The sequence below is a fragment of the Lissotriton helveticus genome, chromosome 7 (genome assembly GCF_964261635.1).
Source record: "Lissotriton helveticus chromosome 7, aLisHel1.1, whole genome shotgun sequence".
NCBI lineage: Eukaryota > Metazoa > Chordata > Amphibia > Caudata > Salamandridae > Lissotriton > Lissotriton helveticus.
In genome coordinates this window covers 636,998,573-637,142,751 of record NC_136068.1, presented here as the reverse complement: position 1 = coordinate 637,142,751, position 144,179 = coordinate 636,998,573, and the positions used below count along the sequence as shown (strand labels likewise).

The window sequence follows — 144,179 nt, the reverse complement described above, 5'->3', positions numbered from 1 at the left end:
GTTTTTTACCAAAATGTGATGTTTGCAAGGACTTCTGGGTAAATGGTAAACATCCTTTACAATGCAGTGTTTACACCGCCCGTCCTTTACTACGCAGCCATTACAACGCAAGTTGTTACTACGACTTGCGCTGGAGGACGCTCTTGTTAAAGGAATAGTTTGATTTTCTATTCCAACACCTTCCCTACTGTTACGTGGGCTGGAGTTGGAATAGAAAATTAAACTAATCCACAATCCAGCGCCCTCCAACGCAAGTCATTGTAACGACTTGCGTTGTAATGGCTGTGTCGTAAAGGACCGCAATCATTTTGATCGCGTTGTACTGACGTACATCCGGGTAAATTATTTTCATTAAATCTATCAAATTCACACCACCCTAGACTACCCTGGTTGTCTAGTTTTCAGAAATACCTGGTTTGATAGCTTTCCCTGGATGGCGGCAGAGCTAAGAATTAAAATCCACTGTTACCCCATTGCAAAAAAGGGTCAGTTTTGAGTAAAAATATTTGTTCTGTCCATGTTCCATTTTGGGCCCTTTTCTGTTGCAGCTCAAATCTCACCCACACAATGGGGTAACGCTTTTTATCAAGAGATGTGTGGGACCGCTGGGTGGTAGAAGTTTTATGGATCCCTGCATAATCCAGTTCTTTCCTTGCAGAAATATAAGGAAATTGCATGATTTTATGCAAAGATTGAGGTTTGTATGCCATAGTGGCTACTATAACCCCATGGGATCCAAACAAATCCCACCACACTAGATTTCCGTTGGTATTTAGTTAAAAAAAATGTCTGGGTTTGGTAGGTTTCTAGGGTGGCTGCCGAGATGGTGGCCAAATGCCGTAGCTACCTCCTGTGCCAAATCAGATACTTTTTGTGACAGGAAAAGTTGATGTCTCTACGTTGCGTTTTCTGGTCTCTTCTGTCATGGGTGCTAGGTCCACCCACACAAGTGGGGTACAGTTCTTATCAAGAGATGCGTGAGACCACTGGGTGGTAGGAAATTTGTTGATTTAGAACTTTCCAACGCAGAAATTTGAGGAAAAGGTTTCTCTAACCAGTTTGAGATGTGCAAGAGCTTCTGGGTACAAAAAAATGGGATCCACACAAGCAACACCAACCTGAAGTCCTTCAGGCATCAAGCTTTCTGAAATGTCTGGGTTTGTTATTGATAACGCAGAAATCTCAGGGTAATCTCTCTTTGGAAAATCTAGTAGATGTGGCATGACTATCTTTAATTGCCATGGGATTTTGACCAAAAGAGCTTCTTCATGAACATGGGCCAATAATCAAACTCAAATAAACATTATAGCTAATAATAATAAGAGTTGTGAAAGTTTTAAAGGGATTTATTTTCCAATCAAAATTTGAGTTTCTCTGACCCCTCATCGATTAGTCAGATATCAATCAGGTTACAGAATTGAAAATAGAAAAATAAAGCTAGTACAGCACGTTCCACAAAGGAAAGCATCCCTATTCTAAGAAAGTGAGGTACAAATGATGTCAGTCAGAACTCATGAAGAGTTTAAAATAAAGCAAGAGTGAGATTAGAATGAAGCTAAACCAATCATTTATAATTGCAGAATCTCTGATAAAGAGAAATAAAGCATAGAGCAAACACACCTTGGCAAAGCCTAAAGCATAAAGCTTGGGTATTTTAATAAAAGTCAAAATCGAACAAAACCTGCATCTACACTGCCTTCGTCTGCCTCTGTTCTGCTCTCCATCAAGGTCTGTCCTCTACCTCCCTACATCTACAAATCCCATCTGCCCTCTTCCCTTCAGTTCTGCATCGAAGTCTGAAACTCCTCTGCAGCCTCCTGTATCTAAATTTGTCTGAGTCTGTCTCTCGCAGAGGTCTCTGCAGGGGTTCTAAAACTAGGAATGCGATTATATAAAAATAATGTACAAAGCATGTGGCGTGAGTTTTGTTCTGCATCCAACTGGAATCCAGCATTCTCCAAAAAGACACCTCCACCCATCTGCTGTCTGCGCACGTCATTTATTAGGCATGCGAAAATCAGCAGAAGAACTATGTTATTTGAGGAAGAAACATTAAACATAACACAGTAATGCACTTTCAAAATACTTGTTTTTTCTATTAACTTTAAAGCAATGAATTAAAGGAGGCTTTGTTTTACCAGCAACTAAATAGACAAGCAGACCACAAGGACATGAGCACACACTGGGCATGCCAAGAGAAACAAAAGAAGGCCAAACAAGGTTGGACACCTCACCGCCCGTCCTTTACTACGCAGCCATTACAACACAAGTTGTTACTACGACTTGCGCTGGAGGGCGCTCTTGTTAAAGGAATAGTTTGATTTTCTATTCCAACACCTTCCCTACTGTTACGGTGGCTGGAGTTGGAATAGAAAATTAAACTAATCCACAATCCAGCGCCCTCCAACGCAAGTCATTGTAACGACTTGCGTTGTAATGGCTGCGTCGTAAAGGACCGCCCACAAGAACGGCATCCACAGAAACTACCAACTCATCTGAACTGCCAAAAGAACCTCCTTCAAGGAATGCATCGACAACAACGCACGCAACAGTAAAGAGCTCTTCAACATCGTGAAGGAACTCTCCAACCCCAGCTGCAACTCCAACTACATCCTGCCGTCGTAAGAACTCTGCGACTCCCTAGCACCCTTCTTTCACCGCAAGATCGCAGACATCCACCACAGCTTCAACAACCAGGCCCCCCGACAGCCACCGACACCTCAGATTCACCACCCCCCGCAACACCGACCTCATACACTCCTGGACCCACGTCAACGACGATGACACCATCAAAATAATGAACACCATCCGCTCTGGCTCACCATCCGACCCCTGCCCGCACCACATCTTCAACAAAGCAAGCTCCACCATCGCACCCCATCTCCGGAAGATCGTCAACAACTCCTTCGAGACCGCGACCTTCCCGGAGAGCTGGAAGCACGCCGAGATCAACGCCTTACTCAAGAATCTCAAGGCGGACCCTAAGGACCTAAATAACTTCCGAACCATCTCCCTACTCCCGTTCCCAGTGAAAGTCATCGTGAAGATTGTCAACAGGCAACAGATCTGCTTCCTTAACAAGAACAACACCCTGGACCCATCCCAATCCGGATTCCACAGCAACCACAGCACTGAAACTGCCCTTATTGCCACCAACGACGACATCAGGACCCTGCTGGACAATGGAGAAACTGCAGCCTTCATCCTCCTGGACCTTTCGGCCGCCTTCGACACCGTCTGCCACCACACCCTATGCACACGCCTCCACAATGCAGGAATCCGCGACAAAGCCCTGGACTGGAACCCCTCCTTCCTCACAGGCAGAACCCAGAGTGTCTGCATCCCTCCATTCTGATCTGAAGCTACCAAGATCATCTGCGGCGTACCCCAAGGATCATCCCTCAGCCTGACACTTTTCAATGTCTACTTGGCACCGCTCGCCAACATAGCCCGATCGCACAACCTCAACATCATCTCATACGCTGACGACACCCAGCTGATCCTCTCCCTCACCAAGGCCCCCACCACCGCCAAAACCAACCTCCACAAAGGAATGAAGCTGTCGCAGAATGGATGAAGAACAACTGCCTGAAACTGAACTCTGACAAGTCAGAAGTCCTCATCCTTGGCTCCACCACCTCCACCTGGGATGACTACTGGTGGCCGGCCACACAGGGAGCTGCACCAACACCCACCGATCACACACGCGACCTGGGGTTCATCCTAGACTCATCGCTCTCAATGACCCAGCAAGTAAATGCTGTCTCCTCCTCCTGTTTCAACACACTCCGCATGCTCCGCAAGATCTACAGATGGATCTCCACCGTAATGAGAAGGACTGTCACCCAGGCCCTCGTCAGTAGCAGACAGGACTATGGCAGCGCCCTCTACACGGGAACCACCGCCAAACTCAAGAAATGACTATAAGGCATACAGAACGCCTCTGCACGCCTCATCCTCGACATCCCCCACCACAACTACATCACAGCCTACCTGAGAGGTCTACACAGGCTCCCCATCAACAAAAGGATCACCTTCAAGCTCCTCACCCATGCTCACAAGGTACTCCACAACACAGGACCAGGATACCTCAACGAACGACTCACCTTCTACACCCCGAACCGCCAGCTTTGCTCCGCTGACCTTGCCCTTGCCACCGTTCCACGCATCCGCAGAACAACTGCCGGCGGGAGATCATTCTCCCACCTCACCGCCAAGACATTGAACACCCTCCCCATCCACCTGTGGCAGACCTAGGACCTGCTGACCTTCAGGAGACTTTTCAAGACCTGGATGTTCGAACAGTAGCAGCACCCCGAGCGCCTTGAGTCCATCACGGATCAGTAGTGTGCTTTACAAATGTTTGATTGATTGTCAAAAAGACCAAACAGCCAAAAGCAGTGCGGATCTGTGTGGGCATGAGGGTGTCAAACCTGGCCATCAAAAGAGAAGGCCACTTAACACTCAGAATAGACATCATTATCGCCAGCTCTCAGGATCAAAATGGTTTTCTTAGATGGACCTCAGGTCGGGGTACCTCCAGATAACTCTACACCTGAACTAGTGTCCCATAACTACCTTCCCAAACTTTGTTGACCTCCGGGGGTATACCCAACTGAATTGCGGCATATCCAGTGCCACAGAAGTTTTTCAGAACATCATAAAAGAGATGTTAACTGACCCCCCCAGGTTTCCTTAACATGAGCAATGACATGCTGGCATATGCACTGACCTTCAACAGTCACTTCACACGTTTGTACGTGGTGTTCACAAGGATGAGAGATAGTGGCCTTCATTTGCTCTGGGAAAATTGTGAATTTCTACAAAGAAGCATCCATTTCTTCGGCTACCAGTTCTTGGGACAATACGTTGGGCCCAATCTGAGGAAGATCAAAGACATTCAAGATGCTCCTGCACTCACCTGAGTGTCAGGAGTCTAGAGCCATCTGGTAGCATAGTGGGGGTGGGTCATGCAGAACGTGTCTGACCTCACTACTCCCCTCACAAAAATGTCCAGCCCCTGGGTGTTAAGAGATGAGCAGGCTATCCGCAATACAAAAAAAGTTCTGTTGGCCACAACAACCTTAGCCTACTTTGCCTCATAGAAAGAGTCCAAGCTGCAGTGGCAGCTCCTGCCCTATGGCAGAGGAGCGGCACCCCACTGCTTTTAAGCAGTGCAAAGTATGAAACATAAAATTATAACTTTTAGTTATTATCATTTTATGCTTTGTGCTAATTTGCAGGTGGGTGGGTAGGCGGGGCTGCTCTGTTCTCGGAGCAGGGCAGGGGAGAAGTGGTTTGCCCACTCCTAAGTACGCAATGACTGTTTGGTTGGCCCTCTTGGGCCGCCCAAACCAGTCATGCAGGCTGCATTACAGCCTGTATGGAGTACATGTCCACCTCTCCAGCCCCTTGTTGAGCACTGTGTCATGGCACTCAGACCAATCACAATGCTACATCGCAGTGTTCTGATTGGTCAGGGGAGCTTGGATGTTTACCAATCACAATGCTGACGTGGGACCCGACGGCAAGGTACTTTTTTTTATAATGTGTATGCCATCTGCCCCCACACGACTCCCCCAGGTGACTCTCCCCCCACAATACCCCCTCTGCCCACCACCCGCAAGCCATGCTGGCCGCAACTGCTGAGCTGGCTGTGGATGCCAGCCCCACAGGGTTAGAAGCAGTGCTGTTCCAACGTCAAAGCTTCAGGGAATGGGCCCTGGTCGCCTACGCGAGCAAGACCCTGACACCTACTGAACAGCGATACTCGCAAATAGAAAGGTAAACCATTGCGATCTATTGAAGGTGCCACCAATTCCATGTATACCTGTAGGGTCATCCTATTTGAAAGCAAGCACTGACATGTTGTTCTGCCGTCCCCAGCAGGCCACCATCCCTTTGTATTCAGCAAATCCCAGCGTGTTTCAAATTGAGACCTACCTCATGCATATTAATGGGCTAGGTAAATTTGAGACCCACTGGGAATCGCAACTGAAACTCAATCGAGTTTTGTACATTTGAAATAGCGATTTCCTAATTGTGACTCGCATGGCATCGCAATTAGGAACTCGAAATTTCTAATGCACGTACATGTTGCCCGTAACTTTTTTTGCAGACCTACGCTAGCTACCTTTTATCTAATTTACAACCAGGGGGCTTCAGAAGAGTAATTCTCTCTGACTGCTTGCTATGGTTGTTAATGTATCCTTCCGCCTCCTGCATTCAATCCTTTAATTCGACACACAGAACAATCCATTTGTTTCAGTGCAGCGAAAGAAATTAAAGCATTTTTTTCTCATCTGCCTGGAGTCTATTGAGAGAGACTGAACTTAAAAAACACCTCCTTATTGGCTTTTCTTTTTGCAGGTTGAAATGGCCTAAAGTCTTCTTAGATCATACATGGAGTGCTTGTCCTTATTTAGCTTGTCCTTATTTACCCCTAGAGTGCATTACACCACAGTTCACGCTCAGTTGGTGACAGAAGGCCTAGTTCACGATTTCTGAAATGCTCTGAAACAAATCTTTATGAAAATCAAAGTTAAAGCAAGGAATAACACCCCCCCCCTGTTTCTGCTCCTCATTTCCTAACTGCTGTTTACGTCCAAAACTAAAAAGATGGAAGACTACACTTTTCTCATTATTTCATTGATTTTATTCCCAACCAGAGATTGATTAGCACCAAAATGGTTTAAGATTCTGCAAACCCCTAGACATGATACTTGAAATGAACTTTGTATTAAATCACCTGTATTCATTTTTAACATGGCCATTTTTGTCATTGTTTAGTTTAATTATCATTCAGTGATCATTCAAACAGCTTTTGAGCACATTTTAAAGTGTTTGCTGATTGCATTTACATTTTTAGGTATGTACTGATAAGGGGAAAAAAATACTAGAATTAGATGATTTTCTTTTGTACCGTCAAGGACATTAAAATAGCTGTCATGCCGGTAAAAAACTCGGCTGGGTGCCAACTCTAGCCCCAAAGAAACACATCCACAAACAAAACATGGCTTCAGCTCCCCCTACTCATGTAAAGAACATGCACTCACTAGCCAGCTGTTGGCTTCTGAAGCTTTGCACGATCACGCTGCACCACGGGTCACTCTTTACAGCCTCTTAAGCTTTCCCTCAAAAAAATGTTAGGAAATGTGTTTTTTACCAAATGTGATGTTTGCAAGGTCTTCTGGGTAAATTATCTTCATGAAATCTATCAAATTCACAACACCCTAAACTGCCCTGGTTGTCTAGTTTTCAGAAATACCCGGTTCGATAGCTTTCCCTGGATGGCGGCAGAGCTAAGGCCTAAAATCCACTGTTACCCCATTGCAAAAAAGGGTCAGTTTTGAGTAAAAATATTTGTTCTGTCCATGTTCCATTTTGGGACCTTTTCTGTTGCAGGTCAAATCTCACCCACACAATGGGGTACCGCTTTTTATCAAGAGATGTGTGGGACCGCTGGGTGGTAGAAGTTTTATGGATCCCTGCATAATCCAGTTCTTTCCCTCGCAGAAATATGAGGAAATTGCATGATTTTATGGAAAGATTGAGGTTTGTATGCCATTGTGGCTACTAAAACCTCATGGGATCCAAACAAATCTCACCACACTAGATTTCCCTTGGTATTTAGTTTTTAAAAATGTCTGGGTTTGGTAGGTTTCTAGGGTGGCTGCCGAGCTGGTGGCCAAATGCCGTAGCTACCTCCCATGCCAAATCAGATAATTTTTGTGACAGGAAAAGTTGATGTCTCTACGTTGCGTTTTGTGGTCTCTTCTGTGATGGGTGCTAGGTCCACCCACACAAGTGGGGTACAGTTCTTATCAAGAGATGCATGAGACCACTGGGTGGTAGGAAATTTGTTGATTTAGAACTTTCATATCGCAGAAATATGAGGAAAAAGGTTTCTCTAACCAGTTTGAGATGTGCAAGAGCTTCTGGGTACAAAAAAATGGGATCCACACAAGCGACACCAACCTGAAGTCCTTCATGCATCAAGCTTCCAGAAATGTCTGGGTTTGTTATTGATAACGCAGAAATCTCAGGGTAGTCTCTCTTTGGAAAATCTAGTAGATGTGGCATGACTATCTTTAATTGCCATTACTCTTGTTTCCGCTCAAGAAGATGAATCTTTGCCATCGGATTTTGACCAAAAGAGCTTCTTCATGAACATGGGCCAATAATCAAATTCAAATAAAAATTTTAGCTAATAATAAGAGTTGTGAGTAGTTTTAAAGGGATTTATTTTCCAATCAAAATTTGAGTTTCTCTGACCCTTCATCGATTAGTCAGATATCAATCAGGTTACAGAATTGAAAATAGAAAGATAAAGCTAGTACAGAGCATATCTTAAATTGCATACAGCATGTTCCAAAAAGGAAAGATTCCCTATTCTAAGAAAGTGAGGTACAAATTATGTCATTCAGAACTCATGAAGAGTTTAAAATAAATCAAGAGTGAGATTAGCATGAAGCTAAATCAATCATTAATAATTGCAGAATCTCCCATAAATAAAGCATAGAGCAAACACGCCTTGGCAAAGCCTAAAGCATAAAGCTTGGGTATTTTAATAAAAGTCAAAATGGAACAAAACCTGCATCTACACTGCTTTCGTCTGCCTCTGTTCTGCTCTCCATCAAGGTCTGTCCTCTACCTCCCTGCATCTACAAATCCCATCTGCCCTCTTCCCTTCAGTTGTGCATCGAAGTCTGAAACTCCTCTGCAGCCTCTCGTATCTAAATCTGTCTGAGTCTGTCTCTCGCAGAGGTCTCTGCAGGGGTTCTGAAACTCCTAAACTAGGAATGCGTTTAATATAAAAAAAAATGTTACAAAGCATGTGGCGTGAGTTTTGTTCTGCATCCAACTGGAATCCAGCATTCTCCAAAAGGACACCTCCACCCCTTTGCTGTCTACGCACGTCATTTATTAGGCATGCGAAAATCCTTCCAATTACTTATTCTACATCCAATTTATTATAACTTCATCTCCTAACCTTCCTTTAAAAAAATATTTTATTTTTACCTAAACACATACCATTAGCTGCAGAAGAACTAAGGGCCAGATGTAGGTAATTCTAATTTACCGAATCTTAAATACCCAATTTTACCGGTAAATTAGAAGGAGGGAGATGTAGGTAAATTTCTTTTTTGAATTACCGAATCTGTGAAAATCGCCATTTACCGAATCGGTAAATACCGATTCGGTATTGCCCATTGATTCCTATGTCCCTTGAAGCCCATAGGAATCAATGGGCAATACCGATTCGGTTTTTACCGATTCGGTAAATACCAAATCCTGCAAGGGTGCAGGGGGTGTCACTTTGACACCCTCTAGCACCCCAAGTACAGGCACGTGTAACATGTGGCACACATACATGCCCTAAGGGCATGTCTGTGTGTCACATTGAACAGGTGTGCATGCACAGATGTGCATGCACACCTGAATTCGGTATTTTACCACCCAATAGGATTGGGTGGTAAAATACCGACTCTTAAGGGCCTGTGGCACTCTTTGAAGTGCCACCTACATCTCATTTACAGAATCGGTAAATTTACCGATTCGGTATTTTACCGATTCTGTATATTTACTGAATCGGTAAATTTACCGATTCTGTAAATGAGATGCCCCCTACATGCCAAATCCTAAATACCGGTCGGTAACGGCCGAAATCGGCCGTTACCGACCGGTATTTGGGCTCCTACATCTGGCCCTATGTTATTTGAGGAAGAAACATTAAACATAACACAGTAATGCACTTTTAAAATACGTGTTTTTTCAATTAACTTTAAAGCTATGAATTAAAGGAGGCTTTGTTTTACCAGCAACTAAATAGATAAGGCTCCAAGGTTACATGCTGTAAATTATGCTGGCAATTTGTTTTTCTTACGGAGACATTACTTTGCTTATCTCGAAGGCCAACTGGAGCTTTCAGAGCAAGAGCTAAATCATGAGCTGTTTCTGTGTTTCTAAATTTTAAAATGTTGTGTTACTTCTAATATAATTTATATTCTACTACTGCACACATTTAACATTTTTACAAATTAAAATCACATTCTATGGTGAGAGCAAAATCTAAACTAGCCATATTAAAATCAAGCTATAAATTAATTGTGCAATATTTTAACATGGGCTGCTAAGTGGAAAGTGTCTGAATAAAGCATGTGAATGTCAAAGCCTCATGTTTTCATTTCGCAACACCAAATGTCTGCATGTCAATTTTTAAAAGTAGTTTTATGTCTGAAGTCTAAGGCAGGTTTGCCTTAAGTGATGTTAAATTCTATAGGAAATATTTATGCTCTCTCAGTATGTTTCTCTGGGTGGCGGCTGAGCCCAAAATACACAGCTACCACGAGGAGTGGCTCCTCCATTAGGGCAGAGGAGCGACGCCCCACTATCAAAAATGCCCCCCAGGAAAGACCCAGAGATGAAAAATAAAATGGTAATATAGTTAATTTATTACCATTTTTTTATCTACCCATCTTAAGCCCAGTTTCAGGACGGGCCTGGCCATTGCTGCTGAGTGGCAGCAGTGAGCTGTGCACTTCAGTTTAAAGTGCACATGTCTTTTTGGCCGGCTATCTTGCGACAGCCATTCAGACATGCATATTTTAAACTTCTCTAACCTAGCTGGTACCAGCATGAGAGCAGTGCCAGGATTATTTGGGGAATTTGCTGGCGCCTGAGGAGTTAGAGAACATGGACTGCAGCTTGTACGATGTCAGATGTTGTGCAGCAAGCAAAGTGAGTGATTATTTATTTTTATTCAAACTCACCACTCACCTTGCATTCAAACATGCACCAACCACACATTTATCCACCCACCCCCACTCTGCCTACTTGTCAGCCAGCACTGGCTGCTGCACTGCAAAAAAAAGGGTCAGTTTTGATTAGAAAAATTTGATTTGTCCATGTTTAATTTTGTGCCCTATCCTCTTGTAGGCACTGGGACCACCCACAGAAGTGGGATACCATTTTTATTGGGAGACACGTGGGAGCGCTACGTGGTGAGAAATTTGTGAATCTCCTCAGGTTATGAAGCATTCCCTCTCAGAAATGTGAGGAGGATGTGCGTTTTTAGCTGCAGTTTTTAGGTTTGCAATGACTTCTGGGTAACAAACTACATGAAATCAATGCAAATCACACCGCCCTTGTTTCTCCTGGTGTCTAGTTTTCAGAAATGTATGGTTTGGTGGGTTTCCCTTAGTGGTAGCTTAGCCCGGGCCAACAAATCCACAGCTACATTCCTTCTTTCCCCCTATTAGGTTTTCTCTCTTTTGCTCTTGATCAAAGTTTGTTGAGGAAAGCCCACTTGCAACCACCAGCTCAAATTAAGTACTGCTGCCGTACCTATTGCAAGGGTGGAGTCTGCACTCCCAAAAAATCACCCGCTTCCTCCTGTATATCAATTACACTGCACAACAAGAGCCTCTGTTGTCACAAAGTTTACATAGTTGTGCATATTTTAGACGCATTTCTTTCACAATACTTTTAATATAAAACAAGACTTCTGTGTGCACTTCCTGATGTGTCTTTCTTTAGTGGCTCATGCACAGAATTCCACCCGGTGCGACAGTCCTTGGCGGCTGGTGTATTGCTGACTGTGGCTGTCCCTTACACCTCTCTGTAAGTTGAGCTCAATCAAAGTGGCCTCCCATGTTGATGAACCCTACAGCATCCTCCTGTAGGTCCTAACCCAGGAAAACTCTGCTGCAATCCATGGCAGTGCACAGATTGTTCGGAATCTCATACCTACTGCACCAATAAAATAGCAGCAGGACAGTGTAGAGGAAATCCTCCTGAGGCTGATACAAAATGCAAATGATGCATTCAACACGTGATGGTGGAAGGGAAGTGACCCAGAGAAACCAGTGGCTGAGGGGAGCTCACCAAAATCTCCTATGTATTTTATTTTAATCATGATAACAGCTGTGGCAAATAGTCAGAACCGCCTTTAGCTAGACGTAATAAAGTTTGTCACAGTAGAAGAGGGATGGGAAAAGTACACAGTGCTTTCAAATTTGTTGATTTCATGTGTGAGTATCGCACTCTGGACATACATAATAGCAAGGCACTATGGCAAGCTACTCTTAGGACCCATAGTGATCGGGCAGACTGGAATTTGACACAGAAATTCCGCTTCGCTTGACTTGTAATCAGACTCTAAGTGTGCCTTGGAGGAAGCCAAAATAATTTATATCTGTGAGAAAAGAATGAAGTAAGTGGGTCTGCTTGTGTAGTGAGGTCACAGAATTAACTGCAGACATTGCTAAATTAGCATTAGTTAGTATATGCATGGCAGCCATCTTGCCGCTTTTGTGCACATTACTACATGGCTTTATTCTCGTTGATAGGCGACTGGTGCATTCTCACATGAGAACTGTCTGCCCTTCACACATTTAGCTGTACACTTTATTCCTAGTCTGCAGAGCATTTTTAAGGTCGAAAAACAATGTATGCTGGTGATTCACTTTGCTCAGTCCCGCGTCCATAGACAAAACATAGAACACAGCTGCACTACTGAAAGTCGGGTGCTTTTAACATGGCATTGCATGCATGAAAAGGCACTTGGAGAGATTCCTTCCAACGAAGAAGAGCTGTGCTTGTCCTGAGATGTGATTCCTGACATCTAGACTTGGAGGTATGGGGTCCCCCTGACAAAGCCTAGAGGTCTTCTATACTTATAATAAACTATCTTATAGCACGGGGAGGGTGGTAAGGCGTTGCAGTCCTGTTTCCACTATCATTATAATATGATTTCCCCTTTTGTACTTTATGGAGTTGTAACCATGCTGATTATATTATTCTTATGCATTTTGCTGCTAGTGTTGGCGAGTGTACTGCATTGTAGAGCACGTTCGTTAAAATAAACATTTTAAACTATACTGTGTCTCTCTTTACTCACATTGTGGGCAAGTATGAGTATTTGAACGAAAGAGTGTACTTCTTCCCAGGATTCCTGAGAAGGACGGAGTGACCTGTTCTAGGATGTCTAATCATTGGTAGCTTCACTGTAGTAGGGAGAACGAATGAGACACTATAGCTAGTCGGATTGGGATTCTAGGTACTTAGGTGGGTTTTCTGGTACACCAATACACACTGAAGTCCTGGTTTCCTGCACATAGTTCTGTGTATGTGCAGAATCCCTGCAACATGGCACACCTAATGTTTGGTCTGGTTCTTATTTAAGAAGCGCTTAAGTAGTACTGGTGCTTGTCCACATTACCCTCGCTTCTGTTTTCCGGCAAACAGTTGTGACGGCATTACCTACCTATATTGATGTTTTCATAGGTCTTTTCAAGCTTGATATAATTAAATGGTTTTTCTTTTGAATTACCACCCTAGATTGCGCTGCCACGCATCGAGTTGTTCTTCATTCTTCGTACCTATGGCTAATGTCGATATTGCGGCTCACAGCCGTGCACCGCTCCATTGTCCTTTGCAAGCATATGGCATACCGGATGCATGTATCAATCTTATTTTTGTAGGTGGAGCTGATCCAGCTTATCACTTTGAGGTGTTTTATTCTTGGGTGACCTTCCCGGCAGTGAATGGAGATGATAACTTGTTCCATGTATACACTCACACTGCAACACCTAATGTATATCAGCCTTATAGGACTCTTGAAGTTCCGATTTCAGCATGGCAACACCCTATTTGGTTTACTGGCGCCCTACCCCACACAGTGACTCTAGTCCGTTTAGGCTCTTTATCGATTCCCGGAGCCACTTGGCCAGTTTTGTCCGGGTTCATACCACATCCATGTTATTTGGCAGTTAGAGTGGAAGAACTTCATGTATTGCACAGCTCCTTAATTGAAGTACACCGAGCACTTGTGCAATACATCTCACGCAATCTCCAGGTGGGAGCACCTGGGGTTGCTGCACAACCACCTGGACCTGCCGGGATGTCTATTAGTCCTGTCATGGTTAATTCAGTTATGGGCAAGCGTCCACAGAATAAAGATGATTTACCTTACTGGCTTGCTGAGAAATTTGACCAGCTGGAAGCGGTATTTCTGAATACACAGGATTTTAACTATTAGTTTGCAGAAAGACTTAATACCCGAGGTAACTGATTGGGAAAATTGGGGTAAAGTGTTCACGGCGGTGTATGCGAAATGTTTTGGCACACCTTCTATTACAGTGCTCCCATCCATGATTAGGCGTGTTCAGGATGAGCACGGACCGGAGGAAACTGTGGAATTGGGGTTGAGGTTGGTTTGAGTGTTCAACGCAGTTGCTGATCTGATCCTTGCCAATGTCAACGGAGATGCAGTCAACTTTCAAGTGTCCAATGTCTTAAGCCTTGCCCGGAAGATGAGAAACCCAGCGCTTTACCAAAAATCATTGCAAATGCCTATAAGACAATTAGCCACAACTGTTTGGGTGTTTAAACTTTTGCTAAAATACCAGCGCAGCAGCAAACACAGACGGCACAGTCTGCAAAAGACGACCGTCCTACTTTTCCGAAGAAAAATTGGAAAAATAAAAAACAAGGAAAGCAATAGCAGAAACAAGGGTAGCGTGCCACATCACCTGCACCCAAGTCTTCTGAGCGCACTTATGTTTTGTGCGACTGCGCAAAAATTAGGACTCCTGACAGATTTCAGGTTCCTGATCAGCATGCTCCTCGTATTTCACGGGACAAAACAGGCTAAAAGGCTGGTGGCAGAGAACGCCAAGAGCGTGGAGGAGATCGAGGTGCCCCGCAAGGATGTGAGCAATCTCGTCAGACTGACGGAAAAGGAAAACTGGACGATTTTCCTTGTCAGCGCCCACAGTTCAGAAAAAGAAAGTTGCTGCTTCAACAGCAAGTTATGCCACAGATGGTGAGGACACGGCTACAGAACCTAACATGGGCAGTAACGTTGCTAAACAGTGCAGTGGAGGTTACCAGAGTGCGGCAAGCACTTTGTCCATTTCTGGATGCGACAGCAACTGAAACGTTCTTCACAGTTGAAACTGCTGATACCCGATTGGCTCCTCCTGACAGATTATATGACATAGTCCTTATGATGGAAGGGGACATACTTTTGTGTAATTAAAGGGATCTTTTGGGAAAATCTAACTTCTTCTTATGACATTTTGTTGGCAGAGACAGATTGCCCCCCACCTTTTGTTGTTGCAGCTCCGAGAGGGGAGGAAGTAATACACCCAAGTTTTTCACATAACATCTCCAGGGAGCATGCGGAAGCTTTTGCAGAAGAGTGGGCTTTGGTGCTTGCACCAGCCCTGTACCGTACTCAAGTGGGCTGGGATAAAGATTATTCTTACAGTCCATGCCACAGCCACAACCTCAGTATGCCATCAATCGGGAGGCAAAAGCTCCTGTTTCAGAAATTCTGCCTCAATTAGAATATCAAGGAGTAAATGAGACATGTGTGTCAGCGATGAATAAGCCTCTGTTTACCGTAACCATACCTGATGGGTCGTACCTCCTGGTTTTGGATTATCAGCATTTAAATTCTCATTGTCGTACCTCTACGGTTCAGAATACCCTGAGTTCCTCTCTAGTGGACAGTATAGTTCGTAAACAATATAAAACTACCCTTGATATTTCCAACAGCTTTTTCAGTCCTAATTTGTCACCTGAAAGCAGTCAATGGACCGCCTTTATCTCGGGTGGAAAATAAAAAAAAATTGGCGTTTGGCTATGGGCTACAAAAACAGGCCAGGTGTTTTCGCCGCCAGTGTCGTCTCTTTGTTGGACGGCAGAGACCCTGATGTGTATTCGTATGTTGGTGATATTTATCTCATGGATGATGAATTATGGCCGCATCTTTGTCGAGTGGACCGCATCATACTTTTGTCTGCGGACTACGGCTATAAGTTTAACTTTGCAAAATCACACATTGCAGAATATACAGTGTTGTTCTTGGGCTACGAGCTCAATAATGAAGGTAGAGGCTTGGCGCCTCACCACCTGGAGAAATGCGCACGTTTGCAACCTCCTACAATCCTGAAAAAACTACAGTCTTTGCTGGGATTTTTAAACTTCGGTCGAACTTGTATTCCCAAGTATGCCCAGCATATCAAACCTTGTATGCTTTGATACAACCTACTTTTTCAAAAAGCCTGCTGGCTTCCGGAGCATTCAGCTATCCTGCAATCTTTGCAGTCTGATCTTCTTGAATCTAAATACTTGTTGACACGTGATAACCACACTAACCTGGTGATACGTATCGTGCCAGGCACGGTGGGTTTCACATACTTGACATTTAATGAAGGCGACACAGTGCGTATTGCTTACAAGTCACATTTGTATTTTTTGGCTGAGCTGTGGTTTTCCACTGTTGAAAAAATCTTGACGGCTGTCCATATGGCGATCCTGAAGGAACGCGCACTTGCACAAGGGAATCGCACTTTGGTTGTGACACCATATCCTGCTCTAGAAGCAGCGATAAAGGCAAGTGTACCAAACTCAAAGGCTTTGCATCCACGTTGGATACAATGGGCGACTTCATTGACATCTTCGGATGTCACCTTCATCTTCGACTCTTCCCTACAAACACAGGAATGTTTACAGTATGAAGTTGTTCATCCTGCTCCTATGTCTATGCGTCCGTTGGAGGAGTACCATTGTATCATTTACATTGATGGTTCACCGCAACCGGCAATGGGGTCAAAGCATTCTTATTTGGCGGCATGCGCAGTTGTGGCTGGTGTAATAGTGAACGGAGAGTTCAAGTCAAGTGTTGTACACACTCAGGCACTAGCTGAGCTGCGCGCTCTGGTGCTGGCCCTTGAGTTTGCTGATCTGAATGTGACTACTCTCATTGTGAGCGATTTATTCTTACTACTGTGTTCAGTCTTTCAATGACAACTTACACTTTTGGTCTCAAAATGACTATCGTGATTCTAAAGGCAGCGCAATCAAGCATAAAATGCTTTGGGTTCGAGTAGCAGATCTTAAAGAACGTCTGCCTCTCACAAATGCAATTCATACTATTGGCCACCAGCGTGTAGGAGAACACGCGGTTGGCAACAGTTTAGCTGATTAAGCAGCTAAATTGGCAGTAGCCACGTTGTCAGTTGCAGTGGTTACTAGATCCATGAATAAGATTGATAATGACATCTTGGCAACTATTGCTGCTACACAGAAGGGCGGCAATTACCCGCAGGGTTTCCCTTCCAGATACTCGTATTACTTAAGTCCAGCTAAAGTCCCTTATGTGAGGATTATTGACGTTGGTGACAGGTTAATTCCCAACGCGGACCGCAGACTTTCACAGATAACAGCAGAACACGAAGGTTTAGCTTCGGCCCATGCTGGATGTCTGTGGCTGTTTCAATCTTGCAGCAGCGTTACTGGTGGCGTGGGTTATATAAACAAGCCCATAATTATGTGCTTTAAGTGACATTTGCCAACAGATTAAGCTGTCTACGGTAGCACGTCCACCACAAGCTCTGCTGTGTATTTCAAATAGACCTTTTGGATGTATTTATTTAGATCACTGCGGGCCATTTTCTTCAGATACTGTCTATAAATTCATCTTAGTTGCAGTTGATTCATGCACACGTTTCTTTGGGTGTGGCCACAACGAAGTGCTGACGCTCAAACTGACCTCAGGGATTTGCGTGTCTTTTTGGGAATTTTTGCATGTGGCACTTTCCATTCTGACCAGGGTCCTGCGTTCACCTCTAAGGTGTACAAGGAAGTCATGGGGTCTTTGGGAGTGCAGGTCAAATTTTTGTCTCCATACAGGCCTGAGGGTACTTCTGTTGTGGAGCGAATGAACCGTGACTTAAAGCAATCCTTGACAGCTAGGGTCCAAGGTACTGGCAGTAACTAGTTCGCCCATTTGATTAGCCTACAACGTGCGCTAAATAATCTCCCTAGAAGATCTCTGGGTGGGCGGACCCCATACGGAATGCTTTTTGGCATGAACATGTTTGTGCCAGATCTTGATGGTCTAGACATGGTGGCAACAGTCGCATCCTTTGACATAGATAATCATTCTGCTGTATTACAGAAGCTACAAGAGACCAGAGTCAGTCTTGCAAAGGAACACTTGCTCTCAGCCACTGATGCAGCACTGCAGATTTCGGTAGTCAGCTGGCTACCCAAAGTCGGAGACCTGGTCCGAGAGAAAGTGGAGAACAAAAAGGAGTTCGGCCCCTCTTATCTTGCACCTGTCCCAGTGCTTGGCGTGAAGGGAACTCGTACAGTCATTTTACCACCACTTCCTGGTCGAAAAGACAACAGAAACATCTCTGTGGACAATGTCAAGTTACAACATCTGGCCAATCCTGAATAGTATAACACAAGTCTTCATGTATGGCGATTTCCAGGAATCCAGTGTTGGGTACTTTTGACACTGCGCAGCCTGATACTGCCATAGAAATGGACTCTGTCAATAACCCTTTGCTAAACCTCCCTACTTCCAGTCTTAATGAAGAAACTAAGTATACTTATCCCACAACCGAGTCGTCGACTGGTTGCTACCGGATACCCTTCTACCTTGACTCAAACTCTACATTATCATTGACCCCTACCAAATTTTCTATTTTTGTGGCCTGGTTTAAACGAACTTATTTGATTCCACCTTGGACATATATTTGGATGGTCCTTTTGCCATTTTTCTTTTCATGTCAATTGGATTTGTGACATTCTTTTTCCTTCTCATTGATGGTCACTACATACCTGAACGCTCTGCTGTGAAACTGGTCGATAGAACCTTGGCCCCGCATTCGTCTTCTCACATCATGAAAAAGGACCTGACTTCTGCCAACATATGCGCCTGGCCAGTTGCGGATGGGAAAAGTTTGGGATGCAGTGAATTTTCAGATTCATGGCCGTATAAAGATAATTAACGTACTAAATGTACTTCGTGTTTCCATAGGTGATGTAGTGAAACACAATATACGGTCTGATGATTGGGACGTACATGCCATACAATCTTTGTTTTCAGATTGAAGTACTAAGCTGCTTTTGATGCTGAAGATTTGTATTTGAATACTGCAAATTATGCTGATTTGTTTTGCTACCAGCATTATACAGTTAGAAATGTTTTTAATTACACACAGTGGGAACATTGCCCGGCTCCATTGGAAGGCAGCTCAAAAACGTTTGTGAAAAAAATTACATATTTTACAGACTGTGATAAATCCAAACTGGAATCCTTTTATTTTAAATTAAATGTTTCATCCAATCCTAAAGTGATGCTCACCCACACCAAATTAGTGTATTCCCAATCCTTTATTAATGATTTGTCAGAGGGTGGCTATGATCTGTGGAAGGCCACAATAGATCTTAAATCTGTGTGGGGTTCTAGACCGTGGCAGGTGCGAGGCATTGAAGCTTTACATCGCGCGTGCCTCATTCTGACTCAAATTGTATTTCTGAATGATTCAGTCTATCAGACTGTGTGTTTTGGATTGGCAACTTAAAAGCAAATGAATGCCCCTGCCATTCCCACTCTGGCTGTATATCTGAACTGGACCAATCATACTGATTATTCCATTGACGACTTGCGGTCCTTATTCCTGAATGTTGCTTTTAATATTTCTGCTTTAGACCCACAAGGTTGGTTGGTTTGGCAAACCAGCTCAAATGCTTGCCAACTCCGTTTCCATGACAAGGCCCCTGGCTTTACACATAATAAGCCTGATCCACGTTTTTCTAACTCCCATTCGGTCACCACTTACTCAGTTGGTAAATTATGTCAAAACTGGTTAGAACACTCAATACTGTCATCTGGGAAACAACATTTGTCGTTATTATAAGGTGACATTGATTTGACAGATTTTATAAAGGGCCCTGCTGGTGCAAGATCGAAACAATTTATTTACGCAACCAATAATGAAATATGGAAGCTGTCCCAAATTGAGGCTGCTTCCCGTTTAGGGCGATAGACCAGGCTAATTTGGAAAAAGTCCTTGCTGTAGTGGATTAACACACTTTCCTCCCGCATTTATACATTGGACAGTATTGTTTCATCTGTTATTGATATTGTGCAAGATGATGTGTCTGTTTTGTATCATGGACAGAATCAATTGCGTTCAGTTATGCAGTTTGCATGGACATTATAAACTCTTCGCTGGGTTGCAAAAATAAACAGTTGCACTGAACCTGTAACTTAACAGCCCCGAATCTAGCATGCATTCTGAAAGGCATCCCAGTGCCCAATATTACACCAGCTTCCACTCTGCTTGTAAACAGTAGTTATCTGCTTTTAAATAATGAGGAATGCTGCAGTATGCTTGTACATACAAGAAAGGGAGAGGTTGTGTCCAAATGAGCACTGGGTAGGACAACGTAATAATTGAAAAAATAAAGGGAACCCAGTCTCTTTTTTATTTTTGCCGCTTATTTTATTTAGTGCGGATGCCACCCAACTTTTTTTTAATTTTGTGGGTGTTGTGATATATTTATTTATAATCACTTTTGCAAGTTGCTTCACTTGAATCAATTTGAATAATAGTCCGAGGGTTTTTTTTGTCAAACACCTGAGGCTAGTGTTCATATACACTTTTTACAACACATATTCAAACAAACATTTAGACTACAAAACTGTACATTACTATACATATTGATGTGTATTTACATATATTACACAGCAGATTGTTGTAGAACCCTATTAACAATTTTTACCCCCAGACCCTTACAGTATGACCAAGGGCAACTAGTATAATTTTGTGAATTTATATACAAAAGTGCTAGAAAAAGACATGCCCTAGTGTAACCAGTCCCCAACTTCATCGAAGTCATACTGTAAGGGTCTGGGGGTAAAAATTGTTAATAGGGTTCTACAACAATCTGCTGTGTAATATATGTAAATACACATCAATATGTATAGTAATGTACAGTTTTGTAGTCTAAATGTTTGTTTGAATATGTGTTGTAAAAAGTGTATATGAACACTAGCCTCAGGTGTTTGACAAAAAAAACCCTCGGACTATTATTCAAATTGATTCAAGTGAAGCAACTTGCAAAAGTGATTATAAATAAATATATCACAACACCCACAAAATAAAAAAAAAGTTGGGTGGCATCCGCACTAAATAAAATAAGCGGCAAAAATAAAAAAGAGTATGCTTGCTGGCATCCCTTACATTGTGACAGTCTCACAACATGCGGTTTGCTGTAAGAATGTACTGTTTCCACCCCCACATGGGAGCCTCGATAACTCGGTCTGGCCTTCCATTTGGACCTTCATAGCTGACTTCGATAAGTTGAGCAGAATTAGAGCATTATTATCCCAAAAAGAAGCTTCTCTCACATCTGCACGTGAAACATTCGTCCTTCATGTGGACAATACCCGATCAGAGGTGCAAGCCCTTCTTAATACTGATCTCCCACAGCATTTCGGTGCTTTGATACATACCATTTTCAATGCCTCTCATACTGCAGGCTTGCCCCATTTTTTAACGTTGTGGGCTTTGGCCTTGTGTCTTCTTTCAAAACTATTTTTGGTGTAATACCGGCATTTATTCATTCTATTTTTTCCAGCGTCTTCGATGGGTTGCCACTATTACTTACCTTAGCTGCTGGAGTACTACTATTAATTTGCCTGCTGTGAAATGGATGGTTTTCCTTTGGCACTACACAGCCAAGACCGTCTGCAGATGTTTTGTAACCGTATGCTTGAATGCTATGGTACTCTGCCCCTGGCTACACTCAGCGCGGCATACGGATTGTCCTTTCGTTTTGAATATTTCACTTGCGTGCAACCTGTCTTCACTTGCTTGGAATGTTCATTTGAATGGGCATTGGACCTCTGCCTCTCCAATACGGTGTCTCCTGCCCCGGATTTTGATCTGCTGATGAGTCCCTTAGTGTCCCATGAGCAAAAATGTGCTGGTGTTGGTATTATGGCCTGCGCAGGTGCGCTTGGAGTTTTGGCATAGTGGGATATCTGTGCAGCAGCATAGGATTTTCTACAACAAAGTTTTATAGAGTATCACACAAGTTGTCCGCTGATGGTGCTGGAGGCACCACTTATTGAGGAACATGTCTGTTCTTTCAGTTTGCTTGAATGAATGGCGTCTCTTTTTTCTGACGATAACAATGACTTCCTCAAGGAGGCTTCATTTTCTGGCTACTCCCTTGCACCCTTATGCCATTGTGCAATGGTGCCTGCATAACAGGCAGGATTATTGTTGTGCAGGAAGGAACACCCACCTGCACACAAACAATAATTGAAAATATTTTCTATTTCTACATGTGCTGGAGTATGCCGCACATGAAGCAGGAGGAAATAATGAGGAGAAATAAAGATAACTTCATGTTACACCTCTGTTGGGAAGGCGTACCATTTTGACGCATTCCCAGGTGTCCAAGTATTTGTCAACTTGGGAGTGTGACAAAATCTATGGATGGATGCATTGGAACACCCATACTCCACCCATGAAAGGTCTTCCCAAAGCAGAGTAACACAAGGCAGTGATTTGCGCTCCCTTGCATTACTCTGGATTTACTAAGCCACGCAGAGCCATGCAAGATGGCTTTGAGTAGCTTGGTAAACAGCACTTAAACCCTGGGGTTGTTTTGCATCTAAATAGCAACGTAAGGGCTTAGGAAATCTGGGCCCAGTTGGCTCGATGTTGAGCTGCCTGTGAGGCCTTGGCCTTACTGCCACAGCTTCAGGGGAAAGAGAGGAAGAAAATTTGCCCTTGGGAGTATCCTAATTCTGGAAAGGTTCACTCTTTAAAAGCAGATTCAGGGACTTAGGTCTTGATGGTTTGGTGCACGACCAGGCCTGAGTCACAAGCGGGTAGATTCTCTGGGAGCATCTTACTTTTACAGGGAATGTGGTGCTGGAGATTGAGAAGAGTGGGAGGAACACAGACTCATTTACTTCTTTGTAGGTAGCAAGTGAGTGATATGGTGCAGGTCACCAATGAAATGGCTACCAGTCTCAGTGAGTGAGATGGAGAAGGTTGAATCTGAGCACTCCGGTCATGCAGGTGAGCCCTATCTACAACCTACCTATTGGATAGGTGCAGCCTAGGTTCCCAGCAAGAGACATAGTACAACCTACCACATGGGTCCTTGGGCAGTAGAAAGAATCAAACCTCACACAATTAAGACATTCTGTGACATTTTGCTATCCACAACTCTAGAGCATCTGTAGGATATTTCTAGGTCACTACTAGGAGGGGCGTATACCCCTAGCCCAAGTAAAAAAAAGAGAACAAATGAATGAGTGAATGAATTAACCTTGATTAATAGAACACAACTGTTACCCCTAGGGCATGCTAGGGATGTAACACAGCTAGACAGAGAAGATTAAGCAAGCTGGGAAAGCCACATTTTGGAGTGTATTCCCGAAAAGGCTGAGGCTGGGGTGGTACTGATCTGCAAGAGAAGTACAAGTTACTTACCTTTGGTAACGATAAATCTGTTAGACATGATTCTAGCCGCAGATTCCTTAACGTACAATTATCCCCAGGCATGAGACTGGATCCGGAACAAATGTTGCCACAGCATCTCTGCGCACCGGGGGATGGCACCACGTGACTCCGCCCTGATGTTGTCTGCGTATGCGACTTCAGCGAGGTCACATAAGTCCCACCCCGGCGCACTGACATCAGTTTTCTTCAGAGAACTTTTCCGCGCCACAACGTGGAGCCATCACAAACAAAATGTGAGAGTATGGGAACAGTGTGCGAAAAAATCAGTGAAACAGAAAGGGAAGAAGCGAATGGAAAGAAACAGCACCATTAGGGACAGTGCCAGGCACTGTGTCACCTAAAGTCATGGAAGTAAAAGAGCAGAGCACTGCTCCAAGGAGCAACCCTGCAAAGCGAAGGCGATATCCTCCCTGGAAGCAGAAAAACAAGTGAAAAATGTCGTGGCAGATGACAGAAAGTCTGCAACCACAATCTATAACAGAGAAGGAGCCACAAGCCCGGAACAGATGAGTGACAACAAGGTACCCCAAGGCAACACCATCAAGGAGTATCGTATCCCCTGTAAAGAGCTAAGGGCTGAGGCACAGCCAAGAGACCCCAACCCAGAGGGCTGCAGAGGAGTCAGAAACCCCAAGCAATGAAAAAGGGAGAAGATTATGAATAGGCCCTACACAGGGTGTAGGGATGGAGAAGTACACATGAACCTACCGTCCAATTACCAGAAAGGAAAGAGTGGAACAAATAAACAGAACAAAGCACCCTGCCAGGGAGGAAGTGAAAGAGGGCACTCACAGAAGACAAGTCACCCGGAGGGAGGCGAGTGCAGAAGGTCCTCGCAGAACGGGGAGGAAGGGCGGGCCGTGAAGGAATCTGCGGCTAAAATCATCTATACCAGATACATCGTTACTGTAGGTAAGTAACTTGTACATCCGATAGAGACTACTAGCCGCAGATTCCTTAACGTAGAATAGATACCCTAGCCATACCCAAAGGGGGGGAGGGGCTGCGAGAGAACCTCACCAGCTTGGAAGAACACAGGGCCCCAACAGGGAGTGTGTCATGGGGACAGGGAGGACGGCCCAGCCCCCACCAAGCAGACGTAAGCAAGAACAAGGAGAAGGGAAGGCCAGGATACCACAAGCCTACCTGAGGGCAAAAGGCGTCCGCCAGAAACCCCGGAAGGACAGACGGCACCAAGAGAGTACCAAAGGATAAAAGAACCACCCGCAAAATCCAAGGAGCAGAGGTGGAAATGGAGGCAGAGCCCGCCGCAGGAGAACACACACAGCGAAGGGGACAGCTGAACTGGCATCAGCCCCTAGGCAGCAGACAAGGCAGGAATGGTCCCACAGCCAAGAAGCGCAGACATGAGAAGGAAGACATAGTTGCGCAAAGCTCGAGCAGAGGAAGGGACAAGAGCACACGGGTACATGCCGAGGCCCACGGAGATGGACCATAACGACCAGGGATGCGCAGCCGGCAGCTGGTAAATACTATGAAGTAGTGTGCCCAGAGTAAGCCAAGCGCAAGACGAAGGCAGAAGCAAGGGAACCCCAGAACAAGCCCCAGAGAAGGAACAGTGGCACAACCCGACGCACGAAAAGAAGTGGGACAAGCCAGAAGATAAAGAGGAGAAATATGTAGTACAGACCTAAAGCCGTCAAACAGAACACAGGAGAAGACCAGGAGTATCCTAGGCCCCCTGAAACACAAGGCAGATGAACAAGTCGAAACGTCAGATAACAAGGTGGAAATACCACGACACAACGCCGTAGATGGCATGACAAAAGTCGGCCTAACGATCTAGAGGCTGAAGAGGGAAGGCAAAAGCATATATCCCGCAGGAACAAGGGACAAAATGCATGACAGGCAAGCCCTGTAGACGAAGGATAGAAACACTATCATATACTGAGCAGGACAGAACCTGGAGCAGCGGAATCTGCGCTAAGACCGAAGAAAAAAGACTGCACCAAGCGGTATACAGTGATACCAGGAAAGGCGAGGAACCCGAAAAGGTATCCACACCCGTCCAGCTTAGGACAGAGCTATACAATAGCTACAAGTACACCACCTAGGGTATGACACGTTCTAAAACAAAACATGGGAACACCTCTTAGGGAAAAAACCCACAGCAGAGGTCAAGAACATAAAGGACCTGTGGGTAGCGCCACAGGCTGCTTACCAAGCAGCCCAAAAAAATAGACAGATGGTCCAACCTGAGGACCTATAGGGCTTCACTAACAGCCAAAAAACACACACACACCACAAAAGATAAAGGGCTGTACCAGCAGCCAACAGTACAGATGGTCCAACTTAAGGACCCTAAAGGCATTCCAAGCCACACAGAACACACAGATGGGCTAACCGAAACACTAGGCCCAAAGAAAAAGGTGGGATAAATGCCTCCCATAAGGCACCTGAGGACCGACAAGCCGAAGCTTACGGAGGGGGAGGAGGACGGAGCCCCGCACGGAGTCATTAAATGGTGGAGTACACGTGGGTGTTGAATAAAAGAATCCCATCAAAAGGCAGGTCAACAAGACTCTCCCAAATATTCTCTGAAAAGACGCTATCCTGCCACCAAGCATGGTGGCGGAGAGCCACAGAACTCGCCATAGCGTGGCCAAGAGAATCAGGAACATCCAAGCCGAACGGTGAATAAATGCAGCTAACTCTTGACCATCCAGCACATGGTGCCGCAGATCAGCCCAGACACCTTAATGTGAGGAGCGAGACAGAAGGGACTCCGTGGAATCCCATAGGCCGGAGGTAGCCCTGGCCAACACACAAAGTGTATTGAGCGAGCGCAAAGCAGCACTAGTGAAAGCGAAGATGTTACACCCCCAGGAGTCCAACCATCGGGCTTCCCATGACGGAGGGATCAACACTGAAGGCAAGGAAGGAAAAGCAGTCTGCAGGACAGGGCCCTGGGCAGCAGGGTGGGAAAAAAGGCAGACTGGATCGTGGGTAGCAGGACGGTTGTGGTGGAATAGCGGCTGAGGCACCGGATCACCCATAGCAGGACGCCCCCAGGCCCCCAGAAGAGAGTTGTGGAGCGAAGCTCCAAATGGAAAAAGCAGCTCCCCTCCACCAGCGCCCTGGTGAAGAACCTCCAACAAATGGTCTGTAGGGAGTGGAGTAGCCAGGTTGCCCATTTGCAAAATGCCAGTGGCCGTGGAAATGGCCCAGACAAAGGCTACACTCGCCTCCGTGGGGCGTCGCAGGGGAGACAGCAACTCTTTCGTGGGCGAAGGCTGCAAACTAAGCCGCCCAGCTGGAGGAAGAAACAGCCAGCCCCTGTAGGATGGAAGACCCATGGATGAGTAAGGGGCCTGAGGGGTCTCTGGAGAAGGTGGAGAAGCCTGCGGGGCAACCAACAGCGAGGGGCAGAAAAGAGGGTCCGGGGGCTGTGGCCGCGGAGATGGCGTAGAGCCCGCCCTGGAAGTCACAAGAGAAAAGGCAACGATGCGGCATCCAGTTTCCGGTGAAGAGGAGACAAGGAGATGAAAAACCTCTGGAGAGGAAGGGACATCCGGAGACGAGTCGACGACCCGACGCCGGGACAGCGCAGTGGAGTCCGCCATGGGCACCGGTGTGTCCTCGAACGGCGCCAAAGTGGCCCCCAGAGGTGCCGGGTCGATCTCCACCACCACGTGCTTCACAGGAGAAAGGGGCGGAGTCAGATCCGGAGTGGCTAATGAACGGTGCCTTTTTTGGGTAGTGGACCGAGAGGGACTCGGGGAGGCGCCCGAGTCCCGGCCTCCACCCGCGGCGCCGCCAGGGCAAAGAAGGAAAGCCGTCGGCACCGGAAAGGCATTGGCTCGGCCTCCAGTAAGACAGTCGCAAGCGCAGAGGACCTATTGCGACACCACAGGGAACCCCGCAGGGTTTTGCGGCGAGGCAGGGACGCCATGGGTCGAAGAGGGGAACCCCATAGGGCCGCACCTCTGCAACACCACACCTTCCAAACCTGAAGCCGAACTTGTCGGTGCCGGGGCCGAATCCACTGGTGAGTCCGCGGAAGGCCCCGCGCATGGCGAGAGATCCGCGGAAGTCTCAGGAAGAGGAGGGGGTTCAAAGAAGCCTGCAGAGCCATAGCGTAGGCCTCCAGTTGGGCCCTAATCGCCCTACCGCCAGGAAAAGGCAGATAGGGTGGCGACAGATGAGGGCGCACGTCCCGAGAGGAACCTGCGCCCTCTGCAGAACGAGGACAAAGCCTCGGTAACAAGCTGTAGGACTTACCGGCGGGCGAGTGATGCCCGTGGGGCCTGGGTGAAGGATGATGCCACAGCCAGAATCGGCGGCTTCTGGACCCTTCCGAGGTAGGGGACGGATGTGGTGACAAGACCGATCTGGACAAGCGGGTCGAAAGCAATTTCATCCTGCGCTCCCGCCGGGACTGCAGCTTGAGATGCTGACAAGCGTTGCAGTCCGTAGAATCATGGTGGTCTCCCAAACACCACATACAAATAGGTTGAGGGTCCATTGCCGACATCTGACGCATACGTCTTGTAAGCGGAAGGCATTTGCACACTGTTCCCAATGCAAAAGCGTTAAAAGAAGGCCTGAAAACAGGTCAAGGGAATTCAATCCGGATCCACGTTGCACGCGGAAAAGAAGGAAACTGAAGTCAGCACGCCGGGGTGGGACTTATGTGTCCTCACTGAAGTCACGTACGCGGACAACGTCAGGGCAGAATCACGTGGTGCCATCCCCCGGCGCGCAGAGATGCTGTGGCAAAAAAAAATCCGGATCCAGTCTCACCTCTGGGGATAATTCTACGTTAAGGAATATGCGGCTAGTAGTCTCTATCAGATTTCCAGTATTTAGCAAGTTTGTTAACAGATGCTAAACGCAGTAGGGAAGAGGGGTGGTGGCAAGAACATATTATTCTAAAGTAAGCTGGTCCGGTGGAATTTACTGCTCGGTAAGTAAAACAGAGAGCTTTAAAGATAGTAGGTGTGTACACAGGAAGCCAGTGCAGTGTTTCAAGATGAGCAGAGACTGAAGCCTGTGGAGGAGCACTAGGACGAGGCGGGCAGTCAAGTGCTGAACAACCTGAACTCTGTGCAAGAGGTGGTGTGGTGCACCCAGATGAAGCAGTTTCTCATAGCCAAGCGGGAGGAGATGTGAGCTTGAACTACAGTTTGCTTAAAGTGGATGGAAGTCTTGGAAAGATCTTGTGCAGCATTCTTAGTATTTGGAAGCACACTGTAGTCATGCCATTATTTTGGTGTAAAAAGACAGCTTGGTGTCAAAAACTGCGCCTAACTTTTCATGGAGCTTACAAGAATAGGTGAGGGTATTGTCTTAACAGGCCACCAGAGCGGTGTCCTGACCGAGGACTGTTTCCCAGATATGAGTAGCAACGTCTTGTCCCCATTGAGCTTAAGACAATTCAGACTCATCAACTTGGAGGCAGCTACCATGCAGGTCTGAAAGTTGTCTTGAATTTGGGAACAAATGTGAGCTATGGACACGGTCATCTGTGAGTCTTCTGCATAGGAAACATTGTTGCACTCAAAGCCGCTCATCAAAATGGCAAGTAGGTAGATGTCGATATTAAATAAAATAGGACTGAAGAAGGATCCCTGAGATACATCACACTCGATGGAGTAAACCAAAAGGGGGGAAAAGTGACCATCGAGATCTATCTGAAATAAAAGAATGAAGCCCTTTCAGAGCTGACTTTCAGATGCCAAAGTCTGACACCTAGGGAATAAGGACTGAGTGGGAGATGGTGTCAAAAGCCATGGTCAGGTCTAGAAGGACCAGAGGGTGGTACCTCCTTGCTCCCTGATGGTTCTGAGGTTGTTGATATCGCCAACAGTGCGGCTTTGCCACTGTGTGGTGGTTGGTGTTCTGTCTGAGAGGGATCTAGCAGAAACCTTTCTCCCAAGTGGTGTTCAGGAGAGTTGAATGCTTTTTGGCAAGCATAGGTAGTAGCGAGGTGGGTCTGTATTGACAGGATTTTTTACCTTGCGAGAACTGCTGCGGACAAAATGAGTTTTAATGTATACTTTGCTTATTCCTTGATTGGATGACACATGAACCGCATTTTACGGATGGCTGTGGTTATGCAACTAGTTGGCATATATTGCAATGCAGCTTGTGAATAGGGCACTAACACAAAGTGCGAAAGTGGGCACTGACAAAATGATACGTATATCCTTTTGTCAAAACCTGATAACCAGGTGGAGTCTCTAACAGGCATAGATTCAATGAAAAGGGGCAGCGCTGCACTGCAAGCAATTTTGCTGCACAGAGCTGTATCATTTTAAAAACACAGGGAAGCACCACATTTACAAGAATACGGGGCACACCTGCGCTCTCCTCTGCGCCGGCACTAAAACAGCAGCTGCGTGATAACGCAGGCACTGGTGACTATGTTACAGGGATGATTGTTGTTGTGCAGGAAGGGACACCTTCCTGCCCAAAAATATTCTTCAGTGGTGTTTTGCTCCTTCTATGTGTGAAACGAGGAAGAAGAAAAAAAATTCTCCTCGTTGCGCCACACTTACGTCTCTCATGGGGAGACGTACATTTGTGGCACTGCCTCAGATTTACAGATCCTTGTAAATCTGGAGCAGTGTCAAAAAGCAATGGGTGTTGTGTGAGAACGCCCACAACAACACCCATTGCATGGCCTTTGCAGTAGAACACTACATCGAGGAGGACCATATTTACAAGGCGGCGTTAAGCCACGCAAAGTAGCTTAGCAAAAAGTCGCAAAAAGTGACACTCCGGTGGTGCAATGTCCTTGCAAATATGCCCCTCAGTGACATGCAAAGTCTCCGTGGAAACCTGCAAAGAGTCTGCACACCTATCATGATGTGAGTCAGCTCATGTGCGGGTAAATACTATTAGCCAAACATACTGCTTATTGGAGTGGTGCTGTGGATACTACAGAAAAGGCTGCATATCTTGCAGCAGGATCTCTGCTCCTACACCCCATAGCACCTTGTCAGGCAGAATCATTAGCAAGAGGTTGAAATAGACTGACTGCCATCTGCACTTGTGCCAGACATTGACCAGGGCCAGACTTGGAACCCAAAGCAGCCCTGGCAATTTTGTCGGACCAGCCCCTTTGTGTGAAGCACAGCTGTTTTTGTTACTGGGGGCCAATATTGAAGCATCTGTATACACCTGAGATTTCCTCACATCTACTTGCAATAGTAGTCAACTAAGTGATCACGTGTTTGTGTGAGCATATGTGTATTTAGATTGCCTCCATATTGCTCATATGAACATATAGATGAGCTCTTAGCAATGCAAAGTTAGTTATCCGTGAGGTCTTCACGTTGGTTCTATATACAGGAAGTCTCCTCAGTGCTACTATACAATTAAAGAAGGCCCCCTCCCTGCCGCAAAACTGAGGCAACATCAGGTTTCTGCACGCGTACATGACAATTCTTTAATGCTCATATACATGCGCAGAAGCATTCGCTGCGGTACACACAGACATAACTGATGACATTGAAGTTTTTGTTTTAGGTTTTTATTGATGTGGTTGAGGTCAGCCTAGATGACAGATGATCACACTGGCATTCCTTCTGGTCTTACAGACATTACAAACATGTTTCAGAGAGGTCCTCCGGTGACACAAGTCACTCAAGTTGATTACCAGAATGTTACACACCGGGGCCAAAGTTAGGTTCCTGCGGGTGTCTTTAAATTAGCTTGATGGTCTCATATTTCAGAGCTTGTGTTTGGTACCAGAAGCATGTTCTCGTCTTCCACGGTCACTGGCATTCAGCATATAACCTCTGGTACCATGGCTGACATCACTTCTTGGAATTTTCCGCACTAGGCATGTTACCAACACAAGGTGCGACACGGGTGCAAGATTAATAATGGGGAACAGAGAAAACTTTATTCTCAAGAGCTTAATTTGCGCCGGTGGTTGCCAATGCTCGGCCACACCACTTATTTTTAAACACCAACGCTTGTTTGAGAGTACACCACATGGTGGCACCAGAGGCATCTTCTCTGGCTAGGCTCTTTCTCATCAGTTAACTTTCCCCACCCAATACACTTTTCGAACATGAGGCCCTTCCCCTACCCAGGGACCTTTCATCACATGAGGCAAGTGACACTTACACCACCAGAGGAGCCTTTCCTGCCTGAGTATCTCTTTTGAAATATAAGGTCCTTTCCTTTCTCAGGGCCCTTTCACCACCTGGGGCACATTTTCCATCTGAGGCATATTCCTCTCCACAGGCAGTTTTCCACTTGTCAAAAGCAATATGACGTACAGCGCTTCCCTACCTCAGGCACCCCCCTTTACCCTCCCCCAAAAGAGTTTCTCCCACTATGAAGACCTCCTTATCCTGAGATACGTTACATGTGCCACACTTTGCACACACAATATCCTTCTTCAGCCAAAGCACTTTACTGTGTCAAGTTCTTAGAAGACTTGAAGTTCCATTATGCCCTGGTCCTTTCCTACCAGAAGCCTTCTTTTCCCAACCCTGGCCTGGTAGTCGTGCACCACTACTAGTCATTCTTTACTCAAGGATATTTCCTGCAAGATTTAATATTGAATGTTTAACAATAGGTAATTTACTAAGAGAAATAGCCCATTCATTGCTTCAGCCATGTGCTCTCTTGTGCTGTCCCCTCTCCATTCCCCAGACCCTTCCCACCACCCCCTTACCCCACATGAAAATACAGTAAAAAAAAATATGGACATTGGTTACAAACACAACATAAAAAACAGTGATAAAGACAGAGAGATGAGGAGTTCTAGCTCAAGAGGTCTGTGGTCGGAGCTAAGATTCTGTTATTGTCTGTGGTTGGCCTTCTGGTACTTCTGTGCATCTTCCGTTAACATTTACCGTTGGCGCATCCACCTGCAGGAAAGGATAAACAAGTTGGTGTGGTTGCTACAGCTGGCTGTTCACCCATTTGAGCCCATCCACAACTAGGAGTGCTGTTTTTTTATGCCAGTGCCAATCCCAGGTGACCACCCACATCTAGGGCTCAGAGGTTCTACATTTGTGTCAATCCGAGAAGGTCCACCATCCTAGAGGTGACAGATCTGTAACCCTGAGCCACCTCCATGTGCCCACCCAATACTAGAGAGACATGCTCTGGACTCAACTGCCAATATCTTAAGCACATCTAACCCAAGAGGTAAACAGACGGTGAATCCCTATACACATTTTGAGACACTACTCAACCCAGCTCCCTCCTCCCCACGGGGTCACTCACCTCTATAACCTCCATTTCCCAAGTAGCCATTCATTCCGTATTTGGATTCTTTACTACCTGGAAGTGTAGGAGAAAGACTGTGACATAGCTGTAGAGTAATACCTACCCTGCCTCTCCCTTTGGCCTAGTTTATTAGCTGTTGTTAACCATTGCATGGCATGTGACTGACCCTACTCCCAGCCTCCTGGAATTTTAGAGGCACCAGCATTTCCAGAAACCTCACTCGTTCCTGTACACCAAATGACATTGGTATCCTATCAAGGTTATACTACCAAGCAGGGTCACTTATCATTTGTATCTCTTACTTCCATATCGATGATAATATTTACGTTTAGTAAAGCCCGCTCCAGAATATGAATTAACTCTCAACCCCTAAAAAATGCATGCTTTATTTAAAAATCAACGATTATAATTTATTCCTATTTACAGGGAAGAATGGCTGAATCAGCCCAGGAGGATTTTTAACCACTGACCTACAGATTACACTAAGACAACTGCTGTAGGCACATTAGCCCACTAGGCTATATTACTGGCCAAAGGAAACGTGTATATAGTAGTCTTCTAAATTCTCACTTTGCTAGTGTAGTTGACCGCACTCACTTTTACACGCGCCCTGAACACCCACAGAGCGCCTGCCTCCCTCCTCTCTATGCAAATGCATTAAAGAAAATGGCGACCTACCGTATGGATTAGGCATTTGTCCGGCTCCCAGTTGCGCATATCCAGCTAGAAAAGAAGTCAATGTGGTCAGGAGTGCGGGCCAGAAGGGTTGTCTATCTCTACGAGAATGAGGCTCTATGGGGAGGAAGAGGATCGGTGGACATGGCACTACCTCTTCCAGTATAGGGCACTCTGGGGATGCCCCTGTTTGCCCAGTAGGTGCTCAATAGCAATACACAGTAGGAGGCCTCGGTGGGGCTTCCAGCATTTTTCAGTATTGAGGCTTCCGGTGCCTCCTAGTAGGATCTCTCAGAGAATGACCCAGCCTATATGGAAGGGGTTGGGCTTCTCAGCATCTCTCAGAAAGGGTTGGGAGCTAAATGAAAACTGTCAAATGTGGATAAGGTGAGAACTCTCAGGGGCTTATTTACAAGGCCCTTGCGCCACTTTTGCATCATTTTAAACATGGGAAAAGTGACACAATGGTGGCCTAAGGGGCTTGTAAATCTGCCCCTCAGTTTCCACCTGTTTGGAGCAATGTAGGGATATTCCACTCCTGTAAAGAGGAGGAAAAAGTGGGATGTGCCATTCTATTCCGACAGGACATGGTTGGTCCGGTCCATGATCTCCCTGTAAGGAGAGCCATTGGCACTATGTCTGCATCTCACCTCATAAGCCAATTGTTGTCCCAACTTCCAACTTTACATTCCCAAACTTACAGAAGTCAGGAGACTCTTGCACATCTTGTTTAGTGTCTTAAGCAAGCAGAAGCCCAGCAACAGGAAAGCTGAAGCATTACATGCCGAGTCTGTCCGCTATGGCGGAGAAGCAGCAAGCAAGCAGGTAAGAGATAATTCAAGAATCAAAGCTCTCAAGAAAAGGGACCAAGCCCCAGTGATCTTCAACCACACCAAAAATAAACCTAATTAATGTTGAGGATCCAGCCCGCAGTAAGGATATCCCAATTTTCTTTCACCAGAGTGCAGTGAAGCCTACCCCTATAGTGGGGAGCCCAAGAGGCGGTGTGTTCTTCCTGTGGGTAGCCTTTTGCAGAGAACTATCCCCTGCAAGCTGACTGTGCTGAGTCAGCTTTGCAGACTTGGAGTGAAAGTCAGGATGGAGCAAAAGCCAAATAATTTTTCATCCCCTCTGCCCTTCCAGTTCCCTTCCCCCACCTCCCTCATCCCACCACCCTGATACCTTTGCTGGATTTTGTGTTCATGGATTTGGACTGAGCTGCATACTCCAGGAGCGGCTGTCGGCCCTGCACCTCCTGCAACGGAGCCAGAGTTCCTGGGAAGCCGAGAATGTTCACAATATTAGCACCCCCAAGCATAGCCTTAGTGGTCTCTCATTTCTCACTTCAAAAGGGGAAGGGAATTACTTGTTACTACTTGGATGCTCTGGGAAAGGGTGCTAAAGAACATTGGGAATAGGATTAGAGAAACATTGACTATGGCAGCAGATGATGCATACCAGACCAATTTGATCTGCTAATTCCCCCGTATCCTCATGACAAAGACCCTTCTGGTCTCCACTATGGTGCTTATGTTCTTAATAATATTACCCTCCAATGTGTGCCTCAAGCATTTGTGACTTAATTTGCATTGTTTGTCTCCACTGCTGCTCTGGAGAGTGTGCAACTGTTTTGTGAATTCTTAATAGGTCTAAGTGAAAACAATATTTCTAAGTCTCCCCTCTAATACTAAAAATAGTTGTGTATTGAAAGTGGACAGCTCTTCCTCAACATTTAAAAAAGCTATACATCTGTCCACGATGCCCTCATCGTAGGAGGTTTGAGAAGGGCCGTAAAAAGTTTTGTAATAACAATTTAACAAAAAATTAAACCAATAAACCAGCCACTTAGAATGCCAAGTAGTTCGAGATTTTTAACAAACTAGCCCATATATATTACAATATGTGCAGCTCTTTTCTTGCTCTAAGGTGGGTCAATGTTTCTATCATTTCTACCTGTCCTTCCTTCCCCCAGTGCTGACATTTTTAGAATTTCCGTTCTCATGTGTTTCAAACTAGCCCCTTTCTGTTTGCCTGTCTCGAGACTACATGCTTACGTTACGTGCTTACGTCCTTCTGACTCCACGCGCTCCAGAACAGAACTCAACTGTCTAGATGACGCACTTCCACTTTCCACCTCGGAACTACAGCTTTCTTAATCTTTCTGTGCTCATGTAAACTCCACGGAAAATGATTCTATGAGGCAAAGGAATATATTCTGGTTTTCCTCCGTACGTGGGGGCATCCCCTCAGCAGAGTCCTGTGCAGGGCACTGAAATACATTCCAGGTTGCCCCCCTTCATTGTGCAAGAGCTCAGCCCGCATCTTATTATGGACATCTGTTCACCAAATTACCATAGTTAATTTAAGAGAGGTCTTGCATTCTGTGATCCCGATGACATCACAGCATTGGCATTCTAACCCACCCATCCTACTACATTCGTCTGAGGGGAAGTGGAGGTAAATGAGTGAAAACAACAGAATGTAATTTAATGGGGTCTTTGGTTGCTTCTGTCATCATGACTCTAGAGACAAGGGGTAGGAAGGACAGGTCAAAGGTACTAAAGGTAAAGGGGCTGCACCAATCCTGCTTCAGAAGACACATGAACCCAGTTCTGCTATTGGAGAGTCTGTGTCTGCGTTAAGCCCTCCCCCTGGTCACCGCTGTGTATCCCCAGCGTCATCACCCAGCTGTCCAGAGTTGCGCGGTTGTTAGTAGCGATACCCGCATGCCCATAGGCCTGCGAGGGATGGGGCCCCCATCCCCTGGGCAGCAGAAGGGTTAGTAATGCTGTAGACATTGCTCAGAGAGGAGAGATCCCCCTTAGTTTAGCTCCAGAATACACAGTGCCCACAATGTCTCACCAGGCGCCAGTCCTGCAGGCTGTGCGTCGCCATTCAGATACCCCATGTTACCAAGCGTGCCTGAAATCAAGGACAAACAAGGGGGTGTAAGTGAGAAGGAGAAACACAATGAGAGAGGTAAAGGGGGTGTCTGGAGGTCACAGTACTTAAAATGTAATGTATAAAAATAATTATACTAAAACCATACTTTCAATCATAATTACAATGCCCACAACTACAGTTTTAAAAATGTCATTTTGCATACAAACCATAAAAAACAAATTAAACCAAGTCTAAAAGTAAGCATAGTGTTAACCTTGAACTCAACTCTATTTTTTGTTATTTCTTTGGTATATGTTTTTCTTTTGATGTCTTATGACAGTATACAGAGAGAATAAAGTCTGATGGTGCCAACTTACCATCCAATCCAGTGGGGATCACAGGCTGACCACCATATGGAAGCTGAGCTGCACCTGCTGCAAAAAAAGAGAAGTAGTGGTGGGAAGGGGGCAAAGAGGCACAAAACAGGGTAAGGAATACAACAGAGGGTAAGAGATAGAGGGAGAGGTGGAGATTTGACTTCTGAAGCAATCTGAAAGCACTCTAGTTTGCAGTGTCCGTGCATGTATTGTTGTTGTTCCTGCCCTCATTTGACTGGCTGGTCCTTCTCCGGATCACTGAGTAGCTCCTCCCACATCTGCAGTTTACGCCCCACTCCTGACACTTTTTGGCACCTTTTCCTACTATGGCCCTGATGCAAGCATTTGGTCCTTTCTCCAATGCCCAGAACAGTATGCTACTGTGATTTCACAGTCATTACATCATGGTACCTTTACCACATGCTTTATATCAAAGCAGCTTGTACATCAGTTGTTGTTAAATTGCGTTATTTTACATTGTGAGTCACTACTTTGCGATGGTAAGTATAATACTGAGTGTTTGGACTTCAGTGATGGGTTGAGTATAGCGGTATTAAGTTGTTTTTAGGGCTCATGGATAGGTTGAGTATAGGGGTAGTATGGGTTTTAGGGTTTAGGAATGAATTAACTTTAGGGGTAGTAAGTGATTTTAGGGCTCAGCAATTAGTTGAATATAAAAGTTGTAAGCGGTTTTTGGGGCTCTGAAATGGATTGAGTATAGGGGTCGGAATGCTTTTTCGGGCTCAGGGATGAGGTTAGTGAGTACAGTAGTAAGTGAGTTTTAGGGCTCAGGGATGGATTGAGGAAGGGAGTAGTAAGGGGCTTTAAGGCTCATGGATGGATTGATGGTTGGGGAAGTACAGGTTTTTAGGGCTCAGGGATGGGTTGAGTATAGTGTTAGTAAGGTGGTTTTAGGGCTCATGGAGGGGTTGAGGTTAGAGGTACTAGGGGGCCCTTCAGAGCTAGTTGTGTGACATACTGTTCTATTTTTGAGGGTTCAGATCATTTATTTTGAGGGGTCAAACTGGGCATGTAGAAATTTTTTAGGTGTTTTATGTTTTAAAATCCGTATTTTTGGAAACACATTACAAAACAAATGCAATGTAATCGTATGAGTTATATATAGCTACACTTTGCTTACAGTGACGTGACGTAAAGGTATCTGATGTAAAGCACCTCAAAGTAGAGCATCACAAAGTAATAACTGACAATTGCCCTGAACCTAATACACTCAAAAATAAAATACACCAGGAAATCTTCTATGCTTTCCAGATTTGTCATTAGCTCCAAGGTGCTGGCCAACTTCTTCTGGAGAACGAGAGTCAATGTCGTTGAAGGAACAGTGAGTCAGAACACAGAACATCAGAGTAGATACCAGAGGAAAGGCATTCTCACAACTTTTATTGACAAAATCAGTGACTTCCTCTTCTTTTCAACACAATTTTCATCCTGCCCTTTCGAAGAGGGTTCCTTTCTCATTTATTTGGGCATATTCACACCCTTGCCGTTATTTATATTTTTTTGTTCCCATCTGCAATTTTGCCCAGTCTGATCTAAGCTATTCTATGGCAGAAGTTTTGGGGAATAAAAGGTGTACATTTGTTATTCTTCTTTTAGGCTCAGCCTACCTTGGACTATACTACTTCACCCTCTGTAACCGAAGAAACTGGGCCTTGATGCGCAGAGGGTGACATCGGAAAAATACTTTGCTTAATATAGAGCGACTTTCAATAGCAGTTTGACAGATCATTGTATTATTTCTTTTAACGCATAATTTTTAATTCACTGAGGACAGAACTGTTTTACAGGTTTAAAAAACTGAATAAAAAAAGATGACAATATTTTCATAAAAATAGCCCCCTCGTCATGAAGTGATGCAAAAGTTATATTATATATAGAAGTAACATTATATAATGGCCTGGGGGATGGAAACAACGATACAGTGTGGGGAGCAAATGCAAAGACTAAGGGATAAAGAAAGCAGAATGGCATTGAAAATGGGTTGAGAAGTTAGAAGGGAAGGCATGAGATGGACCGGATGTATGTTGTTACAACGCATGCTTTTACCACGCATGCCTTTACCACGCAGGTTTTACAACGCAAGTCGTTACAACGACTTGCGTTGGGGGGCGCTGGATAGTGGAATAGTTTAATTTACTATTCCAACTCCAGTCCCCGTGGATAGTAGGGAAGGTTTTGGATAGTAAATTAAACTATTCCCTATCCTACAGCGCCCCCCCAGCGCAAGTCGTTGTAACGACTTGCGTTGTAATACCTGCGTGGTAAAGGTACTGCCTTGTAAAAGTTGCGTGGTAAAGGATGTTTCCCGATGGACCATTCACTGGCAGGACGTAACAAAGGAAACATCATAAAAAAGATTGAGGAACGCTAAATGTAGTGTCTGGGCCTTTACACTGAAAGAACGATGCAGTGGCATGGAAGTTATAAGGGAGTTATTTAAAAAGTACAACAATGTAACAAGTGATTGCAGAGGCCACACCCTAAGCAGGGACAATGGTATCACAACGGAAGTACTCTGCAGTGACAAAATGGATATGTGGATAATACTATTAGATTATAGAATCTTGTACATTTACCATATTTGCCAGCTGCTGGATCAACATCAAGTCCTCCCTGAACTCCTGCTTGTGCACCATAGGGCAACTGTCCGGCACCTGTAGGAGTAAGAAGGAGTCAGTGTCAGTAATGGACTCACAGTGAACCCATGGAAAGACCTTTGCCATGACAGGGGAGTGGGCTGGTCTTAGACTATCATACACTTCTTCGATGAGTGACTGGAAAATTTACTAGAGAAGTCATTGGAGCAAACACTGATGAAGTCATTGTAGAAGGTTTTGATTACTATATTGGAGAAAATAGTCGTTATGCAGTTGTAGGATGCAATTTTTCAGAAGATATTCAAAGAAATATCAGTAACAATGTTGGAAAAATAGCAAAGAATTTGCAGAGCTTTTTCGTGGCATTATTGGAGATAATGAAGAAGTCTTTGGGATTTTTGTGTTAGTTCTTCTAGGATGTATTAATAAAAAACAGGGGATATGAAATTGCTAAGTTATTAATAAAAACACTTCCAATAAAGTTACCATAGAAATTACTAAACATTTTGAAGAAAAAATTACGAAAATATGTGTAAAGTTAATAAATAGGTTGTTAAAAAAGTAATATGGAGGAACTACAGGAGATTTAAATGACAAATTTAGACACTATTAGAAAGGCAGGAGAAGCATATTTTGGATAATGCATTGATGTATTTATTAAATATAGCATTTACTAGTACAAAATACCAATGGCAAAGTTAGAATAGACAATTCTGTTAATTCTATTGAAGCCATTATTGAAGAACCTTCTAACATGGTAACGGAAAGGTCATGAAGTTAGTGGTGAGAATAGTGGTAAAGCTAGAGAGTCATTTTATTGGCAAGGTTAAAGAAAGTGATATTGTAGATGCTTTTGATATCGTAATTGAAAACAACTTAATAGCGAATTTATGGGGAATGAATATAGTGACGGTATTCATAAACTGAATAATCTATTGTTCGGGCTATTGAGGTTATTGGAAAGGGTATTTATTGTTATACAAAAAATAAATTAGGAAGGCATAAATAAAGCAGACAAAAAGCTCACCTTTCCTTTCTAGAACCCAGCATCCCATCCTAGAAACCCTCTCTCTTTGTAGCTCTGCCTTCAGTTCTGTACTGCACATCACTGTGCGACAGCTATGTTTACTCTTTACCAATGCCAAATCATAGAGTGTTATTGGGGAAATGTTTGCAACAGTATTAATGTAGTTGATAGTAAAGTGATCGTGCAAGCTATAGAAACTTGTCGAAGACAGCACTGAAGAGTTTACTGGAACCATTACTTGAGGGTATTAGAGAAGTTGTGATAAAGCCAACAAAGGCGCTGTTGAGTCCACCATTGAAAAAAGCTATTGATAGTTGTTGATGAAGTTGTTAGGGAAGTTATAGGTTACGTAACTCATGAAGGCACTGGGAAAGTTATTGATTATTCTAGCGGAGACATTGTTTGTAAAGAAATTATAATTGATGAAGGCACTGGCAAAGTTATTGAGTCATTGATGGTATTTTACCATATTTGGCAGCTGATGGGTCAACGCCGAGTCCTCCTTGAACCCCAGCCTGTGCATCATACTGGGGCTGACCAGCACCTGTGGAGGGAGCGCAGTAGAATACAAAGTTTAAATGGTGCTCAAGCTATACTGTATTATCTTCTGCATTATTTTAGGGCCTTCTCTTGATCTATCAGTTGTGACTTGTGGGGAGGAAGAGCCCTGACCTTAGAAGGAATTCGCCAGTTGTAGCATAGTGAATGCTGTTTGGTGCGGCAAGGAATATAGGGTCTCGCAGCCTTGAGATTACTGCACCATTTAGGTGATGAACGTACAGAGATCCCTGACAGTTTATCGTGGAAGGAAAAAAATCTCTCAGGTCTTTGGAACTTTATTGTGAGTTTATATTATCTGAATGAGTGACCAATAAACAATTCAAATCCACTTCAGTCCAGCTCTGACCTTTGAGGTTCCTTTTCCTTTTGGTGCTCTGGACTACTGGACCTCCATAGTAGCAACAGAGCCAGACAACTGCCCAGGCCTTGGCATTTCATTGAAACATCTATGACCAGATGTATGACCGTTTTTGCAGTCGCAAACGGGAAATAGGCCCATTTGCGACAGCAAAATAGGTCTGGCCCATGTACAAACCCTATTTTGCGAGTCGGTAACCTATTACCAACTCACAAAATAGGGTTTGCTACTCGCTATTAGGAAGGGGCGTGTCAAGGGCATCCATTCCTAATAGCGAGTCCCAATGGTATGTACAATTGTTTTACAACCGCAATTGCGTTAGCAAAACACTCACAGTTTACCACCTACTTCAAGTAGGTGATAAACCACTTGCAGACCCCTTTCCCTATGTGGCTCGCATAAAAAATATTTTTCAAGAGCAGGCAGTGGTCCCACGGACTTCTACCTACTCTTAAATAATGAAACAGAAACGTTTCATTTTAAAAAAAAATGCATCCTGTTTTCTTTTAAAGAAAACGGGCTTCATTCTTTTTTTTAAAACTGCTTTATTTAAAAACCAGTCACAGACATGGTAGTCTGCTGATTCCAGCAGGCCACTATCGCTGGGAGTGCTAGCGAATCCCAATGGGGTCGCAAACTGCACCTGCCTCATGAATATTAATGAGGCATGCAATTTGTGCCCCCATTAGGAATCGCTAAGTGTCTGAGACACTGTTGTAAATTAAATTTTGCAAGTCGCAAATTGCGAGTCGCAAAACAACGCAATGTGCGATTCACAAACTGTAGGGGTCATACACCTGGCCTCCAGACTCTTGTGCAATTTTTCGTCCTTTAGAAAAGTAGACACCAGGTTTTTTCATCCACCCTTGAAAAGACCCCCCCAATGACCTTTAGCCTTATGAACATTTGGGCTCAGATCTGGACACAGTGCAACAGACGAGGCCTCAAGATTGAAAAGAGAACTTAAAATGTAGCTCAAGAGACCAAACTACAGATGCAATTTTGGATCCCCAAATTTGGAAAATGATATTACATAATGGTTGTTTGGTAAATGCCACAATGCAAAAATTAAGGCATGGTGGTACCATGTAGAAGACGATGATGTATTAAGGGCCATGCTTGTGTTGGGTGGTGAGAGAACTTTTTTACCTTATTTTGCTGTAGAAGGGTCAACACCCAGTCCTCCTGCAAGAGCACCGAAAGAGGACTTGGGAGCTCCTGCAGTGACAAGGAGTGGGTGGAAGTGTTAAAAATATAGCATGTAGTGAGGACTTGTGATGGAATGCGGGCTTGATATCTCGTACCTACCAGGTGGTATAACATTCCACGACAGTGCAACTACACCCATATCAATCACAATAGTAGTCCAACACCACAGAGGCCATTTTTCAAAAACAGTGGGACATGATATGACACGATATAACCAAGATTTATAGACGCATATCCCAACATGAGACAGCTTTCAAACTGAGGACACGTTGGTAATACACCCTGATGCGCCTTCTCATTATCTATCCCACTACCTCGGCGCTTTTCTGGTGGTGCAATACCACGCCGGGGAATTTCTTCATATATGGTGGTCATGTCCTCTCCTAGCTACCTATTAGAAGGAGATCCTTAATTACATCAAAGGGGTAGTGGGCAATCTCCTTCCAAAATCTTGTAACACAGTAGGCCTAGGCATTCCTCCCGTAGATCCAGAAGCAAGGACTCACACAGACTGGCGATTCTTAAATCAAATGTTCATAGATTCCAAACAGCTTATCGCCTCACACTGGAAGAATCCCTCTACCCCGCCCGTCACCCAATGGTTCACGCGTCTTTGTCATGCCATGGCTACGGAGCGTTTATCCCACAAAATAACAAACACGGATACCAGGTTTATTCATATCTGGCAGCCTTTGCTAGGCTATTTCGAGCGTCTGGAGTACTCTTGCTTTACACCACCTAGGCTCACAGCGCTCCGACTATTCGAGGAGCAACCACATAGCTGTACCATCAACCCTCCCTTAGGGAGATAGCCTACGAACATATATCCTTTACCCCTTCCCTCTCCATTCTCCCTTCACTCCGTCGCCCTTTCACAGGACTACTTTTGTCCCTGTTGCCCTATCAGACTTTATAGGCATTTATTTAACCGTTTTTATACAAATCTTTCTTTGTACTTTGTTAATTATTCCAAACAACTATATATGTAAACTCCAACCTAGCTGAGTCCCCTTATTGGGCCTCTTCTTACATTACTGTATTAGATATCAAACTTGCACAGACCATGCTTGATTAATCTGCTGTACAATTACACTGTGCTATACTGTGTTGGATGCCTTTGCATACTATCAGCACCCTGTACTCCTTGCTTTTTTTTGTAATACAAATGCTTTCCATAAAAAGATTTCTTGCAAAAAAAGAAATATAGCATGTGCTGAGAACAATGATATCAGCTCTTTCTTCTGTCCTTATGAAAGGCTGGTGTTAATAATATGTCAGGAGCGGATAGGGTCATAGATAGCCACATTTCAAGTATTTTAGTGACACATTTCCACATACTTTTCTGGGGGTAAACATCGTTTAGCACGAAGTTTTAACAACGCGGTACCTTTAGCACGCATCCCTTACAACGCAAGTCGTTACCACGACTTGCGCTGGAGGGCGCTAAAGGATTAAAAATAGTAAATTTACTATCCCAAAACCTTCCCTAGGGTCCACGGGGGCTGGTGTTAGAATAGTAAATTATACTATTCGAAATCCGCACCCCAAACGCAAGTCGTGGTAACGACTTGCGTTGTAAGGGATGCGTGCTAAAGGGATGCGTTGTGACGGTACGCGTTGTACCGTCATACATCCTTTTCTGGGACAAGGGTCTCAAAGCAAATCTATTTTCATATAGACCTGTCTGCTTTTCCACTCATTTCCCATCAGATGCAGACTACAAACCTAGCTTGATTTCCCTGCTGTCAGGGGTGCCTCTGTCCAGTAACCGCGATGAAAGCTGGTCACTATCTGAAGGTTTCCTGACTGCAGGATGGAATGAATGCTGCCTGTCAAGCACATGCTTTCCCGACCACATCTTCATACCACTAACCATCTTCATCTCTGCACCATTCCAATTCGCCACATACCATATTTTCCAGCAGAGTAGTCTCCCAGTCCTGCAGGCACGATTGGCTGCCCGTTGTACGGCAGCTGCCCAGCACCTGCAAGAGAGTAGCGGCTGCGTTGAGAAATCGCCGCATACAAGCACAGAAAGAAGAGAGGGCAGAAAAGGAATCCGCCAAGTACCATTGAATTGGGTAAGAATAAACATCCCTTTTTTGTCAACAGGACTCAGGGATACATCATGGGTGAACGTGTGCTGACACATACACCTGATATGTTATATTATTTTCTTTACTGGTCATTTTGAAACCTGAAAATCTCATTCAAATTGGCATCCAGTAGCCCAATGTTCTGTAGTGTTAAAAAACATTATCACAGACGTAGACTTCATAATTGAAGGACTTCCAAATGCTGATACTGACAAAGACTCTGGGTCCAAACTGGCTGTCACAAACAAGAAAGTGTACTTGGGTCTACCAACGACATTTTAGATCAGCAGTATTGTATTGTATTGTATTTTATTGGTATTTATAAACGCACACTACCCTTTGACGAGGCACCAAAGCACTTTTCGGAGAGTACGGTGCTACTCCGGAACCCAAAAGGATAAGTGGTGGAATAGTTTAGTGAAATTTGAGCTGTGGATATGAGAGACTTTTAGTAGGATTGATAATAATGGGGGGATTGAAGAAGGAAGAGTCTAGAAAGTGTTATTTGGGAGATTAAAGTAGTAAAATGAGGTTTGGGATGAGTAATTCGTATTGGATTACGAATGGCTCAGCAAAATCCCACCGATTTCCATAATTGCAAATCTAATTCCTCTAAAAACCTAGGCACAAGTCAATAATACTAACCTACTCTCAGCTTGACTTTTATAGCATTTTGAGTATAACGGCTATGTTACTTGGAAAGAGAGTGAATGATGTTATACTACTACACCATGGTCAAAGTATCGATCTGCAATATTCGCATGCACTATTGACTACTGTTATTTTTTCATGGTAAGTGCATGTGTTATAGTGGATGCAATATTTTTGTAGGTTGAGATTTCACCCACATTATAGTAACAACTCAATAATCTCACTCTCCATGGATCAATGTAATGCGCGTTAACATTCATTCATAATCCTGGATATTTCTAAGGAAATTAAAGCTTCAGTTAAAACATGACTTGAATTATAAAATGCAAAATCTGAACAGTGGCGGCTCCTCCACCAAGGCAGAACAGCGTCCGCCCACTGCTTTGCAGCAGTGTTAATGAAGTAAACATAAAATTATAATAACTCATTGTTATTATCATTTTATTTTTTCCTGCTGCAGGAGCTTTGCAGGGCAGGGAGGGGCGTGGCTGTCATCACAGCCAGCAGGGGGAGGAGTTGTTTGTGTACTTAAGCGTGCGTGAATGTTTGGCCGGCTGTCTTTGGCCGGCCAAACTGTCATGCGCACTTTGCATGTGCTCCACCCAGGCTGCATTACAGCCTGGGTGAAGAAAATGCCCAGTCCCCCAGCCCCCATTTGGGAATTGAACCACGACGTTCAGACCAATCGCAACACTGCATTGCAGCGTTGTGATGTGCTTAGGGGAGCCTGGGTGTTTCCTATTCCTGCCAGGGGAGACAACGGAGGAGAGACGATGGAGGAGAGACGTTATACGTTTTTTTTTAATCTACCCTCTCTCCCTCTCCCCCTCCCGCCTCTTGCTCTCCCACCCCCAATCTGTGCCAGCCACCACTGAATCTGAATGGACGAAAGTTTGATTTTGTGGTCTACGGGGCTGATTAATCTGTTGCCTGGGAAGCGGGGGGTCCTGGATTTTGTTGACGTAACACAGTATAGCACCTTAATTGGGGAACTGTATCTAAAACCCAGCCAATAACAACTCTGCTGGAGCCTTGATAAATACATTACCATATTTCCCAGCTTTTGCATTGCCATCGTAGGGGCCAGCAAGTGGAGCAGAAGGCTGAACTCCGAGAGGACCAGCACCGGCTGTGGAAGGAGCGGATAACAAAGGTTAAGAGATAAAATACCAGAAGAAAACTTCCAAGTGACATATGTGATCTCTGGCCTATGAATAGGCCAGGCATGCTCTACTCTATACGATTATACTATGTAAAGAATAGCGTGGTATGCTAATATCGTGGAATGAATATTCAGAGTCAAAATATCGAAAGGTAAGTGCATGTGGAGGAAGTATAGATTTACTATTCTTAACTCCACATCTATGCACCTTAAAGGTCTATCTGTCGGTCTATCTATCTATCCATCTATCCATCTATCTATCTATCTATCTATCTATCTATCTATCTATCTATCTATCTCGTACAAGGTACATTTATGCGGAGATAGGTATAGACACTCTATACATGCTTACCTTTTGATACTTTGTCCTTCGATAGTGTATCCATGATATTTGGTGCATGGTTGCTACCTCGATATTCCTGACATGCCTTCATCACAGAGGCACCAAGCAACCCTGTCTCAAGAGAAAGCAGAGTTGCACGAGCTCTGCAGCCTCCACCTCAGAAGAGTCAAGCCCCTTCTATAAGACTGTTCCCTGCTGCCAGGTCTTATCCCGGTCAGTGCCACATGAATATCTCGGATGGGGCCTCTGTAGGTCACAGGTGGAACCCAATGGTTAATTTGGTAAATACACATAAGTTTCAGGGCTCTTGTCAGGAGGGAACTTGCACCAGCCCATTTCTTCTGTAAGTGCTGCCTAAAACAGAAACAACTACTAACCATGAAAGTGGGGAGAGGTTGTGGCGTAATGGCCAGAGCTGCCGACTTCTGAGCTGGGCGAACCAGGTTTGAGTCTCGGCGTCGACTCAGCATCCTGTGATCTGGGCAAATCACTTAGGGCCAGATGTACGACCCTTTTTTGCAGTCATAAACAAGAGAACCTCCCGTTTGCGGCCGCAAATAAGGGTAATAGAATGTACAAATGCTATTTTGTGAGTCACTGACTCGCAAAATAGCATTTGCGACTCTCGCTTTAGGAAGGGGCATCCCTTCCTAATAGCGAGTCAACATGCTATGTACTAGTATTTTGCAACCGCATTTGTATTGTATTGTATTGTATTGTGATTTGTAAAGCGCGATTGCTGCCCAATGGGCGTCCAAGCGCTAAAGCATGGAGAGCAGAGCTGAGGATGGCGGAGACTGAGATTTAAGTGGGCCTGGCAAACAGAAAGGTTTTCAGTTGTTTGCGGAATGAGAGTAGGTTAGGGTTGGACCGGATTTGTAGTGGGAGTGAGTTCTACATTTTAGCGGCCTTAAAACACTCGCAGTTTACCACCTACTTCAAGTAGGTGGTAAACCACTCTCAAAGCGGAAGGGGTCTCCAGAGGACCCCTTCCCCTTTGTGAATATGTTGAAAAATATTTTTTAAGAGCAGGCAGTGATCCCAGAGACCAAGAGCAGGCAGTGATCCCAGAGACCACTGCCTGCCCTTAAAAAATGAAACTGAAAAGTTTCATTTTTCTTTTTTAAATGCATCCCGTTTTCCTTTAGGGAAAACGGCTGCATTTTAAAATTAAAAAACTTTATTTAAAAAGCAGTCCCAAACATGGTGGTCTGCTGAGTCCAGCAGGCCACCATCCCTGGGAGGGCCTGTCATTCCCAATGGGCTTCCAAATTGCGAGAGGCTCATTAATATTCACGAGCCTCGCAATTTGCGACCCCATTGAGACAGGGGTCAATCCTCAGCCCACTATTATTTAATATTTACATCACGCCTCTAGCGAGTATTGCAGAAAAATTCGGACTCACTATTTTTTCATATGCAGATGATACTCAATTAGTATTCTCCTTATTAACCACTGAAAACAGTAACATCTCCTCCCTACGCTCTGGGCTACAGAACATAGCGAAGTGGATGCACTCCAAAAAACTAAAATTAAATGGTGACAAAATCCAACTATTAATTTTTGGAGAACAAAAAGAGCTCTGGGGACAAACACACTGGCCCACAGAAATGGGTCCCTCGCCAATAGCAGTTCCTTCGGCTAGAAATCTAGGAATACTGATTGATGACAATCTGACGATGCGTGATCACGTAGCCAAAACAGCGTCAGTCTGCTTCGCCATTTTAAAATGGCTAAGGAAAATCTTATGGCAACTTCCTGAAGGCGCACAAAGAACCGTAGTGCAGGCCTTGATTGGCTCAAGGCTGGATTATGGGAACATTCTTCTCCTTGGTACCAATAAAGAGACCATACAACGACTACAGGTCGTCCAAAATGCGGCAGTGAGGGTGCTTCTAAATCTACCAAGGAGGGCGCATGTCTCCGAACATTTACGCAATTTACATTGGCTCAAAATGGCCAACAGAACCAAGTTGAAAGCGTTATGTTATATGTTTAAGATAAACACTGGAGAAGCCCCAGCGTACCTGTGTAAGCTGGTCCAAAAATACATCCCAGCCCGTAATCTTAGATCAACACATTTGGCAACATTTGTTGTTCCGAGATTTAAACGAGCACGAATGGGCGGACGCTCCTTCGGATATTTGGCACCAGCTTTATGGAATTCGATTCCACTAAAACTACGACTGGAACCTAACTATATAACATTTCGAAGAGGTATCAAGGCATGGCTTTTCGACCAAAACTAAGATTCATAGTCCACTCCACCTGGCTTATGTTTCGATCCAAGGTGCCGGGAAACCCTCAGGGTAGCTGTTGCGCCATACAAATGGAATAAATAAATAAATAAATTGAGAATCGCAAACAGTGTAAAACACACTGTTATACATGCAAAATAGCGCATCGCAAATTGCGAGTCACAAATGACTAGCAATTTGCGATGCACTATTTTGCAGGTCATACATCTGGCTCTTAATTCCCCCATAAATGAATATGCCCTGAACTGGTGCTTAACTGGTGCTCATAAAAAGCACTGGTGTGGATGATTAAGTGCGGGTGCTGAGCACCGGAAACCGCCGGCTCAAATTAAGCACTGGTTGGACCCTACATTTTGGAATCTAGTTCTCATGAGGAAACACCAGCCACATATCTCCGTCTATGTTTCTAGGGAACACATTCACTAAATATTTGTCAGAAGGCTATCTCCAGAATGATAGCCATGTCTTTGCTTCCCATACACTGTGTTATAGTACATTAGCTTCCAATTATCATACATGGAGCTATGTTATGAAGTATACATTTTTCGCTAACAAGCACACTTGATTTCGTTGGCAACCGCTTTCTGTGTCATCATTCCTTCCTAGCATGCTCACCATGTCTTGCTTGGTGTTATACAATTATTTTGAATAAGTCCTACCATATTTCCCAGGCTTTCCTTCGGCTCCGAGCTGGGCTCCACCATAGGGCTGCTTGCCGGCCCCACCTAGAGGCAGAAGTACACAGGATTAGGTGATGCTACTGACCACTCGTATGGTGCAAACAATTTTATGCTCGAGGAAATCAGATAGTCTGTGTTCTAAAAATATTTTATAAATAATATATGTGTACTAATTATAATGTCATTTTTCATGAACGGCAGTAATCTTGTGCACAGGGGCAGGTTGAGTTAAGGAGCTGTATTTAATACTATGCATTGCTTCTGAACATTAAACGTAGTCATGGCCTGTTGTGTGACCTCCTTTAGTTCTATGTTTATGATTTGAGATATGGAATGAACATAAGTAAGTTATTAGAAAAATGCGGAGGGGCATATGTACAAGGAAATGATAGAGTGGAGCTGCGGCAAATTATGCGGCGCCGCGCTCTGCCATTTCTAAAATGCAGGTTTGTGCCGCATTTACAACAATTTGGAGCACCCCTGTGTTTTCCCTAATGCTGGAGCTAAAAATAGCTGACTAGCGCCTACGCAGACACCTTGCGCCATAGTGCAAGGGTATACCTGTGTTGCAGGGAATGATTATTTATGTGCAGGAAGGTGTCCCTTCCTGCACATAAACAATCGATAATGGTGATTTGTTACTTCTTTGTGTGCTGCATTCTGCATTATTTAATGATGATTGTTTATGTGCAGGAATGGACACCTTCCTGCATATAAACAATTATCAATGGCATTTTGCTCTTTCTTCTGCAGCACACATAGATTAAGGAAAAATGCAGAAAAATAAAAGCATTTCTCCTCGTTGCGCCATTCTAACGCCTGCTATTGCATGGCGTTCGTTTTTGGCGCTGCCTCAGATTTACACATCCTTGTAAATCTGGGGCAGCATCAGAAAGCAATGGGTGTTGCGGTGGAACGGCCAACAGAACACCCATTTCACACCCTTTCCATGCAGATACCTGCGTGAAAGGGTACCATATTTACAAAGTGGCATTAATACCACTTTGTAAATATGGTGCAGGGCATTGCGCCACGGGATCGTCGGTAAAAGTGACGTTCTGGTGGCACAGCCCCCTTGTACATATGCCCCTGAGTGAGGAATGGGAGAGCTACAATTAAAAGGAAGGGGTAACTTCCCATGTTACCCGTTTCCTGTCTGACAGAGAGCCCGCCTCCCACGCATGCATCAGCGGCCTAAGCGCATCCAGCGGTTGATGTTGGTGTGTGGTCTGGCGGTAGGCCTCCAGCAGGGTCCAACCGGTTGATAAAAAGTGAGCCTCACCGTATTTAGCTGCTGCTGGGTCAGCACCGATACCAGCGCCAAGGCTTGCACCATAAGGAGGCTGCCCTTCTGCAAGAAATAATAACACAGGCGATTGAGTCCACACAACAGGTGTCAAATGTCAAAAACTTTTCAGAGATCTAAAAATTTTATTTTGGTTTTGAATATTCATCTTGCACCAAACCGTTTCCGTCTAGCAGGAAAAATCCTCTTCAGGTGTATGTTGCATGTACAACTCAATCACTTTGGCCAGGCTGCTGTGATAGGACGACACTGCTGTACCTGTCACTTACACAGCAGAATAAGACACTGCTGATCTTGTCAAGGCTGCAGCAAGCTATGATGCTGCTGATCCTATCACAGCTGCAGCAAGATATGACATCGGTAGCAGGATATGACGTAACTAATTTGCAGCTAGAGAAGGGAGCGTAAATCTACCTAATTATTCAATGTCCACAGGGTGCCCATCCAAAAAACATTTTAATCAACAACTTTAGTTCATTTGGTTCAACTGAGGTAAGACAGGACTCCAGCTCTCAGAATGCAGTCCCATGTTAACTGTAAGCCCAGGCCTGCATTACAGTGGCAAATGCATATCACTCAACTTATCACATCTGCAACAGGATAATACATCACGAAATCTATAGCGGTTTCTACAGCACATGGCAACATTAAACGTGGTATCTCTGCAGCAGATCATGAAATCACGGAAGCGTAGCATATGAGTTGGATGTTACATCACTGACTGTATCACAGCTGATACATTAAGTACATGACTTAATCATATAACAGCTACAAGGAGTTATGACATCAAAAGTACATCACAATATGGCATCACTGAGTCTATCACAGCTGAAACAAGGTCTGACCTTGTTTCAGCTGTGGTGGACTCAGTGATGTTATATTATGACAGCAGCCTGTCCGTTTACATTAAGGCCTAAATATGCCAACAAGTCCTGGAACACCGAAAGAAAGAGAAGCAGAAGTAGCAGCCGTAGAAGAGCCTTACCACTGCGGTATTGCGGCCGGAGTCCTGTGGCAGGGTATGGGCGGACACCAGCACCATAACCTGAAGAAGAAACAAAAATGGTCTCAGGCATCCTCTAATGACCAAATGACTAGGCTTGTCTGTACAGTGCCCATTGTGACCTAAACCACTTCTAGGTGCATCACTACAGTATGCAATATATATCAGACACAGGTCGGAAAGCCCTGAAAACAAAGTCTGTCTCAGTAGTATCTGCAAGACACAAAGATGGGTGGTAAACCCACAGACTAGTCACTGATGAGTTAATGTAGCTCTGAAGATTAATGTTCCTTTTGCAGAAATCTATGTGTAATCTGCAAGTACAACACACACAAGATGATGGACGGAATGTTGCACAATGGCAAAACATTCACCCCCAATCACAGATTTGGGTTTAATCCATCGTTATTTTGCTCACCAAGCCACCCCAGTTCAGACATGGCCCTATGCAAATCAGTCTTGACCCTGTGCCTCATGGGAACAGTCCAGCCCGAACTGCCAAGCCATGTCTTCCCTGGACCGGAATCAAGCATCCTAGGACCGGTTTCTAGCTATCAGCCGTCTTCAGCCAGGATAGCTTGACTCCAGTGGCCTAGTGAGCAAGGGACCCACATCTGGGCATACCCTTCCCGCATAGGGTGAACAGCAAAACACACAAGATGATGGACAGAATGTTTACTGGAAGCAGTAAAGGAAAACTAGTTTTTCGTTTCCTGGTGCGGGCGGAGCTGTACTGCCAGAGCAGGGTCCAGGAAGAGGAGTGATTGCTCCACTCTAAAGTGCGCATAACTGTTTGGCCAGGCCTTCTCAGGCCGACCATAACAGTCATGCGCACTTTGCATGTTCTACACCCAAGCTGCATTACAACCTGGGTGCAGAACATGCTCAGGCCCCCATTCCCCATCTGAGCGCAGAACCATGGCGCTCAGACCAATCACAGGTAACTGGTAACTGTTCCCTGCAAAAAAGGATATTCTCTCTTGGAAGATCGAGAGTCTGCAGTTCGCTGTGAGCCTTCTCCTCTAAGTTGCCCCACTGATACCCACAATAAGGCCAGCTCTTTATTTGTCATGTCACAGGACTGGTCTAAGATAGCGAGCGACCTCAAGGTGGAGCATAAAGATGTAAGATCGCGGGTTAAGTTCTAATGGATCAACACTCCAAAATTATTCCTTTACTTCAACAGTTGGCCTTGGCCCATTCTCAATCTATGTCATTGGTGCCCTCAGCATCCCAGCACGACACCGCTCCTCTGGTTAACCAATGCTTGTTACCTTCTTTTGCCCGCAAAAATCCTGGGCTTTACATCGTCACACACTACTGTTGAGTCAGAGATCAAGGATTTCCTTTAAGGATGATGTGTTCTGTAATAGATCCCGTCTTGCCCCTTTTTCAGACATAAGACCCACAATAGGGAATCTAGGAAGCAACAACTTTAATTATGGTCTGCATAACAGGCTGAGGACCATGAAGGAGACATGTCAGCGACAACCTGAGATATCCTGTGTTCCATTTGAGAGTATACCGCTAATATCCTCATTGGAACGTAGATCAGAGACAGGCTGAACTATTTATATGCATAACATCTCCAGGCGGCAGCAAAGTGTTAGAGAAGATCACAAGTCTTTGATAAACAAAGTGACTCACTGGCTTTGCAATCTTCATAGGTGCCCTTCAGTTATACAAAAGGATATTGTTAGGACAAGACACTGTGTATCATCAGGAGGAGAGCTTAATTATATAGAAATTCCGCTTCCATCTTGAGCTCTGGCAGATAACTTGATTGCAATGGAGGGTCACTTCCCCAGTCCTATGCCAACTAAAATTTGCTTACAATACCATGCGCCTCAGATTGGACCCAGCGCCTGTTCTGTTAATAAAGACCTGAGCACTGCACATCTTAAGGACTCCAAATATCAGATCTATCAAGGGGGACTTTTATTGATTCGGTGGACATTTTGCTACTCCAAGAAACTTGGTGCACAGAACCTGTATATAGATCAGGGTTCACAACTTTTTATTGTGCAGCTACCTCAAACGGGAGAGGCAGCGTGCTGGCGGTCTAGTTATCTGGGTAAAAAAATTCTCTGAACTGAAGGATCAGGAGGTTACATTTGGATGCCTCGGATATTTTCGGTGTTTCTCGTGAAAGTGGTGGCAAAACGTATTACATCTTTAATGTTTAAAATAGAATTAATGGAACGAACAAGGCATCTAGTACCCTTACTATTCTTGAACATTCAATTGTCCTCTTACCCCCTAGGAATCCCTCTGATTGTTGGGGGTGATTGAAAGTAACCTTTGAACCATTTCGGCTCCTAGCCTGGTGGAGGAAGAAGATGCAACCTGGTATGTTCCACAGCTAGATCTTGACTCCATTAAAAGGTGGATGGTGGAAGCTAATCAACTATTGAGTTTTTCCTTGAGCTTGGGTCTAACAGGCACATGCATCAAAGCATTTTGCGATCGCAAACGGTGCGAATCGCAAAAATCGGCCGTTTGCGATCGCAAAATCAGCTTTTGGAATGCATCAAGGGTGAAGGCCCTCGCAATTTGAGAATTCGCAAATATTTGCGAGTTCTCAAATTGCGATTGCATTTAAGGAATCGCATTTTGCGATTCCTTAAATGCAATGCATGAAAGTTTAAAAAATAGCAATTTGGCAATTAGGGGGAGCAAATTACCATGAGGTTGAACCTCATGGTAATTTGCGAAACTTTGAAAAATGCACTTTTGTGCATTTTTCAAAGTTTCATGTTGTGCACACACATGCCCTTAGGGCATGTGTGTGCACAACATATGTACACAGATTAATTTCAAGGGTGCAACAGGGTGTCCTTTGGACACCCCTTCACCCTTGAAATCGCATACTCAATTTGCAAACGCTTATTGCAAATCGCAAATTGAGAATGTTTTCCCATTGATTCCTATGGGCCTCCAGGCCCATAGGAATCAATGGGAAGGTATTCCTTAATTGCGACTCGCAATTTGCGAGTCGCAATTAAGGAATGTTTGGAAATCACACATTTTTCAGCGATTTCTTCACGATAGGCTTTTGCGATTTCTTAATTGCGATTCCTTAAAAATCGCAATTAAGAAATCGCAAACGCCAACAATGATGCATGTGCCTGTAAGAGCCTGTGATGATAGGTCAGTGTCTAACCATGCTAGTGTCCGTTCTTTCAAGAGGCTAAATGAATCGAGTTGCACTGATTATATAACATTAGCACTTCAAATGTGGTCATGCCTGTTGGATATGGCCGTATAGTGATCATAATGCACTAACACTGACATTAAAAGGGCATGTGGGTCTGAATGCCATGTGCGCTCAGTCCAAGCTCCAGGATGATCTAAGTCTTACAAATAACAAGAGGGCCTTAAAATGTGCATCTGTCTCTAGTGATTTGAAAATATTAGAAAAAAATCTATAATACTGTTGGAGATACACTTGAACATTTGAGATCCTTTGGGGCCCATGGTTCATACCCAAAGCAAATAATTAATTTATATGATGGGCAGCTCAGTAGACTACAGGCATTTCTAACTAGGAAATGCAGTAACTTACATAAAATCCCCCCACAACATCCATGGTTGAATAACCAATGAACACTCGCCAAGGCAGACCTAATAAGGTTAATTAAAGTTAGAAACAATACAGAATTCCCCCAGAAGAATGTATGAGGTTACTCTGGCCAGGGTTGGAATAAGATGGGAAAATGAGGTGTGGAATGACTTATTGGAAGCAGAAAGGCAGGAGACAATAAATCATTCTGGGGGATAATTGCTCATGGAAGCCGACAAGCTGAATCCCGTGTCGACTACCATTTTCAACCTGAGGTGTGGGTGGAGCACTTTCAGAGCTTGTATACAGATAAGAGCATTCCCCACAGTAAAATCTTAACACTCAAATGCCAATGAAAGATCGAACCCTGTGGAAATTTCAGGTAAAAATATTCTTGATGTATTGAAGGTGGTAATTCCAGGAAAGGCACCTAGTGCAGACTGTATCCCAGGGATTTGTATGCTGCTGAACCTTTATTATGGGGCCCATACTTCTACTTGCTATTTTGAACTATCCTGGAAGGTGGTCCTATACCCAGATCTTGGTGGGATGCTGAGATTGTCCCGCTATATAAGAAGGGCGGTCGGGATGACGAATGGTATTATAGGCCCATCAGCTTGGTTGATGATTCACAGAAGTTATTCTGTCATCTAATATTGGGGAATTGTCTGAGTGGGTCCTTGAACTATATTCTGTGAGATCTGCAGGCAGATTTCCGACAAAATACAAGCACGATTGATCCAATATTTTGTTTCTGTAGTATCTCCTGGAAAACTGCAGTGTTGGAGAAGAGCCACCGGTTTATGGTTCTTGTAGATTTATTTGATTTCCCAGAAAGAACTTTGGGAATTGTTGAGACATATAGGGTTCCAGATAATCTTTTGTTGGTCTTAATAAGACTTCATGAATCTAACTATGCCCGAGTTGGATATTGAAATAGAGGTTAGCTAACTGACTTCTTCAAGATTGAGATGGGTGTCCACCAGGGGGTCGGAGGTTCTTGCCCGACTTTATTTTATGCTGTACATCAATGATCTAGTCAAGATCTTAGACTTCCCTGGTAATGATGCTCCTTAATTAGGGCCTTACACAATCCCCCCTCTCTTGTTTGCAGGCGACAGTATCTTCATTTCCAAAACCCCTTTACAGTCTGTAGCCGATCACTTCTTAACTTTTTATAGTGACAGGGGTTTGGAAATAAATATCAGCAAGATTACGTTCATGGCTCTCAATCCTTACAAGGATGTGAGATCTTGTATTATGGTGCAGGGGAGAACCCCTTGAACAGATCTACAGTTTTGTGTATTTGGGAGTCTGATTGTCGAATAAGCTAAACTGGTCGCTGTAAATTAGTAAGAGCACTTTAAAATTGCAGTAGGGATCAGGAGCTGTCATTAAGCTGTAGAAGAAAACCAAATCGAGAATTGTAGCTCCAGCTATGAGATCTATATTGACAAAGTTAAAGGTTCGGCTATGTATGGGTCAGAGCTATGGGGGTCACAGAAATGATGGACCAGTCAGGGCTGAAAATAGGTTAATTATGATGCTACTCAATCTCCCGCAGAGTGTTTTGCATCTCCCACAACTCCTGGATGTAGGTATTTATCCGATAAACTACTCTTTCATGTTGAAAACTTTGCTGTACTGGTATAGGCTTTGGTCGACATAAGAACTGGAGGCATATAGACTACCCTTGCTGGGCTAACGGTCATCAGAGTATCACTTGGCTAGATTACATCAAAAGTACGCTATATAAAGTTGCCTTACCTTCCTCATGGGAATCTCCTGATAAAGTAAGTTCAGTCACAAAAACAGGAATCAAAGAGAAATTCAGGGCAACCTTATGGAAGGGGGAACTAACGAGATATAAATTTGGCAGTTTGACTGACATCTTTTTATATTACAAACTAATTCCCTCATATGAAGCATTTCTTGATATGATCCCAAGCAGCTTTATTTAATATTTAGATGAGGGATTCTACTCATAAATAGTTTCTGCATCAAATGGGGTGTGAAGAATTGCACCAACAGTATGTGTATGTCATATAGATTAGAGGCTGCAACATTGCACGACTTTGTATTCTTCTGTAGATCTTATATACTTACGTGCAGGAGATGGATAAAACCAGTGTGTCAGCCTATGGGTTTTAGACAATACTCATCTGCATTAAGAATATTGCGCTCTGACACCATTGAAGTGGTTGTTATTGCTGTTGCTAAATTTCTTCATTCTGTTTGGCTCATTCGCAAAAGAGTCTTGCTGAATGATACTTGGGAGTTTATTTCTGCATCCTGATCTTGTCCTAGTTTTATTAATCATTATTAGCTATAATTTTATTTCTTAAATGGTATTGTAATTGATATTATGAAGTTTTCTAAAGCATGTTTAGCCGAGGGGGGTGATTGTACTCTAGTGTGGACTCCATACAGCATGAAGACATTTTGATTATACACTTATTATAATCGACCAAGGGGAATACATCTAGGCGCTGGTTGTTTTGGAATTACATTGATTTTAAATGTTTACTCACCGTATGATGACTGTTCCCCTCTCATTGGAAGTCTGCATATTTTCAGTTTGTACATGATATTTCGAAACTGAGGAAGATCTCTCTGTTCATTATGTCTATATTACACAAGTGCACATTATATGTGTTCTACTTCAAGGAAACTTCGATTTTTTATGTTTGTGTTTTTATTCGATTTCATATGGGATTCTAGCTAATAATTGTCAAACATGTATTTTTTTTGTTTTTGTTAATGTCTTATGGATTTCGTATCCATATTTATTTTTTGCCAATTTGTAAATAAAGTTGCATGCAGTAGAGTATATTTCCAAATATATTAACTAATAGTTGTACACTTTAAAATCTGCATACATTCAGGGTGCTAAGTCGCCATCTACAATAAAACAGTACACTCACATCAAAACATTGACATTGCAGTACTAGCACATGTGTATGGCAGCAGAAACACAAGCCTCAGTGTGAAATATTATGTCTTTTTTTAACTCCGTAAATGCACTTAATGCACAGCTATTGGCCTGGGGATCATGGGTAACAGCCTGTAGACCAGCAAAAGAAGATGTAATTTCTGTATTTTTTCATTTTTGAAAATAAAACAGACAAAAAATAACTTATTTCTCTGTATGTGTAGATATCAGTAAAAGGTGAAAGTTGGGAGCCATAATTCCATAACTTGGGACTGTCTTTGATGGTAGCAGTCACTTCTCCCAGAAATCACTCAGTGAGGTTGGGGGGGGGGAGGGGGGGAAGAGACTTTGAGAACCAGCATGTCAATTAAAGAAAAACGGGCAGAGAGGAAAAAGAAAAGCAGAGAAGAGTGCAGCATTTTAGCCGTGGAGGGCAACATAGTGGACAACCACGGGTGGATCACAGATATTTTGGGAGCCAAGGGTCAGCTGTAGCCTAAACATGAAAAAGCATACGGTGAACCTAGAGAGAGGGATGCTGACCTCAGACACAGAAAGAAGCCGTGGAGGACTGTGGTGAATACAGGGGAGAAAGCAGAGTGGGCTTGGGTTCAGACAGTGAGGAGCTGAAGGTAGGCTGAGACAGTGAGAAGCTGTAGTGATCTGAAGAGGTCAAGGCTGTAAGAAACTGCGGACGGCTGGAATTGACTATTGAGATGTGAGCGTATGCCGACTTCAAACGGCAGCCAGCCATGGGAATGCAGAGGCCTCGACAGAGAGAGGCTAAGGGTGGGAAGAGAGCATACGGGGCATATTCACTAAAGTAGCGATGGAGCCCGGCGTTAGCCTTGCACCATAGTGCAAGGGTGCCTGTGTTGAGGGGAATGATTGTTTATGTGCAGGAAGGTGTCCCTTCAATGGCGTTTTGCTGTTTCTATGTATGCTACACTATGCAGCACACATAGAAACAGCAAAAACAAGGAGAAATAAAGCATGTCTCCTCGTTTCGCCAGGGTAAGATCAGAGAAAACCTATGAGTATGGGGCATCGTCAAAATCAATGGGTGTGGCGGTGGAACGCCGACCACATCACCCATTGCCTGCCCCTTTCACACTAAGTGTAGTATGAAAGGGTGCCATATTTACAAGGCAGCGTTGAGCCACGTTAAGTAGCTTAACGTTGCCTTGCAAATAAGGCAAAGCCCCTATTGCCATAGGAATGTCACTAAAAGTGATGGTCCTGTGGCGATAGGGGTTTGTAAATATGCCCCACAGTGAGTGTCGACAGAGCACAGAGAGTTAAAGGCTACGGGTGGGATGAGTTGCAGACAATGACGGTTTCAGGATAAGCTACCCCAGATTGTGAAGAGGTGTGGCTTGAGCTGGGGTCTGCCGATGGTAGGATAGTCCCGGACAGCAAGGAGCTGTGAGTGGGTACAGCACAAACAGAGAGGAGCTGAGATGGGGAGGGCACAGGTGGTGAGGAGCTTAGGGTGGACCAAGTTGACTAAATAAGAAGCTAGGGGGAAACAGGCCCCAAGACGAGATCCGAGGGAAGGCAGAAGATCTATTCTCAAAAAAATACAAACAGTTTCATACCTGGATCTTTCACCTTCCCCTGCCCGGCACCACCTAGAGTAAAAGAAAAAAACATGGCATGGGTGAGACTCTGCTGTGAACGACAGCAAGGATGCGCTAATATGACATCTCCATTGATGTGATGCAGGCCGGAATGAGGGAAATTATTGATACTCTATTGAAGTCGGGATAGCATGAGGTTCCAATGAATCATGTGAGTCTAGTGGTATCAGAAGAGTGAGACTCCATTTCAATCTATGAAGCATCACCGATGGATCGGTTGCCAGGTGGCTGGTAATGCTCGCTTTACATGTAATTGCTCAAATATATCTCTATACCAATGTCCCTGGCTGGGATGTAGTGTGATGGGTTATGTAGAATATGCAGGCCGCGGTTGATATTTTGTGGTACTTAACCGTCAATGCCTAACACTTAGCTTTGTCCCACATGGGGCTTACCATTTTGGTACACTTGCTGTGGCCCAGCGCCTTGGTAACCGTTTCCTGCTCCATAACCTACCAGACAAAGAGAGAAGGTTGGTCTTATCAGCCTCTTGCGATTGCAAATCTTGATACAAAGAAAAAGCAGAAGTGTTCATCTGAGGAGTCAGGTCAGATACAAGGAAGAAAGGAGAGAACAAGGAGTAAAGAAAGGAAGTGAGAGGGGGTTAACACGGTGAAATGAATCAATAGCAGAGCTAACAGTACAGATGAAGATAGTGGGGTGAGGACAGGAGACAGAGGAAGGAAGAAGAAAACAGGAAGTACAAAGGAAGAATGGCATAGAAAGAGATTATGTAGTACAGTGGACGAAAATGAAAATCCAACAGGAAGTATAATCAAGTAAGGGGCCTTTGGTACACGAAAGGGAATGATAAAATAAGGAAGGAAGTGAGGAGAAATCATGGAGTTGTGATGACGATCATGAGACAGGATAGAAAGGGGTAGGAGGAAAAGGATAAAACGTGTGTCTCGAATGAAGGCTACGGCAGCCAGACCTCTCTACAAGTCCAGAGACGCAAAATACAGACAAGCAACATACCTGCTTTGCCTAGCTTCGATCCCAGACCTGTGCCGGCTCCTGCAGCTGTGAAAGGGAGTGATGGAGAACAGGGTTATATCAGGGTAGAAGACATCAGCACTTTGTAGACTAGGCACTGTGTTGCAGCATGTATAGAAGACAACCATTAGGTAAAACATACTGTAGACACTGGAGGAAGCTTGTGTATGTCCTGAGGTAAGGATAGTACAATAACTCCTGTGCCTAGACCTGATGAACAGGCCCTGTCGTGAGGCCTGTAGAATAGGAAGGTGCTGTAGACTGGTGGTGATATGATGAAAGCAGTTTAGGAGACCCTCCTTTGAGGTCAAGAAATAACAACCTTGTGTCAGGCCAGATTATAAAGCTGGCAAAACAGACCAGTGCAGTGGGATATTGTAACTGTGCAGTGAGGTCATTGTAACAAATGGTAAGAGCATGCCTGACCTAGACTGACCCTGTGGTGAGGCCTGTATAGTAGGCCATTGTGAGGCTTACCATTAGGATATCCCTGCTGGGCACCAGCTCCCAGGTAAGCGTTGCCAGCTCCATAACCTGCCAGGCAGAAAGAAGACGTTGGTCACCCTGCAGTCACCATGAGATACAACGTGCATGCAGAACATCTTATACAATAAAACAGGTAACCCGGGCTAGGATTTAACTGATAAACATGAGTTGCTCGGAAAAGAAGTGAGGAGGGAACAGGATGCAGAATAGAAGAAAATAAGAGGGAACAAGAAAGATATGGTATTGCAATGCGAACAGGATGAGTAGAGAAAGTATGGTAGACTACAAGTACAATGAAAGGAAGAGTGGCAAGGAGTACTGATAGAGTTAGCAAAGAGTGTGCTGGGCGCACCTAGAGATGTAGTCCAACAGGGGGAAATATAACACAATGAATAGAACACTGGAGGAAAATCAAGTAGATGGAATAGGTAAGAGAGGATGAAGCCCATAAGAAGTATGGATGAATAGGAAGATGTAAAGAGGAAGCAATGGTAATGTAACACAAGGAAGGAAGAGTGGAGAGAACAGGAAGTAAACAGGAAGAAAGCAGACAAGAAGTACAGCGGGAAGAAAGAGCCCTGAAGTACAGTAGAATAAAGGAAGAGGTTGGACAGAAAAAAAAGAGAAAGAGGACAGGATATGAAGGACACAGGAACATAAAGAGGTAGCAGAAAGCAAAGAGGGAGGAACACGCACAAAGGATCTCACCTCCTTTGCCAGGCTTGGATCCAAGACCAGTGCCAGCTGCAGCATCTGTGGATGTAAGATAAATTGCAGTGAAGGAATGCAAGAACCTGAGAACCTGAGGGGTGAGTAGGTTAGATAGCAGGAGGGCAGGAAAACAGACTTTAGGATACACCAGAACCCATATTAGGTAATGGGTGCACTGACCCTGTTTGCACCATGGTGCACCTCTAAACAGTGCATCATATTACCATCAATGTGCCAACCTCAGGGAAGTCACAAGATTGTGCTGCCTTAGGAGCAGCACATTTAGTGAAATATGAAGACATCTGTTTCGGGTGCGGGCGCAGAGGCAAAGTAATTCCATCATTTGCATGGAGTCACATCCCAATACAAATGTGTGAACACATTCACACTATAGTGCTAGCACTACACATATGCCAACATTATTAGTATTACAGAAGGGGTCGCAAAAGAATACGCAGCACCTTATGAAATACCTTAGTGCCCCAGGGGTGCACATGCTGGTTGCGTCCACGGGGCAATAGGTGTAATATGGTCCATAGGTGTAATATGGTCCAGATTGGTTGTTAGAGTCTCGCCTAGTGTCATTATAGCAAGGAATGTGGCATATAGCAGTCTTATGAGAAACTCACTGTTAGGGTATCCCTGCTGGGCACCAGCTCCCAGATAGGCGTTACCAGCTCCATAACCTGTTGAAGAGAAGATTTGGATTTCATTAAGTAGTGTGCAAAATTATAATCTGCCAGCATGTTTTTGTAAAAGTGTTTACACTTAGCGAAAGTGTGACATTATGAATGTTCTTCCTGATGAAGCCTTTGGTGAAATTCTTCCGTTTTTGTAGGATATTATCTGGCCAAAATAAAGTATAGGTTTTTTTTCTCATCGACTGTAGGAAGCAAAACTCCTAAGGCAATTTCAGTTTTTTCCCTTGGGGTGGTCCAATTTGTGGTACTGTCTCCGTAACTTTCTTTGCTAACGTCATGCACTTCACAAAGTTTAAATTATCTCAAACGTATTCCTAAAATTATTTTGTAGGAACAAGCTTTGCCCCTTGCTGAACTGCCCACCTTTGCATCCTCACAAAATGAAACACTAGTAATGCACCCAATGTAGCCAGTGGAATTAAAATATCACTTTCCCATATTTAGTTCTGCAAAGTCTATTTATAGTTAAAAAATTACCCACAATTGCTTAAGAATATTTTGCAACTCAAATGTAGTTTCTTCAAGAATTTCATGAATTTTACAGAAGCCAAAGAACCACAATTGCCTACAAGTGTCGCTAGACTCCATTCGGTATTAGTTGTAGGAAAAGGAAGTAGTCCAAAATAGAACAACCAGAGACATGCCAACAGTTGATTGACTAGCAGCAATCACAGAGGCCAAAAGTGAAGATGAAACTAATAACACTGAAGGATTGGAAGGGAATGGACTAGAGAAAAAAAAAAAAAAAAGTGACATTATGGATGTCAGAAGTAAGAACTACAGAGCAAGAAGCTGGGAGTGGTGATGGTTCACTGACACAATATCATCCTAAAAAATATAATTGACAAAAATATTCTGTCAAAACTTTTTTTTGCCACAATATGGTGTCCCATTGCATATAATGGAAATAAAAATATTGTGGAAGGGAATATTGTCTAAATACAGGTAAAATATTGCACACGGTCCATGTAGGTAACAGCTGCGGTGCCGTGTAAGGGGGAATTTTGAGGGACGATTCAGAGGGAAAGTTAAATAAATAATTATTTTCCCTCTGTACCGTCCCTCGAAATCCCCCCTTATACGGCCCCACCGCTGTTACCTGCACAGACCGCTACTGATATATATCTATACATACATACACACAAACTATATAAGAGTTGTTCAACCCAAAACTCCAATGCAATTTAGCACTATATATGAAGAAAGAATCATTATATAATTATTCACATAACTACATACATTTAATTAAAAATATTTTATTAAAATAAATCTCATTTAAAAAATATGCCTAATGTAACTATTTACATAAACAAAAATAATGTTACTTATGCATTAAAATAAAATGTACAAATTAAAGATTAAATAAAAAAATATATATACATATTAATATATATACACACACACACACATATGTAAAAATATTCACAATATGTACATCATTAAAAAAACTACACAAAAGTTAGATATAGTAAATAATAAATTGGAAACAGTTCTAAATACAAAATGTAATAAGTAAGTTAACCAATATAATAAATAGTAATATTTTAGACCCATCATTTTTTTTCCTACTAAATTCAATATAAACATTACAAATAATTAATAAAAATAAAAACAAACAAAATAAAAAATGAACAATAAATGATAATATAAATCCAGTTTTACCAACAGTAGGGAAAATGTTGGACTTCGGAGTATTAGATTTACTATTCACACTCCAGTCTAAGCAACAGCAGGGAAAGTGTTGTGCTTTAAAGAAATTATATATAAAGAATGCAAGTCATAATAGTCTACAAACAATATTATAATATACAATACAAATTGATAGATTATATTCCATAATATCATATTATTTAATAAAATTACAAAACATATGAAAAAATTAAAAGATTAAATTTCTCATTAAAGCATTCACTTGCCTAACGACAAAAAAAACACGTTTTTTTTTTTAAATGAGTACCAAATTATTATATTTAAATACTACAACTTTTCCAAAACAAGAACAAAAATAAAACAAATAATTAAAATATTAAGAAGAGCAGTAAAACTATACACAACTAATTGTCGATTAAATATAATTAACAATTAATATAAAAATAATGGAAACTTTATATTCTTCCATCCCATTCCCTTAAAAGTAAATAGCACAGTATTTTAAAAAACACATGCATAATAAACATACAAAAATAAAATACACATTAAAGAACTAAAATACTACAACAATTAAACAATTAACAATTACGTATGATACATAATAAATAGACAAACAATATTTAATTAACTTAGACAATAAGCTAGCATTAAATTTAAATACATTTTATTTTAAATAACGTTCCACTCTGTTCCAAACTCAGCAATACACTATTTATATGTAAATAAGTAGTAATAATCAAATTAAAATATATTAAAAAACATACAAATTCAACTTCAAAATGTAAAAGATAACATACCAATTGAACTATGTATGTAAATTATGAGCAGTTAAATATGTAATCATTCAATTTGAATTATTTATACTTTAATGAACTTCCCACCCTATTGCCCTACAAACCTAACAAACTCCGAACTCAAGAACTAGCTACTAAAATGTAAATTTCTATTACTAATTATATAATTAAAATGTACATAAAAATTAACAAATTAAACTTTGATTCGTTGAGATAGATAAACAAGCTTTATTCGATTTCTATTTAAGAGAATCATAAAAGCACATAAAAATGAACCATACATGTTACATTATCATCGTCTGATTATTTCACAAAACTCTCTTTAAAAACTTAAATCACCTGCTTACATCTCATTATAGTAGCTGGAATATTAAGCAGTTTAGCCATCATAGTATTATCGATTTCCTACATTTTACAATGCTTTTCAGAAACATTAATAAAATCCATATCAAATAATAATTTTCTAAAAACTGTAATACTAAAAACACGGGACGACATTGTCTAAAACCAAGCTTCTTTAGAAGAAGTAATATCCATTATTTTCTTTGTGCATTATGAAATTTAGAGAAGAAAACAGCATGGTGCGTTGTTTGCTTATTCTGTGTAGTATCCCAAGTCTAAATCTTGTCAGCAGTAGTCTATTGTAAGTGCCACGGACAAGAATTAGGTAAGTTTGGATACTATAGATGGTTAAGATCAGTTGGTTATGCAATACTGTGGCTTACATATTTCCGTTGCGAGTCTAAGTGATTCGAGTAGTGACATACCTTTAGCTTTCAATTATTTTCTTTACATTCTACTCATTGTGCTTGGTTCATTATAAAACTCTGGATAACCTAAGTCATAACCTAACCTAAGTCATACAGAAAGTCCCGCACATACTTTAAAACATCATCCATATTTAAACATCATTTAAAATATCCTAATTTGAATTAGCTTCTGCAGACAACCATATCCTATACCAAAGCATGATTGGTTCCATTTTGAGTAAATCTGTGATATAGGGAACCCCCAATTCTGAATGTCAAACATGCGATGGGGCGCTACTCAGGAGTGCCAAAAAATATCTTAACAACTGATTTTCAATCATTTGTAAAAATTGAACATTGCAATATCCCCAAACCCATGCACTGTAGATGGCCGTCGAGAATCACTTAGCCCTATACATTTGCAACAGCAATTGCGGGGGCCTCCTGCCCAGTTTTTTTCTTTTAATTAACTAGAACTGCGGACCTTTTCATAAAGGCAAGTTTCCTCACTTGCATCGCTTGAGTCCATGTCGCTTTGGGGTCAAATAAAATACCCAAATAACTAAAACTGTTTATAAAATCTATTTTTTGTTCATCAATATACATGTATCTACATTTATTGCTACCCGAGCCTAACCTCATAATGAAGGTCTGTGTTGTATTCACCCTCAGTCCTAGGTCATGCATAAAGGATGCAAAACAATCTTATAATCTTTGTAGGCCCACTTTAGTGCGACACAACAGAACGGCATCATCGGCATATAATAATGTTGGTATGGCCGGTCCTTTTATTCATGGGAAAGTCTTGACCAGTATTCGTCAGTGCTTGGCCTAACCCATTTATATAAATATTAAAAAGAAAGGGGGCCAACACATATCCCCATCTTACTCCTTTGTTAATTTGGAAAAGGACTGTACATTCTCCGTTTGGACCATATCGCACTCTGGCCTTAGCGTTCTTATAGATTTGTTTTAAGGAATGTATAATGATATGGTCTACCCCTCAATCCTGATGCACTCTCCAAAGCCTCTCCTGCCCAAATTACACTTAAAAAAATAACTTAACAACTAAACAATGTATATAATTACTACTCAACAAATTATTGATTTACAATAAAAACTAATTACTATTACATTTAAATATTCATATTTTAACTTCCCATCCTATTTTCCTACAGATCCAACAACCTGCCAATAAACTACAAATGACTAATTAAACAAAAAATTAAAATACTAAAACACTTAAAATTACAAACTGTATTAAATAAAAAAATTGTGCTAACAATACTAACAACTAAAATTAAAATATTATCTAAAACATGTTAAATGTATTTTTAAAATTCAATTTTTCCAACTATAATAATGAAAACAATATTTAACACAACAATATTCTTGAAAACAACATGATATACAAAATTTATCTGATATTCTATACAACAATAATCTGTCCCACAATATTTTGATAGTAACAATATTTTGTAATGACATTTGTGTCCCACGATATTTAAACTCCTATGGGTCCAATTAGGATGCGGTCAAAGGCTTTATGACGGTCATTCTTGGTTTGAATTCTGAACGCTGTATTAGGATTACGGTGGACGGAATTCAAACCGATCGGTCATTCCAAACATACTCCCATGTGGACGATGTCAGGATTATGATGTCGGTTTCCGACAGGCTTTTGATGCTGGGGATTCTGGCATGGAAAGCCTGTTGGAAAGTGACTTTGGGGAGCAGTAGCTGGGCCCCCCTCTCTCTGCGGCCTCCAGTTGGGGCCAAGGGGGCACATATGGTGCCCCCATGTAAATCTCTCCTCCGTGTGCCAGATGGTGCAGGGATTTACAGTAACTCCCATTTCTCAATAGGAGTTTGTGCTGCGGCCGGTTTTCGACCATTTCTCAAGCTCCCAAAAGGAAATGGGAGTCTGCGACCGTACCATGTTATTGCTGTTTTGGACCGCCAACCCTAGGTCGGTCTGGCTCGAAACCACAGGGATGTCGGTTGCAGGAAACTCTGACCAACATCCTAATCAGCCCCTGTGTTTTTTCTGAACGCTAAAATGAACAAAGAAGTGAAAAAGACACAAAGAGGACAAGGAAATGGTACAGGAAGTAAATAAAAAAAGAAAGGCACAGGAAGTTCACTGGAATAAAGTAGAGTACCTGAAGTACAGAAGCAGAAAGGAGGGCATTGAAAGGTAAATGGATAAAAGGAGGCTACAGAAACTACAAATGTAGAAAGGCTGGCATGGGTAGTTCAGTGGACGATGGCAGAGTAACGGAAGTACAGAGCATGAGGAGGGAGCATGAAATAAGAAAGGAACAATATAAAGGGAAAAGAAAAGTTCTGGAAACAGAAACAAAAAGAAGTGAAGAACAAGTAAAGAAGAAGAAAGGTGGACACAGTATGTAAGAAGATAGGAATGTACAGGGAGTAAGGTGAAAAGAATTGAGTTGTAAATAGAATTTAAAGGGGGCAAGGGGTGAAGAAGTACACAGGAAGTAAGTGGTAAAGTAGAAGCATGAAAGATGGGAGCATGAAGTACAGTGGCAATTAGAACAAACAGGAAGAGTGAGGGAGAAGCGTACAGACAAAGGAAGAGAAGCAACAACAGGATAGAAGGAATCGAAAAAGGAAGTAAAGGGAGTGAAGAGGACACATGAACTACAGAGAAGTGAAGAAGCAAGGAGGTGTAAACAAAGGAAGTGAGAAGGCAAGAGGAGAGCAGTGGGCTGAACGTGGTAGGCATACAAGTAGAGTGGAATGAAGTCAGCATGGTACAGCAAGTGGAGACAGTGAGGGGACATTTGGAGTGCAGAGAGGTGAAGAAGCCATGAGGAACTAGAGATAAATAAAGTGGAGTACAAACAGGATATACAGAGAAAGGAAGGAAGTTGCAACCTGTAATTAAAGAGGTAGAGGAAGAAAGCGGTCAGAACGAATGGGAACAAGGAATGAAGCAAAAGGAAGAGAAAGGGAACAGGAAGCATATAGAAAAGGAGGAGGGAGAGAAAGAAGGAGAGCAACAATTGCGGGGGAGGAAAGACGAGGGAGCTGATGTATGTAGTGTAAAGGAAGAAAAGAAGAAAGGAAGAAGTAGGAAAGAGGAAAGGAAAAAAAGAAGGATGGATTGGCAGAAGACACTACAAAGAGGAATGCTGCAGTAAATTAGATGGAATGGAAGCTGGCGTGAATTTCAACAGATGGATGTAAGAAGTACGAAGAAAAGAAGTGAGAAAGGAAGAAGTATCACAGACTAGTGAAGAAAGGGGACTTGAAGAGGAGTCTAGAAAAGATGTCATGTAGTAAATTAGGTGTACAGTAAGTACACAGAAAGAAAGGAGGCAAAGGAATGGCAGACATCTATGCAAATAGGGTGGCAAGAGTAAAAACAGAAAGGGAAAGAAGGTGCACAGAAGAAGCAATAAAGGTAAAATAGGTGGAAATGGTGTAAGGAAGTGAGGGGCAATCAAGAAGAGCAGAGAAAGAATCTGAGCAGGGAGCTAAATGCATCAAGGAACTGAGCATGGAATAAGAGGTACAGTAAAATCATGGAACCAGGGAACAAGGAGGCCAGAGAAAAGAAGAGGAGGAGGAAAGAGCCTGTGAAAAGGAAGATGTCTCCCCTCTAATCTGGTTCAGGAGCCCATTGGCACATGCCTGATAACTAACCTGCTTTTCCTGGCTTGGACCCGAGCCCTGCACCTGTGAATGAAAGAGGGTAATCAAAGGGTTAATTCCAGAAAAGAGAGGGCAGGTGAGACCTTTGAGGGGACACTGTCAACTGAGGAGGAATACATTAAAGAGGCCTCTTGCCAAGAGGCAAATCAGTTTGTTGGTGAGGCGCTGAATGACAACAGCTATGAGCACCATAATTTCTATTTTTCCTTTCGCCACTGTTAGGGGTCTATTAGAATGCCGGGTGGATAGCCACCGCCCACATGGCGGTGGAGATCCGCCCGACATTCTCCTCCGCCCACATCCCATTTCCCCCCACCATATTAGTATGGCGGGGGGACCCCGGCAGACGGAAAGACCTTCTGCCGGTTTTCCGCCGGTCACACAGGTGACTGAGCGGAAATCCATATTATGATGAACGCAGGAAGCAGCCTTTCCATGGCGGCATTGCAGCTACAGAAAGGCATGCAGTTTTCTCAGTTGGGAGCCCGTTACGGGCCCCAGGATGTTGGGGGGCACATGGGGGGGTACCGATAGTACACCCCAGCATTTGCATGCACAACGTGGCAGGCACCGCGAGGTGCCTGTTACTTTGTGCATGCAAATGCACAGAGTGCACAGAGTGCAGCTACAGCATTGTAGCAGGTGGTGCTATGTGCACCGCTTGCCACAATGTTGCGGTTGGGGGATGCCACCAAAAACGTGGCGGTGGCATCCTAATTGCCGGTGCGAGACCGCCGCACCACTGGCGGCTGGTCCCTGCACCACTAGGGTGGCGGGCGGACGAAAGTCCGCCGCCATCCTAATAGGCCCCTTAGTGTTGATGCTGCAATCCACGCTTATGGGCACGGTTGTTTCCATCGACTAATACCCGGAGGTCCGCCGCCATCCTAATAGGCCCCTTAGTGTTGATGCTGCAATCCACGCTTATGGGCACGGTTGTTTCCATCGACTAATACCCGGAAGTTTAAAAACATAAAAGAACCTTTGACATGTTCTAGCCCAGCCAACAAATAGAAGCTGAATGCAAGCTGTTGGAGCAGACAGTAAGAAACTGTGACCAGCTGCGGCCCTTGGAGGGAGTTGCGGTGGGGCAGGCAGGCGGGGGAGGGGCAGGTTTGGGAGTGATAAACACCGGAATATGGATGATAGCAGGTAAGTAAACAATTACATTAATAAAACAAATTTTGTTTCGTGCCTATTTTGCGAAATTCATTTTATTAATTTAATTGTTTACTTACCTGCAATCATCCATATTCTGGTGTTTATCACTCCCCACCCTGCCCCTCCCCCATCCCGCCTGCCTGCCCCACCGCAACTCCCTCCACGGGCCACGGCTGACTGTGACACCTACTAACAAAAGCTATCAGAGCTACTTACTAGGGTGTGCGAAATTCAGGTAACTAATTTTTGCATAATTACGCAAATTATTTGCAAAATTACGGTGATACGTAAATATGGAACTTCACACTATATTTAGTACAGAATGCTTCATCCTGTCAACTTTTGATGCAAGGATGCATTTCACCGCAAAGAAATAGAGCAATAACACAAAAGAACCACGGACATCCACTCGCATTCTTCTGTTCACGCGCATTGCTAGTACATTTTTATCGCAGATGGCATGTTTGTAGCACGTAATTACGGAGAGTGGACTAATGGCGTAATTTTGGGAATTCAACACAGGCGTACCAGGAAATTCTCAAAATTACGTCAATTAAAACGCATAATTAAAATGTCACGAGGCCTACTACTGACACGCGCAGTAGAGAGGGAGAGCCTTGTCGTTGACAGGGAGGGAAGGCTCTTGTGGGGATACCTGTTGAACAGAGTTGTGAGGACTGCCAAAGTAAAAGCCTACGGTACGGAAGTACCCAATACTGCCTCTTAGAGTGACAACTTCTGGCCAGGGCTCGAATTACAGCTGTAGTGACTCCTCGCTTGCGGAGAGAGAGAGAGAGGCCCATGCACTGCTCTTAAGTGACAGCTGCTAGCTGGTCTCAGTATTACTGCTGAAGTGATCCACTGGGCAAGGAGAGATATGTACTAGTATTAAGGTGATCCCTGCTGGTGACAGCACAGCTTAACGATGTCTTACCATTGCCATATTGCTGTTGAACCCCAGCGCCTGGGTATGCACCTGCATTGTATCCTGGAAATACATAGAAAAACCTGGATTCATAATTTACCAAATGTGAAGAAATTAGAGTGTTCTTAAAACGTTTTATGTATTTATCATGATTCGTAATATAAATATATAAATACATATTAATACAGAATCTCAACTCGCTCATCTACATTTGACATAGTGAATAGTAATCTAATTTTAGCAGTGAATAAAGGAACTAGAAGAAAAGAAACAAAGAAACCAAAGTTGAATCTAAATGTCTTCGTTCAATAAAAAAGTCATCTTTTCTTCAAAATTTGGTTATATATTTTTACAGGTCAATTGCGTTTATGAGAGCACTGCTCAATTCCCTAATCCTGAAAATTTTTAAATACCAATCTCTAAAAACACACACATGATGCCCTTGGTGCAATTAAAAGCAATAACACGTTTTTTTTAAAAGTCTGTAAAATATTTGATATGTGCAGCTTTATAATGACTCAACCTCAATTTTACAATGTCCAGCTAAAGGCTCCTGTAACGAAGTTTAAGATATTTTATGTTTTGTAACTATGTTAAGTATTCACACAACAAAACATACTGTCATTATGAGTCTCTAAAAACAGGAGGACAGGAGGGTTGTTTAGTTTCCACTTTGCAATGATTAGACAACAATCCAAAAGCCAACTCATCTACTTCAATCTTCGGTCTACAAAAGTGCTATTCTCTCTGAAGGAATCAGCACTGCTGGAGAAATGAATTGATGATGGAAACGGAAAAATTCTTGCCAATTGTTAGAGAGGTGGCTCAGGACCAAAACAAGGGAAGTCAAGTACCTGAAGAGCTTGGACAGCTATTAGAGAGGATTTCATCCTTCGGAACACTGGTTTATAATACTTCAACCGCATGCCAAACAATTGCAATATTTTTAGATGACTTCCCTGATATTCTTGTTTACTGAGGGGACAAAGTTTACATTATTCTAATAGCGACATATGTACCCCACATTCAGCCTTCCATTTTTGAAAAGTCCGAACCTTGGTCTTCATGTTATGGTCTAATACCCAAGTCTCCTTATTGGCTGAACCTTATTTAATTGAGTCTGGATCAAATGGATCTTACACTGTATCGACTGTGCTGGTGATCTTCGGTCCAGATAAAGTGCTAAAAATTTGGAATTGGAGCCAACCTTAAAACAATTGAATTTTCAAGGGAGAACACTGAATATTTGGGACACATAATTTCTGAGATATTAGTAGCCCCTAAACCCAAGAGTAAGGAACATGTAGCATCTTTCTTAGGGCTTTGTGAGTCTTATGAAAAATTTACCAAAAACTGCTGCAAAAACAGTTAATTTGAGGGAACTTTTAAACAAAACATTTGAGTGGGACGATTTGTGCCAAGACGAATTTCAAGCACTTAAAAATGACATCGTTTGCGCTGATGGTTTAGCACCATTTGATCCTTCCGGAGAATGTATTATCACTGTACATGACAGCAATGATGGTTAGGGTGCCACCATTGCTCAAGTGAAAAGAACAACTGAAATAACTGTGGGGTTTGGCTCAGGTCTTTGAGAGTAAACGAAAAAGTATTTTCTGTCATAGAAAAAGAATTGTTAAGTTGCTGCTGGGCGGTGGAACATTTTAAATGTTTCATATGGGGAAGAAGGTTTACTCTCAGGACTGATCACAAACTTTAGTCAGCATTCTTGGGGGCACCGTCATCAAGGCTCATACCCCTAGGATGACCAGGTTAAGTTCTAAACTGTTGCAACACAATTTCAATGTGGAGTTCATCCAAGGTGGGAAAAACACGAGAGTAGACTATTTATCACTTTCTCCTCTCAATGCTGCTGAGTATCCAGATAATGGGAATAAAGATGATGAGGAATGTTTAACTGCAACCATTGATGTGTGTCAAGATAATGCTCTCACGGAACAGGAGTGGAATAATGAAACAGTAAAGGGTGAAGAACTTGAGAGTGCTCAGAGATTCGCTATTGGAGGATGGCCTAAAGCGAAGACCTTGCCCTACCAGCTTGCAAGCTTATTTCAAAGTGGCTGATGAGTTTCTATCAAGAAAAAGGGATGCTGGTCCGAGGTGACACATTTGTACCTCCCACTGGTTTAAGAGATAAGAACATTCTCTATGATCATGAAGGACATATGGGTCAGACGATCACCAAGAGAAAGATTAGAGACAGTTACTGGTTGGATGGATGCTGAAATTATAACAACTGTACGCGCATGTGTCATGTGCTACCAGTGATAAAGGTCTGAAAATGGAAGCTGTTCCCCTAAAGCCTGTCTGTCTTCATTGGAGTGTAAGGTCTACACTTGTAATTGATTTTATTTGTCCTTTCAGTACCTTGACACATAAGTTTAGGTTTGCCATTGTGGTTGTAGATTATTATAGCAAATGGTGGGAAGTTAAATTCATAGAGGAATCCAACATCTCAGGTGTCATTAAGTTTTTGAAAACAAAATTTTAAGGGAGGGTTGTCCAAAGGAAATTACTTCTGCCAATGGAGTCCAATTTGTGTCCAGAGAGATTAAGGTTTTCTTGAACAGCAATTCCATAAGACACAAGGGCATAGCTTTGTATCAACCCCAGGCTAACGGACTCATAGAAAAAATGAACTGCACTCTGGTGGAGTGAATTCGGTGGGCTGTACAAAACAAGGTGGAGTTGTGTAGAATAAGCTTTGGTCCCACCGGTTCAGTCCGAATGCTGTTTCTGGCTTGTCTCCATTCAAAGTCTTCAGTGGGCGAGTGCCTGCGTCGGATGTATGACGTTACAACGCATACATTTACGTCGCATTACATTACATTGCGGTTTTTACAATGCAAGTCATTACAACGACCTGCGTTGGAGGGCGCTGGACTTAGGAGTAGTATAATTTACTATTCCAACTCCAGTCTACGTGCAGTAGGAAGGTGTTGTATAGTAAATTATACCATTCCTTTTCCTAGAGCGCCATCCAGCACAAGTCATTGTAATGACTTGTGTTGTAAAAACCGCAATGTAATGGCATCGCGATGTAATCCCCACGTTGTGGACGATGTTTCCCCCTGCGTCAAGGTTATGTCCTGCATGGTTGAGAGAGTGTCAAAGGGAAACTGATCAGATGGTCGGTGTAGATAAAATTGTAAGACCTAAAGTTGAAATGTTTCAAGCCAAAATGAAAAGCCAATATGATGCCACAGCACAAAGTCAAAGATAACAGAGTCAACATTCATGTGGGTGATTGGGTGCACATGAAAGATCCCACTCATGTTGCCAAGGGGAAATCTAAGTTTAGAGCACCAGTTAGAGTGGAAGTGTTCACTAGAAATGCTGGGAAACATCAATTACAACGAAACCTTTACAACGCACTACCATTACGACGCAACTTTTACAACGCAAACCATTACAACGCATAGCGCTGGGGGGCGCTCTAGGATAGGGAATGTATTTAATATACTATCCAACACCTTCCCTACTATCCACGGGGACTGGAGTTGGAATAGTAAATTAAATAAATCACTATCCAACGCCTAAAAGCATTATGCGTTGTAATGGTATGCGATGTAAAAACCACGTTGTAAAGGCATGCGATGTAAAAGTATGCGTTGTAACGTCATACATCCGAAATGCTGGCTGCACTGAGGGATGTGAATGGTGGAACAGGGGCAGGGTGGTGAAGGTGAACAATGACAATGGTTTCTCTGAACCAACAAGCATTGGAAATGCAATAGGTCTCGCAGCATTAGAGTTAGTGCTTTTAGAATTGTTTATGGTTTTTTTTGTAAATCTTTAGCATTTTTGTTTCCTGTAGCCAATGCTAAAGAATTAAAAAAAAAAAACCATAAACATTTCTAAAAGCTCTAACTCAAATGCTCCGAGACCTATTCCACTGTGTGAGGGTGAGGGGTTGAGGGTGAGTGAGGGTGAGTGAGGGTGGGTGAGGGTGAGTGAGGGTGAGGGGTTGAGGGTGAGTGAGAGTGAGGGTGAGGGTGAGTGAGGGTGAGTAAGGGTGAGGGTGAGGGTGAGGGTGAGTGAGGGTGAGTGTGAGCCATAGGTACTACGATCCTACCAGACGGGGACCTGCTACAGATATTCTGCTAAAGAATAAACGAGGGAGCACTCAGGGAAGTCTTCGAGGGATCATTGAGCACACTGGAATCTAGTGTTTGTTTTTCTCTTGGGAAGGGTATGGACCAGAAGTTATGAGTTGTTCAGTTAACTAGCTGAAGAGGTTTCTACGCTATGAAACGATGTTTGAAGGCCGGGGTGAGGGGAAGTACAAGGTTTACAATAAAATGTGGTGCCCAGTGATTGAAATCGAAATTTTGAAGTACAGGTACTCCTTGTTACAGAGTACCTATTTGGTACTGAGATGTGTCAGTACTCTCTCATTAAAAGCATCGGAGCAGTGCTATCCCTTCTAAATGCAGTCTTGCCATTTATTCCCCTGACTCTCAAATGCTTAGGTGTTCTATAGCGTTCGTAGGTATTGTTCACCGTTCGGTTTTCCTTAGCACTTTAAGTTCTGAGTTAATATATTACACAGTATGCACACGGAGCAGTTCTGTATGTGCAGGTAATGAACGCTGGCTCCCATGTCTGTAAACTTGTTTCTCGTCACTAAACTTTGACCCAGTGAGAAGCAGAAAAGTAAGACAATAAGAAGGCAAAGATAGAAAATAGTGCTGAAAAAAAGAGAAATATAAACAATGAATGCGGCGCGAGACTTAACATTAAACGCGGCCGCAATTAAACATCAAACGCCGGCCACGAGACTTAACACTAAACGCGGCAGTTAATATATTACACAGTATGCACACGGAGCAGTTCTGTATGTGCAGGTAATGAACGCTGGCTCCCATGTCTGTAAACTTGTTTCTCGTCACTAAACTTTGACCCAGTGAGAAGCAGAAAAGTAAGACAATAAGAAGGCAAAGATAGAAAATAGTGCTGAAAAAAAGAGAAATATAAACAATGAATGCGGCGCGAGACTTAACATTAAACGCGGCCGCAATTAAACATCAAACGCCGGCCACGAGACTTAACACTAAACGCGGCAGTTAATATATTACACAGTATGCACACGGAGCAGTTCTGTATGTGCAGGTAGTGAACGCCGGCTCCCATGTCTGTAAACTTGTTTCTCGTCACTAAACTTTGACCCAGTGAGAAGCAGAAAAGTAAGACAATAAGAAGGCAAAGATAGAAAATAGTGCTGAAAAAAAGAGAAATATAAACAATGAATGCGGCGCGAGACTTCACATTAAACGCGGCCGCAATTAAACATCAAACGCCGGCCACGAGACTTAACACTAAACGCGGCAGTTAATATATTACACAGTATGCACACGGAGCAGTTCTGTTTGTGCAGGTAGTGAACGCCGGCTCCCATGTCTGTAAACTTGTTTCTCGTCACTAAACTTTGACCCAGTGAGAAGCAGAAAAGTAAGACAATAAGAAGGCAAAGATAGAAAATAGTGCTGAAAAAAAGAGAAATATAAACAATGAATGCGGCGCGAGACTTCACATTAAACGCGGCCGCAATTAAACATCAAACGCCGGCCACGAGACTTAACACTAAACGCGGCAGTTAATATATTACACAGTATGCACACGGAGCAGTTCTGTATGTGCAGGTAGTGAACGCCGGCTCCCATGTCTGTAAACTTGTTTCTCGTCACTAAACTTTGACCCAGTGAGAAGCAGAAAAGTAAGACAATAAGAAGGCAAAGATAGAAAATAGTGTTGAAAAAAAGAGAAATATAAACAATGAATGCGGCGCGAGACTTAACATTAAACGCGGCCGCAATTAAACATCAAACGCCGGCCACGAGACTTAACACTAAACGCGGCCGCAATTAAACATGAAACGCGGCCGCGAGTATACATTCGATGCGGCAGCAAATATGCTTTAAACGTGGCCGCAAGAAAAAAAGCAAAAGACGCCAGTAATCAGGAGATTGCTTACGTAAATACGCTGCATCTATGGGAAGAAATATATTGCATGAGGGTATTTGTCTTCTATTGGGCCTCAGTAGGTCGTGGTGATTGTGATGGTGACAGTTACACAAACAAGCTCTCGGCATTGCGTGGCGGGAGGGGGCGGGGGGAACGTCGAGGGCAGGCAGGATGACTCAGGGGAGGGGGCGGAGCGGGGCAGAGCGGCATGTGGGTGTGAAGAAGCCGGGCCTTTGAAGTGAAGCTAAGCTTCACTTCAAAGGTGTCGGAGGAATGCGGGCGGCTGTGCACGCGCTTTTAAGCTCAATGCACATGCGCATTGAGCTTAAAAGTCACGGGCACTGCAAGGAATCGCCACGATTCCTTGCAAGTTAGATAAAGAGTCGATGAGCCCCTATAGTCTCGCTTGCTCGATGCGCATGCGCATCGACAGGCGAGACCTAAAAATGAATGGGGGTCGCTCTGAAACAAGTCTGACGCTGGGGGTTCGAGTTTGAAACCTGGTGTGAGTAATACGCTTACTGGGGCTACTCAATCTTTCAAACAAAGAAGTAGATGTAGTATCACTAAGCCTATCAGATGTGTGATTTTGTTCTCTGCACGTTTCACGTTATTTTCATTTTATATGTCACACTTATGTTGTATTTAGTTATTTTGCCTATGTTCCATCCTTTCTCTGTTCTTAAAATGTGTATTAGTTTATTTGCTCTTCATTGTGTTAATTGTAAGGAAGGGAGGTATTGTGGTGATATCTTTGTTAGAACATTCCATATTCCAGAAGCCTTTGCCTGGAATGTGGAATGCAGGCCTGGCTCTAGGACAGTGTGACCGGTGCCACCGTACCGGGTGCTGGCTTCCAGGGGGTGCTGTGTTTGCAAGTCTATTTAATTTAAAGCACCTGCTGCCACGTTTGTTTCCTCCAGCAATTTCGAGCAGATTACAAAGTGCATAGAATGTAAATCGGTCAGTGGGTTACTGCGTTTAAAAGAGACATAATTTTGTTACTTGCAATTTATAAGTTATAATTCCTAATATAGAATTTGAACTTATAAATGGCAAGTAACAAAAATATTTATTTTTTAACAGCAGTAACCCATTGACCTATTTACATTCTATGCACTTTGTCATTGTACTGAGCTATTAACTTTTATCAAAGAACTGCATGCACGCTGCAAAGTATTGATTGGAGCAAAGATTAATGTTGGAAGAAGGATTCATTTGGGCAGAAATCTATTCTCATTATTAAAGAGAACACCCAACTATTGTGTTTCTTTTTAAATTCTGAGTTTGTTCTTCTCTAAACCAAGCACTGTTAACCTATACTTCCTACCAGTATTGATGACATGTGACTCCTACACCTTGTAGTCCTCTGTCTTATGGAACATTTCCTATACTCTGAGTTACACACGTATGATTGATCGTCTCTGTGTAATGTGTGTGTGATGTAAAGTGCTCTGACACCCTACACTGGTATTAGGGGCGCTATATAAACATCTGACGGAGAGTACTAAATATGCATCTGAGAGAGTGATTATGGAGACTGGGGCACTGTTAAAGGTTGGTGGTGAGGTAATCTATGGTGGAGGTGGTCATTGGGGGAGCCAACAAACATTGTCGCACCGGGCGCCACCAGCTCTAGTAGAATGTAGTGTGTGGGGTTTGAGGTGAGCACAGTTCAATGATGGTCAGTTGATGCCGGGCTGCCGAGACTGTGGCTAATAAAGTGCAATACTTGAACAAGACACGACTCCAGAAGGTCATTTTGGTCCTTGTCACTACAAATGTGTGACACCTGCTAACAAAACCTGTTGGGGCTACTGACTAGAGTGTGCAAAATTCAGGTTATTTGTATTGCATAATTAAACACATTTGTTTGCAAAATTATGCAAAACTAAAATACGGAACTTCACGCTATACTTTAGCACAAAATGCTGCCTCCTCTCAATTTCTGACGCAAGGATGCCTTTCGCCGCAAAGAAATAGAGCAAAAAACACAAAAGGACCACGAACATCCACTCATATTTAACTGTTCTCGTGCATTCCTAGTCAACTTTTATCGCAAATGGCATGCTTGTGGCAAGGAATTACACTGGCCTAAAAGTGTAATTTGTGGGATTTCCCACACACGTAACAGGACATTCTCAGAATTGTGCCAATTATGCCAGCATAATGTATGTTCACCCAGGCCTAATACTGACACGCGCAGTGGAGCTGGAGAGCCTTGTGGTGGGAGGGAGGGAATGCTCTTGTGGGGATACCTGCTGAACAGGGACGTGAGGACAGGTGAAGTAATAACCTATGTAACAAAAGAACCAAATATTGCCTCTTAGAGTCACACCTTCTGGCCTGGGCTCAGATTACAGCTATAGTGGCTCCACGCTTGCAGAGAGAGAGAGAGGCCCATGCACTGCTCTTGAGTGACAGCTGCTAGCTGGTTCTGTTATTACTGCTGAATTGACCCATTGGGGAAAGAGAGCTGTTTACTAGTATTAGAGTGGCCCCTGCTGCCTGAGAGCAGTGCTGAACGATATCTTACCATTGCCATATTGTTGCTGAACCCCAGCGCCTTGGTATGCACCCGCATTGTAACCTGGAAATACAAAGAAAAACCCGGATTCATAATTTGCAACATGTACTGGAATTACAATGTTTTAAAAATGTTTTATGTATTCATTATGATACATAATGCAAATATATAAATACATATTAATACAGAATCTCAACTCAGTCATCTCCATTTTATATATAGTAGAAAGAAATCTCATTTTAGCAGTGAACAAAGGATCTTGAAAAGGAGAAATAAAGAAACCAAAGCCAATACCGATTCAAGAAAATAAATTGAATCTAAATTTCCAAGTTTAATAAAATCGTCATCTTTTTTTCAAATTTGGTTATATATTTTTACAGGTCAATTGTGTATAGCAGAGCAATGCTCAATTCTCTAATCCTAGAACATTTGAAACACCAATATCTAAAAACAGGAGATTTGTTCAGTTTTGCTTTGCAGTTATTAGACAATGATCCAAAAGCGTAGATATATTCAACAATTCATCTACTTCGATCTTCGGTCTATAAAAGTGCTATTGTCTCTGAAGGAATCAGCACTGCCGGAGAAATTAATTGATGCAGTAAATTGAAAAATCTTGCCAATTGTTAGAGAGGTGGCTAAGGGCCAAAACATGTGAAGCCAAGTACACGGAGAGTCATCTATACAGCTTGGACAGCTATTTGACATGTTAGTATCTTTCGTAACACTGGCATATTTATTTAAACCACATGCTATAAAATTGCAATATTTTTAGATGACTTCCCTGATATTCTAGTTCACTGAGGGGACAAAGTTTACATTATTCTAATAGAGACATATGTACCCCACATTCAGCCTTCCATTTTTGAAAAATCCGAACCTTGGTCTTCACATTATGCTCCAATAGCCAAGTCTCCCTATTGGCTGAGCCTTATTTAATTGAGTCTGGATCATATGGATCTTACACTGTATCAACTGTGCTGGTGATTTTCGGTCCAGAAAAAGTGTTCTTAATTTGTTTGTATTTACTGAGTTGTAGAGGGCTGTTCATAGGAAGATGTGGGGAATGATACTAGTGTTGTGGTTGTGAGTGGCTGGAGGGCATGAGGAAGGACCAAAAAGGTATTAAATATATAACTATTGACCTGCTTATGTACCCACCTCTGGGGTGGGTAATAAAGGTAAATGGAATACGTGGAGTGAATGGAAGTCAAGAAACTACAGGCATGTGATATAAAAGGCTCATGTGTGATGTTGAGTTTCCTAGAGCCCAGGGCAATGAGGGTAAGCTAGTGGTCTGACTTTCTGTGCCAGGGAAAACACTGGAAGACTATGTATACATTATTCCCACTCCTGGAGGCGAGAAGGGTGGGCGGGAAGAGTGTGTGTGAGTGTGGGGGGGTGCGTACATATGTGTGAACATGCACGCGATGCACCAATATCTTAGCCGGCTGAGAAATTGATTCACCCATGTTCAAATGAGGCAATGTGACCCCCCCCTTTTGTTAAATTTTTTCCCTGGTCTGAAAACTTGCCCTTATGACCGAAAACAAAAGTCATTATTAACAAATGAAAAACTCAATGCAGTTAGAACACTATTTAGATAACAAGAAGTGCTTTGGTGGGCTGCACACAGATTAAATCATATGATTGGAATTTACTTAATGGAGGTGCTTTAGAAGGGAAATCCTGTGACAAACATTCTCTCAGGGGATCCACGGCCAGAAAGTGTTTAGTGTACTCAAGTTCAAGCTGGATGCCCGAGTGGGCATACAGGAATCTGTCTACATGGTTTGCACGAAGCCTATACCAGCAGTGAGAGCACGGCATTCTCAAAGCGGTGCTCGCGCACTTACCGACTCGTCAGCGCAGGTATTCCAGGCGCGTATTACCCTGAGCAAATTTTGAATGTCCAAGTTGCCACCATCATGTTACTGAGCCTCTTCATGACAATGTTGCGGCGACTCTTCCTTTGAGCGTGAGCACGTTCTACTGACACGGACGGCACATTAGCGGCCATATTGGTTTGGGTTTGTCCTATGCGGATAAACAAACAGACGTTTGCATCCCAGCGGATCAGTTTACTGTTTGCGAAGAGGTCAAACTCCCGACAGCTGTGATGCGCACACATGCTGTGCATAACTCCGTTATCCAAGGTAAAGTTTGAGGTCATCCAGTGAGTTCGGATCTACACGTCTGTGATACACACACAAATAGTGTGCGGTCTGAATAATTTCTCCATTAGAGTAACTGTGTCTGATGCACTTAGACACAGTTCTTCTAGCCCGCACATTAAACTGTGTACCCATTTGTACATTTATTTTTCGGATGTATGTCATGACAACGCTGGCTTTACACCGCGCTATCATTACAACGCATCCATCACACCGCAAGTCGTTACAACGACTTGCGCTGTAGGCGCTGGATTTAGGAATAGTATGATTTACTATTCCAACTCCAGCCTACGTAACAGTAGGGAAGGTGTTGGAATAGTAAATCATACTATTTCTTAGTATATAGGGCTATCCGGCGAAAGTCCTTGTAATGACTTGCGTTGTGATGGCTGCGTCGTAATGGTAGCGCAGTGTAAATCCCGCATTGTAATGGCTGTCTCCCTTCTTTTTCTCTTATAGGGACAAGACATTTCGCTATCATTATCTGTTATATTATCATATGTACACATTTATCTGTTTTACTCTGTCTTGTGTTAGGGTATTTAGAAATTACTACCTGGGTGCCATACCATGCAAAGTGTTAATGCCCCCGCTTTTCTCCAATTACTGAGTGACCCACACATTCCAAGGAGAAATTGGCACAGAGATTTTACTAAATACTTGGGAGCCATTGGGGAAATAGATATTACCCAGAACCCAAAAGGTTTTTGTTGGAGCATAATTTGGGTTTTGAGGATCAATCCATTTATGAGCATCTGCCACCCTTTCAATTAGTAGAAGATGATGAGGACATTGATGAGTATCAGCTGGCTGTGAAGAAACTTAAATTTTTTTTTTATGTACAACATGGTTTAATAGTTAATAGACTACATTTTTTTCAAGAGAGCAACAGCAGGATAAATCCATTGCCACATATGTAGCGGTATTACGTATGCTGGCTGCTGAATGTGAGTTTGAAAATTTTACGTCACAACTAATCCGTGACCAGATAGTTGTACATTGTAGGAAAAATGGTACATTGTTAGGAAGAGGTGTGGCGCCGCGGCTAGGGTGACTGACTCCGGAATCTGGGGATCAAGGTTCGATCCCCGGCACTGTCGGCAGATTAGCCCAGCACCATGTGACTCTGGGCAATAGCTTGCTTAATCTTCCCGACGGCCCTCAGCGCCTAGAGACCCTTACGGGTGATTGTGCGCTTTACAAATGTGGATTATTATTATTATAAAAAAGTCCAGGAGAAATTACTAACTATGAACAATACGAGTTTGTCTAAGACAATCAATGTTGTGAAAAACATTGACTTATCTCGTAAGTCTTGTAGAGAATTGACACTTAAGAACCATAGTGGGGTGTCGGTTGTGAATGAAAGTGGCAGTGACAAACAAAATGGGCACAATAAGAAAATTACAAAGAGAGAGTCTAAAGGAGGATTCTTTAGTATAACATTTTTTGCTTCAGGTGTGGATTTTCTAATCATGGTCCCAACGGTCGGCCATGTCTAGTGAGAAACGTTAAGTGTAGAACATGTGGTAAAATAGGGCATTTTGCCAAAGTTTGTCAGTCAGCCAAGGATCAAGTCAACACTGTACCAGAAAGTGAGTTGTGGGCAGTTCAGAGGTTGAACAGTTCATGGCAAAGGACTTGGTTTTGGTCGTCCAAGGTGGTGAATCCAATTGTGTTAATCCATATGAAGATATTGTTGTTGATGTAAAGGTGTTTAGATTACTGATTGATTCTGGTTCCAGGATGACGATGGTGACTGATAAGTTGTTCCAGGAAGTATGGGGTGACAGGAAACTACTTCCAACTGATAGGAATCCTGAGAAATGTGATGGGTTTAAGATTGAACTTTCTGGATATTTTGAAAGCCATTTGAGGTTCAAAACCAGAACTATTTTTGGTACGGTGCATGTTGCCAAGAAAGGCTTAAACATCCTTGGATGGCATCATCAGGGTTTGTTTGGCATGATGCTGAGGCCTGGACGGAAAGTTCAGGTTTCCTTAGTGACGGAGGGAGCCCCAACTGAACAAGTTTCTGGTGAAGTTGACCCCAAGGCGAAGTGGACTGGTTTATTTGGGACAGTTTTGGGTGAGAAGTTGGGAAGGATTGAAGGTTTTAAACATAAAATCAGGTCCAAAGTGGCATCACTCCGGTCAAGCATAAATTAAGGAAAGTACCGAAATGGGTGAAGTTGGCATGATTGAACCCATTGAATCATACCTTTGGTTATCTCCTTTGGTGATAGCAAGGAAAGAAATGGTCAATTGTGAGTTTGCATAGACCTTAGGAATCATAACAAGGCGATTTGGGTAAATTTACACCCTTTAACCTGAATAGAAGACATCATTAGCACTTTTGCGGGTGCTAAGGTATTTTCCAAGATCGACTTAGTGTACGCTTACGAGCAGATTGAACTTGATAAGTCTTCTCAACACCTTACGACTTTTGTGTCTCCTGTTGGAACGGTTCAGTTCATCAGGATGCCTTTTGGCTTAGCATCAGCTGCTTCCATTTTTCAACATGTGCTATATAATATGTTGAAGGGGATCAAAGGGGTAGTGACATTCCAGGACGATATTTTGGTGGCTGGTGAAGATGATGTTAGTCATCACAACCGTATGCATGAAGTGTTGAAAAATGTACAAAAATGTGGTTTTCAAGGGAGAACATTGAATATTTGGGACACATAATTTCTGAGAAGCGAGTAGAGCTCAGGCCTGGGTTGGTTGATGCTATTTCAGAAGCCCCTACACCCAAGAGTAAGGAATGTGTAGCATCTTTCTTAGGGCTTTGTGAGTTTTATGCAAAATTTATCAAAAACGGTGCTGCAAAAACAGTTCATTTGAGGGAACTTTTAAAGAAGAACAAAACATTTGAGTGGGGCCATTTGTGCTAAGATGAATTTCAAGCACTTAAAAATGACATTTTTCCGCTGATGTTTTAGCACTATTTGATCCTTCCGGAGAATGTATTATCACTGTACATGACAGCAATGATGGTTAGAGTGCCACCATTGCTCAAGTGAAAAGAACAACTGAAATAACTGTGGGGTTTGTGCTCAGGTCTTTGAGATTAACAGAAAAAGTATTTTCTGTCATAGAAAAAGAATTGTTGGGTTGCTGCTGGGCGGTGGAACATTTCAAATGTTTGTTATGGGGAAGAAGGTTTACTCTCAGGACTGATCACAAACTTTAATAAGCATTCTTGGGGGCACGGTCATCAAGGCTCATACACCTAGGACGGCCAAGTTAAGTTCTAAACTATTGCAATACAATTTCAATGTGGAGTTCATCCAAGGTGGGAAAAACACGAGATAGGACTATTTATGACTTTCGCCTCTCAATGTTGCTGAGTATCCAGATAATGGGAATGAAGATGATGAGGAATGTGTAACTGCAACCATTGATGTGTGTCAAGATAATGCTTTCATGGAACAGGAGTGGAATAATGAAACAGTGAAGGGTGAAGAACTTGAGAGTGCTCAGAGATTCGCTATTGGGGGATGGACTGAAGAGAAGGCCTTGCCCTACCGGGTTGCAAGCTTATTTCAAAGTGGCTGGTGAATTTTCTATCGAGAAAAAAGGAATGCTGGTCCGAGGTGACAAATTTGTAACTCCCACTAATTTGAGAGAAATGATCATTCTCTATGATCATAAAGGACAATTGGGTCAGACGATCACCAAGAGAAAGATGAGAGACAGTTACTGGTTGGATGGATGCTGAAATTTCAGCAACTGTGTCATGTGTGCTACCAGTGATAAATTTCTGAAAATGGACTGCCCCCCTCCAGCCTGTCTGTCTTCATGAGAGTGTAAGGTCTACACTTGCATTTAATTTTATTTGTCCTTTCAGTACCTTGAAACGTAAGTTTAGGTTTGCCATTGTGGTTGTAGATTATTATAGCGAATGGTGGGAAGTTAAATTCATAGAGGAATCCAACACCCGAGGTGTCATTGAGTTTTTGAAAAAAGAAATTTAAGGGAGGGTTGTCCAAAGGAAATTATTTCTGCCAACGGAGTCCAATTTGTGTCCAGAGAGATGAAGGTTTTCTTGGACAGCAATGCCATATGACACAAGCGCATAGCTTTGTATCATCCCCAGGCCCACGGACACATAGAAAAAATGAACTGCACTCTGGTGGAGTGGATTCAGTGGGCTGTACAAAACAAGGTGGAGTTGTGTGAAGCTGTGGAAAATATGCTTTGGTAACAGAGTCAACATTCATGTGGGTGATTGAGCGCACATGAAAGATCCCACTCATGTTGCCTAGGGGAAATCTAACTTTAGAGCACCAGTTAGAGTGGAAGTGGTCACTCGAAATGCTGGCCGAACTGAGGGAAGTGAATGGTGGAACAGGAGCAGGGTGGTGAATGTGAACAATGACAATGGTTCCTCAGAACCAAAAATGAATGGGGGTCCCTCAGGGGACAAATCTGATGCTGGGGGTTCGAGTTTGAAACCTGGTGTGAGTAATACGCTTACTGGGGCTACTCAATCTTTCAAACAAAGGAGTAGACAAAGGAGTACTATCACTTAGCCTATCAGATTTCGTGATTTGTTATTTTGTTTTTTATACGTTCCATGCCATTTTCATTTTATATGTCATACGTATGTTGTATTTAGTTATTTTGCCTTTGTTCAAACCTTTCTTTGTTCTTAAAATTTGTATTTGTTTATTTGCTCTTCATTGTGTAAATTGTAAGGAAGGGAGGTATTGTGGTGGTGTCTTTGTTAGTACATTCCACATTCCAGAAGCCCTTGCCTGGAATGTGGAATGCAGGACCGGCTCTATGGCAGTGTGACCGGTGCCAACGCACCGGGTGTTGGCTTCCGGAGCGTGCTGTTTTTGCAAGTCTATTATTAATTTAAAGCACCTGCTGCCGCGTTCGTTTCCTCCAGCAATTTCCAGGCAACATAAAAATCTGAAGAAATCATCCTGTGGTTAATGTTTTTCCGGAAGAAAGATCGGAGCTTTGTTTAATTGTTGTATTGACTCACTATAAAGTAGTGCAGAGGGTTAATATGCCTGTTGCAGAAAACAAAATACTGAGCAGATTACAAAGTGCATAGAATGTAAATCGGTCAGTGGGTTACTGCGTTTAAAAGAGACATAATTGTGTTACTTGCACTTTATAATTTAAAATCCCTAATATAGAATTTGAACTTATATATGGCACTAACCTATTGACCTATTTACATTGTATGCACTTTGAAACTGTACTGAACGATTAAATGTTATCAAAGAACTGCATGTACGCAAAGTATTGATTGGAACAAAGATTAATGTTGGAAAAAGGATTAATTTGGGCAGAAATCTATTCTCATTATTAAAGAGAACACCCAACTATTGTGTTTCTTTTTAAATTCTGAGTTTGTTCTTCTCTAAACGAAGCACTGTTAACCTATACTTCCTACCAGTATTGATGGCATGTGACTCCTACACCTTGTAGTCCTCTGTCTTATGGAACATTTCCTATACTCTGAGTTACACACGTATGATTGATCGTCTCTGTGTAATGTGTGTGTGATGTAAAGTGCTCTGACACCCTACACTGGTATTAGGGGCGCTATATAAACATCTGACGGAGAGTACTAAATATGCATCTGAGAGAGTGATTATGGAGACTGGGGCACTGTTAAAGGTTGGTGGTGAGGTAATCTATGGTGGAGGTGGTCATTGGGGGAGCCAACAAACATTGTCGCACCGGGCGCCACCAGCTCTAGTGCCGGCCCTGGTAGAATGTAGTGTGTGGGGTTTGAGGTGAGCACAGTTCAATGATGGTCAGTTGATGCCGGGCTGCCAAGACTGTGGCTAATAAAGTACAATACTTGAACAAGACACGACTCCAGAAGTTCATTTTGGTCCTTGTCACTACAAATGTGTGACACCTGCTAACAAAACCTGTTGGGGCTACTGACTAGAGTGTGCAAAATGCAGGTTATTTGTATTGCATAACTACGCACATTTGTTTGCAAAATTATGCAAAACTAAAATATGGAACTTCACGCCATAATTTAGCACAAAATGCTGCCTCCTCTCAATTTCTGACGCAAGGATGCCTTTCGCCACAAAGAAATAGAGCAAAAAACACAAAAGGACCACGAACATCCACTCATATTTAACTGTTCTCGTGCATTCCTAGTCAACTTTTATCGCAAATGGCATGCTTGTGGCAAGGAATCAAGCTGGCCTAACAGCGTAATTTGGGGGATTTCCCACACGCGTATCAGGACATTCTCAAAATTGTGCCAATTATGCCAGCATAATGTACATTTCACCCAGGCCTAATACTGACACGCGTAGTGGAGCTGGAGAGCCTTGTGGTGGGAGGGAGGGAATGCTCTTGTGGAGATACCTGCTGAACAGGGACGTGAGGACAGGTGAAGTAATAACCTATGTAACAAAAGAACCAAATATTGCCTCTTAGAGTCACACCTTCTGGCCTGGGCTCAGATTACAGCTATAGTGGCTCCACGCTTGCAGAGAGAGAGAGGCCCATGACCTGCTCTTAAGTGACAACTGCTAGCTGGTTCTGTTATTACTGCTGAATTGACCCATTGGGGAAAGAGAGCTGTGTACTAGTATTAGAGTGACCCCTGCTGGCTGAGAGCACTGCTGAACGATGTCTTACCATTGCCATATTGCTGCTGAACCCCAGCGCCTTGGTATGCACCCGCATTGTAACCTGGAAATACAAAGAAAAACCTGGATTCATAATTTGCAACATGTGAAGGAATTAAAATGTTTTATAAAATATTTTATGTATTCATTATGATACATAATACAAATATATAAATACATATAAAAAAGAATCTCAACTCAGTCTTCTCCATTTTATATATATTAGAAAGAAATCTCATTTTAGCAGTGAATAAAGGATCTTGAAAAGAAGAAACAAAGAAACCAAAGCAAATACCGATTTAAGAAAATAAATTAAATCTAAATTTCCTAGTTCAATAAGATCGTCATCTTTTTTCAAATTTTGTATGAGAGCAATGCTAAATGCTCTAATCCTAGAAAATTTGAAACACCAATCGCTAAAAACAGGAGATTTGTTCAGTTTTGCTCTGCAGTTATTAGAAAATGATCCAAAAGCGTAGATATATACACCGAACCAATCTACTTCGCTCTTCGACCTATAAAAGTGCTATTCTCTCTGAAGGAATCTGCACTGCCGGAGAAATTAATTGATGAAGTAAATTGAAAAATCTTGCCAATTGTTAGAGAGGTGCCTCAGGGCCAAAACACGTGAAGCAAGTACCCGGAGAGTCATCTATACAGCTTGGACAGCTATTGGAGAGGATTTCATCCTTCGGAACACTGGTTTATAATACTTCAACCACATGCTATAAAATTGCAATATTTTTAGATGACTTTCCTGATATTCTAGTTTACTGAGGGGACAAAGTTTACATTATTCTAATAGCGACATATGTACCCCACATTCAGCCTTCCATTTTTGAAAAGTCTGAACCTTGGTCTTCACGTTATGGTTCAACAACCAAGTCTCACTATTGGCTGAGACTTATTTAATTGAGTTTGGATCATATGGATCTTACACTGTATCGACTGTGCTCGTGATCTTCGGTCCAGATAAAATGCTCTTAATTTGTGAAAAAGGCAACAAGAGTTGGGGTTTTAAACCGATCTGCAGTTGATAGTAGTTGCATAAACAGTTCAAGCAAACAAAATCCCCCAATCGTTTACTGAGTTGTAGAGGTTTTTTCATAGGAAGATGTAGGGAATTATACTAGTGTTGTGGTTGTGAGTGGCTGGAGGGTATGAGGTAGGACCAAACAGGTATTAAATATATAACTATTTACCTGCTTATATACCCACCTCTGGGGTGAATACATAAGCAGGTAAATGGAATAAATGGAGTAAATGGAAGTACAAAAATACAGGCATGTGATACAAAGGCTCATGTGTGATGCTGAGTTTCCTAGAGCCCAGGGCAAGGAGGGTAAGCTAGTGGTCTGGCTTCCTGTGCTAGGTAAAACACTGGAAGACTATGTATACATTATTCCCACTCCTAGGGGCGGGAAGAGTGTGTGTGTGTGTGTCTACACATATCTGTGCATGCGTGCATGAGTGTACATGTGATGCACGAATATGTTAGCGGGCTGAGAAATTGATTCACTCATGTTCAAATGAGGAAATGTGATCCCCTCCCTTTTGATACATCTTTATTCCCTGGTCGGAAAACTTGCCCTTCTGACCAGAACCAAAAGACATTAATAACAAATGAGAAATTTAATGCAGTTAGAATATTATTTAGATAACTGGAAGTTTTTTGGTGGGCTACACACATATTAAATTATGTGATTGGAATTTACTTAATGGAGGCGCTTTACAAGGGAACCTGTGTGACAACTGGGAGGCGAACAACACTGCACTTGTGAATATGTCAGAAAAATATGGTGATCAGGATGTTAAACATCGCACCAAGGAAATAAGAATACAACTGTTTGTTTGGCAGGTATGAAGGCAGGAGATCAGAAAATTTGGGGGTTCCTTTTTAGGTCTCGCCTGAGCCAGCGCATGCGCTGCACTGCAAGACATTTAGTAAACGGAGTTTTCAAAGTGCTACCCCATGCTTTTGATGGCCTAGCGCTTGCGGTTACGCATGCGTGCACGTGTGCACGCACACACCCGCCAGCTTTCACCGTCCGAGTCGCCATCTGGACCACGATCAGTTTCACTTTCACGTTCCACTTTTGCACGCGCACACACAACCCCCATTTGCGGCCGCACGTCTTGTTTAAACAAACATTACCGGCTTGTTTAATTTCCTTTTGCTGCTTAGCGCTCGTGCACTCCCCCCACCCCTCCCGCTTGTTAAGTTCACAGAAAACTAAGTTCACCTTAAACATTCCACCAAAAACTCCTTATCAAAGCAAGATGCCCCGGTTCTGCGTACATAGCCAATGTCTCTAACAGCTACTATAACACTCAGCGACACTGAGACATAGCAGGGGCGATCTACGACACAATCTTTACTGCAGAGCTTGACAAGGAACTGGCCTCAGAGCAAAATATGTTTATTCACAATAAATAACAGACAGACATCACTGTAAAGCGGGTACATTTTGATGATAGGCGGAAATGCACAAGACTATCCCAATACGTGCATGGTGCTTTTGTGAGGCACTGGCCAACTATACTCGGTTGCAGCACAGACTGGACGGAACGCAAACTTGAGGGAAGTAACTTGCAGGGAATGAAGCATGCAGAAACCCACTTGTGCAGCTCTTCGGGATGCATATCTCTTATCATGCGTTGGCACTCACGCTGAAAACTGCTCTACTTACTGCAACACCTGCTGCAGGGAAGACGCTGCTGCTCACGCCGCACAGATGCTTTAGCTTAGATCAGCATCCAAAACAATAAACCTAATTGTAGGACAAGTCTGCATGCTCATTCCGTGCCAGCCCTTATCTGTCTCTGTGAGCACACTGCTGTCAGCCATCTTGGAGTACTGAACGTTCTTATTGCAGTCAAAGCTGTCACTTAAAACTTCTAGCACACAAATATGTTACCATTAGCATTTTACTATATTCAACAGACCTGTATACCGCCATCTCGGATTTAACATTAACATTTGAAGCATTTTTAGTTCATTTTTGTAACTCTATAAAACCACTGCTTTTATTATACTTTGTTTCATGCTTGATATGCACTCTGTTCATGGTGGCGCAAGTAAGGTTAGTAAAGCAGAGGACGCTTCACCTCATCTGCTTTGCTCCTTTTGCTGCACATGTGCGAATCTAGTGCTGTTCCTCGGACACTTCAATCGAGGTCATTCACACACTTTTCCAGTGGCGTCACTGCGCCTGCATTCCTGTGGTCTTTATTTAGGGGTGAGTGCCACGCGGGAAAGAACGGAGATACAGGGACTGATAGTTGCCATGGAGATGACGTCAAGCAAAATACTTGTGTATCCTGACAAACTAGAGGGGAACTTCAACTGCCTTTCAACATCAGAGCTGCTAAAATGTTGAAGTAGCCTCAGTGCAAACCAACTGGCAATAGAAGAACGCCCAGACCAGGGAGATTATTGTTGTGGTTGTTTCTTTTCTGAAACTATACTTTCCTAAAGCACTCCAAGGAGGAGACAGATGACGATGTTTAACAGACTATGGTACGATACGGGTAACGCTGTTAGGAAAAGAAGCATTGGCATAGCCAATAGGTCTCGCCTTAGGGACCTTATAAGTATTTAATTATGCAGCACAATATCATTGATGCAACATAAACTGTTGAATGGCTAAACACTTATAAAGTCCCAAGGGCGAGACCTATTGGCTATGCCAATGCTTGTTTACTTTTATATTTGTGGCTATTTTTGCCGTAAAAAAGCCAGGTGAGAGCAGAAGGCAAACATTACGAAACAGTGGTTGATATTTTATTTGTTCCATGTATGTATACTTTGTACAAGTATTGGAAAAATTCAATAAAGAAACATATCAAAAACCTAAACAAATCCATCTTGTAACCTACGAGTTGACTGGGAATATTTATCACTTTATCTACAAGGACTACATTGTCAACATTTACATTGTTGCTTTCAAATCGTCATATATATACCGCATCAATACACACTGTACATATTGTACTATCACATTGTCACCGTTGCATTATCAATACCACTAGATAGACAGCTCACCTAATCACAATCCCTACTCCTGGTCAGACCCCTTTCCCTAACTCCCCACCTTACCACTATCTCTATTCATAATGCCAGTTTGATCCTAATCCGTACCTGTCACTCCCTCTAACGCTAACCTTAACACCATCCACAAATAGCCCCAATTCAGCTCAAAATTTTAACCGCTATTCCAATCCTAACTCTGCCCAAACTCTACCAAAGACCCTGAGCTCATCCATTAACTCAATGCTTAACCACACCTCCTATCCAACCCTAACACAACCCCTAACCTGACCACTGACCCTTGAATGCAACCTGTAACCCAATGCAGTTCCTAATCCCACCCCCACTACCCATAATCCAAAACCCAGAACAGCCACAAACCATAATCCATCCGCTAACCCTAAGCAACCCTTTACCCTCAGCCCTTGGTGACGGCACCTAAAGTTCAGGGGAATGCCAGGCACTTTTTACGACACCCACTATGGGTAGCTACATTTGGCTTACATCCATAGTATGTTCTGTGGAGAGTTCCTACCTTAGAAGCGAGACCAGCTCAAAAGTTATAATTAATGTGAAGGAGAGAGACTTAGAAGTGAAGGATTGCAATGCTGGCTGTGGGGTGCTTCTAACCAAAGTTTAGCACTGATGGCTGTCGTGGTCTTTCGCTGATGGTGCAAGTCCCCCTAGATCCAGGACAGATGGGAGGAAAGTCAAGCTGCCTCATTACTCTTGATCTTACCTTGCTGAGCTCCAGCTCCAGGGTAGGCTCTGGCGTTGGGGTAGGCTCCGGCACCAAGGTATGCCCCAGCGCCAGGGTAGGCTCCAGGTGCCTGGTAAGCTCCAACGCCTGCTCCATTGGGATAACCTGTTGGAAGTTAATTTAATTTTAAATCTTGACAAGTTTGAGCCTGGCCACCCCGAGACTGAGTGGAAGAACCATCACCCAGGGGTGCAGGGCCCACTGTGTTGCATGTCTCTAGGCTGTAATGATCACATTCACAAATACCTCAAAAGATCAACATTGCTCCATTCTTGTCTTTCTCACAGTGGCGACCTCCCAGAAGCATATTTACGCAAGGCATATGGCTCACTGAGAAGTAGTAAGTTCTTTAAATGGGCAGGTACTGTCAGGTACTGAGTACCTGCGCTTCTTTAATGTTAAAGGCACAGAACCTGCACTTTTAACAGAAATGCAATACTTAAAATGGGAGAAGACCAGCACTTCTTAGCAGCATACAGATACTCTGGGATAATGAGTACCTGAACTTCTACATTCGAATATCGAGTATGAAGCCTGCTAGGTAACATAGACCAGTTGATTAAGCATCACCTGCGGAAATCGGTCTATTTAATCTGCTACTTACATCTTGGCGGTACTGAATGATGCTTTTAACATTCAGAGGTTCCATAACAGAGTCCCAGGGATTGAGTAATTAAAACAGATATGCCCAGATGTACTATTCTTTAAAGTAAGGCAACGCTGCACCAGAGTTCTGGTGTTACCTTGCGTCAAGAGGAGTGTGCCATATCTACTAAGGTATGGTACATTTCTCTCTCCCCCAGCGCTGATGCACTTTTGACTGCCCGGCGCCAACACACACACCCTTCCGCCATAGTGCAAGGGTCTCTGTGTTTTCTGAAGCCTACATTTTGTCCTGGAACGGGCCAATTCTAGTACAAAAACTATACTTTAAGGCATTTCCTCACTTTGTGTATGTGTGCTGTACAAAGTAGTACGTATGCAGAGTTAGAAAAGAGAGGTAATATTACAATATTTCTCCTCATTACGCTTGCCTCGAGGAGGTATAAAGATTTGACACGAATTCCTGTCTATGAATGTTTGTAGCTAGAGATTTGTGTCAAATCCCATGGGTGGTTGCATAGGGAACGCCCATGGAATGCCCCTTGGCACAAATCAATGCAAAGCAGTGCATAGCACAACTTTGCATTACTTTGGGACACTATGCAACGCAAATCCTGATTTGCACTGGATGGCAAACTCCACCCTAAGTCAAAGCGTTAGTACATCTGGGTCCGGTTATTTAAACTTTAAATATTTCGCTGTATTTCTAGACCCTACTCCATTCCCGCCCGCCCCCAGCTTTGAACCGGAAGCAGGGAAAATACAGCTGGAGTGCTGGAGACATACACATATGGGGCACTTAGAGGGAACGAATCATCCTGTCATTGCCTTACCTGCTTTCTGGTTCCCGGGGTTAGGGTATTGACTCTGCCGACCCAGAGCTGCAAACCAATCAAAAACAACAGACCTTCAGAATTGTACTGTGATTTGTTGCCCAGGAAACATTTTACGGAATGTTTGACTGATAACTCTCGTTTAAAGTGGTGACAGAGTGAGGAGAGTACGAATTTACTCACCTGCCCCATAGTTCGGCTGCACTCCTCCATATCCTTCAAAGAGAGAAAGAAAAATATTTGAGCCATGTGAGTGGTGGCGTGAAATACCACAGGTTTCTTAGGGTGCTTCCAGAGACTTTTTAAATCAATAGCTAGGAAACTGCACCACCTCGTGGCTATATAGTGCAACAACATGCCTGGAACCATATATGTTAACCCTATCAGTGCTGCCGTCGGCTGTTGGACGTCGCGAGCACTACCTGGCTGGTGCTGCGAACGTTCAACGGCTGACGCAGCCCCACCCACTCTTCAGAACACCTGCACTGCGCCAAAATAATGGCCGCAGTAAACGGGTTAACAGCAAAGCACCAACCATCCTTTGTTCATCTTGTTTGGTGTGAGTAAATAAAGGAGGAAAACAAGCAAAATGCCCTCCCTCGAGTGATTGTGTAATTGTAGGAGTATAGGCAAATCAATCCTTATTAGTGAAATTGGGAAACTACAGGAGAAATAAATCAATGCCTCCATTATAATGAGTGATGCCACAAGAAGACGATGGTCACTTAGGGTGGAGATCTTCAAACTGCCCCTCCCCCCGCCCCTAACGGGGCAAGATTTGGTGCCAAGTGGGTGTCAGACTGTGGCACAAAACATCTTGGGGCGTAGGAGGCGGATAAAGCCTCTAAAATCCACACCATCTCATATCTAATACACGGTCACATTTTTAGGTCTCGCCTGAGCAAGCGCATGCGCGACAGAGATATTTAGTGAGTGGGCTTTAAAAAGCCGACCAAAGCTTTTTGGGTGGCAAAGAGCGCGTGGTTGCGCACTGTCACGAGCAGAGGCGCCATCTGGCTTTCCACTCGCTCTCCAAAGCACGCTTTTTTTTTAACTTTCAGTGCTTGCTTTCTTTACTTGCCCTCTCATGTCTTTGTTCTGTCCCCTCGTTTAACTCCTTCTGTTCCCTTGCGCTTACTGCCCTCCTGTCTGTTCACGTATCTGCCTCGCTTTTTCTCTCTCTTCACCCTCCCGCTTCTCTCTCTGTCCCTCCTTTGTCTTCCTCTACTTACTTATCTCTTCCTCTTCCCTCACATTTCTTTCTCTGACTCAGTTCTCACTCTCGCGCACTCCTCTTTCTTTCAGTTGCGCCCTTTTGCCTATTCGGTTCCCTTTTCCTTCCACTTCTCTTTTCTCCCTCTCACTTCCCCTCTCTCCCTCAGCCCCCCCCCCCGCAGCACTCGTTTTACTCCCCCTGCCCTTCCCCTTCATTATTTCACTCCCTCCATTCACAGCATGAAAAGTTTAATGGGGTGATCTCAGACCTGCGTAAGTTGGGATACCGGTTCCTATTTACAATATATTCCGTGAATTGTTGTTAATCTTTTCTCAGAGGATTAAACACGTCTCGTTTCTGCTGTGAGGATTCAGCTTGTGGTTCGCTGCACACTAGGGATTTATCAGCATTGAGTAGGTTCTGATGCCGATTGGCTGAATTGCAGAGATTTACTGGATTTGGGGGATTTTCAGATGATGATTGGCTGTCTTCACAGGTTTAAAAATGGCTTGACTTGTAATAGTGAGATCAGACTGTTTGTGTGGCTAGGCTTATGTCATGATTGGCTGACTTTAATTGGGATTTGGCATGTTGACTGGCAGTCTGCATAGCTTTGCATACTAATTGTGCTGCTGTGTTCAGCACCAGGTTCAAGATCAGATTTGTTTTGCGATTATCAAAGCTTGCTTATTCTGCTCTTAGCAATGAAGAGGACATTTATGTGATGTATGTATGTGTGTATATATATATATATATATATATTATATATATATATATATATATATATATATATATATATATTTATTTTTTTTAGGTAGTGTACATAATTGTTGTCTGACATTGGTAATTACCACCCCAACATAACATATTTAGGTTCAAAATGACTCATTTTCAAAAAAAGAGGAAACAAGCATTGGCAATAGGTCTCGCCTTTGGAACATTATAAATATTTAGTTATGCAGTACAATAACCTTGGTGCAACAACATTAACTGTTGCATGGCTAAAAGCGTATAAGGTCCCAAATGCGAGACCTATTGGCTATGCCAATGCTTGTTTACCCTTTATGGGCAAGAGGTTCTATCTACCAAGGGGCATGTTGGCAATTTGTTTACCTGCACTTTTAAATATAAGAATTGGACATAAAAGCAATGTTCCATTTGTTAAATATGTCAGAGCTGTCTCATGGCAGTTCTAGCGAAATATCTTCTGCCAGCTCTTGCATTTTAGCCATCAGCGCACTGCATTTTGAGGCTTGTACTTTCAAATTTAACACTGTACTGAATGCTGACGGGCTGAAAAATCCCAGTTTGCAAAGTGCTTTTTGCTAACAAGCCAGGACAGGTCACGTGTCACACTTGACAACAAGTGAGAGAATGTGACAACATTAAAGGCTGAAATTAACTCCAGCTTTTGTCAAAATCTCTTTTAAAGCCCCTTGAAAGTTTTGGCTGATTTGATTACAATTGTTTTACATTTTAAACGTAAGATTTACTTGAAGCAAGAAGAATAACAAAAGATAGCGTCTGAAAAATTCTCAATTGAAATGTTTGGCATGCTTTATTTTACCTTTCATATATCTATTGTGAGAAGTTGAAAAACACTGCTGCAAATCAAATGTATTTAATATAAAATGTGCTCTCAAGCACCATAATGCTTTTTTTGCTTGCAGTATGTACCGTTTTATAGAGGAGAGTCTGGTGGCTTTGTTTTACGCAAGGGGTGGGAGATGGCCTGACAGTAAAAAAAACTGAAGAGCATTCATTGCCTTAGGGGAATGTGTAACAAGAACTATTGGAAAATAGCAACAGCAACTCCTAGTGGTAAATAAAAGTAACTGCAAAATGATAAGAGCACTGATCCCTAGTGGTGTAGATGTAAGTATATGCAACTACAGAAGGAAGTAAGCAGAGACCTTGTACTGTTCAGTGCAGTGCTTAATTTGTGCCAGCGGTTTCCGGTGCTCAGCACCAGCACTTAATGGTCAACACCAGTGCGTGTGACTGTCTGCCACAAGATGGCAATATCTGTCTACTTTAGAGATGACCAAATCAAGAGGTAATTATTCTTTAAATATACATTAAAATGACTGTTACTTGCCGCCAAAGCCATTCTTATAGCTTTGGAGGTCTGAAATAGCCTGAATTGCCACATTTGTAGGGGTGTGATAGAAGTTGGTTTGGTAATATTATTGGCAGCGATGCAGGGGCAATGTGTGGTGCAAGCTGCAGTGGCCTCCTTAAGAGTGCCCCAGCACTTATTTTCTTGCAGATTAAGCACTGAGTCAGTACGAGTAATAGCTGATGGAATTTTGGAGGGGGACCTAGTAGTGACTGGGCACACTTTCTAGTCATGGTTCCCTTTTGCAGGATAGTCCTGGTAGCTCACACATTTAAATCCTGCATGCACTCACCAACTTTCTGCTTCCTAGCCTGAGGGTAGCTGCCTTGGCCCAAAGCTGCAATTCAATAAAAAAAAAAAACAATATTATAACTGATTGTATGTTATGTATTGATTTATTAGCAAAGTGCAAAATAACTCTAAGGATGAGACTCTTTCTCTCGAAGAGCTGAGCCCTGGGCTGCAGGGTGAAGGTAAGAAAGCGAACTGACCTGCTCCGTAGTTTGGTTGAGGTCTCCCATAACCTGCAGAAAGAAGGAAGAGAGATTGGGGGAACAGGTTGAGAGAGTTCGGGAGGACCCAGAGACAGTCAGAAAGCGGGGATGGACAGCTGAGGGATTGAGGTACAGTGAAGGGAAGAAGGCTGTTGAAGTTTACCCATCTGAGAAAAGATGAAAACCAAGGCAGCGGTGGGCAAAAGTGACATGCAGAGCAGAAAAAATATTGCTAAACGATCTCTACATCTATCGTGGAGTCTTGTGTGGGTGTGATATTTTGACTTCTTGGGTATAAGAGACAATGATAAGGGGAGGTATAAAAGGGGTAGGTTGAGGGTGGGCATTTTCATTCAGCAGATTGACAAGAAACCAGTCATTCTGCTACATTAGGGAATGGAAACTGTTGTCCTCTTCCACCAGCAATGCATTTTCCTCAGAGTCCCATTGATAAGCACCACCATCACCCTCAGCATCCCACTCAACAAGCCCCTTAATGTAAAGCAACCCTGTTACACTAGGGATGAGATATACATGCATAGATATGCCAGCCGCCAGGATACCAGCACCATTATATACTAGTCCTTAATGTAAACAGCACCAGATATACATGCAAGGATATACTAGCCACCTCATATGCCAGGACCATGATATACCAACTCCCTGATATACCACCCTTTGGTATGTCAGTCCCCTGATACACCAGACCCAAGGCATACCAGCACTGATATACCAGGTCCTTTGTGTCAGTCCACTGATACACCTAACCCATGACACACCAGCACTGATATACCACTCTTTGGTGTGCCCGTCCCCTGATATACCAGACCCATGACACACCAGCACTGATATACCACTCTTTGGTATGCCAGTCCCCTGATATACCAGACCCATGACATACCAGCACTGATATACCACCCTTTTTATGTCAGTCCCCTGATACAGCAGAGCTATGGCACACCAGCACTGATATACCAGGTCCTTTATGTCAGTCCACTGATACACCTGACCCATGGCATACCAGCACTGAACTACCAGGTCTTTTATGACAGTCCACTGATACACCAGACCCATGACCCACCAGCACTGATATACCACCCTTTGGTATGTCAACCCCCTGATACACCAGAGCTATGGCACACCAGCACTCATATACCAGGTCCTTTATGTCAGTCCACTGATACACCCAACCCATGACACACCAGCACTGAAATACCAGGTCCTTTTTGTCAGTCCACTGATACATCAGACCTATGACATACACGCACTGATATACTAGACCCATGACACACCAGCACTGATAAACCACCCTTTGGTATGTCAGTCCTCTGATACACCAGAGCTATGGCACACCAGCACTGATATACCAGGTACTTTATGTCAGTCCATTGATACACCTAACCCATGACACACCAGCACTGATATACCACTCTTTGGTATGCCAGTCCCCTGATATACCAGACCCATGACATACCAGCACTGATATACCACCCTTTTTATGTCAGTCCCCTGATATACCAGACCCATGACATACCAGCACTGATATACCACCCTTTTTATGTCAGTCCCCTGATATACCAGACCCATGACCCACCAGCACTGATATACCAGGTCCTTTATGTCAGTCCACTGATACACCTGACCCATTGCATTCCAGCACTGAACTACCAGGTCCTTTATGACAGTCCACTGATACACCAGACCTATAACACACAAGCACTGATATACCAGACCCATGACCCACCAGCACTGATATACCACCCTTTGGTATGTCAGTCCCCTGATACACCAGAGCTATGGCACACCAGCACTGATATACCAGGTCCTTTAAGTCAGTCCACTGATACACCTAACCCATGACACACCAGCACTGAAATACCAGGTCCTTTATGTCAGTCCACTGATACATCAGACCTATGACATACACGCACTGATATACCAGACCCATGACACACCAGCACTGATAAACCACCCTTTGGTATGTCAGTCCTCTGATACACCAGAGCTATGGCACACCAGCACTGATATACCAGGTCCTTTATGTCAGTCAACTGATACACCTAACCCATGACACACCAGCACTGAAATACCAGGTCCTTTATGTCAGTCCACTGATACATCAGACCTATAACATACACGCACTGATATACCAGACCCATGACACACCAGCACTGATAAACCACCCTTTGGTATGTCAGTCCCTTGATATAGCAGACCCATGACACACCAGCACTGATTTACCACCCTGTGGTATGTCAGTCCCCTGATACAGCAGAGCTATGGCACACCAGCACTGATATACCAGGTCCTTTATGTCATTCCACTGATACACCTAACCCATGGCATACCAGCACTGATATACCAGGTCCTTAATGTCAGTCCACTGATACACCAGACCCATGACATACATGCACTGATATACCAGCCCCATGACACACCAGCACTGATAAACCACCCTTTGGTATGTCAGTTCCTTGATATAGCAGACCCATGACACACCAGCACTGATATACCACCCTTTGGTATGTCAGTCCCCTGATACACCAGACCTATGACACACCAGCAGTGATATACCAAGTCCCTAATGTCAGTCCACTGATACACCTAACCCATGGCACACCAGCACTGATAGCCCATGTCCCTAATGTCAGTCCACTGATACACCAGACCTATGGCACACAAGCACTGATGTACCAGACCCATGACACACCAGCACTGATATACCACCCTTTGGTATGTCAGTCCCCTGATACACCAGAGCTATGGCACACCAGCACTGATATACCAGGTCCTTAATGTCAGTCCACTGATACACAAGACCCATGACACATCAGTACTGATACACCAGACCCATGATACTCCACCCCTTGTATGTCAGTCCCTTGATATAGCAGACGCATGGCACACCAGCACTGATATACCAGGTCCTTGATGTACCAACCGCCTGATATAACAACCCCCCAATATACCACCGCCTGATACACCGGGCGCATAATACGCCAGCCTAGCCTGTTAAAACACCAGTTCCTCACAACGGCCATCTTTTAGACAGGCCTGAGACCCAACACAGTGCAGGGCCTGGTGGCTCACCCTCCTCACCTGGTTTGTTCGGCTTTCCCCCACGTCCATAAAGGTTCTGTGCACCTGCAGGAGAGAGGGAAAGAGAGAAGTGGTCACAGGCCATCAGCCCCCTCCTTCAACTCATAGTACCCAGTATCCCATCTAGTAGAATTAGATGAAGCTCATAGTTGCCAACAATTGAAAAAAAATTCCCGGGACACTTTGCAGCCCAGGCTGCTGCAGATAGAAAGTTCTTGTTTGCGTACCTGTGTGTAATAAAGAGGAACAGTTTCTAGAACAATATTACCCGGGACAGTCTCCAGCCTGCCCCTGCAAAAACGGGACATTGGCAACTATGGAAACACAATCCCAGCTTTTCATCTTTGAGCGACTGCGCCGAGATTGTTGCTGTAGAAATTCAGGGGCATATTAGCAAGAACATCATTAAAATTATCGCTGTTTTACCGGTAGGAAACTGCCTCTAAACGGCGATAATTGCCTTGCTAATATGCGTTATAGAATTCCAAGTGAAGCCCAGGTTAGATGTGCGGGCCATCTAACCTGGGCTTCTATTGGAATTCTATAACGCTTATTAGCAACCACTTTATCGCAGTTTTAGCTGCAGTTTCCTGCCGCTAAAATGGCGATAATTTTAACGAGGTTCCTGCTAATATGCCCCTCAGTTTCTTGCATTTTGAGTCTCTCAGAGCATGCACCGAAGTACTTTTTAGGGCTCGGCCTACGTCACCACTGCGTCAGCAGTGGGGCGGAGCTCCGAGCCGTATTGTTAAGGGGCTCAGAATCGTGCAGTAAAAATTCCTCAGTGCGCGAGATTTTTCAGTAGTTTGTTTTGCCATCTGCATGGTAATTGGTCCTCGCGGTGACGTGTTTCTAGTAGCCTTCACGCAATAGGCCATATGGATTTTCGCTTCGGCACTTCCGCCATATTCTGTGTGGTTATGCGCACGGCAGTGCCATAAATTATCAATTAGAGCTGTCAGGGTGCTGCGGTAATAGAATCCAGATGGTCGGGGCGCGTTCACCAGTGTGCCGTGAGTTTTGCGGGCGCGCGTTCGTCTGCATCCTTTCATGTGTAAGTGTTGGCCTTTCGCCAGATGCCGGCTCGCAGAGCCCTCTGACATCGCCTCTCCCCGCCTGCTCCTCACTGCTGCCCCCACCACTGGAAACGACAGGCTGGGAGCTCACAGAATCCTCTGACATCGCCTCTCCCAGCCTGCTCGTCCTTTCAGCCTCCACCGCTGGAATTCATATTAAAAGCATGCTTTGATATACATAGATATGCTCACACATCAATGACCATTATTGTGAAGAGGCGTACTTAATAGACCCATTTCACTCCTCGATTGGAGACGACAGTATATGTGGGCCACTGGTGCCCATGGTCCTTATATAATCACGAGCAATACTGCACTGTAGATACCAAATACATCATAACAGTGTATAGGAATTGGTTTGATTTATGGTGGATGAACCGTCCAGCCAGCAGAGCCTCACTAGGTGGTGGCCATCTTGCACCTAGTGATAAGATGCCCCCAACCCCCCCTCCTTCAATGACATCCTTAATGACATCACTAATGACAAATCAAGTGACATCCTTGATGATATCAATGATGGCATCATCCGGAGAATGTGAGTGCAGAGTTCAGAGTGCAGAGTGCAGAGTTCAGAGTGCGGAGTGCAGATTGTGAGTGCAGATTGAGAGTGCGGAGTGCAGATTGTGAGTACAGAGTGCAGATTGAGAATGCAGAGTGCAGATTGTGAGTGCAGATTGAGAGTGTGGAGTGCAGAGTGAGAGTGCAGAGTGCAGATTGAAAGTGCAGAATCAGAGTGCAGAGTGCAGATTCTGAGTGCAGAATGTGAGTGTAGAGTGCAGATTCTGAGTGCAGTTTCTGAGTGCAGTTTGTGAGTGCAGAGTGCAGATTCAGAGTGCAGTTTCAGAGTGTAGAGTGTGAGTGCAGAGTGCAGATTGTGAGTGCAGTTTGTGAGTGCAGAGTGCAGATTCAGAGTGCAGAATATGAGTACAGAGTGCAGTTTCTGAGGGCAGAGTGTGAGTGCAGAGTGTAGATTCAGAGTGCAAAGTGTGAGTGCAGAGTGAAGAGTGTGAGTTCAGAGTGCAGAGTTCAGAGTGCAGAGTGCAGTTTCAGAGGGAAGAGTGCAGATTGTGAGTGCAGAGTGCAGATTGTGAGTGCAGAGTGCAGATTCTGAGTGCAGATTGTGAGTGCAGAGTGCAGATTCAGAGTGCAGAGTGTGAGTACAGAGTGCAGTTTCTGAGGGCAGAGTGTGAGTGCAGAGTGCAGATTCAGAGTGCAGAATGTGAGTGCAGAGTGCAGAGTGTGAGTGCAGAGTGCAGAGTGGGAGTGCAGAGTGCAGAGTTCAGAGTGCAGAGTGCAGATTCAATTCTGAGTGCAGATTGTGAGTGCAGAGTGCAGATTCAGAGTGCAGAGTGTGAATACAGAGTGCAGTTTCTGAGGGCAGAGTGTGAGTGCAGAGTGCAGAATCAGTGTGCAGAGTGTGAGTGCAGAGTGCAGAGTGTGAGTGCAGGGTGCAGAGTGCAGAGTTCAGAGTGCAGAGTGCAGATTCAATTCTGAGTGCAGATTGTGAGTGCAGATTGTGAGTGCAGATTGTGAGTGCAGATTCAGAGTGCAGAGTGTGAGTACAGAGTGCAATTTCTGAGGGCAGAGTGTGAGTGCAGAGTGCAGATTCAGAGTGCAGAGTGTGAGTGCAGAGTGCAGAGTGCAGAGTGTGAGTGCAGAGTGTGAGTGCAGAGTGCAGAGTGCAGAGTTCAGAGTGCAGAGTGCAGATTCAGAGGGAAGAGTGCAGAGTGCAGATTCAGAGGGAAGAGTGCAGATTGTGAGTGCAGAGTGCAGATTGTGAGTGCAGAGTGCAGATTGTGAGTGCAGATTGTGAGTGCAGATTGTGAGTGCAGAGTGCAGATTCTGAGTGCAGTTTCTGAGTGCAGTTTGTGAGTGCAGAGTGCAGATTCAAAGTGCAGATTCAGAGTGCAGATTCAGAGTGGAGAGTTACAGTGAGTGCAGAGTGAGTACAGAGACAGTGAGTGCAGAGTGACAGTGAGTGCAGAGTGAGTGCGAGAGTGACAGTCAGTGCAAAGTAAATGCAGAGTTACAGTGAGTGCAAAGTGAGTGTAGAGTGACAGTGAGTGCACAGTGAGTGCACATTGACAGTGAGTGCAGTGACAGTAAGTGCAGAGTGAGTGCAGAGTGACAGTGAGTGCAGAATGAGTGCAGAGTTACAGTGAGTGCAGAGTGAGTGTGTGCATAGTGAGTGTGTGCAGAGTGAGTGTGAGAGCAACAGTGAGTGTAGAGTGAGTGCGAGAATGACAGTGAGTGCAAAGTGAGTGCAGAGTGACAGTGAGTGTGAGAGTGACAGAGAGTGCAGAGTGCGTGTAGAGTGTGACAGTGAGTGCAGAGTGAGTGCAGAGTGACAGTGAGTGCAGAGTGAGTGCAGAGTGACAGTGAGTGTAGAGTGAGTGCAGAGTGACAGTGAGTGCAGAATGAGTGCAGAGTTACAGTGAGTGCAGAGTTAGTGTGTGCATAGTGAGTGTGTGCAGAGTGAGTGTGAGAGCAACAGTGAGTGTAGAGTGAGTGCGAGAATGACAGTGAGTGCAAAGTGAGTGCAGAGTGACAGTGAGTGTGAGAGTGACAGAGAGTGCAGAGTGCGTGTAGAGTGACAGTGAGTGCAGAGTGAGTGCAGAGTGACAGTGAGTGCAGAGTGAGTGCAGAGTGACAGTGCATGCAAAGTGAGTGCAGAGTGAGTGTGTGCATAGTGAGTGTGTGCAGAGTGAGTGTGAGAGCAACAGTGAGTGCAGAGTGAGTGCGAGAATGACAGTGAGTGCAAAGTGAGTGCAGAATGACAGTGAGTGCAGAATAACAGTGAGTGCAGAGTGACAGTGAGTGCAGAGTGAGTGCAAGTGACAGTGAGTGCAGAGTGAGTGCCGAGTGACAGTGAATGCAGAGTGAGTGCAGAGTGACAGTGAGTGCAGTGTGAGTGCAGAGTGACAGTGAGTGCAGACTGAGTGCCACACACACCAACAGCTGACAGTGCACCAGCCACTCTTTCAATTGGCACAATCATCAACAGCTGTCAGTGCACCCTTTCACCAACCACACGCATTACCATCCAGCTCTGTACGCTTGACAGCTACACTCACTAACAGCTCTTACTGCACGCTACCTCCAGTTATACACACCTCAAGCCACCACTACGCGCTTCCACCAAACACACACACCAACAGCCATCACTGCACAATTCCTACAGGCACACACATCCACCACACACCAATTGATAACGCATCCACCAATTAATATTGTACCTATCGCACTATGCTGCACTTTACCTTTTAATGATATTGCGTTAAAGTGCAGCATGCCACCATTGATAACATTCCAATCCAACACACATATCTCCAACACAAACCACATGTTTCCACTCCAAAACACATGCCTAAAACACATTGCCATTTACAATGCCATTATCTCTAACTCAAACAAACCCGAGCCCTAATGCATTCCTAATGCTTGTTTGGGATGGTGGTAGCGTTGTAGAAGGGAAGGGCAGAAGGTCAATTCTGATTCTTCTTCTTCTTCAGTGGCCCACACTCAGAGTCTGTGCAGGAGGGACGGATGTCCGGTCTGATCCAGAGCCCACTTCAGTGGTGGATTGGGAACTAGAAGGAGAATTGCAAAATGTGTTCATACAGCCTCATATGAGTATACCGAGTGGATCTGACTGTCTCTAAGAATATTTTTAGGAGGGGGTGGAATTTTGTGTCAGCATGAACATTGCCTGCTTTCCTCAGGATATTTGATGATGCCTCCGCCCATCCCCTCGCAAAAGCAATGGATATGCCTATATAGTGCAAACCTAGCAAGGAAGCAACAGAGACCTACACATTATGTGCAATCTACAAGATTGTATACATCAAGTGGGGATTACACAAATGCATGTTTACACACATTACATGTCACATTTTGTTTTCTAGGCATCAGGAAATTAAGTGATTTGTCCAGAATAGCCTGATGTTTAGTCAAGCACTGAGTCTGGGATTCAAACCTCAAGCTCCAATGACGGCAACACTAGCTGCTAGCCAATCCTCTCTTTATACACCAAACAGCGACTTTCCTTGTGTCACGTGGTGAGTACAGCCATGGTCCACTCAAGGACAGACACACATTCAGTTCCTGTCCTTCTCCCAAGAGTCTAAGAGCCCATTCTTAGGAAAGGTAGAGTGTGCCACACAGTTCTTATACTCCAAGAGGCTTCAGAATCAGTCCCAGGAGAAAAAGAAATCCATTGTTGCAATCACTCTCTCTAGTTTGCAAGGAGACTCCCTATTTTGGGCCTAAAGCATGTTAAGAGATTTCAAACGTGTTCATTGCCACTCCCCCAACTAAAAGCCCAGATTGTAAAGGAAGTTAAAGAGAGGGGGTGTGATCACAGACCTTTACATCTAAACTCCTACTTTTAATATTTGGGAGGATTGATGGCATGGGCTGGACCTGGGGTTCATTGTGGGAAGGATACAAGTCAGATCATGGGACATCTCCTGCTCGAGGGTTTATACTCAGAGTCCATTCCAGAAGGCCAAGGAAACCCGATCTTCTGCACCTTCATCCATGAGTACCTGAATCCATTCCATCTAGATTCAAAATCCAGGCCCTGAACGTCTCAATTTCTCAGTTCATTCCAGAGTGCAAAACATGTAAAAGAAAGACTATCTGAGGCTGATGGACATAAAATTATCTGAGGCTAATGCACCGAAGACGAAGACATGAAGGAAGGACCCTTCATTGGTTGTTTGGATAGAAGCCTTGGAGATTTTCTAGAGGGCAGTGTATACTCCTCCCACCCCTTTATAGACGTAGCCCCCTCTGTCTACTACATGACTCGAGGTCAAAAGGACAAACATCTTCAAATCTTGAACTTTATTTTTTTTTTATTACTTTTTTCAGGTGCAAATGTTTATTGTTTCTGTTCAAGCAAACCAGAACTACAATTCCCAGAATGCACAAAGGTGGCAAGCAAAAGAGTAGTTTGGAAATAAGGTGTCTTTTTGACACAGGTCTATATGGTAACCCCAACAGAGTCACTGATGAAAGAGAAGGGAGTTGTGGGGGATTTGAAGATGCATCCATCTAAAATAAAATTAGGGTAGTCTTCTTAAACTTGGGGATTGGAGTGAAATATCCATATCAGTCGCCTGTCAATGAAGGACTGTGTTCTCCTGAAGTGTGGAACGTCGTTGTTCGCACCATAGAGGCCATAGTACCTTTTGGGGTCTATAGTGTGTTTGAGAGGGAAGCTTATCAAGGCATCACTCGGGTACCAATTTTAGACCCAGATCATCCTCTCCAGCCTACTGACTCACCTTGTCCGAGTTGCCGTCCTTGACCTGCTCCGCTGTCAGGATACTTCCCTGAAAAAATAGAAAAATTAGTGTCATACTGGTCCGCCCTGTATTCTTCCCCTCCTCGCAAGTCAAGAACACAGAGACCGCCCCATAGGGGAGGAGCTGGGGGTGGGGAGCGCATTTGATCACTCTTTATCTTCCTTCCCTCTTTTTCTCTTTTCATACAAAAAATAAAATATGTGAACCAGAAAACTGATATAAGCTTTGGAAAGGCGCCATCTTGATGAGTTAGAAAGATTGCATTGTGGGTAATCCAATACAACTCTTTGGCAGGGCTTCTCTTGCAGTGCAGGGTTTCTTGCAAGGAGGAGGCCATTTGCTTCCTGATCAGACTGCCAGCCCAAAGCCTTTTCATTTCAAAATCTTCCAGTCTCTCAGAATGCAAGGCTGATAGGAAAATCTCCACGATAGGCCAGTGAGGCTCTAGGGGAAAGCGACATAAATTCAAAATGGTGCCTAAGACATGGCTCAGGTTAAAAGCTGTCCTTTCCTAAGCAAAGTCACCCGTCTAGTGTTCAGTGTCTTCTAGTGTTCCTATCAAGGCCGGACAAGCCTTAGCGGGAACCTGGTGTGTCCCGGGTTGGCCGACAGGGTGGTGGCTGGTTTTGGGCCCCTGGGGGGCCATTTTTGTTACCCGGGGCCACAATATCAGCCCCGTGTAACAAAATTGACCGACACTGGCCCTAGCAAACTGCTTGGCCACACTCCCCCTCTGGGGGGGGGCAGCCAAGCAGCTTGTCAGGTCCGGTTTTGGTTCCCAGTCCGGCCCTGGTTCCTATTGAGTATTCAGGCGAGCCTTGGAGGTTTCCTGTTTTCCCACTGAAGGACGTCCTTGTATGTATCCATCCTATCCTTGGTGACTTCCTGATTTTCATTCATATGTATCTTCTCCTATGCCCAGCGACTTCCTACTTTCTATTGTATGTCTCCACACCCAACCTTGGGGACTATCTGCTTTCTCATTGGCTGCTCCTCACCTTGACCCTAGCAGCTTTACTACTTTCCAATTGGATGGCACCCTCTTTGTCTCCGTGAGCTCTATTACCTGGCTTAGGTCCACCTCCATATCCACCTTGGGCACCCAGTGGTAGGCTGGCTCCTGGGAGAGGGGAGAAAGAGTATGAGACACTGTAGTAATGGGTACCAATTCATTCCTTAACATTACAGCTTTATGCATTGTATTCATTATTCAGAGTATACATGTGTTTGGAGGGTCCTTACTCCAACGCTAAAGAATGAGACCTGCCAGTCATGTTGCCACCATTCTACTGAGGCAACTCTTGTTAGCCCCTATGCTTTTAACCATTAGATCTACGCAGACAAAGACGGTCTGGTACCAGCTCTCTCTTCTAAAGAAAGTCGAACCGTTTCTTCCAGAAAGTGACTTGTGACGTGCTGTTCAAGCCCTTGTACTCACACATCCAGGTGATGGTAATGCACTGCTTCATGATCGCCCTGACTCGACACTCATATCTCTTATCTCTTATGAGAATCCTACATGCTGCAGCACATCTCATCCTGGGCCTGAATAAATAAGATCTCATCACCCCCATCCTGATAGGGCCCCATCGGTTCCCCTTACCAGCCCTAATTATTATCAAAACCAACGGTATCATATACAAAACCATCACGACCTGCACCATTGCTTATCTTGCAGATAAGCTCACCATCTCTGAAGTGTAAAAAGGAAAAAACAAGATGGCAGGCCTTTTCCATCTAAGCATCCAGGATCTGGCACAACTTTCCCATATGCATCAGGATCGCCCAATGCTGCTCCAATTTAGGAAAGGGTTAAACATACAACTCTTTAAAGATCACTACATCACAATGCATTAACCATCCACAATCCAGCTTCCTCACCACGGACTATATGCTTGTCTTTGACCATGCTGCCTTTTGTTTCTTTTTATTTTATTTTATTGACCAGAGTGTAATATAGCGCGAACTTCACCCGAAAGTATCGGGTATCAGAACGCTTTACATAGAACCAGTTGCGCTACATGAGGACACATTTATTTTTTGTTAGGCACGGGGAGATTAAGTGATTTGACCAGAATCACATGATGTTCAGCATCGTTGCCGAGACTCTAACCCAGTTCCCCTTATATATATAGACCTTACAGGCTCAGGCCTCAAGAAACTGAGACACCTTATCATTGTGTTTAAAAGGAAACTAAAGCTCTCAGGCCTCGTACAGCAGAGCTATCCTTCAACATACACAGATCTCACAAGACGGTCGCTGCATCAGACCTGCCAACTCACATGGTGCCACCGTGTGACACACGATATCAGCTCCCATCACACACAGAGGAGACGATATCACAAGGTGGAAGGGAAAACAAGCTGAAGACCACTGTAATTAGTGGTTTTCTAGCTCATTTTCCGAGGCTTTGAACTGCCGAAGTCCATTAAGGAGTGTGAAAACATAGCAGGACATCGGCATCGGCATCAGTCTAAGCAAGCTTTTTTTTGGGGTGGGGGAGGCGGCTAGGGGGCGGGTGAGGTTCAAAATTGCCTCGTCAGTGCTTCTCATAAACTTATAACAAGTGTTTACATGGAACTCATTTTTTTAAAAAGATTTCTCAATGACACAGGAATATCCTGTATCAATTTAATTTAAAAAAACAAATAACAATAAAACAGATAATATCTGAAACGAATAAATTGAAAAAGAGATCTACTGCTCAATCTGTTGTCACAAAGCTCAGTTCAACTGAGCTAAATTATTTATTCTAATTATAATGCACTGCCTGGTGTGGAAGCTTCACACCTCAGAGCCATCTCTAAGGCTACAGAGTCTGTAGGCAGACTTATGTTCAATTTCCAAACATCTTAGACAGCGGAGCTATCGCTATATGGCAGGTTTGTGCCTAGTCATGGCCTGCTAGCTTACCTCCTGCTTTGGCCCCTGCTTGTCCCAGGCCTGCTCCAGGCTGCGGTCTCCCTGCACCTGCACCTAGGGTAAAAATAAAGACATCATTACACGGTGCCCCAGAGACAGAAGCGCCCCTAGAGCAGTCCTTAATTTAAGCCGGTGATTTCTGGTACTCGGCACCAGCACTTAATGGTCAACTCCGACGCTTGTGACAGGCTGCCACAAGGTGGCGCTGTCTGGCTAATTTAGAAATGACCACACCAACAAGTAATTATTAATTCATTAGACACTAAAAATGACTATTACCTGCCACCGAAGCGATTTTTATAGCTTTGGAGGTACTTATGTTTTTTTTTTACAAATTAAGAACTGCTCTAAAGGTGCCAGAAAGGGGAGGTGGACCGACGGAAGGATGGACTCGCCTCTCTGGACTCACCTCTCACATAGGATGGGCGGTACAGGTTGCCCAGTGCCCCGGTTGCCTGCGGTTTCAGGGCTGTACGGAAAGAAAAAGCAGGCAGTAAACCTTTGAGAAATGGGCACGCGCACATTGTTATAAAATGAGAATCTCAAAATAAAGACGTTTTAATTTAGCGATAAGTGTTGTGTTGTTGTCATTATAAGACAAAAAGGAAGACAGGAATCCACTAAAGTAGTTCTCATAGCTCAGAATCAGAGTCGAGGTCACATAAACAGCTCTCTGCAGCAGGTTGGAGCAACTTAAACTTATTTTATCGGGTTTTGTGCGCCTGACCAGCAGGTTGCGCAGAAATACCCCACAGCATGCACATTAACCCACTGAACTATATTAAAGGTTGCTTCAGATCCCTAAAGCAGGCGCTCCCGCCCACCCAGCGAGATATTGTACCAGTTATTTAATAAAATATTACGTCGACAATTGAAAAACGTTTGAATCTTAAAACACATAAAAATAGACCAAACCATTAAAAAAAAGTCAAATGTGAATGAATCATAAAAACACCGCAGACATAACACACGTGTGTGCTGAGCCCGGGGAGAGCTTATGGGGGAAAATATTACGCGTTTCTGTGAAGAAATATGCTTTTTAAACAAATGTTTACGTAAAAATCATAATGCACAGATGTTAAATTTGGCACCTGGGAGTGAAGGGTCTCTCTCACAAGGCCCTATTTCACGGCCTTTAAGGCCAGAGGTACTACAAGGGTAGATAGTTTACTGGGCTATGCCTTGTTTAGTCTAGAAGTATTCTGAGCTTTTAAAAGCACACACCACAAACTGAAATGTGTCTTGGTGCTCGGATAGTCCGTGTAACCCAGGGTTTCTGGTGATATCATGAACCACACGTACAAATGCCGAGTTGTTTGAATCTATCAATCACCAGAACTCAGAGATGACAATATAGGACCATATTACACATGGTGCCTATTATATATTTCGTGTATTACATGTTTAGCTTGTAGTACTTTGCTTGAAAAATAGTTTTCTTCAAAGTGCAGACAACAACCTGTACAGAACAAAAGGATATAGTTGAGGTTCACAATTATGCTCAAAGGACCTGTTCTTCCCCCAAAACCTTTGCTTCAGTGGTTAGGTTTTGTTTGCCTTTCAGTAGTAAACATGTTGATATTTCACCATAAACATTGTTTCTCGGTCAAAAGAATGAAAATAATATTGCAAGAGGAAGTGCTGCATAAGTCACGTTTTTTTGCCACCTAATTTAGACAACATTGCTGCATAAATTGGTCCTCCATGCCAAATAATCCTAATAACCCTGACACTATTAAAGCTCTGTAGAGTGTTTTAGAGACTTTCATTATGATGATGAAATATGAAATGCAATAAGCTGGTCGATCTATAGGTTACAAGCAGAACTTAAAAACTACCCTTCCGAAGAAGGTCAGTCATGCGGCCTGCCAGCTACATAGGAATAGCTGCTGAGGGAGCAATCGAAAACATAACTTCACATAGTGCTTTAAGCATTATTATCGGACACAATTTTGCATGCACCAACACCTTATAGTGTCTAGCAGGAAATGTTATTATCTGGATGATATGTTCTCATCAGATATATCTTCATATAATAAGAAATAATTCCACAGAGAGGAACACAGCAAGGCTCTGTATGAATATGTAAGTATACAAAAGTGATGGATGAATGCTTGAATTAACCTCAGCCAGTAGTAATTACCCAGTCAATCGTTATTTTGTGCGCCATGCCACCTCCGTTTGGACCCATCCATATGCAAATCAGTCTTGACCCTGCTTAAATAGGAACAGTCCAGCCCGAACTGTCAGGCCACGTCCTCCCTAAATGGGAACACAAGCAGCCCAAGACCGGTTTCACCTGGATTACAGCTCATCAGCCAGGTCTAGCTTGTGTCAAGTGATACAGTGTGCATGAGACCCATGTCTGGGCATACTCCTCCCAATTAGGGTGACACACTGAAGTACACAAAAAGTAATGGATGGAATGCTTGAATTAATCTCAGCCACTGGTAATTTCTCAGGCCCCATACCAATCCATTGTTATTTTGCACACCATGTCACCTCAGTTTGGACCCAGTCATAAGTAAATCAGTCTTTACTCTACTCCAAAGGGTACAGTCCAACCCGAACTGCCAGGCCAGGTCCTCCCTCAACTGGAACACAAGTAACCCGGGACTCGTTTCTCCCTCACTGGAGCTCATCAGTCATGTATAGCTTGGTTCCGGTGATCCCCGCCCCACTTACGGAGACATACTGAAGTATACAAATAGTAATGGGTGAAATGCTTGAATTAATCTCAGCCACTGGTGATTACTTGGGCCGCATCCCAGTCCATCAGTTTTTTTGCACACCACGCCACCTCAGTTTGCCATAAGTAAATCAATGTTATCCCTCCTCTAATGGGAACAGTCCAGTGAGAACTGCTATGCCACCATATGGCTGGGTCCAAACTGAGGTGGCGTGGGTGCATATAGCGATGAATTGGGATGGGGCCCAAGTAATAACCAGTGGCTGCGAGGAATTCAAGTATTCCATCCACCACTTTTTTTGTACGCTTTACTGTGAGAATATGTAGTATAAAGTAACTCCAGGATATGGTTTATATAGACATCCAGTGAGAAACATTGTGACATCTCCCAAAAGATGAACACAATATCACAAAAGACAAACCACAGAAGGATGACATCACTGAGGAGACCAAAGATGTATATAATACTGTACAAAACAAGGCCTCAGGATGAGTGTGACATCCCAGAGGCAGAACCAGGCCCACAGGCTAAAGTGTGGCATCATAAAGGTTGCTGCCATTGGCTGAGTGTCACTTCACACAGAGGGAGGCACAAGATGTGTGTGACACCTCAGAAGATATGGCCCCAGGCATCACCGAAGGGAGGCTGAATGTGACGTCATGAGGCCGAAAAATGAAGTGACATCAGAAAATGTGCACTCACGGGTGAGTGAGTTCAGGAAGGATAAGAGAAGGTGTGACATCACAAAAAATAAAGCCAAAGTCTGGATGAAGAAGGTAAAACTTATTTAATGGGGCCAACACCCTGACGTAGGTGTCCTAGTCCTCCAACTTCTGAGTGTGATACCGGAGAAAACGAGGCTGCAGGCCACTAGTGACACCAGAAGGTAAGGCATCCGGTGGACAAGTCTGCAAGAGGGGTGTGAGATCACAGAGGACGAGGCCGTGTTACATCACGTGTGGAAAGGAAAGAAGAGTGTGAAGCCACAGGGGAGGAGGCAACAGACAGACTAAAGCGTAATGTCACGCTTAAAAAGATGCGTCATGTCACGCCTTTTGTTTCCAACGCTATAGAATGTCACCTAACACTTTGGGGCCCATTAGGATGTCTGGCGGATCGCCACCGACATGCGGGCGGTGGCGATCCGCCAGACATCCTTGCCCGCCCGCCACCCATTTCCCCTCCGCCATATTACTATGGCGGGGGGACTGCGGCGGACGGAAACGCCGTCCGCCACTTTTCCACCCCGGTCGCAATTTCCACCCCGTCACCTTGCGATCGGGGCGGAAAAGGTTTAATATGGTGGCGGTGTCTATCAGACACTGCCATCCATATTAGTATGGGCTTTGGGAGATGCCAGGCGGTCTTCACTTTGGGGGCCCCCTGCGGGCCCACATGGTGAAGGCGAGGTGGGGGGTGCACATGGGGGGTACCTGTGGTACCCCCCTGCATTTGTATACACAATGCGGCAGGCACCGCGCGGTGCCTGCCGCTTTGTGTATGCAAATGCATTACATGCATTTTTAGCATTGTGGCGGGCGGTGATGAGAGCACCGCCCGCCACAATGTTAAAAATGAAGGATGTGCCTGCCACTGTGGCTAGCGCATCCTAATACCCCGCACGGTACCCCCGCCCTTATGGCGGGCGGTCCTGTAATCCGATAGGATGGCGGGCGGACTAAGTCCGCCCGTCATCCTAATGACCCCCTTAGAGTACACAACCATGTCGCCCCTCAAGAGATGCAAGATTAAGGTTAAGGAAATAAGCGCAGCTTTATGACCTAGATGTGCAATATATGAGCTATGTGACTCCGACGTCAGAATTGTATTGATATCAGTTTATTTATCAGCTGTGAAAGTATCCCCACAAATTCGGTTAGTTTACTTTCCAGTCCTGTCAGAGGAGAGCTCTGATATGAATTACTTGTGAAACCACGGTCTTTGAACTAGCAGCAGTGAAAAGCGTGTTTATTTTCTGTGTACTTCAAGGAGTGACTTGCCCTGTGAATTGGGATGATTTTTTATGTTCTGGCAGTCTCCCCGCGTCTGTTTGAGTTGACTGCTGAAGAGACGGGGCATTCGTGTGAACCAATATTTAAAGGGCTGAGAAGGCTGTCTGATTTGGAAGAGGAGATGGGAAAAGCGCTTGATGGGCCTCCAGGAGGCAAGCTGCTAGAACCCCCGGGAGGCTCATTGGGAGAGGGGAGTGAGGGCAGACTGAGGGTGGAGTGACACTGGCGGGGTAAAGAACATCAGGTGCCAGGGCCACCAGATCCCTAACAAGGACTATCAAGTCACCAGCCAGTGTTCCCATGTCACCAACCAGACGGCATCTCATTCCAACACCATCACATCTCCAGCCAGGACTATCACATCACTGGCCATGACTACCACATCTCAGGCCAAGGCTCCCACATCACCAGCTAGAACTATTGCATCTTCTTCCAAGACCGTTGCATCTCCAGCCATCACAAAGAAGGTCTAGAACATCAGATATGATCACCACATTTCCAGACAATACTACTACATTCCCAGATAGGACTACTGGATCTCCTTCCAAGACCATCACATCGCCAGCCAAAACTATCACATCACTAGCCTGCCACGGCCCGTGCAGGTAACAGCCTTGGGGCTGGGCTTGGGGGGGGGGGGGGGGGGGGGGGGGATTCGACAGATGACCACTGTGGAAAATTAAATAAATAATTAATTTTCTATCCTCGTCGCCTGTCGATTTCCGCCCCTCCTCGTCTATCGAAAGCCCCTCCAAACCGGCCCAGCCCCCCACTGCTCGTGCCTGCACGGGTCCCGGCTGGCACTAGCCACAACTCCCACATCATAAACAAGGGTTAGCACATCAACAGATAGGACTGCCATATCACCAGCAATCTCTACCACATATCCAGACAGGATAATCACATCACCAGCGAGGACTATCGCATCTCTAGCCAGGACCACCACATAATGGGGCAGACTTTCGCTTCCCCTTTCAAGACCACCACATCTCCAGCCAGGACTATCAATTCAGCAGCCAGGAATATCGCATCTCTAGATAAGTCTAACACATCACGAATCAGAAACATCAAATCCCAAGCAAGGGTTACCACATCAACAACCATGACTACCACATCACCAGCTAGAACTTCCACATCATCAGAAGTCTGTCACTTCAGCAGCCAGAAATATTACATCTTCAGCCGAGATCTGTTTCACCACCAGCAAAGACTACCACATCAACATCCAGGTCTATCACTCCCAAAACTAGGACTACTGCAAGTGTTATGGCACTGCCAGCCATTTCTATTGCACCCCCTGCCAGGATCATCTCCGCACTAGCCAGAGCCACAACACACCCACCTAGGACTGCCATACCACCAGCTAGGGTTATGTTATCACTAACCATTGAATGTTATCAGCCAGATCAATCACATCACCAACCAGGGCTGTGGCATTGCCAGCCAGGACTATCTCACAAAGAGCAATGACTATCACATCCCCAGCCAAGCTCATGCAGAAGTCAGACACAAAATATGAGAAACCACGTTAGAAATCCACCCATCAATGTAAATGAAGGGCAGTCAGAGAATAACCCATATTTAGACTCCTCCAGAGCCCTGCACAGACACCACAAACCGACTTCCTACCTCAACACACTTTGGAAAGCAAAATGCAAAAAAAACTGATACACACTAAAGAGCATGAACTGCAAACAGAAAAATGTTGACACAAAGAAATAGATCCAGACAAGCCAGGCTCTGTAAGTGTGACAATAGACATTCGGCAATGCTAGGCTCTGTAGCTTGTGTGACAGAGGTGACACCAAGAGATGTCAATATGGCAGAGGAGACAGACCCAGGGAATCTAGGCCCTAAAAACCAGTTTCAGAGGCGGGGGAGGAATTAAATCTCTGTATCCAGTGACGCAGGAAAAGACCCAAGAGAGCCAGGTGTGCCAAGCTTTCCATCAAATGTGACAGGGAAGTGACCCAGCTATGCCAGACTCTCCAGCCAGTGTAAAAAATGAGAAACACAAAGCTGTCAGATTTTGCAGCCAATCAAGACTGATTTGCATATGGCTGGGTCCAAACCGTGGTGGCATGGTGAGCAAAAAAACGATGGATTAAACCCAGATCTATGACTGGGGGGAATGTTTGCATTGTTCGGCATTCCATCCATAATCTGTTCTTTTTGCTTTTGTCACCCTTAGTGGGTAGGGTATGTATGCCCAGATGCGGGTCCCTTGGATTCAAGCTAGCCTGGCTGATGAGGGGTGATACCCCGAAACTGGTCCCAGGAGGCTTATATGCGGTCCATGGAAGTCCTGGTCTGGCAGTTCGGACTGGATGGTTCCCATTAGGAGAAGGGTCAATGCTGCTTTGCATATGGCTGGGTCCAAACTGGGGTCGCGTGGTGAGCAAAACAATTATGGATTAAACCCCAGATCTGTGACTGGGGGTGAATGTCTGCATTGTTCAGCATTCCATCTGTTATTTTTACTTCTGCATCCAGTGTATTAGGAAAGACCACGTAATATGACTTTCTGCAACCTGTGTGACACACAAGTGACCAGGAGATTACAGTGTGACACAGGAAAGTGACACAGGTAACACAGGCACTTCAACCAGTGTGACAGGACAGTGACACAGATATACCAGACTCGGCAGCATGTGCTAAAGAGAAGAGACCTGGAGATGTAATGTTCTGCAGCCACTATGATAGTCAGTGCTGCCAGAGTCTTTAGCTTGTGTAACAGAGGAGAGTGACACTTCCAAGCCAGGGTCTGCAATCAGAGTGAAAGCAGAGTCTTAGCAATCCCAGGCTGTGCAGGCAGTGTGGCAAAGAAGTGAGCCAGAAAGAGCAAAATAGAGATGGGAGAGAGAAACAATAGCCTGGAATGAGAAACAGAGAGACAGAGTAGAGAGAAAAGAGCTGAATGAGCATGATGAATAGGGGAAATGGCAGAGAGAGTGGAAAAAGGATAGAAGGACCAAGTGGGGCAGGGAAAGGGATAATGTTGCAATTCCAGTGAATCTGCAAAGGCGCACTAGTAAACCCATGCCATGTCAGCCTGTCAATGAAGCGTTACAGAACTTATCTAAAGACCCTCGACATCAATTACAGTTTTAGAAGAACAAACATGTTCGGAGTGTGACTATCTGTGTGAATGAGTTTGAAAGATCATTCAACAAATGTCAGGTCTTAGGTTTAATAATGCCTCATTTGAAATGGTGCAAATGCAAAAACAACAGTTGATGGACAGAATGCAGAGCAATGTCATACATTCACCCCAGAACAGAGATCTAGGCCTAAATCCATCGTTTTTTTGCACTTCACACCACCCCAGTTCAGACATGGCCATATGCAAATCAGCCTTGACCCTGTGCCTCATGGGAACAGTCCAGCCCGAACTGCCAAGCCATGTCTTTCTTGGACCGGAATCAAGCATCCTAGGACCGGTTTCTGGCTATCGGCCGTCTTCAGCTAGGATAGCTTGACTCCGGTGGTGTGGAGAGCATGGGACTCACGTCTGAGCATACCCATCCCACTCGGGGTGACAAATGCAAAAACAACAGTTGATGGACAGAATGCAGAGCAATGTCATACATTCACCCCAGTACAGAGATCTAGGCCTAAATCCATCGTTTTTTTGCACTCCACACCACCCCAGTTCAGACATGGCCATATGCAAATCAGCCTTGACCCTGTGCCTCATGGGAACAGTCCAGCCCGAAATGCCAAGCCATGTCTTTCCTGGACTAGAAACAAGCATCCTAGGACCGGTTTCTGGCTATCAGCCGTCTTCAGCCAAGATAGCTTGACTCCAGTGGTGTGGAGAGCATGGGACTCACGTCTGAGCATACCCATCCCACTCGGGGTGACAAATGCAAGAACAACAGTTGATGGACAGAATGCAGAGCAATGTCATACATTCACCCCAGTACAGAGATCTAGGCCTAAATCCATCGTTTTTTTGCACTCCACACCACCCCAGTTCAGACATGGCCATATGCAAATCAGCCTTGACCCTGTGCCTCATGGGAACAGTCCAGCCCGAACTGCCAAGCCATGTCTTTCCTGGACCGGAATCAAACATCCTAGGACCGGTTTCTGGCTATCAGCCGTCTTCAGCCAGGATAGCTTGACTCCAGTGGTGTGGAGAGCATGGTACTCACGTCTGAGCATACCCATCCCACTCGGGGTGACAAATGTACCCCTTCATTTGAAATGGTGGCACTAATTCTATGAGGGGGTGATGTAAGAAGCTGAAATACTAGTGGGTAGATATTTAAATGAGGCTTAGAACCCCAATGAATGTTTTTGTCCTATTGGTGTGAGGGCTTGGATGGAAGAGTGACTGGTAAGCATTTCTGTAGATATTGTAATGAACTACGACCGTGACTCCTCTAGTTAGAGTTTTTCTTGTGTATAACAAAAGTGCACTTGGGATATATTGGGGAAGTAACAGAATTGATGATATGGTGTCCGATTATGTATTAGGTGGGGGTTTTAGATCTATAAGAAGAGAAGTAATGGATAGCTGCAATGAGGGCTTTAGATGTTATATGACAATCATTTCAAGAAGGTGGAATTTGATATTGAGCTAGAATTTTTGATGTAGGATTATGAATCCGAAACCAGTCCCAGGATGCTTGTTTCCGGTCCAGGGAAGACATGGCTTAGCAGTTCGGGTTGGACTGTTCCATGAGGCACAGGGTCAGACTGATTTGCATATGGCCTTGTCATGAACTGGGGTGGTGGAGTGAGCTAAAGAATGGTGACGGATTAAACCCAGATCAGTTGACTGGGGGTGAGTGTTTGATTTGCTCAAACGCTCTGTCCATCATCCCCTTTGGTATCGATTTGTTCGCCCTAAGTTGGCAGGGTATGCCCAGACATGGGTCCCTTGCTCACTCTACCACTGGATTCAAGATAGCCTGGCTGATGCGGATTATGAATCCGAAACCGGTCCCAGGATGCTTGTTTCTGGTCCAGGGAAGACATGGCTTAGCAGTTTAGGCTGGACTGTTCCCATGAGGCACAGGGTCCGACTGATTTGCATAAGGCCATGTCTGAACTGGGGTGGTGGAGTGAGCTAAAATGGTGATGGATTAAACCCAGATCAATTCCCTGGGGGTGAGTGTTTGACTTGCTCAAACGCTCCGCCCATCATCCCCTTTGGTATCGCTTTGTAGGATTGAGCCCAATTATATTCTTATGATATTTAAGAGCTATAGGAAATGGGGAGCTTTATGACAATTTCTGTAAAAATGTTAAATTGGATCTTTACAGGGATAAAGAGATTTGTTTATTATGTTTTGTATAACTTTGTGAAAGGACAGGACATGAGGAAAATCTGTAGAATGCAGAACCTTTTTTTTTTATTTGGGTTAGATGTATATGTGGTTCCGAATAGCAGTACAAGCCCTGATAGGGATGAGGTAAGATGTAGTAAAGTCTACCTGCAGCTCATTTAGCACTCCCTTCAGATGATGATAATTTCATGTATTAATTAGGATAGAATTATATAATATGAAAGGTAACATTTAGTTGTTTTCTGGAGAACAATATCAGCTCATAAGGATAAAGTAAGGAACCTAAGTAAATATGATTGTGTAGATTTGTACAGAAAAATAAAATGTAGATGAAAATTATGTTGGGTGATATATCAAGCATGTAATGTGGGAAACAACCATTAGAACGCCGTCATTACATGGCACTACCTCTACATAGCAGTCCTTATATCACAACATCCTTTACATAGCATGCCAATCATTACAACGCAGCCTTTACATTGCATGTCACTACAACGCGCGTCATTACACCGCATGGCACTACAACGCAGGCATTACATCGCAAGTTATTACAATGCATGCATACTATTACAACGCATAGTACCCTTACACTATCCAACACTTACCCTACTGTTGCACTCAATGGATATAGGATAGTAATTTTTACCCCTACACTATCCAACACTTACCCTACTATTGCACTCACTGGAGTTAGAACAGTAATTTTTACCCCTATACTATCAAGCACTTACCCTAAAAGCAATGTAAATCTATGCATTGTAATGGTATGCTTTGTAAAGGTATAATGCGATGTATCGGAATGCGTTGTAAAGGTAGTTTCTGAAAATGCGATGTGATGGCATGCAATGTAAAAGAATGCGTAGTAAATTATGTTGCGAAGTAAAAACTGCGTTGTAAAGGCATGCTTTGTAAATGTATGCATTGTAACATCATACATTCATGTAATGTAGCTAAACATCAAATGAATATATATTATAAGTGAAGAGTCATGTGAAATCGTACAAATATTGTCAATAACTCCCCGGTGTGATTTGCTTGCTTGTTACATTGTTCATCGAATGAATCTTAAAAAAAGAAACAGCGTTTACATTGCATTTAGGTATAAAAAATGATTGAGGTAAAGATTAACAGTTGAGAGGATACTATGTTGTTTGAAGATATGTAGTTATAGATTTTGCAGTGAAATCAAGTGTTAATATATGGGTTATAGTGTTCTTGTTACGTCCCTGAAAAAGCAGCTTACAACCACGAAGCACCTGTTGGCTGCACTGGATTGTAGCAATATGTAAACACTGATCGTTATGTTCAGAAGATCAACATCAGGGAGTTAATACCCATATGACCAGTGTTTATGGAATGGATTACATATGTGCTCAATGCTGAATTTTACTATAAATTCGGAAAGTTTTTGATATAAATCAGAGGAACGATGATTCACATATATATATATAAATATCTCTCTTTATATATAGATACATTGAGAGATATGTTTTATATATATATATATATATATATATATATATATATATATATATATATATATATATATATATATATATATATATATATATATATATATATATCCAAAATCCTCCCTCCAAAGAAGAAGCAGAAGCCCGAAGGGGCACAGTTCAGAGAGGCTTTATTAAATTAGTACAGCTCCAGTGGCGGCGAATGCATTTCGGCTTGCGCCTTCATCAGCGCCCAACACCAGAATGCCGATCGTGGTAAGTTCTTCCCTGCTGACTGTAAGATGTTTGGCGTAGGTCCTTTATATATATGTGTGTGTGTGTATACACATTTATATATACATACACTATGAGTACATATTCTAATAATATGAAATATAAAATGATGATTGCCAGTGGTATATCTACTTGAAAAATGATATTGACTGAAGTTACTACTCTCAGGTTTATGTTTTTTGAGAGGAGGTACAAAGGTTATGTGCTCACTCTGGGAAGAGAATCTGGTGCTCTAGTCCATCAGTGAACAAGGCCTACCACAATGCCTAAACATACTGGAAGCCAACTGCAACTTCTAGTACTTGAAAAGAAACAGACAACCATTTTGGTTTTCCTGAGAAAAGGGTCAGCCTAAGACCTGGCCAACACGAGCCTAACATGAATGTGGAGTTACGCCTTAAACGAAGCACAACTAGTTCTGCACCCTACCAAACATCCTTCCGACCATACAATGTCCTCTACACAGGCTATGTGAACTTCCTTTGCTACAACGACTGGGTGTGAGGCAAGGGAAGAGCTGAATAGGACTGTGTTGCACTTAGGTTTGGACCATGTGACCCAGAGTCACTGGTGATAATGAACCCCTTGCCTGCGGGGCTAATTCCCCGCACAGCGCCCGGTGCTCATGACGAGCTCAGATCATCATGAGCCACGGTGGCCGTGTGCTCGTCATGAGCATGGGAGGGGTTAAAGAATCTGATCAAATCTGGAACATCGGGGGTCAGTAAGAGACTTCACCCTACTTAAAAGAGGGCCGGATAATACCAACACCTCTGCAAATCTCTGTAAGTGCAAGGGTTGGAGTTATGAATTAGGTGACTTTTCAGCACTTGGTAATTACTAGTCTGCAACCCCTCCATTGACCCCGGATACACATCAACAGGACAATCTTGCCAATATACGCCGGGGGCAACTGCCCAGTAAATGTTGAGACGTGTGGGTTTTGGTGCAGAAAGCATTGTATGCCTCATTTAGACGGATTCAATCTGCAATAGGCAATAACTATGGCACACAATAAATTCTGGTCATGGGCGTATCCGATTTTATTGGGGGTGATGATTATCGCCTTGGGCTCTGGGGCACTTGTAGTCAGGGCCTTACAACTTTACCCCTTCAAACTGGAACATAACATGCAAAATCCACATGTCCTGGTATTACCGGGCATCTTCCCTCAGCAGACATCGGCAGGTAGACATTTGAGGTAAAATCCGCCAAATCTATCATTTCAACTCCCAGATAAAAAGGTGTTTGGGCGGGGCTCAGAATTGTCGGCTTCTCTTCTTCCCAGGATCTTGGCCCTTTCAGTTCAAAGAAATACAAGCAAAGCAAGATTGCAAATCCACTGCTCACAGAAGATGATCCCGAGTGTCCTACCTCAACTACCCCACTGAGACATCAATAAGGGTGAAAGAGAGGGGTGGAGAAAAAAAAGAAACAAACAAACAAATAAACAAACGAAAAAAGAAAACAAAGAAATAAACAAAGAGAGATAGAAAAGAAAGAAAGAAAGAACGTGCCATGCCCAGGCATGAACAATCAAGCGGGGTGGGCGGTATTAGGCCAGTCTTTACTAGATCTGGAACTGGGCTTCAGAAAAAGCTCTAGTGAGGGGATTAAAACAGCCCTACGGGTCCCTTTAATTGAAAGTTACCTCACCTTCTGTCACCTGCTTATACAGGCCCAAGGCCACTAGAATCATGCGATTTTACGGCTGCGGCATTTTCTGCATAAATATGGATTTATCACATGTGACACGTAATCCGCCTTCTGCTGCATACATTGCAGACGTCAAACAAAAATAAATCTTTTTCTAGCTCAAAGGCCTCAAAACTCACAAAACAGTGCACCCTGCGGTACCCCACAGTGCCAGGCTCATAGAAGGAGAACTGGTCACCTTGGGTATAACGGTCATTGCATTACATTGTTAAGCTAGTGTGAAGGATGTGAAACTTTTACCCAGACATTATTAATAAAACAAGGGAGTGATACGTTTAAGGTTCATCTGAAAAGTTCACAACCTTTTCGTAGTTTGTATTCCACAAAACTCATTTTTTCCTGCGCTTTTCTCACCGTGAAGCAAACATTCATTTTGTACAAAGTTTCGTGTGTCTTTTAAACCTCTCTAAATGTCCCTATGCCACCATTATGAGAAAAAAACTGTGCAATTTGGTGCACTCGAAAACCCTTTTCTTGAGGCCTATTGACAGCAGCATACATACTCTTACGGTTATTCCATCACCCCCTCCGCCCCCTCCGCCCCCTTACCCGGCCCAGCCTTTCAGGTGTACCGGCCTGACATGTGACAGACTATTCTTACTCCCCAAGCCTTTTCCGAAAAAGATACCTGTAAAGATAAAGACCCTGCAACAGTACCGCTAATGCATCAGACGAACAGCTTGACTGAATTGCCCCACCCCTCCAGATCTGCCACGTGCACCAGCCCCCCAAAAGACAGACTTCTGTTCTTTCCCAGTACTACCAAACTTTCAGATGTACCCTGCACTATTGACACCAGCCTTGCGTGGCCCGACGGACGCTGCCTCCCCCCCACCTCCCCCCAAGCCTGTCATATGTATCGGTCCGCCACGTGACAGGCTCTTCCCAAGCACTCCGAGCCTTTCAGGTACAGGTGCATGACAAGAGACACACCCTGCAATGGTGACGCCGGACACACGCGCATGACCCGACTGACTCAGCCGTACCCCTCTGCGCCCGTCAGGTGCACCCGGCCAGCATACGACAGGCTCTTCCCAAGTCCTCCAAGCCTTTCTGGCACAGATGCCTCATGAGAGACACATTCTGCTCTAGTGACACCAGCCTTAAAGAAACACGTGCGTGTGTGACCTGACTGACTCCGGCCCATTCCCCCAGACCTGTCAGATGGGAAACAACCTTTACAACGCAACTTTTACATCGCACTACCATTACAACCCAGTCATTACATCGCAACATCCCTTACATCGCATGCCATTACAACGCAACCATTACATCGCATGACACTACAACGCATACCATTACAATGCATGTCATTACAATGCAGTCATTACAACGCATACCATTACAACGCATAGTACCCTTACACTATCCAACACTTCAATCAATCAATCAATCAATACATTTACCCTATAGTTGCACCCCCTTGAGTTAGAATAGTAATGTTTACCCCTACACTATCCAACACTTACCCTACTGTTGCACCCCCTGGAGTTAGAGTAGTAATTTTTACCCCTATACTATCTAATACTTACCATAAATGCAAGCATTCTAAAGGTAGTATGCGATGTAATGGAATGCGTTGCAAAGGTAGTTTCTTAACATGTGATGTCATGTAATGCGATGTAATGAAATGCGTTGTAAAGGATGTTGCGATGTGAAAAATGCATTGTAATGTCATACAACCCTGTCAGATGTACCTGCCACACATTTGATAGACTTTTCCCAAACTCTTTAAGGTTTCTAGATACAAAGGCCTGACAACAGACACACTCTTCCACCCCACCACAAACCTTGCAAATACTGAAGTCTGAACTGACTGACTGCCCCACCCCCCTCCAGGCCTGTCAGATACACTCGCCCGACAACAGTCAGACTCTCCCGCCTCAAATCCTTGGGGGGGCGGCGACCTGCTTTCATAACTATTGTTTCACTCCTTTCTTGATTGAGATGTAACTTTTTTTTCTTCCTGAAAACGTATTCGACAACACAAGAGGATCAAAGCTGAATTCGACAGCAATGGACCCTAGATTACCACAGGACAGGCCTTGAAGTTAACCACTCTGAAAACTGCGTCATTCGACTCGAGTGACTGGGAACAGGCCGGATACTGTAAATTTGGCCTGCAAATTAGAAAGCTATATAGTAGTGTTCCTAGTTAACAGGCCATATACAACACCTGACACGTCAGGTACAACAAGGGCAGGGAGAAGCCCTGGGGCAGAGAAATCTGTCCACAAGGAAGTGTCCCACAGACTGTGAGGCCCACTGGGGACGAGAGGTGCGGGTCCCACTCCCCACCAACCCTGACAGGCCTCCCCAGGCTGCAAATCCCACGGTTCGACGCCCCTACGGTAATATATCGGCACCCTTACCTCCTTGCAGGCTGCACCGAGCCAGCCACAGAAGAACAGAGACTCGCAGCCACGTGCTCACCATCATGGTGACAGGATCCTCAAGGCGCTATGTGGACTGTGGAACTTGGAGCAAGCAGGGGAGCAGAGGTCAGAGCAGGACTCAACCACCCTAAGCGCAGGCCAGACCTCGGGCCAGTCGCCTTATATCAAGGGATGTGCCAGGGCGGGAGCAGAGCAGACCACACCCAGTGCCCCCCCCCCCTCCCGCCCCAACCCTCTGCTTCTTCCTCCAGTTTCAGAAGTCAGATGGGCACTGAGGTGGGGGTGGTAAAAGGACCCTTTGCAAAGTGTAAGAAAAAAAAAAACGGACAGCAAGGGGCTGCGAAAAGGAACGGAATGCCAGATGCTCGCCCGAAAGAGTCTGCACCGAGCAAACATCAGGAGAAGCAATGTCTGAGCCTCTTAATATTCAGTCTTTTTTATTTTTTCGAGACAATATTATCAGGTGTCTACAGATTCGGCCAGTGTGCCCAGATTTAAATAATTAAAAATAAACAGTCTAAAAAACATACAATGCTTTAAAAATATATACACCATGGCGCTGTGCAGAACAGAAAACAAGCCACTGACATTTACGCCACTAAATTGTTTCGAATAATGCTTTGCGCCATGCGGTGTGTCGGTGATTACCCAGGGTGGAACGAGGTTACACTTGTGCATTTATTTCGCTGTCTTCTGATAGCGGGCATGGGAATAACGCCCTCTCTGTTTGAGCGTCCCAGCACTTCCGTTGGGGCTGAAAATCAAAATGAGATTACAAGACCAGACGTAAAACTGCACACGGTATTTTCGTGTTTGGCAATACCAATAACCACGGCACCGGCAACGCCAGGAGCGATAGTGTCCTGGAATACTAGGGTACCAAATTGAAGGTATGTAGTTTAGACTGAGCTGTTCAGTCCTGAAAATTCGCTCTGTTTAATGTTGCGAATTCGCATGTGAAATATGTGTTTTAAACTTCTACCTAAAGGCACATGGATTATTTTATAGGATGCTCAAAGAAAGTGTTCATGTCCTGTCCTAATGTACATTCATTTAATTTGAATGCACATTCATTGGTCCAAATAAATGTACGTTCGATCGGAGCGAAGGAACAACGTTCATTCCCATGTGTTCCATATTCTTAAGGTGATGGACTTTGTGCCCCCCAATTAAAATTCACAGAGCAAGGAGGTTCTTGCAAGCAGTATTACTCTAATCCAAGTGGGACATTTACATAGCAAGGATGCCACAGGCCTGGTGCCAGCATTGAAATTGGACACCCGCCCACTGTTTGGATATAAAATACTGCCATCATTTAGGAGAAGTGGGCCCCAACACTCCAGAGCCTTGGTGCCACTTCACCTGTTGCACTATTGATAGCTGCACCTCAGAACTGGGGCATTGATTCAAAGCCCATATTCAACCCTGCACCCTGCAGCCTTTTGGCTAGGCCAGGGCCGGCCTTAGGCATGTGCAAGCTGTGCACCTGCACAGGGCCGCCAAACCCCATGGGGCCGCCACACCAATACTGTAGTCTTGTGCTGACTCTGCTTAAGTGTGAGAAATTATGACGTCGCATTCGTCCTCGCGCACACACCAATAATATTTCGGCTCCTCAATCTGCACCGACGTTTTCTAAATCCTGAGCTACGGCTGGCATTGTAAAGTAAGCAGACTTGCTGCTCGATACCCCTCTTCTTCATTTGTCCTAGGCTGCGCCAGACAAGGGACACACCCATAGCTGAACCGGCTTTTTACCGATTCTTTTTGCTGCACGATACCCTGCGGGTCCTGTCTGAGGATTAGACAATGGCCTACCGCCCCCACCTCTCTCATTTATCAGGAGGCGTTCGCCCTCCCCCCGCCTTTAAAAAAATACCGCAACAGCATGTGCCCATTTTTGTAAACCTTTGCCGGGCGGGGAACTTTCTCATACAATGACCATTTTTGACTGTGTAACCATTGCCAGCATTTATGAAACGCGAGCCCGCCCCGCGTTTGGTTTAAATCATGTCGCCCCTACCTAGCCATTTTAACCTTTGCCTGTACCAGTAAAAATTGTGAGTAGGCGCACGTATTTTAGGCCACACTCAGCCTTTCACGTTGAGCCCCCCTCTTCCGGGGCCTCCTACCTACGCTCCCTGCCCAGGACCGCCATGAGCCTAGAGCCGCCCCTGGCTAGGTTCATGCTATAGAAATACCAAATACATACATGCATACCACTGAGCTCTCTCGAACGGCCCAAAATGCATGAAGTAGCATGCCACCAGTGCTTAATTTGTAATAGAATGAGTGCAGGTGCCCAAAGCTGTGCTCAGAAGCCTGCTGCTTGCGCTATTATATATGTTATCGCCCGAATAACAAGGCCGCATATTCTTCAATCTACCTCAGGCCTCTTTAATCAACTACTAGATACCCCTTACTCTTTTATTTCACTCTTGCAGGTTCCTCCTTTCTCCAATTTGTAACAGGTTTTCAGTCTTTCTCTTTCCCCTTCTTTCCTCTTGCTCTCTGGAAACATCTGATCAGGAAATGGGAATATTTCAGAAAGGTGGTGTAGCTGGAGTTTTTCCTGTTTTTGTATACTATGCATGCATCACCACCCCCAAATAAGGTCCTTTTCTAGGATATCCCTGTTTGGGACATCCTGGAGCGGGATATGGCATCTGCAAGACCACAGATAGGGCAGGGAGAATACGCTGGTTTTCTTTCCCTCATCCAGGAAGGTGAGAAACTCTTCCCTGCTATTGGCTAGAGTAGTCTTGATGCCCCTCCCAGGTTGGATTCCATGTTGGTGATTGTGGAGAAGATGGTTAAGTTCTGCATACTTGTGCCGTTGCCTTGTCACTTTCATTTTGATCAGCAGATATTTTTCATTCAGGTTGGAGTAAAGGTAGCCTATTTCAGAGGTGTGGGGACAAATTCTGAAAGGAGGTAGGAACTGATGAAATCACTTGTATTCATCGCAAAAGGGGAGAAGATTTGTTTGTGGGATGTGAATGAACATGGTCCTGTGGACGCATTGGACGCTTTTGTCTGGGGTTAGGTGTAAGACCGCATGGTTTCTAAGGGTTGGGACAAGATGAAGGTTGGTTTATGCAAGGAAATTATATGGTGTTAATGAGGCACTTCTGAGGTACTGAAGAAGGACTTGCAGATCTTGGATAATTTTTTAACTCTGCCTGGGTTGCTTGTAAGGCATCAGGGCTAGTTAGTTCCTGATAGATGTTAGAGTTTTCCTCGGTTTGGTTGGCTCTATTGGGAACGTGTTTGGTGAAATAAGCCTTATTTTCTCCTTTGAAGAATTTGTTCCCGGTTTGAGACATCATTTTCAGTCATGGTTTTGGTTGATATGATCCAGGCCAACACGTTTCCTAGTGAACTACTTGGTGGATATGAGGCCTATCTGGGTTTTGTCTTTTAGGAGTGAGCCGCATTGTCCGGAGGAAAGGAATGATTGAAATGAAGTCTGTCGGCTACTGGATTGCGTCTAGTTGTTGATCATTAGGCTAGAGGGTTTGGAGGTGATGAACAAGTGTTTGGTTCATACTTGCTGTTACACAGCCATGCTAGAGAGTACAAGGCTATATGTGAAAATGAGGCCTAGGAGTGAGGATTGACAAAGCTTGGAGTAGAATTCTTCTTAAATGTTCTTCACTCAACATCGACCTACACTGCTTTGGGCAAAACATCCCTTGACTTCATCGATTGCCATCAACAATGCCGTCAATAGCGGTTTCTGTGTCTTGTCACTGCGACCCCATGTAGAGAATAAGAGCAGCCTTTTTGTTAGCACTCTGTTGTCAGAGTGGGCTTGCTGTTGCGAGCCTTGGCCACCATTTGGTGCCCCAGCCGCCTGCATGGAGAACAGCAGAGCGGGTGAGCAACAACCCGGGAGCACTAACTGAGTGATGTCTCAGCTGCTCACAACACTTAGCAGCTCATCATAGCAAAGGTGGGGGAGGCTTCCTTAGCAACACCAAGAATGAGCTGTAGCCCTGTGCCAAGAACTTAGGAGAGGCCCAAGAGAACTTTTATGAGCCTAATAGGAAGTACCAGAAGGAACAGAGGGTGCACTGAAACAGGAGGGTCCTCATTGCAAAGAGGTTCTACGCAGGGTACAAGGGGAATGGCAGTGACTCCTATCCTCTGGGGTGCCCTCTTTCTCCCAGTCCCCCAACCCTACCTTTCGATAGGAGAAATTTCACTGAAAGAAGGCCCCATGGATCTACACATGGACTACCTACAGGTGGCGACTGAGTGTTTCTGCGGCTGATGGTCTCTCTCGGCAACAAGTACCATAAATTCCCAGACTTTCAGCTTTTCCCTCTGGGCTTTAAGAAGATAGAGTAAATCTAGTAAATAGAGTAGAACTGCAGGGGGTTTCCACCAGGGGTGAGTATATGGCGAGCCCAAGCAGAGTCTGCAAAACTTGGCTTCCTACAGGAGAAAGAGGACTTTTGCAAGGACAGTGATGCCCTCCCTCACCAGGTACACCTGAGGAGCCTGAGGAGGGTGGCTCCCCTTGTCGTTGAGACGGGTCTCCAGACACACAAAGCAATAGGACTGTCTTCTTCCTTATGGCTCCTGGGGTCAAAGTCAGCAAGAAACTGAAGGCAGCAAGTGAGGCCTCTGTTCTCCTATAAGACAGCAGCCAGAAAGGCATAATTGTGGCAAAAATCAAAAACAACATTTTGTTGTAGAGATATGTGTGAGAAGTTGGCCTGGTATATGATGTTCACTATTCTAGTGAACACCTTGCACCAGTCCAAACAACCCTTATGGTGATGGTTGTAAAGTCAACCTTATAGACCAGCTATCCTAGAGGTAGCGTGGACAGAACAGTCTTAGACTAAAAGACTCTTGAGGGCGTGTAAAGCCAGCTGTTTTACCAAATGTAACCCCTTGAATACCAAATGAAAGGACACCACACAGGATATATATAAAATATATATGTATTTATTTACTAACACACTCCTCTAAACTCTTTATGAGATCAGAGACAAAAGAACATAACAAGTTATTCTTAGAAATACTTTAAATAGCACAATTTACAGTTAGGCCCTAGGGGCGCGTAAAACCATATACTAAGTAAGTGGTATAAGAACCACGACTTGTGAAAGGAGAAGGCCAAAGGCCTAGGGAATCACTGGGCTACACTATCTGACCCTTAGGTTAGGAGTAGGAGGCTCACGGGCGGCGCGTGCAGTGTCGGTACACTCCCACGAGAGTCAATAGAAAGTCAATGGGAACTTAAACGGTAAGTAAAGAGAGTTTTAGGACACTTCCGGTCTAACTAGGATTATACAACTAACAAAACTAGACACTCGGCTAGTCCCTAAAGGAGCACTGAAGTACTCGCGTTAGCTCACCCACAGGCTGCGGGTGCATAGGTGTCAAAGTGTGTCGGGTTTTCTCGTTGATTCCTATGGAGCCTTGGAAGAAGATGCTTCAGGCGACCAGGAGGAAGATGTCCGGGTGGATCCAAGGGTGGATCGGAGTTGAAGAAGACCTGAAAGCAGAGGGGACAGAGTCTAAAGTCACCAGCCAGTGACTGGGTGGAACCAGGAATGAACCAGATGTCGTCAAGGATCAATCAGGTGCTGCCGTGAAGCTTGTCGTTGCAGCCAAGCGGACCAGGAGGCGTCGAGGACGACCAGGTGCTGGAGAGGAGCTGTCCCACGAAGGTTCTCGCAGATGGAGGGGTCGACTTCAACATTGGAGCCAACAAGCCTAAGCAAAGGCAACCCATGCAGGATACACAAAGAGCTTCTGGTGCAGACCAGGAGGGTCTGAGGTACTTCACCTTTCCAGGGAAGCAAGTGCCAGTCTGGAGCAACCAGACCAGCGATGGATTTTCAAAAGGATCGTCGTCACAGGGCTACTAGCCAACTGGCTAGCAACCGTTACAGCGCGTCGAGCAGAACACAAGCAGAAGGGCCCCACGCAGATCTCGTGGAGTGTGGAGGGCTGGTCTTCGGTGCAGGTGGAGCTCGGTGTCGGGGTGTCTCAGTCCCCAGTGCACAGCTTCGAGGATGCCTCAGGAGCTGCGCTGTTAGCAAGTTGAAGACTTTCCTAGTTGCCTGGGTCCACGGGTTCCGACGCCTTCCACGGGGCTCAGCTGTGCTGGAGTCGTGCAGTGGGGTCAGAGAGGTCCGGGAGTTGAGGTCTTGTCAGGCTCTGTGCTCGGGTTCCGGCGGGAACAGGGACAAAGCAAGCCGTTGAGTTGCTGGATGGTGCCTGGTTGCCCACGGTGGTCACTCCTTGGCCACAAGGGAGATTCTTCAGTCTTCAGTTCAGGTGAATGTCAAAGGGTCCAGAGTTTTGTGTCAAATTCGATTCCAGGATTAATCTAAAGTCCTGGGGTTTAGCTCCTACCTTTATACAACTAAAAGGGGCTGGTTTTCTATCTAGGTTCCTCCTATGGGTGGGACCAGGAAGGGGGCTGGTTACACCCCCTCTCCTTTGCCCAGTTTCGCGCCAGAGCTGGGGCTGGAGTGCCCCAGCAGCCGGTTTGAACTGGAGTATGCATGGAGCACCTAGTGTGCGCCAGGCATGTCTCAATCTATTCAGCCCTCCCTGCCCCAATACATAAAGTACTGTCTGGGGTGGTGCTCGCACCTCTCCAGGCAGGAAACCTATTGTCCAAACCTCCGTGACTGGAAGGACTCCCAGCAGCAGGAGGTCAGACTTGTGTCTGTGGCAGCAGCGTCCATTTTGTGATGCTGGGGCTCATGTTAACTTTAACCGGGATAGTCAGCAACAACATGTCTTCTCCCTCTAGAAGGGTGGAATGCTACCCCCGTCGCCAGAATTGGCGAGGGGGTAGTATTCCAAAGCGTATGACACCTTACACGACATGTTTAGATAAAGCCAAACCAAAGTTAGCATACAACCGCGAGGATTATAATGCACTTAAGAGTATATGGTATGGCAATATCATAGAACAGCTATAAGGACATGCTTCCGAAAGCTGCAGACAGGCTCAGCTCATGCTAGAGCACCATCTCACACATAACCAAGCACTCTGCCTCCAGGATTGTTAAAGCCTGCCATAGGAGTGATTTATAGGTTACTGTGTGTCTATATATAAGGGTAGATATAGGAATACTATACCTAAGCAAGGGGTGATTACACGACCTTGCCCCAGCTGAGTGATCAGCCAGTTGTGTCAGTTTGTGTGGCCAGCCAGGGGTGGCATAATAAATGCTGCAGCCCCTGGTAGGCCTTGGTTACACCTATGCCCTGAGTACCTAGGGTACACTTCTACAGGTGCTGATAAGGTGAACCAATTTCCAATTGTGGATGTACCTAGAGTACATGGTGTGAATTTAGAGAGAGTGCATCTGGGCTGTGGGTCTGATTAGCAGGCCCACAGCCACATCTAAGTCGAAAACCAGTAAAGCAAAAGCAAAAAGTGGGGGTGACCATAGGAAGCAGACCCTACTCTCCTACACAACCACCCCCCCAAACTTAGGGCCATTAAACTAACCTTGACCAGTTGAGTCTTCATGTTCTAAGTGGAAATATCTGGAGAGTCCATCTGCATTGGCATGGTCAGTCCCAGGTTTATGTTCCACTGTAAAGTCCACCCCCTGTAGGGAAATGGACCACCTAAGAAGTTTAGGATTTTCACCCTTCATCTGATTTAACCATAGGAGGGGCTTGTGGTCTGTCTGAATCTTGAAGTGAGTGCCAAACAAGTATGGCTCCAGCTTCTTCAGGGCCCAAACCACTGCAAAGGCCTCCCTCTCTATAGCTGACCAACGTTTCTCTCTAGGGGTCAGCCTTCTGCTTATGAAAGCAATGGGCTGATCTTGACCATCTATATTCAGTTGTGAAAGTACAGCTCCCACACCCAACTCAGAAGTATCTGTTTGGACTATGAACTCTTTGGAGTAATCTGGACTTTCAGAATAGGTGCAGTACACATGGCCTGCTTCAGGTCATTAAATGCCTTTTGACAGCTAACTGTCCACTGAACTTTCTTTGGCATCTTTTTGGAAGTGAGGTCATTCAGTGGAGTCACAATGGACCCATAGTTTTTTACAAACTTCCTGTAGTACCCAGACAGGCCCAAGAAATCTCTGATCTGTGTCTGGGTGATTGGAGGAGTCCAGTCTCTGATGGTCTGGCTCTTGCTCTCCAGTGGTTGAACCTGGCCCCCACCTACCAGGTGGCCCAGGTACACAACCTTGCTCTGCCCTATCTGGCACTTAGTGGCCTTGATAGTGATGCCTGCCTTTTGCAGGGCCTCTAAAACATTCCTGAGGTGGACAAGGTGATCCTCCCAGGTGGAGCTAAAGACAGAAATATCATCTAGATAAGCTGCACAATAGTCATCCAGTCCTGTGAGAACTTGATTCACCAGCCTATGGAAAGTGGCAGGTGCATTCTTCAAACCAAAGGGCATTACCACAAATTGATAATGTTCTCCTGGGGTCGAAAATGCTGTCTTGGCTTTTGCATCCTCAGCTAATCTGATTTGCCAGTAGCCTGCTGTCAGGTCAAATGTGGTCAAGAACTTGGCAGAACCCAATCTATCAATGAGCTAATCTGCCCTGGGGATCGGATGGGCATCTGTCCTAGTGACAGCATTGAGACCTCTGTAGTCCACACAAAACCTCATCTCTCTCTTACCATCTTGGGTGTGAGGTTTTGGCACCAGGACTACTGGACTGGCCCAAGGGCTCTCTGAGGGCTCAATAACTCCCAGCTCCAACATCTTTTGGACCTCTGTCCTAATGCAGTCCCTGACATGGTCAGGTTGCCTGTAGATTTTATTCTTGACAGGCAGACTGTCACCAGTGTCCACCTCATGGGTGCACCAGCTTGTCTGACTTGCGGTCAGAGAAAACAGATGTCTGAAGGACTGATGAACTTGTCTGCAGTCCTGTTGCTGATGTTCAGGGAGGCTGTCTGCAAAGACTACACCATCTACTGACCCATTATCAGGGTTCTGAGTAAGCAGGTCTGGGAGAGGGTCACTCTCTTCCTCCTGCCCCTCATTTGTAGCCATGAGCAAGCCCATGTCTGCCCTGTCGACAAATGCTTTTAGTCTGTTGACATGAAGCACCCTGTGGGGGCTTCTGGTAGTCCCAAGGTCCATCAAGTAGGTGACATCTCCCTTCTGTTCAACTATTGTATGGGGTGCAGACCATTTGTCCTGGAGTGCTGCTGGGGCCACTGGCTCCAACACCCATACTTTCTGTCCTGGCTGGTACACAGTCAGCACAGCCTTTTGGTCATGCCAAGCTTTCTGAAGTTCTTGGCTGGCCTCAAGGTTTTTGGAAGTCTTCTCCATATACTCAGCCATCCTCTCGCGGAGACCAAGTACATAGTCCACTATGTCAAGGTTAGGCTTTTTGAGAGGTAACTCCCATCCTTCCTTCACAAGACATAGGGGTCCTCTTACAGGATGCCCAAACAAAAGCTCAAAAAGGCTGTAGCCAACCCACTTTTGTGAGACCTCTCTATAAGCAAACAGAAGGCAGGGCAAACGGATGTCCCATCTTCGCCTCAGCTTTTCAGGTAACCCTTTTATCATCCCTTTGAGGGTCTTGTTGAATCTTTCCAAAAGCCCATTGCACTGTGGATGATAGGGGGTGGTGAACTTATAGTTGACACCACACTCCTTCCACATTGCAGTTAGATATCCTGACATGAAGTTTGCACCTCTGTCAGAGACAACCTCCTTTGGAAACCCCACTCTGGGGAAAACTCCAAGTAGGGCCCTGGCCACAACAGGAGCTGTTGTGGTCCTCAAGGGAATAGCTTCTGGATACCTGGTGGCATGATCCACGACCACCAGTATAAATCTGTGCCCAGAAGTTGTTTGGGGGTCCATTGGTCCTACAATGTCTATCCCCACTCTTTCAAAGGGTACCCCCGCCACAGGTAGTGGTATGAGGGGGGCCTTTGTTGTGCCACCTGATTTGCCACTGGCTTGGCAGGTGACACAGGAGCAACAAACCTCCTTGGTATCTTCTGACATATGGGGCCAGTTAAAGTGAGGGACAAGTCTGTCCCAAGTCTTGTTCTGGCCCAGGTGTCCTGCTAGGGGAATATCATGGGCCAAGGTAAGAAGGAAGACCCTAAATTGCAGAGGTATAACCAACCTCATGGAAGCACCAGGCTTGGGGTCTCTAGCCTCTGAATAAAGGAGCCCATCCTCCCAATACACTTTATGGGTACCTTGAGCATTCCCAGCAGCCTCAGCAGCAGCCTGCTATCTGAGGGGGTTCAAGAGAGGAACAGTCTAACTGTGCCTGCCTCAGATCTGCCCTTGAGGGTCCCCCTGTTCCAAGAAACTCAACCCGATCAGGCTCAAGTTCTTCTAGGACAGTCCCCTTTTGGATCTCAGAATCATCCTCCTGGGAGGACTGATCCTCAACCTGAGGCAGGGGGGAAGGCACTGCCTTAACCCTCTTGGTCTTTCTCTTGGGTAGTGTCTGGTCTATTGTTCCAAGATCCAGCACTTGTTCAGGTAAGCACTTTTTGGCCTGTGACCTGGTCACAGCAAGGACATGTGCTGATATTCCCAGCATTTCTGCATGGGTCCTATACTCCACCTCAACCCAAACTGAGGTTTCAAGATCATTACCTAACAGACACTCTACTGGAAGGGCTGAACTCACAACAACTCTTTTGAGGCCAGTTACCCCTCCCAGGAGAAGTTAACAACTGCCATACTATGGGAGGTAGTGGCATTGCTAACGTTGGTCACTAGGTAGGTCTCACCTTGTATGATCTGATCAGGGTTCACAAAGTTAGGTGTCACCATGGTGACACTGGCACATGTGTCCCTGTAGGCTGAGCCATCTTGTCATTAATAAAAGGTGTCTGTCTGTACTTGCTCAGATTACTGGAACTTACAGTAGAGGACATTGCTATGTCCCCATCACAGACAAGAACAGCCTGAGTTGGTACTCTGCCTAGGCCAGAGTCCACCTCAGTTCCCAGGGTCAACCCTACTACACCATTTTGCTGGGAACCACCACACACAGCTGGACTAGGGGGAACAGTTGCCTTAGGGGTAATGGTGGTTGGTGCTGTGCCCTTCTTGGTGCACTCACTAAACCAGTGAGAGACTGATTTACAGTATCCACACCAGGGCTTCTTTGGACCTTCTTTTTTTGTTTGTTCTTTTTGGAGCCACCCTCCTCCTGTGCCTTTTGGGGTCCTTTTGAAGACTTCTGGTCTTTTTGTTTCTGCTCATTACCCTTCTGGTCTGCCTTTTTCTGGTCACCCCCTTGGTTCTGGTTTTTCTGCTTAATCCTCGTTCTGACCCATTTGTCTGCCTTCTTTCCCAATTCTTGGGGAGAGGTCAGATCAGAGTCAATCAGGTATTGATGCAATAGCTGGTTTTGACAGTTGCTAAGGATTTGCTCTCTCATGATCAAATTATACAATCCTGTATAGTCCCTAACTTGACTTCCCAATAACCAGCCTTCCAGAGCCTTTGTGGCACAATAAACAAAATCCGTCCAGTCCTGAGCCTGTGTCTTCTGGGTATCTCTGAACATCAACGTATACTGTTCAGTGGTTAGGCCAAACCCATCAATCAGAGCACTGTTCAGGACAGAGTAGTTGTTAGTATCCCCATCACTAACTGTGAGGAGCTTATCTCTACCTTTTCAGAAAAGGAGAGCCATAGGATTGCTGCCCACTGACTTTGGGGTACCTGCTGCACTTTGCAGGCACTCTCCAAAGCAGTAATCCATTTGTGGATGTCATCTCCTTCTTTATAGGGGGGCACAGTCTTGCTTAGGTGTCTATTTTCATAGGACCTATCTTTATCCTTAGGGATATTGCTGCCACCAGTGGATTCTAACCCACTCTCTCTATGCTCTCTAGCATGAGCAAGCTTCTCTTTGGCCAGGGCAACCTCAAGTTCCTGTCTCTCAATCCTAAGAGCAGCTTCTCTCATCTTTGCCTCATGTTCCCTTCTCTGAGGGGAAGTCATCCCTCTCTGAGTAAGGCCATGAGAGCTATTTGAAGCATGAGACCTGAGAGAGTCCCTGGAGTGGGATCTTCCTCTTCTCTGCCCCTGGTTAAGCCCACTTGGGGGTTTGTATGAGGGCTGCCCATACTGACTCCCATGTATGCTTAAGTTAGCCTGTCTAAGTCTTCTGACTGGGACCTGGATATTTGCCTCTAGATCAGAATCTTCCTCCTCTACCTCTTCTACCTCATCTGGTACTATAGTATCAGTGGTATCCTCTGTGGAGGGCAGGACTTTATCTGAGCTTCCTGAAGCACCTGAGCCAGGTGCCTTTTGAGCATCATATTCCTCTAGGAGCTCAACTAGGAATCTGAGGGTAGGGTTTGAACCCTGTTTTAGCCTTCTAGAAGTACACAATTGTCTCAATTCTTGGAAGGCTAAGGCTTCATATCTTGAAGCAGTCCTCAAGGGATCTACGTCTGCAGGCAGAGACCCACTGGGGTTCACTGTCTGAGACATGGTTTCTAGTGAGGTGTGGTGTTGCACCTACCTACACTATTTGTTTTCCTACAGAACCTTTCTAGGAGTTGTAGTCAGGGTGTGCTAGGCCCAGGCTCTACAACAGCTAAGTTCAGTAGAACTTAAGTATACTAAGACTTGTTTTTATATGTACCTACAGGTACCTATGTGATCTGTCACATGATATCTCAAGATTACAAGTGGTAAAACAACAGCAAGCTCTAATCCCAACCGCTGCACAGCAATGTGAGAAGTTGGCCTGGTATATGATGTTCACTATTCTAGTGAACACCTTGCACCAGTCCAAACAACTCTTATGGTGATGGTTGTAAAGTCAACCTCATAGACCAACTATCCTAGAGGTAGCGTGGACAGAACAGTCTTAGGCTAAAAGACTCTTGAGGGCGTGTAAAGCCAGCTGTTTTACCAAATGTAACCCCTTGAATACCAAATGTAAGGATACCACACAGGATATATATAAAATATATATGTATTTATTTACTAACACACTCCTCTGAACTCTTTATGAGATCAGAGGCAAAAGCACATAACAAGTTACTCTTAGAAATACTTTAAATAGCACAATTTACAGTTAGGCCCTAGGGGCGCGTAAAACCATATACTAAGTAAGTGGTATAAGAACCACGACTTGTGAAAGAAGAAGGCCTAGGGCCTAGGGAATCACTGGGGCTACTCTATCTGACCCTAAGGTTAGGAGTAGGAGGCCCACGGGCGGCGCGTGCAGTGTCGGTACACTCACGCGAGAGTCAATAGAAAGTCAATGGGAACCTAAAAGGTAAGTAAATAGAGTTTTAGGATACTTCCGGTCTAACTAGGATTATACAACTAACAAAACTAGACACTAGGATAGTCAATCCTAACAGGAGCACCGAAGTACTTGTGTTACCTCACCCACAGGCTGCGGGTGCATAGTTGTCAAAGTGTGTCGGGTTTTCTCGTTGATTCCTATGGAGCCTTGGAAGAAGATGCTGCAGGCGACCAGGAGGAAGATGTCCGGGTGAATCCAAGGGTGGATTAGAGTTGAAGAAGACCTGAAAGCAGAGGGGACAGAGTCTAGGTCACTAGGCAGTGACCGGGTGGAACCAGGAAGGAACCAGATGTCGTCGAGGAGCAATCAGGTGCTGTCGTGAAGCTTGTCGTTGCAGCCACGCGGACCAGGAGGCGTCGAGGATGACCAGGTGCTGGAGAGGAGCTGTCCAACGAAGGTTCTCGCAGATGGAGGGGTCGACTTCAAGATTGGAGACAACAAGCCTAAGCAAAGACAACCCACGCAGGATACACAAAGAGCTTCTGGTGCAGACCAGGAGGGTCTGAGGTACTTCACCTTTTCAGGGAAGCAAGTGCCAGTCTGGAGCAACCAGACCAGTGATGGATTTTCAAAAGAATCGTCGTCACAGGGCTACTAGCCAGCTGGCCAGCAACTGGGACAACGCGTCGAGCAGAACACAAGCAGAAGGGCCCCACGCCGATCTCGTGGAGTGTGGAGGGCAGGTCTTCGGTGCAGGTGGAGCTCGGTGTCGGGGTGTCTCAGTCCCCAGTGCACAGCTTCGAGGATGCCTCAGGAGCTGCGCTGTTAGCAAGTTGAAGACTTTCCAAGTTGCCTGGGTCCACGGGTTCCGACACCTTCCACGGGGCTCAGGTGTGATGGAGTCGTGCAGTCGGGTCAGAGAGGTCCGAAAGTTGAGGTCTTGTCAGGCTCTGTGCTCGGGTTCCGGCGGGAACGGGGACAAAGCAAGCCGTCGAGTTGCTGGATGGTGCCTGGTTGCCCAGGTGGTCACTCCTTGGCCACAAGGGAGATTCTTCAGTCTTCAGTTCAGGTGAATGTCAAAGGGTCCAGAGTTTCGTGTCAAAATTGATCCCAGGATTAATCTAAAGTCCTGGGGTTCAGCTCCTACCTTTACACAATTAAAAGGGGCTGGTTTATTATCTAGGTCCCTCCTATGGGTGGGACCAGGAAGGGGGGTGTTTACACCCCCTCTCCTTTGTCCAGTTTCGCGCCAGAGCTGGGGCTGGAGTGCCCCAGCAGCCGGTCTGAACTGGAGTATGCATGGAGCACCTAGTGTGCCCCAGGCATGTCTCAATCTATTCAGCCCTCTCTGTCCCAATACACAAAGTCCTGTCTGGGGTGGTGCTCGCACCTCTCCAGGCAGGAAACCTATTGTCCAAACCTCCGTGACTGGAAGGACTCCCAGCAGCAGTAGGTCAGACTTGTGTCTGTGGCAGCAGCGTCCATTTTGTGACGCTGGGGCTCTGGTTAAATTTAACCGGGATAGTCAGCAATAACATGTCTTCTCCCTCTAAAAGGGTGGAATGCTACCCCCATCACCAGAATTGGTGAGGGGGTAGTATTCCAAAGCATATGACACCTTACACGACATGTTTAGATAAAGCCAAACCAAAGTTAGCATACAACCGCGAGGATTATAATGCACTTAAGAGTATATGGTATGGCAATATCATTTAACAGCTATAAGGACATGCTTCCGAAAGCTGCAGACAGGCTCAGCTCATGCTAGAGCACCATCTAGATTGCTTTTACTTTACTCCTGAGGCTTGAGCCGGGAGGATCTTTTTAAAACTATTGTTCTTGAATTCTATTTGCTCCCCGTGTGTCCGTTCCCTCCCCCCCTGCACTGAGTTAAAAGTGTTTTGACTGCCACCTTAGCGCCGAACTAGGCAAATAACAATTGTTGCACAAATCTACCGGGAGACATTAGACTTGCCTGCCCTGGGGGTGCGGTCGATCTTATGACCGTCATCACTCGGGACTAAGCAAGCACGAGAGTCAGGCAGCGGCCATCTTACTGAGGGCTCGCGCTGCACGTCGCGTTACCGAGAGCATAAATTCAGGCAAGGCTCGTGGGTATCTTAGATTGCTTTTACTTTACTCCTGAGGCTTGAGCCGGGAGGATCTTTTTAAAACTATTGTTCTTGAATTCTATTTGCTCCCCGTGTGTCCGTTCCCTCCCCCCCTGCACTGAGTTAAAAGTGTTTTGACTGCCACCTTAGCGCCGAACTAGGCAAATAACAATTGTTGCACAAATCTACCGGGAGACATTAGACTTGCCTGCCCTGGGGGTGCGGTCGATCTTATGACCGTCATCACTCGGGACTAAGCAAGCACGAGAGTCAGGCAGCGGCCATCTTACGGAGGGCTCGCGCTGCACGTTGCGTTACCGAGAGCATAAATTCAGGCAAGGCTCGTGGGTATCTTAGATTGCTTTTACTTTACTCCTCAGGCTTGAGCCGGGAGGATCTTTTTAAAACTATTGTTCTTGAATTCTATTTGCTCCCCGTGTGTCCGTTCCCTCCCCCCCTGCACTGAGTTAAAAGTGTTTTGACTGCCACCTTAGCGCCGAACTAGGCAAATAACAATTGTTGCACAAATCTACCGGGAGACATTAGACTTGTCTGCCCTGGGGGTGCGGTCGATCTTATGACCATCATCACTCGGGACTAAGCAAGCACGAGAGTCAGGCAGCGGCCATCTTACTGAGGGCTCGCGCTGCACGTCGCGTTACCGAGAGCATAAATTCAGGCAAGGCTCGTGGGTATCTTAGATTGCTTTTACTTTACTCCTGAGGCTTGAGCCGGGAGGATCTTTTTAAAACTATTGTTCTTGAATTCTATTTGCTCCCCGTGTGTCCGTTCCCTCCCCCCCTGCACTGAGTTAAAAGTGTTTTGACTGCCACCTTAGCGCCGAACTAGGCAAATAACAATTGTTGCACAAATCTACCGGTAGACATTAGACTTGCCTGCCCTGGGGGTGTGGTCGATCTTATGACCGTCATCACTCGGGACTAAGCAAACACGAGAGTCAGGCAGTGGCCATCTTACTGAGGGCTCGCGCTGCACGTCGCGTTACCGAGAGCATAAATACAGACGTCTATGGCTCCGCGCAGCGGACGCGCACTGCGAGCGCGCCGATCGCGCGCCGGAGTCAAGCCGGAGTCCTGCCCGTCTGCGCCCGTCCGCGATCGACCGGGGCGCGGGGCAGGACATCTTGGCTCAATTGATACAGATCTGATGACTGATATGATGGAAGATCAGCCAAGAATCCATTATTGTAGTGCAACCCTATTAGAACTGGGTAAGACCTCTAACAAACCCTGTAGACATTACATTGATCCTATCAAGCTCCCGTCATACTGTAATACATGTAACCACTCATTTGCCCCCGTGCCTAAATTAAAAATGATGTTGCTTAACTGTAGATCCATGGTAAAGCACAAACTGGAAATACGAGATTTACTGCAGAAACAAGACTTGGATGTGCTGTTTCTTACTGAAACATGGTTA

At 44.4% G+C, this 144,179-nt stretch overlaps 1 protein-coding gene across 1 annotated transcript; it reads right to left on the bottom strand.

Moving 5' to 3' along the window:
- Positions 1-30,836: 30,836 nt before the first annotated feature.
- GREP1 (glycine rich extracellular protein 1) lies at positions 30,837-127,504 on the bottom strand. Its single transcript, XM_078653218.1, has 33 exons — positions 127,373-127,504; positions 111,950-112,009; positions 111,532-111,594; positions 109,684-109,737; positions 108,597-108,644; positions 102,230-102,274; positions 99,128-99,160; positions 98,929-98,973; positions 95,485-95,517; positions 95,302-95,349; positions 93,845-93,970; positions 89,086-89,139; positions 80,288-80,341; positions 71,776-71,829; positions 69,672-69,704; positions 62,735-62,791; positions 62,103-62,147; positions 61,386-61,442; positions 60,891-60,935; positions 60,308-60,364; positions 59,871-59,903; positions 51,761-51,820; positions 50,752-50,820; positions 49,449-49,514; positions 46,074-46,154; positions 44,189-44,263; positions 40,617-40,694; positions 39,103-39,180; positions 36,506-36,562; positions 36,108-36,167; positions 33,249-33,293; positions 32,568-32,624; positions 30,837-32,206 (listed from the first exon to the last, which is right to left on the bottom strand). Exons 1-33 carry the CDS (start codon positions 127,437-127,439, stop codon positions 32,181-32,183), a joined length of 1,863 nt encoding a protein of 620 aa, XP_078509344.1. The 5' UTR covers positions 127,440-127,504; the 3' UTR covers positions 30,837-32,180.
- Positions 127,505-144,179: the final 16,675 nt, after the last annotated feature.

What these genes read in the sequence shown, in the direction of transcription:
- GREP1 (XM_078653218.1), bottom strand. Translation starts at nt 127,439, where the DNA reads ATGATGGTGAGCACGTGGCTGCGAGTCTCTGTTCTTCTGTGGCTGGCT. An exon ending in GGGAAAGCCGAACAAACCAG is followed by an intron (nt 99,161 to 102,229) that starts GTGAGGAGGGTG and finishes TTCTTTCTGCAG; the next exon opens with GTTATGGGAGACCTCAACCA. An exon ending in CCGGCCGCAATACCGCAGTG is followed by an intron (nt 50,821 to 51,760) that starts GTAAGGCTCTTC and finishes TATTTCTTGCAG; the next exon opens with AAGGGCAGCCTCCTTATGGT.